Source organism: Culex pipiens, chromosome 2 (genome assembly GCF_016801865.2).
Source record: "Culex pipiens pallens isolate TS chromosome 2, TS_CPP_V2, whole genome shotgun sequence".
Classification (NCBI taxonomy): Eukaryota; Metazoa; Arthropoda; class Insecta; order Diptera; family Culicidae; genus Culex; species Culex pipiens.
The window spans coordinates 179,081,061-179,225,239 of NC_068938.1; the positions used below are offsets into that span (position 1 = coordinate 179,081,061).

A 144,179-nucleotide genomic window follows, 5' to 3' on the forward strand; every position below is an offset into this window, starting at 1 on the left:
GCACAGTGTTCGGAATGGCAAAATTAAGTGGAATAAATTGATAACTCCTTTATTTGACGTCCTAGCCAAATGGTGTCTTCGGAAGAGTTGTTGTACTTGATAAGGGCTATCTTTTGAAGTTATTGACATACAGGGTGACGACCTTACAGGGTTTCAACCAAAAACTAACTTTGTTGGATGACGTTGTAGGGCTTTGGTGTCTTGAGCAAAGTTGTAGAGGAGAAAATTTCATGAAAGTTTGTTCAAGGCACCAAATTTGTAGCTCTTAATCTACTCGAGATATACGCCATTTTTGCAAAAATGGTCCAAAAAAGCACTTTTTTGGTGATAACTCAAAATGTTAGCATTTTAGCGGCCTACTATGTTCTGAAGAGTTCTTTATGACATAAAATTACACATCTTTGCCGAAGACAGCAAAATGTTTTAAGGCTTTATTGAAGTGTTATAACCATTTTTATGTGATTTTGAGCATATATTCAAGTTGCTATGTTTTCAAAATGGCGCATTTTGGCGCAAAACCGAACAATGCTTCTGAAAGTACACACTTTCAACTACATTCCCTGAAAATATCTCCGTGTCTATCCGTGTCTATTTTTAGATATCTCGATTTGAATTTGACGGTTTTTAATCTATCTATTTATAAATGGTAATCGAAATCATATTGAATACGAGTTGAAAATCGGTGGATTGAAGGGAAAATTGATCAGTTTTTATGGAAAAAACTTTGTCTATAAAAAAATACGACAACCTTTCCAAACTGACCAACTATAAAAGGAAATATTTAATTTTAAATACGAACAATGATTTAAAATTTTAATTTACAATATTTTTGGGCTAAACATGTTTTTATTCATAATTTTAGAATGTGTGTCATAATTTTAAGCATAAACAATGTATTTTCCATAGGGACCATCCACAAACCACGTGGACACTTTTTTGGAAATCTCAACCCCCTCCCCCCCCCCCATCGTGGACAATTGTCCATACAAAAAAAAACTTTTTTGTATGGAGCGTGGACAATCGCCCCCCCCCCCCCCCCTTAAGTGTCCACGTGGTTTATGGATGGTCCCATAGAAATCGATCAATTTATCGATTATTACCACGTTCTCAATAAGAATCCGCAATAAAATATAAATAAATTGATTAAAAACCGTCAAATTCAAATCGAGATATCTAAAAATAGACACGGAGATATTTTCAGGGAATGTAGATGAAAGTGTGTACTTTCAGATGTATTGTTCGGTTTTGCGCCAAAATGCGCCATTTTGATAACATAGCGACTTGAAAATAGGCTCAAAATCACATAAAAATGGTTATAACTCTTCAATAAAGGCTCAAAACATATGCTGTCTTCGGCAAAGATGTGTAATTTTGTGTCATAAACAACTCTTCAGAACATAGTAGGCCGCTAAAATAATAACATTTTGAGTTATCACCAAAAAAGTGCTTTTTTGGACCATTTTTGCAAAAATGGCGTATATTTCTAGTAGATTAAGAGCTACAAATTTGGTGCCTTGAACAAACTTTCATGAAATTTTCTCCTCTACAACTTTGCCGAAGACACCAAAGCCCTACAACGTCATCCAACAAAGTTAGTTTTTGGTTGACACTCTGCAAGGTCGTCACCCTGTATGTCAATAACTTCAAAAGATAGTCCTTATCAAGTACAACAACTCTTCCGAAGACACCATTTGGCTAGGACGTCAAATAAAGGAGTTATCAATTTATTCCACTTAATTTTGCCATTCCGAACACTGTGCACCGGTGATAGAACGATTGTCATTAGGAGCGCACCTTTACCCCACTCTACTCTACAGTTTGACATTGCCGGCATTTCGTTCGCCATCACAAATCGAACGTGGCGAAAAAAATACTCTAACCGTTTAATACCGTTTATCACTTCCACACCAATTGCAACTGAATACTCCTTCTGTGCTCTCTCTCTTACTTGAATAGGCTTGTACAGCGAATACCTGAAAAGAATGATTGCACTTTTTCTCTTAAAACTGACTCATGACGCATTTGACAATTGACAGCAATTTTCACCATGCCAAATACAAATTTACGGCAAACTGTGTTTTTTTAGATTCTCTCCTCTTTGAATTTATTCGCTCGTGACTCGGGTCGACGGATGGAGAAGTCAAAAAAATCACGATGTAGATATTTGTTTCGCTGGGTGAAGAGATTTACAAAGACGCTGGCAGTTAGAGAGTCGTGTTCGCTCGCGAATGGTTCCGCGCTCCAGTCGGCAGACATTCGTTCGGCGATGAGTGGGTGATTCCTGATCTTTCAGGAAATGGTCGAATTTTCACTTTCTGAAAACTGTCCCATAAAATCTGCCTTACCTAATCTAATCTATATGCTTTGGTCGTACGTCGTCTGACATGTAGAAGAAAATTACGTTTTAATGTTTGACTTGAAGTGAAATAGGAAAGTGTACAATATTTAGGAGACCACAAAAAAAATAAGAATTTAGAAGATTTGACGACAAAATTTAAAAAAATATTTTATGTTATTGGCAATACATAAAAAGTTAAAATTAGTACTAAATGCTTTTGATTCATATGTCATTGTACATCAAATTATTTTTTTTCTTTTTTTATCTAAGATATCTTGTGGATTTTACAACTTCAGTCTTTAAAAGCAGTTTCAAAGGAAATACAGTGATTTTTTAAATGTATTGCAGACGAAAAATAAAATGGCTGCAAGCAATCTGTCGAAATTTATTTTACAGTAGCATTATTTTGGAAATGTTTTGTCCAAAATACAAATGTGTTAAGAAATTACAATCTCGGCTTAATATCAATATTTCAAACAGCATAATTTTAATAAAGTAATTATTTGGAGAAAAATTTAAAACATAATTTACAATTCTCTTAATCCAATCTTGCATCAGTTTCTTCAAAAACAGTGTCATGTGCCATCCCTTAGTCCAATCTACCTCAAAACCCTTTCTACTAACCGAATCCGGTCAAATCAAGAAACAAAAACTATCCCCAGTGATCATTGCTCCAAGCTCCACAATTTAAATATAGTTTCGTGATGTGAGCACACACCTCACGCCGAGCAGCGGAAAAAACCAACACAAACTATATTGCGGGCGGGCCACATTTGAAGGATTCTCCACGCCCTCGACTTCCACACACGCGCTGGCTGGCTGGCTGGCTGGCCGGTTGGATGTTATTACTCAGCTGTCGAAAATAAACCAAAATTTGTGAAACGTGCCAGTTGCGTTGCGGCATGTGCCGAAATGGTCTGGAAAGCGTGCTCAAATGTCAAGACTTTTTCTTCTTCTTCAATTTGGCTTTGGTTGTGAAATCGACCAAAGTGGAAAATTTCGTGCGGGTTTAGGGAAATTTCTCAATGTTTTCTTTTGTGGAAATGTTTGTTTATTTGTGTATTGTTTGTTTATTTATTTTTTTGTACGAATATATTTTCAAATTTGATACTTTGTGCAATACAAAAAAGTGATTTCCTCCTCCAAACTGCTAATACGTTAAGGTACAAAAATCGTACTGATAATTCATGCTTCAAAATGATATTATGAGACGATTTAACGTTTAATACAAGATTTTTCTTCCTCTGCGTCCGGCTACATACCATAATGCGGGGTAGTCTCTCTCTATAATAGTTACAGTTTAAATAAGTCAGGGGGTATTTGGATTTGATTACGCGAACCTTAAGCCACAATCAATCAAATAATACGAATAAATAAACAGAAAAGTTTAAAATTACACATATAAATAGAGAAAACCAGGCCAATAAAAATATGTAGACAAAAAACCGAAACTCAGAAAACTGTTGGTGTTCACTTTCCGAGGATGATCTTGCGACCGGCACCGATGTTCTGGCCGGCCTGGGACGCGCCCTTGTTCTGGCCGGCCTGCAGTCCGATGATGCTCTGGCCGGCGTTCAGCGTTTCCTCGGAGAAGTTGCGTTTGCACTCGTCGGCGGGCTTCGGCCCCAGGAACGGGCCCTGGAATTCCGGGTGTTTGTAGCACTGGAGAAGAAGAGAGAGAAAATAAGTCTTTTGAACTATGATTTAGAGGGAATTTTTTAAAATGGTCTAATATTTTTTTTCTTTAACAGCATGAAAATTATAATAGTAGATAAAGGTTTATCGCTGGTTATATTTTTTTAATACTTTCATAATACCACTGACCCACTTTTATTTTTGTTTGAATCCGCATCCGAAGGTAAAATTAATCATAAATTATTGAAAAGTTGATTTGAAAATAAAAAAAATGATGTACATTACACCAAATGTTTAAAAATGATTTTTATTTTTTGACAATTTTTGCCAATAGCATAACACTTATCAGGTCTTGTTCAATATTTAATAAAAAAATTTTTCAGAGGTTGGTTTGAGCACACACTTAAACTTTTTTTAAAATCTATTTTCAGTGCATTAAAATATTACTTTTCATCTATTAACAAAACAAATTTGAAGACTTTTGGTTGTAGCTATGCCGAGATATAGCTATTTGAAGTTAGCAGTTTCCAAAAACGGGTGCCACGATATCTCAACATGGCTTCGACCAAATTGGCTCAAAATTTTGGTGAAGACTCGTTAAACCGGCCTCGTGTGCATGACGAAAGCCGATTTTCAAAAAATTTATTTAAAAAAAAGATAAAAATATTTTTCTGTTTTTCATAAAAAAAATCGTCAGTTTTTGATTTTTGTATTTTTTGAAAATTCAAAATTTCAAAATTGGGCATCGTCATGCACACGGAATATGTCTTGGGAGTCTTCACCCAAAATTTCAGCCAATTTGGTCCGTCCCATCTCGATATATCGTGGCACCCCTAAATTAACTTGGTGTTCAGAGAAAAACGCTCAGAAAGTTAGACAGTTTGCTGTGCGTATGGCAAAACTCTGAGCTTAAATCGTCTCTAACTCAGTTAAATCATGAAATACCTTATGAAACTTTCAGGAGTGTTTGAAAATCATCTTTTAAGTTGATTTAATAATTTTTTTGTAATATGAAATTTTGTGATTTTCTACATGTATATAACCCCTTAATATACATCTTGTTTTGTTTTATTTTTATTTATACAAAGGGAAACAGAAGAGACCAAAATTCTCCATAATCAGTCGTTCTGGAAGCAATTTTAATTAGTACAAACGGATACTGAAAGGGTGGGTCTCGTGGCGCAGGGGTAGCGGCTTCGGCTGCCGATCCCGATGATGCTATGAGACGCGGGTTCGATTCCCGCCTTATCCACTGAGCTTCTATCGGATGGTGAAGTAAAACGTCGGTCCCGGTTTCTCCTGTCTCGTCAGAGGCGCTGGAGCAGAAATCCCACGTTAGAGGAAGGCCATGCCCCGGGGGGCGTAGTGCCAATAGTTTCGTTTCGGATACTGAAAATATCCCTTACAAATTTTGTAATCTAATTATGAGTTTAAAATAAAAAATGTTCCAAGTAATATTCTAAAAAGTTTGGTTTTTTATTTTAAATTGTTTATTACCAAAATTATTTATTTCAATATTTGATCATTTTGGTCCAAAAACTTCTTTGAGCGTTTTAAAAAACAAAGCATTTATGGCGATCAAGTTAAGCAAATTTAATGACATGACAAAAGATAAATCTGGGGTTCACAGAGACATTTTTTGAAGTTTTTAAATAGATTAATAATTTTAAAATTCTATCCACTGTAAAACTGGGGAGCTAATTTGAATATTACCTAATAACAACTGCACCAATGTAATTGTTAAAGCAACCTAATAAAATGAAATGAAATGAATATCACCTAATGGCTTCATTATTCCGATTTTTTAAATTAAAAATTTAAAATCAATACTGAAGAGTACTTTTTTAAAGGCATCGGGCAACGATTATTTTTAGTTTTTCTTTTTATTTTTTTTTGTTTTAATGAAACATTGTGTTTACTTTTTTATGACCAATGACCAGAGAAGTAATTTTGCATCATTAGCTCGTCCTTACAACTTTTGGATATGTTTTACATGACAAAATGTAGCATTTTTTAAGCTATGACACAAATTGAGCAATATTCTTTTGGTAGTGTTGCCATTTTTAAAAAAAACTCTATTTTTGAAAAACATGGAAAAAATAAGTGAACATTTTAACTTAAATCTTATTTAAGCTAATTCTAGCGCAGCCATCAATTAATAATATTTTGACTTTTTTAGATGTAAAATCAAACTTGCAATCAAATATTACTCTAATTAAATTTCGATACCGTACCCGAGATTTTCGAATAATATCCACAGATTTATTTTGCTAATAACGTGACTTTTTTACCTGGGAAAAAAAAATAAAAAAATTAACGAATTTTCACCGAAATTGCGTCCGATTTTCAATGAAAAAAAAAAGGAACTCTTGCAAAAATTTCTGAGCTTTCGATCAAAAACATTTTCAAAATTTTCAGATTAGACCTGACATTTGATATGGCCGAAAAAAAATGTTATTGGGTTTTTCAAATGCTCAAATGAAAAAACAACAATAAAATATGTTTATTTAAGAGATCAGAAAACTTCACGAAACTTTCATTTTTTACCATTGAAAATCGGACGCATATTTAACAAGTTTTTGTCCTTTAAGGACTTAACGCTATATTGTTGGAATTTTTCTATACCTTTTCGAAAAATAAATTTTAGGTGATAATCAAACTTGGAAGTCAAGGTAAAAATATACTTTTCAGTTGCAAATTTTAATGTACTCCTTAAATGAAATCAAAATATTAAATTGTAAAATAAAATTTGAATAATAAACTTAATATATTTTTTTAAATTCTCAAAGCTTTTGTCATTGAACATGAGATTTTTCAAAATAGTAATTTTGCACAATACATTTTTTTGTGGGAAAGTCGATAAAAATGGGTAATTTTGCTTAGATTGTAACTATTTCTTTCCAGGATGCAACACCTACTACGTTGTCGATACACCAAATCGATCAGAAAATCGCAAGATACAGAGTTCGCAAATTACAGATTTTTGAATATTTCAATAGCCTTTTGTATGGCGACCTTTTGAAATTATATGAAGTTTTGTATGAAGAAACTAAAGATGGAGAATTACTTCTTTGTTCATAGAAAAAATACACAAAATGTTTCATCCAAATAAAAAAATGCTTATTCTCGGATGAACTACTACAGATGATTCCACAGATTAAACGTTGTTCTATTCTCTTACTATCTTGAACACATTGTTGAAACAATTTGAATGCAAAGCATTCCAACTTTGCTGTTTATTATGTAGTAGACAACTTCAGAATTTGACACAAAATTTATATTGATAGTTCCAGTCGCTCAAAAGATATTTAAATACTTGTAAAACAAGTCTTGGAGCATCATCCCGGTTGATGTGCACCGTTGACTTCTTCTGCAAAACACCACGCTTCTCCATCAAACACCACTCTGAACTGTAGACTAACTCACCGCTCGTCCCAGCGCGAATATCGAGCTCGTGACCTGGGCAATGTCCTTCTTCTCGTACAGGTCCACCGTCTGGAACACGTCCAGGTCGGGCACGCCGTACTTCTTGATGGCCTGCTGGAACATGTTGATGTTCTCCATCATTTTGAACTGCGACCCGGAGGTGTTCACCTTCGGCACGGCGCCGGGGCTCAGCTTGTTGATCACTTTGCACAGGATGAGCCCGTCTCGGAGGGCGTCCTCGTACAGGACTCCGGCCGGGAATTTCTCACCGAGGACCTCCTCCATCCAGTACTGGGCTTCCTTGTCCTTTTCCAGATCGCGCTTACCGGCAATCTGAACGTGGTGGAGAAGTTGGTTATTTCTTCAAATTCAACACTTTTGTACATTTTTCCACTCTCAATAATTACACTGTTTGTTCACGCGAAACCTACCTTTGCACGAACTTGACGCTCCAAAGCCATTTTTCTCTAAACTTTGATTTTCTTTTACACTGTTGCACACTAAAACACTTCACAAATCTTCACAGATTTTTAACTATAATAAGAGAGGAGATCGCACTTGCTTCTTCGTTGAATCACTGCTCGGAACTGATGTCCATGGGGTCGGGGCGAATCGCTTTTAAACTTTGATTGACTTGGCCAGCCGAACTGCCGAGCGCGCCGAACGGATTGGCTTGGCGCACTTTCGTGGAGTCTGACGGTGGTGGGCATGCGCAGATGACGGCGACGGTTTGGAGAAAGAACATGCGCGCACGCGCACACACACACGTTGTGGCTGATTTCTTGGGGGAAATGGTTTGGCGCAAAAATACAGTGACGAGCTTTGTTTTTCCAACGAGGAATCGGAACGCCACGGTGGTCGATTTCCGTTTTCCGTGAATGTGATGCTGACGCTTGTGAGAGAAATGTGAAAGAGTTTTTAACAGCCATGATTTTTTGAAATGTGCTTTATAAGTGAAGAAGGAAAATTGTTGGAATATTGTGCCCGCAATAGTTTATGTTCTATCCGAACCTAAATTTTCAGAGAATTTAGATGTGCATCAATATGACAAAAAATATGACACTTTTTGACAAAAAATATGTGACAACTATTTTTTTCTTGAATAAGTGATCAAATCAGGAATATCAATATGATTGTTCGCCAATATTTTTCCAAAATACTAATAAGTTTGATAAATCCTATCATAATTTAATAAAGGGTGGTAATCGCTTCAATCTAAAAAAAATCAGATTCACAAAAGGAAATAACATATTGAGTTAAATATAAGAAATAATTTCAAAAGGTCAAATAGACCCCTTACTAACAAAATAACACATTTTTTTTGGGAAATTTAATGTCCTTTTCGAATCTACATTGACCCAGAAGGGCATTTTTTTCATTTTGAACAAAAAATTTCATTTTAAAATTTCATGTTTTTTGTCTAACTTTGCAGGGTTATTTTTAAGAGTGTAAAAATGTTCTAAAAAGTTGTAAAGCAGACAATTACAAAAAACGTAAGGGCTTATAAACATCACGAGTTATCACGATTCTGCTAAAAAAGTTTTGAATAAGTTGGTCGTCGTTGATCATGGCCGTTCATGGTCACGCGCGACAGACACGGACGACGAAACGCATAAAGTAACTTTTTCAAAACTTTTTTTTCGTAAAATCGTGATCACTTTCTTTTTCTTAATTTTTCTCTTCCAACTCCTTTCAATTTCTGTTCTTTTATAAAAACATGATTTAAAATTACACAAAACTTTTAGAATCGGCAATACACAGTAAAAAATCATGGTAATATTACATCTGGGAAGGGGTAGATCTTTTATGTTTAAAAAAAGTGTAATTTTACTTCTGAAAATGTGCAATTTTACCACTTTTCTGGTGTAATGTCACTTTTTCAGTCTAAATTTTACATCATAGACAAATGTTTCCTCTATTCAATGATACTTGAATATGAAAGAATGAAAAGTGTGATCTTTAAAGGGTTTTAGCGATACTTTTTGCTTATGGGCCTGATGGGCCTGATGTATGACCCAAAAATGAGAATTTTCAAAACTTGTCTATAATTTTCGAATGGTAGTAAGAATCATTTTCCCATCACCAACCAAAAAAATATTTTTGAATGGGTTAAAAGAACACAAGCTTCAAATAAATGTATTTTTGCCGCTATTGACACCGATCAGCCGAAGGACAAAAACTTAAGCAGGTATTAGACTGTGACAAACATACAAATATGTTTGTCTCAACAGTTTGCAGTACGGCAGTTTGCCTGCTTTGTTTGTTGGCTTCATCCATATAGTACTATCGTAGTACGTCACGATAAAATCAGCCAAGGGGAACAATTTGAAGGTTGATTCATTCAATTATTGATATTGGAATATTCTTATATTAGTTTATCAAGAAACCAACATTTTGATCAAAAGTGTTGTGCATAACGAAATATTTTATTCATTTTTTAATTGCTAGAACTTTCAAATATTTTGTTAATTTGTCCACTTGGATATTTTGCATGGTCTCTGTTAAATTTTACATTTTTCTATCTTTGGAGAAATATTTTTCAGAGGGTAACAATGTTCCACAAAGTTGAAGAGCAGACAATTACAAAATAAATGAAAAATAAACATTAGTGGATTGTTTGTAACCCGTTTTGCATCAAGAGTTATCGCGATTTTGAAAATAATTACATTTTTTCTTTTATCGAATTTTGTTGTAATATGTTTTATAACAGAATGAGTTATTCTTCGAACAAGTCTCGGTTATTATTTTGTGTTATACAGCAATAATTTGTTCGATCAAAGAGCTGAAATATTGCATTTTCAGTATTCGAATAAATGCTGAAATAGTGGTTTACGAAACAAAGTGCAAGAATGATTTTTTTTAGTACGAATCGAGTTGTACAACGAGTTTTTTTGCAATTCACGCTTTGAATGGGATTTTAGGTCAAACGTCTGTGTTCTTAGTCAATTCACGCAAAATTCACACAAAATCATATCGAAAAGGATTGCTTTTCAATACAAGTGCTGAAAAGTCCAACTTTATTGCACCCATTTGAGTGCAAATTCAATGCAGATTAGTACATATCTCGCTTACTTTTTCAAAAGTTGCTATGTACATAGGAAACCCATGGCGCATTGGTTGTTTTGAAAAAGTAATCTAGATATATTTTATTTTGCCTTGTATCCAAGACTGTCCAAAACTCTTTAACTCTGTTATTTTTTGTGAAGAAAAGTAGGCCGTAGGCGGAAAGTAATGATGTTATGCCGATGAAAAGTAGGTTGTTTTGTCAATCGAGTGTGACAGTTAGTAGTTTAACAACGAAATCGCCAACACAAATTTTCACCTTGGAAAGCTTTGTTATTCAAAACATTTCAATTCCTTTTGTCATAAATTTAGTCATTCATATTAAACTTATTATTGGTTTGTTTTGACATTAAACCTACCCCTTTTTCTTTTTTTCTGGTGCACGGAGAGACCGGCCGGGGCAAATCTAAGAAAATCTTGGTTAATTTAACTAAAAGTATGGGTTAATTTTTTACACAGCTTTTTTTCAACAATCGATTGCTGATTTTGTTAACCCGAAATTGCTGACCACCAGTAACTAAAATTAACTAAAAAAATAGTTGGAATTGCAATTTTTGTTGGTTAAATGGCCGAAAAAAATTCTAGCAGTCGACTGCTAGAATATTTTTTTCAGAAAATTAACTAAAAATTTCTTGTTTTCAGCTGAAATATTGTGGAATATTCTGTTAAAAACTGGCTGGGATATATTTTTCAACTATTTTTCAACAATTTTTTTCGTTGTATCATCCGAAATATTTTTGCATGCAGCAAATTATTAGTGGTTTGTAACAAAACATTTCTTAATTAGACATAATTTATGTAAGTGTTGATATATATTTTCTTTAATTATCTAACGATATAGGCTGGGCCGAATTTCTAGCTATATTTTAACTAATGTCTTACTTGAATACAAAAAAAATATTCATACATGTAGTCAATAATTAGCTGTTGTTAGCAATATTTTTATTGAATTTGCAGTAAATTTTATAATAATGCCTCACAAATTAATGCTGAGTTTTTTTTATTTTCGCATTTATTCTGCCTAAAAATTTAACGTTTTGTACTGTTTTGTTTTTTTTTTTTGCATTAAGTTGTTAAATTACTGTTAAAAAGCATCAAAACATTTTTTTTTAACTGTTGTTATAAAACATGTAAAGTTTGACTAATGTTTAAAAAAATTACATTGCATTAATCTAAAAAAAATAATAAAAAAGCATATTACAAATTTCTCGTGAATTCCTTAAAAATAGAAACCGAGCAAAATTTCACCAAGTTTTAAGCTTATATTTTTATTATCTTGTATAAAATTAAGTGTTGTATTCACTTACCGTCACTGTGAAATCATCCGATAAGTCATCATCATCTACAACGGTCTCAGGACACAGAATTTTCACCAAAGTGAACCTTTTGCTGCAAATAAACATTTGGAATTTATTGATAATTTAATACAAAATTCTTAATTTCGGCTATAAACTGTAAAAAGGAACGTAAATAAATGTAATTATAATGAGGAAAGAAGAAAAATCAATAATGCTACTTACCAAGCTTGCATTAATTTAACAATTACTTTTGGCAACACACTTTCACTGCATTTGGTTCTATTTATACAACGTACTCCGAATCCTGAAAAATATATTTTGAGTTTAACTTACCAGTTTATTGAGCAGTCGTATTGCAACAAAACATTCAAAATAATAATTATCTTCTTTTATAAATTTTATATATTTTTTTTTTGATATTTTACTTCATCTCTATTTTTTATGTTGTCATGCATTTCTATGTATTTTATAATTGATGATTCTGAAAAAAAATAATGTTTCATTAAGATTTTATCCGTCGTAAGCGTGAAGCTTTTTTAAATGATTCAGTTTTCTAATAAGAATCACATTAGATAAATTATTGTGCAAAAATAAACCTACACTTACTTGGATTAACCAACATTTTTGTTAAATTTGCCCGGGCTGCTCCATCCGTAAAGAGTTGGCCCGCATCTCCATTCTACTGCCCTCTCTTTCCATCAAACATTCTTATAACGTGTTCAGCTCACTCGCATTAGAGGTCCTCATGGCGAAGGTCGTCCTGTTGCTCTTCATAGTTTATCACCTGCAAAGAAATCATCAACAAACCTACTCACCAATTCCACCTCCCCAGTTGCGACACTTTGATTTGCCACTTCAACATTAGCCAAGTAGTGTAATTTTCACTTTTCCTCTCACTTCATAATTAACAACACAAACTCAACAAATCGACCGCTCTCGTTCGGATCCTGACTTCAAATGACAGACGTAAACAAACCCAAGTTCATCTTTTAAATATTCAACCAATTGTTAATTATATTCAACCAAAATAATTCTTGATTTTTCTAAAACCAAAGCTAACAGTCGAGCACGTTCATTCGAGTTCGGGAAATCTGTTAGCTTTTTGCCTCTAGCATTTTCAACAAACAGGTTAGTAAATTAATACTAAATTTTAGTTGTTTTAACGGAATATTGACAGTAACAAGTACGTTTTTGTTACAATTTACGAAAGTAAAATCAACAATTTTAATTGTTAAAATTTCTGGGCACAGTCTCTCCGTGTGATCTCCAAAATCACTGCAAAATGATCATCGAGTTTCCAAGGGAAATTCACCGTGCCGGGAAGCTTCCTTATTTTCCTGCCAATAACCAGCTTGAGCAAAAATTGTTTACATCATCCCAGAGGCAGCTTGTTCATCATCATTCGGCGTCTCGAGAAAGTTCGCACACTGTTTTTGTTTTTGGAGAAATTTCCCAAATTTATACGATCGACAGTGGTGGCATCCGCCTGAGGAACATTCTCTGCCAAATGAGCAAGTATTTTGTTTAGATTTTTAAGACATTTTAGCCAGCTAGCTGACTTACAAAGTTTTTATATAGTTCATAAAAAAAGTATAATAAAAGAACCGGAAGAAAGGTAAAGTTGAAAGTTTTTTTATTTCTATAGAATTTCCCAAGTAGATATATGTTCGATGCCATGTCCGTTTGGTGGAACCCGTGGTTTGGGCCACGGTGCAGTCGTCAACCGGTCAGTGTTTATTTCTCATGGTGTCAGACGATTCTTCGGATCTTCCCGCTGGCCGGTTGTGATGTTTTGATCTTCCAGCTATATATCGGTTGACGTCGAATGGAGACGACGACTCCTCCCGAGAGTGGCGTCATTGGGCCACATAATTGACGGAAATAGACTTTTTATTTTTTTAGAAAAGGTTACAAAGTTCAGCATAATATTCTCGACTGCTGCTTTTCACATTTAATTTTGAAAAATCCGCAGCATTCGTGCTCATTTTATATTCCCTCACCTTGAAATAATGTTATTTGGCAACTCATAACTCTTCTCGCACAACGACCCCATAATTCGGCTTTGTCCTCACGACGACGTGAAAAGTGAAAATCTGACCTGGTTTTCCAGGTTTCCCAACTCGGTTACTCAGAGAGGAAACGTGCGCTGCTTCCGTTCTAAAAATACCAGCAACTCTCAATCGTCGAATCTAAAGTGGCCTGCGTGAACAAAAACGAACCATCTGCGGCCCGCTTGGACACCTCAAAATTATCGGAAAATTAATACCGACTGCCGGATTGTTGTTGTTTTTTTTCTGGGGGAGAAGGAAAAACCACTCGAGTTTCCAAGGGCGATCGGCTGGTGACCATGAAAGTGATGTAAATAAACCCCCGACTTTTCCGCCGCAACCTGCCCTTGACTCGAGAAGGGGAGAAACTAAGTCTCTGAGCCGCGATCACACATTCCTAGGTGGCTGAGTCAAGCCAAAGATGAGGAGCGAAATTACACACATCATTTCCCGCGGCAGAAGCATGATGCGTGGTGGGTAGAAACTCTTTACTTTGCAGTGGTAGTAGGGAGGGGGATGTTATTAAAATTGTGAACGAATGTTTCACCAACGCCCGCACGATTTCCTTGAATACAATTGATTCATGTTATTTGGTCAAACAGAAATGCAAGAATTTGACCCTACTTTAGTAACAACTAGTACACATGTTACAGCAGCCAGATTTTTTTATTACCAATACCAGTACATATGTTTACTTCAAGAAATCAACCACTGTTTGATCTCGGTTTAGATTATATCATACGTTAAAGATTTTTTTTATTAAACTGTATTTTGTAAAAAAAAATCGAGAGTTAGATTTCCAAGAAACGTCCACGTGGTTTGTGAATGGTCCCTTAAGACAAATCGAAGAGGGGTTGGATCAACAATTCGTGTAAACTGGCGTATTTGGTTCTCACGTATAAGGCTTTCTAGTCGAAAATTTACCAACATATTCACACCATTAAGTGCCACAAAACTTGGTGGGTTGCATCAGATCTGCTTTACCTTTCAGGTAAAATTTTGTTGTCATGCTATCGAATTTTCAACTGCTGAATTGTTCGGTATACAGAAAATTACCGAATTCGGTAAAAACTTACCGAAATTTGGTAATGTAGTTCATTATTGTTCATCGTACAATGGAAATTTGGTAAAATTTTGATTATTTACCGATTTTGCAACTTTCGAATTCGGTCAAAAAAATCTAAGTGTATACTTTTAGCTGTTTTAAAAGGCCAACCCAGGAGGTAGCGAAGAAGTCGCCATATTGGATGTTCAAATAGCAAACAAACAAAATCAGTATTACAGTTAAACCTCGCATATTGCGCAGGCGTTACGTTTTGTATTTCTTCGATTACTCTAAAATTACAAAATATTTTTCCATTTTTTTGAAGCACCTTGTTTGTCTTGTTCCAATCTACAAATAGCTTAAAAAAGATTGCAAAAATATTGTGACGTTTTAGAGAAATCGAAGAAATACAAAGGGTAACTTTTAACAGGGTTGTCATATCTTCAAACGGTCCAAATCGGTTATAAAGTTTTCTAGACCTAGTGAAAAAAAAATTATCATAAAAATGATGAATTCCACGACACAGTGTCCTGATGCAAAAAAAGATCGAGCTCGTGCTGTCACCCCCCTAGCTGTCATCGTGCGGTTGGCCTGGGGGGATGGCAACCCTATACCGATCAAAGCAAACTGACAGCAGTTGACATTAGCATGGCTGTCAAATGCCCATAACAAATGATTTTTTGCTGATGGCAAATTCTATATTAGGGTAACGCCTGCGCACGATGCGAGGTTTAACTGTATACATATTACTATGGTAACACGAAGTGTGTTATCCTGGTTGAACTTAATAAATCCATGCAAATGTGTAAAAGCAAACTGAAAAAAATGTGTAATGCCGATTCTCAGCATACGCGTGCACTGTTTGATCGACCAAAAGAAAAAAAAAACAAAAAAAAGGTAAACAGAAAAATCACTTTTTTCGATATGAGTTTTCAGCCATTTTTGGGATGGAATCTCCATTAATAGGGGGAGAGGGGGTAATATGCACCCCCGGGGCAAAATGCAACCCTTGCTTTTTTCGGTATTTGGAAGAATTTTCCGGGGAAAAAATCATAGAAATTGGAAGCTAAACATTGCTAAACCATGCTGGAAAAATTTGAGCATCGCATTATAAAAACGGCTTAAGTTATTTGCAAAACTTTAAAATGTTGTGTTTTCATCTAACTTTCATTGAACTTTCATTATGATTTTTTGGCAATATAAAAAGCATTTATTGATATTGTAAGTGTTGAGGTATATAGTATTTGCCATATTCTTCATTATTCTGTATATAGATAAGTTCAAAAACATCAAAAATGCATTTTTAATTAAACTTTCTGCAAAAAGCGTGGTCGGGGCAAAATGCACCGCTATGAAGCTCCTTTGTAAAAACAGCGGTGTCATCTAGTGGTGACTAGTGAAAACTCTTTTTACCTGGTGCATTTTGCCCCGTTGTTGTAGTGCATTTTGCCCCAATGTTGCGGTGCATATTGCCCTGCATGTCACAGTGGTTCAAAAGGTTGATTTGACGAACCGTCATCAGGGGTGACATTGGGTCTGGGGGGTGAGATTGGGTCATACAAATTTCAGCATTTTTGTATGACCCAATTTCACCCCCCAGACCCAATGTCACCCCTGTTGACGGAACTTAATTGATTAGATCAAAAAGTAAACATTTTCGTGCTTTGACATGTTCTACAACTTTATTCAGCGTTGTCATGGCCTACTTTTGGTGAAATTTGTTTTTCAAAATACTCATCACAGCAGGCTATGGAATTTCTAACTTTTGACAGTTAAGAGATAGAGCTTTGGTGTCTTCGGCAAAGTTGTAGGGCTAAAAATTTTCACAAACTTTGTCGAAGACGCCAAAGCTCTATCTTTGCGCTGAATACCAGTTTTGGAACCTTTTATAAATCCCTGCCGAAAAACAGTTTTTTGACTAAAACTATGTTGAACTTTGATTTTAGACGATTACAATGTTCAGAAGAGTTGTCAGTAATATCAAAACAAACAACTTTGCCCAAGACACCAAATTGATAGAAAATATATGTGATGAGTTATAGCAAGATTTCGTGATAATTTAGCTAGTTTTCGAGCTCGGTATACAAAGCCTCGGGCAAATTTGGGCAAAAACCCATACAATAGGCTTCAAGTATGACTATTCCACTACAAAATGTCGGGTGAATTATTCATCCGAAGGTTTACGGTCATAGATTTCCGAGCATTTCAATTTATTTTATTTTTGATGACTATTTAAATGCATTTAGGACACTTTTAAGAAACATAAGCCGTTTTTGCGATTTATTCGGACACACGAGGCGTGTAGGCCAGACTCTTGTGGAAATTTTGATGTATTGGAAGTCTATTTTTGAGGCTTTTTTTTATGAAAACGTTGGCCAGATCAATCATGCGACCTAAGTGATATTTATACACTCTGTAGAGGTCGGATCTTAAATGTTTTGATAAAAGTGATGTCCATGATGACATGAGACCCATCATTGGTTGGATAATCGGAAAACATTTTCGATGAGCCTAAGAAATTGAAGATCTGGCAACCTTATCAAAAGTTGTGAGTAGTGAAGTGAAATAGACAGAACATTAAAGGGCGATGTTATTATAAATTTACTTTAAATGGTATAAATATGAGGAAAGCGTTAACCACTTACAGGTGGATTAAGTGATGTTTTTATATTATAATCTAAACTTTTCTGCCACCACAAAAAATTGTATCAGTGTTTTTTTATTTTTCTAAAAAAAATGTTCTATTAATCTGAAAATATTTTCTAATTCCGTTTAAATAACACTTCAGATTTGTAACATATAAACTAATTTTAAATGTTCTCACTGTAAAATTGTCCAAAGTTGTCAAATATTTCTCTAAGTGGGATTACTTCTCAAACCTTTCGTATTTGAGTCGTGTCTTTCAAAAACATTTTTCAACCTACCAATGTCATCCGAGCCATCAAAGTCACCCTGGTCAACGGCACATTTCCTGTCATTTTTTAACAACGAAAAGGCTATCTTTTCTCTTCCAAAAATAACATAATCTAACAAAATACTTTTCGAAACAAGGGCTGAAAAACTTCACTTTTCAGCACTGAAAAGGGTGCTGAAAAGTTGAACATCGTAGCACAGTAAAAAAATATGGTATTATTACATCCAGAAATCATGACAGATTTTTTGTCAAAAATTGTGTGTAATTTTACTTTAGGAACTTGTGAAATATTTTAAAAGTTTCTCTTGAATTTCACATTTTAACTTGTTTTTTTTCAGTTTAATTACTTGAGGTAATAGTATTACCTCTAGTCGTAAAAGGCATAGATAGAGGTAATCTTCAACTAACAAAATTTTCAACCTTTCGAAATTATTTTTTTATGTGTGAAACTATTAAATATTGTTTTGATTTTAACGGTGAATTGACCAAACACATGGACAATTGATTGAAAATTCAATTCAAAGGGTGTTTTTTAAATTGCACATAATTTTGTACGCAACTCGCTAAAATTTTTTCGTCACTACTCGTCGTATTTATCCAACTCGATAAAATATACGACACGTGCTGAAAAAATATTCTTCTTGCAGTTTGAAATATTTATTTTTTTAAGTAATATTTATTATGATATGACATCATTCAGAACTTTTTCCCCCGAAAATATTGCAGCTCCTTTATTAAAAATCTTTTATTAATTCAGAAATTGCTCTGATATGTTTTCACTGTGCTAAAATTAGCCACTCTTTCTCCACTGTGACACATTGATCACAAAAATAAGTCAGACCTTGATGTCTGCTGAATTAATGTGTATGAGTAAACGTATAATTTATGTGTGCGTATCCTGTCCACCTCTCCTCAAACTCACCTTATTATTAATAGCAAAAAAAAAACGGTCGTGATCGCACAGGTAGTCACCGAGTCAAAAATAAACCTGTGCCTCTTCCTTCTCTCAAGCTCAAGCTCAAAGTGTCTCTTCTTCTTAAAGAAGTATGATCCGCCCACGCCTCCGCTCAACCGACCATTTTGGACCTGATGGTTTCGAGCGGTCCAATCCAATCTGCCAATAAATCACTGACGACTGCGTGGCTAAAATTAACGAGATGACTCCTGGGAAGCGAGAATCTTCGAGAAGAAGTTTTTCCAACAATCGAACAAACAAAAAACACAATTGACTGACGGACACACCATCACGGGAGTGTTTTTCCTCGCCAGTCAGCAGACAAAATACTCCTCTCATTATTCACTCACTTTTTTTGCTGACCACGCGTAAATTCTTCGGGAAATCTCACTTTTCCTCTCGTCAGGAGGACTTTACTCGCACAGTGAAAAATGTAATTTACATTAATTAACATCAATCAAGAACCATTTTTAAAATTTAGAGTGTTTTTTGACTGTTATATATTTAATCAAAAATTTCAAATATCAACACTTTTTAACCTGTGCTCATTATAGGTAAGTGAGAAGGTGAGCAATGTGAGGCCAACGGCGTAACATCAATTGCAATTTGTCAGGCTAAGTGTTGCCGCCAAAACAAACATAAACCGACACAAAGGATCATTTGAGTCTGCCCAGCGGGAAGAAATGGCCGCATTTTTGAGTGAACGAGGCCCGTCCGGTCCATCCTTGGAATGTCAATGTTGGTTGGTGAGATTTGCAGCTGGGTTTATTGGTTTGAGTTTGAGTTTATTAGTTGAGTTCTTTCGGTAAAACTTTAAATTAACTACACACTTGGATTTCTTTTACCGAATTCGGTAGTTGCAAATCGGTAAAGTTTAGATCGGGAAACCATCTGTCAAAATGAACAAAATTTTACCGAAAATCGGTAGTTTACCGAACTGTGCAACATTTGAAAGTTCGGTAATCTTATCGAATTTGGTTAAAAAATCTAATTTGATAATAATCCTTTTTCTGTAATTTCAAACTCCACCTCTATTTACCTTCGCCTGACGGCCGTCCATTCCTGCATTCCTTAATGGCTCATTAACCACGGTGCCAAACAACATTCATTCACGTCGGCTCAGAATTGAGACGTGAACGCACCGTGGCAACAAACGCTGTTTAAGCGATCACGCGGAGGGAAATATGACGGTTTGTTTATTGTGCTGCTGGTGGACATCGACCACGGGTTCAAAAATAGACCCGAGAGTCATTTGCCGCGAAACGCGAAATTATGCGCGGCTAAATTTATACCCGTCTATCAGCTGGAGTATGGCGATATTTTTGGATGCGAAATTTCTCGGTTAATCAAAGACTTTTGCGAATGTGCCATTTTACGAAAATTTATTCAATTTCTCATATTTACAGATCCTAAATAGTTTATCTCTATTTACAGGTTACAATGCGGATTATTTCTTGTCACTTTTTTTATTCGTTCGTATTTCTTCTTATTAGCTTCGTAAGTTAAACTTCAAGTAATATAGGTATCGGAGATCCTTCGTTTGTTTCAACTACTTTGACTAGCGATTTGATTGGAAAATTGTTCGTTCTCGCACTGCTGGCGACGACGACTTTATTGTTAAATTGATTATATTCACTTATCTTCGTTAATAGCTTGCTCTATTTTGACTTGCATGATATTTGGACAATTCTGTCACGCTCTCTCTTTCTTCCTTCACGCGTATACTGTGATGTATCGAGTTGTTTGCAAAATAAATGGCTGGCAATGATCGTGTGAGCACTAATTAATCGCAAACGGAAAACGATGCTCAATTTAGGATTGCGGCTCCAGAAAAAATCGAAGCAAATTTGTGTTGAATCTCAACAGCGTTAGTCGCGTAACGTGGACGATTTTTTTTTTCAATTTCTATTTTAGCGGAGGTGACAGATTCTTGTGACGAACTAGCTGAATCTAATTACCACCCTGGAAAAAGTTTGTCCTAATTAGGCGGCCAGACATAGTACGCGTCCTCCTGTTGGCACGGCCTACTGGAGACAGGTAGCATGATTTTCACTGTGGGTGCCTGCCAGCGCGTGGGAGTTTACTACGAAACTGAAGGTGGGTGAGACTGGAGGGGGATGGCCACGAAGACGCGTCAATCAATTGGTGATTCATGAACGGTAGGTTTAAGAGGTGAATCTTTTTAAATTTCAAGTCTATTCTGACCACAACAGGGAAATGGTCAATTCAAAACATATCCAACTATGCAATAATTTAATTGTTTATTTTGAATCAACAATAATATGAGAAATTCCATTGTGAACCTAATGTTGGCATATCAGCAATTTGGAGTTCGATTACAGCTCCTAAAAGGATTTTTCAACTTAAATCCAGTGATAAATAACATGAAATGAAGAGAACAAATAAATCTAAATAACTAGTTTTGCAGAAAAAATTGTTAAAATAGTGAAAATCATCAAATTGGATAGAATTAAGACCTTAGGAAAAAAACGAAGTTGACTTTATAGCTGTCGGCCACGCTTGCTAGTACCAACCACTAGTGTCTTCCTTTAGATCTACAAGCCCCCCTGGGCTCCTAAGTGTATAAAAGTATGGCACGGAGCGACGGCGCCGAATACCCATAGTTACACAAAGAATTTTAGAGCGCCCGCCGCGGGATTTGAACCGTCGACCTCTGGATTATGAGTCCAGTGCGCGGTCCACTTGATCAACACGGGCGGGACCTTAGGACCGAACCTTAAACTACCAAACATATGACAACTTTCCTTAACTTAACAATTAAAATTCAATTAGTTTATTAGCACTTTGACCTTAGGAACAGCTGTCAAATGGTGTTTTCGACTGCATTGTTGTTGTTGTTATTTTATTTATTTCCGGCAGCTTTAACCTTTCGGTCATTCGCTGCCCATTTCGACTGCATTGATTCAATAATTAGTTCATCAAATGTTTTGGGTAATTTTTCTTTGTTTTGTTAGTTTTTTTTGATAATACAAAAGTAATAAGAGTTGATACATTGTAAGCAAAAATATGTTTTTTCTTTTCTTTTTATCTTTGCATTATTTATGGAATTACAAAAACTTAATGTCTTTAATTAATTCGCAGATTGAAAACTTTACCGGGACCGTAGTGTAGGGGTAAGCGTGGTTGCCTCTCACCCAGTCGTCCTGGGGTTGATCCAAGAAGGTCCCGGTGGCAAATTTTGAGACGAGATTTGTCTGATCACGCCTTCCGTCGGACAGGGAAGTAAATGTTGGTCCCGGTCTAACCTAGTGGTTAGGTCGTTAGCTCAGTCCAGGTGCAGGAGTCGTCTCCCTGGGTCCTGCCTCGGTGGAGTCGCTGGTAGGCAGTTGGACTAACAATCCAAAGGTCGTCAGTTCGAGTCCCGGGGTGGATGGAAACTAAGGTGTAAAAAGAGGTTTGCAATTGCCTCAACAATCAAGCCTTCGGACACCTAGTTTTGAGTAGGAATCTCGCAATCGAGAACGCCAAGGCAATGCTGTAGAGCGAATAATTTGTTTGATTTTGATTGAAAACTTTAAAATAAATAAGTTGTACAAAAATCACAAAAAAAAACTGATCTATGTTTATTATGAAATGCTTATTTAGTCTTTTTCAATTTTGCTTAAACTTTTCTGAAACGTCAACTACAGATTAGAAAAAGACAAAAAGAAAACATTTGAAGAATATTTTTTCGCTGAATTCCTAGCTTTTGTTGACTTTTTGACACAACCGTAAAGATGGCCTTATTTGGAAATATTAAATATTAAACTTAAAGTAAGTTAAACAAAACAATTGTTCTATCATCAGTACTTTGACGTTCGAATACAGCTTCAAAAATTTCAATTCAATTGAAATCAAGTAATAAATAGCTTCGTAAGAAATGTGCAATCTAGTTTATCTCAAAAGTTTAGCAAAACAAGTTGTGTAAAAAGTGAACCTGCTACCCTGCCAAAAATATGAAAATTTCCCCTTATATTTTTTGAATTAAATTTTGTTTTAAAACAGATATCAATTCTTGAATAATGAATAATGCAAATTTGATGTACAAATAAAACTAATCTGCACTGATTGCGTTACAAATACAAATGTTTCAGAAAAATGAACACGTTGAAAACAAAGTCTTTATGCCAAATTGAAAAATAGACAAAAACATAATGAAATTTTGACGACGGAACATTTGTTTATTACAAGGAGATGGAATCATAGTCAAATTATTATAAAGGATATAAAAATGTTGCCACAGATGGTTTTTAAACTATTTTTTTTTTTACAAATTACGAGAACTGATATTTATTAATTTCAAAAATTTTAGAAGAAAGTTTAATGCAATTTTAGGTGTTATGTCGACTAAGACTTCTTGTATGACTCTTAGTCGACCTATCCACCTAAAATTTCATTATTCTTTCTTCTAAAATTCGTGTCAGATTTCACCTGAATAGTTCGATTCAAATTAATTAGGAGCGGCCGTGGCTGACTGGTTACGGTGTTCGCTTTGTAAGCGAATGGTTCTGGGTTCGATTCCCATCTGCTCCCAACGAGAAAGTTAAGTACACAGAATTTGAAATGATGAATATGAACGAAAAATCAAAGTCGCTCGAGGCGGGGTTCGATCCCCCGTCCTTTGGGTTGGTAAGCAAAAATGCTAACTACTAGGCCATGACGACTTGGTGAGCGTAGACTGAAATTAGGAATACTGTTACAGAGAGCGAGTTGTTCCGCTATAACCACGGCAAATAGTGTCCAGGGCATTCGTGGAAATACAATGTCCCATCCCAGAGGGTCCCGGAGTACCAAACCTTCTTAGCATGGTGCTCCCAACGAATACAACCAAAATCTCGGAGCGTATGGTGGTGTGTCCCCACGCTTCTTCCTCCCCTGTCGATTCAGAATTGTGTTGTTGTTCGAACACTCAGTGCTCAAACTCAACCCAATTACGAGTCATCTCTGCGATACGGCTTTACGCAGTAGGCCTGGCCGCTTTAACGCTTGTGATGTTTCAATGCATTTCAATGCAATGGTGCACTACAAATGTTAATAAATGACAAGAAGAGTGCTAGGCGTCATCTAACCTAAGGCACTCTCCAGGATCCCTTCGAAAGATTGGCTGCGCTAGGTTCTGATTAGATTAGATTAGATTAGATTAGAATAGTTCGATTCAAATTAATTAATAAATTCACCTAATAAAAGTCTGAAACAGAGGACTATCATATAATTTGAATATTGAAAATAAGTTTAAGAAGTCACTTCCAAGGTTTTAATACTAAGGAAATATGTTCTCGAATGATTTTGATTTAGATGAAAATACGTCCATGAATTCCATTTGTTAAAATAACCTTTTTGAATAATATCAAAACGAAGTTCTTGGATTTGTCATTCAAAATGGGTAAAAAAGCAAAGCAATCCACTTTAACGACCCCCAGGTCTTTTGTAGGCTCTGTTGCAAGTTTCTGCTCATTTCTAGGCATCCGAAGGTTATGTGATGTGAGTCACCCAAAACCTCTTTAAGGGCAAATGGATCGACGTTTTACTTCCCCATCCGATAGAAGGCCGAGAGGATAAGGCGGGAATCGAACCCGCGCCCCATAGCAACTAAGGGATCGGCAACCGAAGCCGCTAACCACCGCGCCACGAGTCCCTGGGTATGAAATACATAAAAATCAGATTTAATATAGAGAAGGTTGTTAAGATAACAGTGTTTCGCATTTTTCCTCAAAAGTTTTTTAACAAAACCAAACAAAACTTCCTTGATACCTTATCTTTTTATGCAATGAAAATTAGGAGGACCCCGTGGAGCGGTTGTTAGCGGCTTCGGCTGCCGATCCCTCATGTGTGCTAAGGGGCCCGGGTTCGATTCCCGCCCATCTCCTCTGGGTGTTCTGTGTTTGTCCCGTTTAGTTAGTAAATTCAGACTGAAAAGACGGTGTGATGTGTCTATTAAAATTATTTTTGCAATTCCGTCGTGAAACTACTTACTTTCCTGTCATTCTTGAACGACGAAATAGCCTACTTTTCTGTACCAAAAATAACAGAATCGAATAGCAACACTTTTTAAAATAAATGCTGAAAAGTAACACTTTTCAACATTTTTTTGATTTAAACGATTTATTGACAAAATACATGAAAATTTGACATAAAATTTCACTCAGTGTGTGTTTTTTGGAATTGCAAAAAATGTTGTATGGGACTCGTTGCAAAACTTGATTTTTTCAGCACTATTTGTATTTATCCAACTCGGTGAACCTCGTTGGATAAATGTACGACTCGTGCTGAAAAAATCCTCTTTTTGCAACTTGTTGCATAAACTACTATTTTGTCATTGAATTTTTTATTATTTTAATATAATTCAAACGATTTTACTGAAAATTTTGGTCTGAAAAGTCTTTAAATAAAGTTTACTATGAATAACATTAGGCTTCATCCAAAAAGTACGTCAAGCCAAAACAAAACATGCAAAAAATTGAAAAAGTGACTGTAAAAATGTGAAAAAATTAGATAGGCAAATTGTAATTATATCAGGTGGTAGATTAGGCCAAGTACTACCAAAAACAAACATAAACTAAACAAGATAAATGCAAATTAAAAAACTAAAAATAAAACAAGAAAAACATAAAACAAGAGAAGTAAAGTTTTTCGTAGAACAAAAGTTGCTCAAAATGACCTCCTGAACACGGGAAAAATGAATATTTTTGAAAAAAAAATTGGGCAGTAGAGGGATAACTTGGATTACTCAAAACATAAATTCCCATTCAATTTTCGCGGCTATTTTTAATTTGGATAGCCCTGGTTAACAACATATCATAAATTGTGAATTTTGTGCTAGAACTATTATTATTTTTTTCTTAATTTTTGTTCCTGGTTGAAAAAGGAGTGCAAAAAATCAATGAAAAATATTAGAGTTTCAAGTTTGGTTCAAGATTCTAATTAAACTGCCTGGAGCATTTTTTATAAATTGAATCCATATGGAATGTTAGATTGAACATATTTTTCATATTAAAAAAAAACCCATCGCGCTTTTTTCAAACCTACCCACCAACCAGAATCACCAACTAATTGACAACCATCCAGACGATCGCGACGCGCACTGACGCAGACAACTTGACCCTGATTTTGCCCCCGACCCCCGACAGCAGCCGTCGGTGGAGAACGCTACACGTTTCTCAATTTCAAATTAATTAACGTCACACACTCATCTCCGTGACGGACAGGCTCTCCAGAAAAGAACAACAAAAAAACCTAAAAACGATACTGAAATGACTAGATTTTTGCTTTCTTATTTATCACAAAGTGTTTTGCACGTTGGAATGTTAATTTTCAAATTGCTCTGCCCTACCTAGTTTGGCTCGGTACTTTGTTTAGTGTATTTCTTTTGCTTTCATTTTTGAACCTAAATTAAATCCATCACCTCCTCACACTTAAATTATATCTACAGAAGCTTCAAGTTTCACCTTTCTCCCAGCAATCTTTTCCTAAAAGCCATCTCTTGTTCTAAATCTAGCAAAGAACTAAACAACCCAATTACACCCTTAGAACAGATGATTGGCGGCGGTAGTTTTGTTCAGGCCACCGAGCGGATCCAGCAGGTACCCGGCGGCTCCACCTCCGGCTGCGGCCGCCCCCAGCAGGGACGAGAACGGCGAGGACAGGGCGGCCACCGCGTGGTGATGGTGATTCTGCAGATTATGATTCATGCTGCTCAGATGGTGGTTGGCGGCGGCGGCTGCGGCGGCAGACTTTTGGTGGAGGTGGTGATGGTTCTGCAGCAACGGATTGCACGACGACGCCGTGCTCCACTTGTTGTTGCTGATGTTGTTGTTGTTGTTGTTGATGATGTTGTGGCTGCTGGTGTTGGTGCTGCCGTTGGTGCCATTGTGGTGGCTGGAGCCGAGGGACGTCAGCGGGGACGGTCCAAGGGGCGACCCGAGACCGGTCAGATCCGAGTCGGAAAGTTTGCCTGGTGGGAGGGGAAGAGGGAGAGAGTGGAAAAATATTAGTGATGTTGGGACTGGAAAGTGACAGTTATGATGACGCCGCAGGGCGAGTGATTGTGACAAATGCTATTGCTTTTCGATTTGGTGAGGGGACGTAACATACGACATCATCTTTTATATATTTAAGTTTGGGAAAGTTTAATGAGATAGGAATAGACTACATGTATGGGTAATTCTCTAACAACTCACACGAAATCGGGAAAAGTTGCCCCGACCCCTCTTCGATTTGCGTGAAAATTTGTCCTAAGGGGCAACTTTTGTCCCTGATCACGAAACCGAGGTCCGTTTTTTGATATCTCGTGACGGAGGGGCGGTACGACCCCTTCCATTTTTGAACATGCGAAAAAAGAGGTGTTTTTCAACAATTTGCAGCCTGAAACGGTGATGAGATAGAAATTTGGTGTCAAAGGGACTTTTATGTAAAATTAGACGCCCGATTTGATGGCGTACTCAGAATTCCGAATAAACGTATTTTTCATCGAAAAAAACACTAAAAAAGTTTTAAAAATTCTCCCATTTTTCGTTACTCGACTGTAAAATTTTTTGGAACGTGTCATTTTATGGGAAATTTAATGTACCGTAAACCGGGGTGACATTGATAGGATTTTAATTTGTTTTTGGAATATTTTCCAACAGTTATGGTTTTTCTCAAGATTATTATTTTTAAAACATGTACTGGGGTAGGCCACACAAAGTCCATGCACTTTTTTGGAAAAAAAGTTTTTTCAATAGTGTTTAGAAAAATAGTTACGTTAAAAATTCTTAAATTAAATTCCGGGGTGACTTTGATAGTCATAGTGTTTCTTGTTAAAATCATATTTTAGATGTTCAAACTTTATTTGTTCGTTAAATGTACCATTACTTAAGTAGCTGATAAAGTTTTTAAGAAAAAAAATCAATGTTTGTATTTAGTTAACTAAGTTTATAAGCTTTTTAACAAAATACAAACAAATTTTAGGTAAAATTGTTAAAATTAAAATAATTTTGCCTGAAATTTGTTAAAACTAGTTTTGTTTATGAAATTATCGATTTATATTGCATTTAAAACTGAATTCAAAGCACAAATCACAAATTTTCACATTTTACATGAAATTTGTTCAACTAAAATTGCCTATAAATTTGGAGATTTTTTTTAAATTGTGTTTCAAAAACACATATTATTTATTATTTACAAACTTATTTAACCTTCTCCTAGTAGAAAATTGTCCAAAGAATCCGAAAATGCATTCCGTTTTCCGATTCAAAATCGTGTTCATTGAAAAAATCATGACACTTTGAGAAGTTAAAAATAATGACTTTCATCGACATTTTCTTAACTATAGTAAACTAACTTTTTAACTTTTCGAACTACAACTTTTCGAATCTACATTGTCCCAGAAGGGTCATTTTTTCATTTAGAACAAAATTTTTCATTTTAAAATTTCGTGTTTTTTCTAACTTTGCAGGGTTATTTTTTAGAGTGTAACAATGTTCTACAAAGTTGTAGAGCAGACTGATCACGAATCCGTGATCAGGGACACAATTTACCCCTTAGGACAAAGTTTCACGCAAATCGAAGAGGGGTCGGGGCAACTGCTGTGTGAGTTGGCGGAGAATTACCCGTATGCAACAAATACAATCAAAAGTAATGTTATTAAATTTTCATGAGAATTTAGAACGAAAACCATAAAGATTTAATTGCTTTTTGATACATTCAAATCTAGTTTTTTTTTAATTTAAAAAAAAAACTTTTTTTTTTGTTTTGGAACGGCCTTGACTCAAAGCGGTTTCAAAAACACCCAAAAACCATTTTGCATTTTTTTTTCAATGTTAATATCGCCTTCCCTTCAAAATCGGTTCGATAAATCAGAGACCATATGTATATATTTTTTCAGAGTGATTTATATTTTTTCATAGTTTCGAAATTTAATGGAAATAGAAGTATAATTAACTGAAAACAATTTTAACGGCATTTTTCTGCGTTTATCTTAGCATGTTTGGAATCGCTCGAAAGCAAATTTCATGAAAACCCGAAGAAAAATTTGTTTTGGCAAAAAAATTGTCCATATTAGATATTTTAAAGACAAAACAAAAAACAAAAAACAAAAAACAAAAAAACAACCCACTTTACTGTTCGCCAAAAGTAGAAAGTATTGTTATCAATCATTAAAAAAAATATTTTTTTTCAAGAGTGGAAAATTTGTGGCTCTGGAGTTGAAGTTAACAATTCTCTAAAAAGATGAAGGCAAGATCGTAATTTTTAATAATTGTGAATTGAAGTTGTTTATGGAGTCGATGCGGTTGTATCCATCCAGAAGCTGTCTTAATTTTATTTTGATGCCGTTTTAAAACCTACTGGTTTAGTGAACATCTTCTTTGTTTGTTGGATCAGCTTCGCTAGAATTAGCGACGTTTTTTCACTGGACCAGGAAGAGCTGTAGGATTCCTAAATCAGCCAGGGAATATATCTGGGACATCGCAGAATGACACCCTCGCCGCAGTTCTTCGTTATCCGTAAAAAAGTAAAACATCTTCTAACCGATCCAAGCTTAAAAACACACAATTTTCCATCCAAAAATGTCAAAAACTAGACAAAATAAGACAAATACTATTATAAAACAGCTCATTTACCAGTAAGAAAAAAGTCATGCTTGTGCTTGAACAGCCTCCTGCTATGCAGATGTAAACAAAGTGGGATCATTCGAAAATCACGTTACGCCTTCGTTCTATTCATCACCCAGCAAAAAACAAAAAACAAAAAACAAAAAATACAATTCAATCAGTCTTAGTTAATGGAGATTTTCGTGTGGAAGTATGAAATGAATTATTTCCAATATTTTAAAAGAAATGCAGTCGGAAGGTAAAAAGTATAAACAAATATTTCTTTATTGTCTTTTATGCATTTTTCGGTGTGTTAATTCTTAAAAAAATATTTATTTACCTATTATCAATCAAATTGGTCACCTTAAGATTATTTTTAAGCAAAATAATCATAAGATTGTAAGAAAAAATATATAAAAAGAAAAAAACAAATGCCCTATGAGCATGAGCATGAGCATGAGAGAACACCCATGGTTGCCCCTCTGTTGCTGAACAGAACCGTAATATCCTTTCAGCACTACTGATTATATGCTTCGACGATCTAGTGGTGTTTCCCTTATCAACAGCATGTATGAATGCGCTGAAAAGATAAAACACCATGATTGCTAAAGCTAGATCAGTTGCGAATAGGTAACAGTCATTGGCCACCAACGGCGCCCGCCATGTCAGTTTGTAGATCTCGATTTTAAGGGACGGGAATGTTAGTTAGCGCAGGTTGCTACTAGGGCAGCTGATTTACTCTGTGCTTACACCCCACAAGCGCCAGGAACCTGAAAATTTGTTAGTAGGATAGGGTGTTTGGTCAGGATTCATCATAGAAGATGATGATGCGACCCAAAATCATAGTGTTTGTTGAAAGGTATTATGCTTTAATCTCAAGGCAAGCAATCGGATGCTGCGGATGAGTCATTTCCCGTATATCGGGTGTTAACTTTTAATTGAAATGGATTTATCTTAGACAGCCGGCTGTGGAAAGATAGAACCAAAATTATTTGTAATTAAATGATGAAGGATTTAACAGTCTGACTTTTTAATTGAGATGTTTTTACGAGTTTTACATGATTCATGTTTAGTGGGGTACTGATTAACGAAGCGAACGACGGGTTACGATGTTTATCGAGCTGAAATGGTATGATAAGGTTCTGTTGTTATTGCACACCGAATACGAACGCGAAAAAACCCTGCGACCCGACCGAAAGGCATCGCAAATCAGACTGGCTAAATTGTCATCGATGACAACCAGAGCCAGCCGTACCTTTACACACATACACGCACGCGAAAAAAAAAACGAAAAACACACCGACGACGAACGCGAAAAAAAACACGACCCGACGGAAAGGCATCGCAAATCAAACTGAGGAAATGGAGAGAAAGAAAATAACATAAAAAATAAAACCTAATCACATAAAACCTACTCACATAAAACCAATCACCCCATGCACACAAAGAGCGACACAAAAGAGACGAAAATTATCACGAAAAAACAGGACTGCGCGTCCACCAAAGCACCGCACTTCTCTAAAAAGAAAAAAACAAATGCCCTATATACAATAATTTGGACAGTTATTTCATTGAATTGTTACTTCAAAAAGTTAAATCATTTTGCAAAATTTTAAACCGATCACAATTTAAGTTTTCTAACAATCCTTCTTTTTTTTCACATTCACAGAAATAAATACTGTTCCTTTGTTTGGCCTTACATTTTGAAATTGCTCGTTTCTCGCATTTTGCTTCTATCTAGTACTTTAAATCTAGTTCAATTTGCAAACAAAGTTTCTAGTTTCGTTTGCACTTAGGGCATCTCCACCCACCCTCGCGTAACAAGCTGTCTCCAGCGCGAAAAAACCTTCCAACTTCTTCCCACCAAGCTCAGCAAAATGGTCCCATTTGGTATCGCCTACGAATGGTGGCAGGCGTCGTAAATTTTTCATTAAAAGAAAGAAGAAGGGACAAAAAGAAAATGTCTGAGGACGCGACGTCTTAAGATTCGCGCACACACACACTCACACGTACAAAAATATCTCGAAGGTTTCTTATTTTGGAGCGGTCTTAAGGGCGCTCACAAGCACCAGAAAAAAAGAGAAGACGAAGAAGAAACGCGCCAAACAAATCAAGAGATGAGCACTTTTCTCCCAGTTTTGTTTTTCTTTTTGGGCAGAGTTGCCATGTGATAAGGCTCTATCGTAGTTCTAGTCTGGCTGTGTGGGGGTGGCAGCTAATGCGTTAGGGGTGTGCTCGAGCGCACGTGTGCGTACAAGGCGCGACATTTCCCCAAGTAATGTGACGCTAATTCGAATAAATGAACGGTGTAACAGGGCAATTTCCTTGATTAAACAATTTAATCCAGTGTGCAATCCAAGTTAGCTATGGTTAGCGGATTTTTGTTGCCATTGAATAAACTAGTGCTGTCAATTCTGTCAAATCTGTCAACCCTGTCAATCCCTCAACAAAAAATCACTCACCATTAATGGGTTTAATGTCCCCGTTCGACTGGTGGGAGGATGCACTCGAGTTGGGCGTCGTCGACACCGTCGAAAGCGGCGAACCCGGCTTGATGTCCTTCGGGGTCGTGCTTCCGCCGCTGGACTTTTGCTCGCTCTTCACCGACGACGAATCCGGGTTGTTGTTGTTGTTGCTGGTGCTGCTGTTGTTGTTATTGCTCGACACCTTCTGCTGGGCGATCCGTTCCTGCTTCCGGAACTTGGCCCTCCGGTTCTGGAACCAAACCTGTGAATGCGAAGAAGCGTTGCATAAGTTGAGTTCATTACGCATTATTTGTTATGGAGATTTAATTTTCGCTCCTTAAAAATGCTTCCACCAAAAGTTTCTAACCTCACTTTAATCAGAGGAAGTTCTAATTAATATTTGACAGTGCTTAGCGCGGCAACCCTCTTTCTGGATTTGTCTAGCAGAACAATAGAGAACACGATGGCAAGCAGTGCCAGTTATGTCGTGACATTTATTACCGACAGCACTTTACTCTTTCCTGCAGAACCGGATCCGCCGGGTCGCGTGGTTGGGGTTTATATTTTTCGAGGTTATGGTTCACTCTGGAAGAATTTCGTCATGGCAAGAGGAGCTAACAACGGCGGCGATGTGGGAGAAGCAAATGAAATATTTAAATTAATTAGCTAATATTTACGTGCAGATTAATGAAATGACAATGAGTTTGGTCGGAGCAATTTGAGAGCGAACATGAATAAAATCACAGACAACAGACGTAGCGGCTAGAACAAAATAATATGAAAATCGTGTGTAAAAACATGGCTGCCGCATTCTGCTTATCTACTAGCGCCATCTGTTAGCCTATTGCCACTCTCTAAAGCAGCCATGATGGTTTTCTGAGAAGGTGTGTTTGAAAATGCATCACCCAGAAACATATAAAAAAATATTATTTCAATTTTTTGAAAAAAATGTAAATAGGTAAAGATAACGTTTTAATGCTATGATAAATTTACTATAATGATTAATTACTGCGATTTATGAGCACATGGAAGAATTACCACGGACCCCCCGACGAAATATTTCGGTATTCCCCACAAAATGACGGGAAAGAGCCCTTCTTTCACGGTGCCAAATATCAAACATATTGATTTTTTTTTTATCTTTGAGGTCTCGAAAAAATACACCGTGTACACTGAACCCCCGGTGGTTGGTCACTTTTTCGTTTAACACTTTTTTAGTTTGTACCCCGTTGGTTGGTCAAAGTCAAACTAAAAAGTGACGAACTGTCACTTTTTACACGTTGCTCTTGCACACTATGCCGGGACCCGTGGTGTAGGGGTAAGCGTGGTTGCCTCTCACCCAGTCGGCCTGGGTTTGATCCCAGAAGGTCTCGGTGGCAAATTTTGAGACGAGATTTGTCTGATCACGCCTTCCGTCGGACGGGAAGTAAATGTTGGCCCCGGACTAATCTAAAAAGGTTAGGTCGTTACCTCAGTCCAGGTGCAGGTGTCGTCTCCCTGGGTCCTGTCTCGGTGGAGTCGCTGGTAGGCAGTTGGACTAACAATCCAAAGGCCGTCAGTTCGAATCCCGGGGTGGATGGAAGCTAAGGTGTAAAAAGAGGTTTGCAATTGCCTCAACAATCAAGCCTTCGGACACCTAAGTTTCGAGTAGGAATCTCGCAATCGAGAACGCCAAGGCAATGCTGTAGAGCGAATAATTTGATTTTTGATTTTCACGCACACTATAAAACAAACGTTTGGTAGTGTGTGTGAACTCCGTGTAGAAGGGGTGTCAAACTAAAAAGTGACCCCGTTCGTTTGACAACAGTTGGTGTCAAACCATCGGGGTTTGAGTGTACTATTTTTTAGGACCTTTATTTGGACATTCTCTAGTTAATTAGTATTTTTAAAACAAAAAAACTGTATTTCAAGACTATTTTACCCAGAGCAGCAAATACAAATACAACGAATCAAGTATTGCAACGAGTTGCATACAACATTTTTTGCACTTGCAAAAAATACCCTTTGAATTGAATTTTAGTCAAATGTCAATAGTTTTAGTCGATTTGCCAGTCAAATCATAACATTATTTTAAGATATTGCATATCGATATAAGTGCTTAAAATTGAAACATTTCAACACCCATTTCAGTGCTGAAAAGTATAACTTTTTATGCCGTTATATCGAAAAATATTACTTTGCGATTCTTTTATTTTTTGGAGTAAAAAGTATGTCATTCCATCATCCGAGAGTAACATTTTGGTCTCATTCGAACTGTCTTGGGGACCTAAGTTTAGTTAATTACTTCAAAAGTTATGCTGAAAAGTGATTTTTGGTAATGTCCGGATGATTGTAAAAAGGAAGATGTAACAACCCTATCTAAAAATGATTCCATGAACACTTAAGTGTTAATTATACACTTTTTAAGGCCGTTTCTAAAATATTTTGATGAAAATTATCGTAAGATAAGCAATTACAAGTATGATAAGCAATCACAGTCCAGACTCGATTTTTTTTCATTATTTATTACCACTATTTTGGCCACCATCTTCGATTTAAAAACTCTAAATCTCAGAGTAGTTTAAGGGTCACACTTAAGTTTGGCAATCAATAATAAGATAGCAAAAAACTGTTTTTATTCGAAAAAAAGCAGATCAATCCACTTTAACGACCCCCCGGTCTTATGCGGGCTCTGTTGCAAGTTTCTGCTCATTTCTAGGCGTCCGTTGTGGTGAGTCACCCAAAAACTGTTTTACGCAAATGGACCGACGTTTTACTTCCCCATCCGATAGAAGACCAGGAGGATAAGGCGGGAATCGAACCCGCGCCCCATAGCAACTTAGGGATCGGCAGCCGAAGCCGCTAACCACCGCGCCACGAGGCCCATGCAAAAACAGCAAGCTGAGAAAACCGCATTTGAAGTTTGTCCCACACATAAGGCTACGTGTTAAGTTTTTGCGAAAAAAAAAATGGAATTGCACCTGATTTATAGATCAAAACTATGTACCGAATGTTGTAGGCATTTCTGAAAGAGCACACGATTTTTAACCAAACTGCATCAATAACTCAAATGCGATGAAAATGCATATCGAACATTTATGTGATCAAGCGCAGTACAGCTCAGTGTCTTGCGAACCTTCGTGGTGAACGGACACTAGAGCTGCGGTATTTTTTACTACCTAAGCTCAGAGTTATTTCAAAACAAAATTCACAGTCTTTTTAAAGACTACCTGAGTTATTTTCCAAAATTCTAAACAGTCTTTTCAAGACTAACCCCGCCTGAAATTTTGTTGTATTTTACAAACGAAGCCATCTTTTTAAGAGAACTTTGCTTGCAAAATGCGTCAAAACAAAGGTAAACGCAAATCTTCTGAAGATTTGGTCGTTACGTCGGTGAAGCGTTTGAACGCTAAACCGGCTAACGGAAACAGAAAAAGAAAACAGCCTCTTCTGAGGTCTGATTCTGATTCTGAATGTGAGGTCAATCCTCCAATTCCATTGACAAACAGTTTCGGTGTTTTATCCGAAACTGATGACAAGGAACCTTCTCCTCGTACTGAGCCTTCTGCCGTCGAGAAACGAGTAAAGGCTCCGCCAATTGTTGTGACTTCCGTCTCCGATTTGGCCAGCTTTCGAACGCAACTGAAGAATTGCAAGGAAACTTGCAATTTGAAGGTTTCGTTCCAGCTTGGTCGAAGAGGAGAATGTCGCTTGTTGACGGAATCTTTACAAGATCACCAAACTTTTGTTGGTTATTTGAAAAACCACAAACACAATTTCTACACGTATGAGACCAAGAATGCTCGGCCATTCAAGGCGGTCTTGAAAGGTCTCTCCAACGACTTGTCGGTGGATGAGATCAAAAACGAACTTAAGGTGTTGCTTGGCTTTGCCCCATCCCAAGTAATACCAATGAAGAAAAAATCAAACGGGAATATTTCTCGCTTTGGTTTGACTTCACAATTTTATCTGATTCATTTCAACAGAAATGAAATCAACAATTTGAAACTTTTGGACAAAGTTCAGTTTTTGTTCCATGTACGGGTAAAGTGGGAGCATTTTAAGAAACATGGCGGTAATGGCCAGAATCTGACCCAGTGCCGGCGTTGCCAGGCATTCGGTCACGGTACTGATCATTGCGCCATGGTTCCAAAATGCATGGTTTGCGGGGATTCTTCTCACGACAAGGACAATTGTCCCGTGAAAGAAGTCACCCAATTTAAATGTGCAAATTGTGGTGGAAATCACAAATCAAATTTTTGGGATTGCCCCATCAGAAAAAAGGTTTTGGATTCTCGTGCTAAGCATCAGCCGAAATCCAAACCGAAATTTTCTCAAAGTCAGGTTGTACCTGCATCTTTAAATCAAACGTTCGTGCTGTCTCACTCGAACAATTCTAGAAATACCCCTACCGTGGAAAAGTTAGGTAACAACAATGGCATTTCTTATGCTAACGTCGTTTCGGGTTCATCCACGAATTTTAAATCCTCTACCAATCTTTCTGAAATTGGGCAGGTACCTCAAATCTCATTTGAAAATTTTTCTGCTGGCAACGCTTTGGGATCTTCTGATCTCGGCGATGTTACGTTTGAAAAAATGACTTTTTTGCAAAACTCACTGTTTGGTTTGATTCAAACAATGAGTAATGCTACATCCATGATGGAAGCTATCCAGATTGGATTAAAATTTGCGAATGATGTTGTTCTTACCCTGAAGTTTAATCATGGATCTAAGTAATTCCATCAATATTATGAATTTTAATGCTCGCTCTTTAAAAGCGAAAGAAAATGAATTTTTCAACTTTTTACGAGTTCATAACGTGCATGTTGCTGTTATAACCGAAACATTTTTAAAAACTGGCACTTATTTGAAAAGTGATCCAGATTATAAAGTTATAACTAATAACCGAATGAATCGAAATGGCGGTGGAGTTGCAATAGTTATCCACCGTAGTATGACTTATAGCACGTTACGTGACTTTAAGTTAAAAGTTATTGAAAGTTTGGGCATTGAACTTGAAACTTCTTTTGGGAAAATTATGATTGCAGCTGCATATTTGCCATTCCAATGCACTGGGGAAAATAAAAATTATTTCAAAGGGGATTTGAATAAACTTACTCGGCATAGATCTCGATTTTTGATCATCGGTGATTTTAATGCCAAACACCAATCTTGGAATAATTCAAAAGTAAATTCCAATGGTAAAATTCTGTTCAGAGATTGCACTTCTGGTCTTTATTCGGTTTTATACCCGAATGGGCCAACTTGCTTTTCTTCTGTTAGAAATCCATCAACAATTGATTTGGTTTTGACAAATCAAAGTCAGTATTGTGGTCCTTTAGTGACTCATGCTGATTTTGATTCTGATCATCTTCCAGTAACTTTTTCACTTTCTCATGAAGCAGTTACCAGACCCAATAGTTCTGTGTTTAATTACCACAAAGCTAATTGGGACAGGTATCAGCATCATATAGAGAATAATTTGAATCATGATTTTGTTTTAGAAACCAAAGGTGATATTGATTCAGCCTTGGAATCTTTAACTAATGCAATTTTGGATGCTAGGAATATTGCTATTCCAAAAGTCCAAGTCAAATTTGATTCTCCCATTATTGATGACGATCTTCAGCTTCTGATTCGTCTGAAAAATGTTCGCCGAAGACAGTATCAACGTTCTCGTGATCCTGCACTGAAGCGAATTCAAAAAGATTTGCAAAAGGTTATTGACCACAGATTCACTCTCCTGCGAAATGAAAAGTTCGCAAGAGATGTCGAACAAATTAAACCTTATTCCAAACCTTTTTGGAAACTTTCAAAGGTTCTTAAGAAACCTCAAAACCCCATCCCTTCTTTAAAAGATGGAGATAATATTCTATTAACTAATGGGGAAAAAGCTCAAAAACTTGCTCAGCAGTTTGAGAGTGCTCATAATTTCAACTTGAATGTTTTGAGTCCTATTGAAAATCAAATTTCAATAGAATTTCAGAATATTGTTGAACAAGAATTTTCATCAGATGAAGTTTTTAATACGGATCTGAATGAAATAAAATCTATTATCAAAAAATTTAAAAATATGAAAGCCCCTGGTGAGGATGGCATTTTTTACATTTTAATTAAAAAATTACCAGAAGCAACTTTAAGTTGCTTGGTCAAAATTTTCAACAAATGTTTTGATTTGGCATATTTTCCCAGTAGTTGGAAAAATGCCAAAGTAATTCCGATTTTGAAACCGGATAAAAATCCTGCTGAAGCCTCAAGCTATCGGCCCATTAGTTTGCTTTCATCTATTAGTAAATTATTCGAAAGAATAATTCTTAATAGAATGATGACGCACATTAATGAAAATTTCAATTTTCGCTGATGAGCAGTTTGGATTTCGCCTTGGGCATTCAACTACTCATCAGTTGTTGAGAGTTTCAAATTTAATTCGAAGCAACAAATCTGAGGGCTATTCTACTGGCGCTGCTCTTCTAGACATAGAAAAAGCATTTGACAGTGTTTGGCATAAAGGTTTGATTGCGAAATTGAAAAGGTTTAATTTTCCGATTTATATCGTGAAAATTATTCAAAATTATTTGACGGATCGTACTCTGCAGGTATGTTATCAGAATAGCAAATCTGATCAACTACCTGTACGTGCTGGCGTCCCTCAAGGAAGCATTTTGGGTCCAATTTTATACAATATTTTTACTTCTGACTTGCCTGATTTGCCCCCAGGATGTCAGAAATCACTTTTTGCTGATGACACAAGCATCTCCGCCAAAGGCAGAAGCCTTCGTGTCATCACAAGAAGATTACAAAAAAGCTTGGATATTTTCAATTCTTATTTGAAAGAATGGAAAATTACTCCAAATGCTGCAAAAACTCAACTTATTATTTTCCCTCACAAACCAAGGGCTGATTTTCTTAAACCAAAAAGTCATCACATTATAAAGATGAATGAGGTAAATTTAAAGTGGGAGGATCAAGTGAAATATCTTGGACTTGGTTTTGACAAAAACCTTACTTACAAGGATCACATTGAAAGTATCCAGGTTAAATGTAACAAATATATAAAATGTTTGTATCCACTTATAAACAGGAATTCTAGACTTTGTCTCAAGAATAAACTGTTAATTTATAAACAAATTTTCAGACCTGCCATGCTTTATGCTGTGCCGATCTGGACAAGCTGTTGCTTAACCAGGAAGAAAAAACTTCAGAGGATTCAGAACAAAATTTTGAAAATGATTCTGAAACTTCCTCCCTGGTTCAGCACCAGTGAACTTCATCAATTAGCCGAAGTTGACACTTTGGATGTTATGTCCAATAAGATAATTGATGCATTTCGACAAAAATCATTGCAGTCTTCAGCTGCATTGATCCGCTCTTTATATAGTTTATAAGTTAGTTTTAAGGTATCCCTTTTCCCTTTTGTACATGTAGGACCTCCTACATTTGAAATCACTGAATAGCGAAAGCTACAATATTTCATGAATAAATGAAAGTTGCTAGTATTTAAAATTGAGGTGAAAAGTCATCGTTTGTGATTGGACACTCAATAATATTTTAACTGAATGAATGTACATGGAAAAGAAATTTGAATAAATATAAATTAAAAAAAAAAAAAAAAAAAAAAAAAAAAAAAAAAAAAAAAAAAAAAGCGCAGTACAGCTAACTTGAACAATCCAACGTTAAGCTATATTTACTCCTAAAATTATCACCAAACAGGTTGTTTAATTTTCTCCAGTTGACTGCATCTGTTTTTCATTTGCCACCTGGTAAAACTTCCAACCATCACCCATCCACTCCACCATTTGGCAGCATCCAGTAAATGAAAAATCATTGGCGTAACATTTGTCATACCCCTCCCTACTCCCCTCTCTACCAACAACACAGAAAGTTAGGGGTGACAAGCAGACTGGCAGCCAGCACAGCCGCCAGAGCAGCAGCAGGCACTTTGTTGCCATGACATCACACACACACGGACTTGCTCACTTGCTCATTGTTGTTTGCCCTGTGAAAATAAAACAAACTCAAACAATGCCCCACCACCACTGACTTCCCACAATGGCGATGATGATGACTGAGCTGCTCCACTGCCCTTTTGCAGTGTGTGTGAGTGTGATGGCACCCAAAATTGTATGTGTGATTTGTGTTGACACTTTAAAGCTACTGTCATTTTTGTGACTTTGTTTGCTTTCCTAAATGAAGCAACCGGCTTGCTGTGTGTGTATGTGTGCTCTCTCTAACAACTGTTGTCTCCCCCCAAACATCCGAAATTCGTTGATTTGAGCAATTATTGATTGTTTTACAATTTTTCGCCGAAAATCCAACTTGATGCCAGCTCGCCTTCCCCTCCAATTTTCCACAAAATTCCAGCTTGCGCCCGCCCAACCGAACGAAAATCGTCAAATGAGCCAACACAAAACGTGGTCCCCCGCTTGACCCGAATCCTTGGCAGCTGCTGAATTTTAATGCAATTAGCCAATCGTTTGTCCACTCACTTTTCGTTTGCTCAAGTGGGAGGGGCAGGAGGAGGATGGGAAATCTTTCCCGAAAACGATTTTTTCAGTGTGTGTACGAGAGGGAAAAGTTTTTTTTCTTTCCCAGCACCATCTTAAGAAAAGCGTCTTTGGTCGGTGGCTAAAGATGGCGATTTAAACAACTGTCACATGGTGGGGCGCACTCACACGTGTACAAAACAAAATGGAGGGTACGATGAGGGCCATTTTTGTTCTTCTTTTCTCTTCCCAATAAGAAAAGAAACAAAACTTCCAAGAACACGGAGGACGAAGGAGTTGTTTCTTGTTTGACTTTCTTAATTTATTATTTGATTATAAATGATTAAAATAAACAATTCATTTGAGGGGGAGTTCGAGACCGGAATTCGGAACGAAGACGTCGCCGCCGTTGTCTTTCTTTCGATTGACCCCCGGGAAGAAAGTGGACATCGAAGAATGACCAACTTCGACGGCCGCTAGCCCCAACCCCACTCCTTTCCAGTTAAATTGGGTCCGGTTTTGGCGTTCGAGAATGTTGCTGTTTTTCTTTCCAATTGTAGTAAAATTGATATTCATTGTCAACCAAGGGAGGAATCCAATCGAAAAGATTGCGAATCGGAACAGTTGTGCCATCCAGCCCGTTTATTTCTGATTTCTCATCTGGGTAATTCTCCGCCAACTCACACAGCAGTTGCCCCGACCCCTCTTCGATTTGCGTGAAACTTTGTCCTAAGGGGTAACTTTTGTCCCTGATCACGAATCCGAGGTCCGTTTTTTGATATCTCGTGACGGAGGGGCGGTACGACCCCTTCCATTTTTGAACATGCGAAAAAAGAGGTGTTTTTCAATAATTTGCAGCCTAAAACGGTGATGAGATAGAAATTTGGTGTCAAAGGGACTTTTATGTAAAATTAGACGCCCGATTTGATGGCGTACTCAGAATTCCGAAAAAACGTATTTTTCATCGAAAAAAACACTAAAAAAGTTTTAAAAATCCTCCCATTTTCCGTTACTCGACTGTAAAAAATTTTGGAACATGTCATTTTATGGGAAATTTAATGTACTTTTCGAATCTACATTGTCCCAGAAGGGTCATTTTTTCATTTAGAACAAAATTTTTCATTTTAAAATTTCGTGTTTTTTCTAACTTTGCAGGGTTATTTTTTAGAGTGTAACAATGTTCTACAAAGTTGTAGAGCAGACAATTACAAAAATTTTGATATATAGACCTAAGGGGTTTGCTTATAAAAATCACGAGTTATCGCGATTTTACGAAAAAAAGTTTTGAAAAAGTTGGTCGTCATCGATCATGGCCGTTCATGGTCACCCGCGACAGACACGGACGACGAAACAAAGAGAAACGCAAAAAGTAACTTTTTCAAAACTTTTTTTCGTAAAATCGCGATAACTTGTGATGTTTATAAGCAAACCCCTTATGTCTATATATCAAAATTTTTGTAATTGTCTGCTCTACAACTTTGTAGAACATTAAAACACTCTAAAAAATAACCCTGCAAAGTTAGAAAAAACACGAAATTTTAAAATGAAAAATTTTGTTCTAAATGAAAAAATGACCCTTCTGGGACAATGTAGATTCGAAAAGTACATTAAATTTCCCATAAAATGACATGTTCCAAAATTTTTTACAGTCGAGTAACGGAAAATGGGAGGATTTTTAAAACTTTTTTAGTGTTTTTTTCGATGAAAAATACGTTTTTTCGGAATTCTGAGTACGCCATCAAATCGGGCGTCTAATTTTACATAAAAGTCCCTTTGACACCAAATTTCTATCTCATCACCGTTTCAGGCTGCAAATTATTGAAAAACACCTCTTTTTTCGCAAACTTTTTTTCGTAAAATCGCGATAACTTGTGATGTTTATAAGCAAACCCCTTATGTCTATATATCAAAATTTTTGTAATTGTCTGCTCTACAACTTTGTAGAACATTGTTACACTCTAAAAAATAACCCTGCAAAGTTAGAAAAAACACGAAATTTTAAAATGAAAAATTTTGTTCTAAATGAAAAAATGACCCTTCTGGGACAATGTAGATTCGAAAAGTACATTAAATTTCCCATAAAATGACATGTTCCAAAATTTTTTACAGTCGAGTAACGGAAAATGGGAGGATTTTTAAAACTTTTTTAGTGTTTTTTTCGATGAAAAATACGTTTTTTCGGAATTCTGAGTACGCCATCAAATCGGGCGTCTAATTTTACATAAAAGTCCCTTTGACACCAAATTTCTATCTCATCACCGTTTCAGGCTGCAAATTATTGAAAAACACCTCTTTTTTCGCATGTTCAAAAATGGAAGGGGTCGTACCGCCCCTCCGTCACGAGATATCAAAAAACGGACCTCGGATTCGTGATCAGGGACAAAAGTTACCCCTTAGGACAAAGTTTCACGCAAATCGAAGAGGGGTCGGGGCAACTTTTCCCGATTTCGTGTGAGTTGGTAGAGAATTACCCATCTTTATTTTTCGTTCATTTGGTATGTTTTTTCCATCTTGCTTTTATTGGTTGGAATTTTTATTTCAGCTGGATCTAAAATGTCAATTTATTAGCCCATTCCGAATGCGAAAGAAAATCAAACTATTCAAAGCTCAGCATTGCAAAGTTCATTGAAAACAGCTTTGAGAACCATTTTACTGCACACTTTCATATATTTTATGTAAGTGACTTAGTAAACAATCTCGGAATTTGCTCTACTGAATTTCGGTAAGAAAAAACTCTATAAAATAATAACAATATTTTGACAGCTTCGAATATATATATACATCAACATTAACACGACTATTTTTTGTTAATATTGATTGAAAACAAATCTGAGAATTTGGTGTATATTATCAAACGTCAACTTTGGAGACCTGGCAAGTGTTACCGTGAAACAAGGCGTTTTTGAATGCCGGTGAGACTTCTCATGGCCTATTTATTGTGAAATCAATAATGCGAATAAATATGAACTGCAATGTTTGAATCATAGTGACCTTGGAAAAGAAGTGTTATTTTTTTTTTTGATGTTTTTGAAGTAATTTAACTGTAATAATAAAAAATTATAAATTTTTGAAACTGGATTCAAAAAAAACTTCTAAGAATTTTTAGAAAAAAAATAGGTTTAAATTGAACAAAGTGAATATTTCTTAAATTGAGTAATAATTGCATTTTCCCGATATTTTTTAATTGAAAGTCCTGCTTAAATGAATTTAAAGCAAAATTGTGACTTAAAAAATTTATAAACTTAGTTAAGGAAATAATTTAATATGAATAAAAAACCTAAATAGCATACCGTTTCTCTTACCCAAATAATTTAATCTTCACACTTTTTAAGCGAAATTTGCAGAAAATGCTGTTATTATCATAATAACCCTGAAATGCAAAATTAAAATTCCCTGCGCATTGTTTTTTTACAGCACTTTTGAGCAATTCTTTACATAATCAGAAGATTTCAAAAGACATTTTTTAATTTTACTTGGATTTTAGTAGAAGTTTTCAAGAAGCTTTTCCATCCCTTCAAAAATGGTTTGTAAATATTCAAGTATCTGTATCGTGTGAAAAAGTTTTCTGATCGTTTTGGTGTCTTTGGTGTCAAAGCTGTATGTATGTATTGGTAAGAAATATTGAGAAACAAATATTTTACTATCTTTTTTATAACTGAAAGTAGAATTCTCAAGTTTTGTAATTTTAGTTTTTTGAACTTTTATTATATGATTATAAGTAACTTTTTGCGTTTCTCTTTGTTTCGTCATCCGTGTCTGTTGCGGGTGACCATGAACGGCCATGATCAACGACGACCAGCATTTTCAAAACTTTTTTTCGTAAAATCGCAATAACTCGTGATGTTTATAAGCAAACCCCTTATGTCTATATATTTAAAAAAAATAATACATATCAAAAAAAAATTAATTGTCTGCTCTACAACTTTGTAGAACATTGTTACACTCTAATAAATAACCCTGCAAAGTTAGAAAAAACACGAAATTTTAAAATGAAAAATTTTGTTCTAAATGAAAAAATGACCCTACTGGGTCAATGTTGATTCGAAAAGTACATTAAATTTCCCATAAAATGACATGTTCCAAAATTTTTTACAGTCAAGTAACGGAAAATGGGAGAATTTTTTAAAACTTTTTTAGTGTTTTTTTTTCGATGAAAAATACGTTTTTTTCGGAATTCTGAGTACGCCATCAAATCAAGCGTCTAATTTCACATAAAAGTCCCTTTGACACCAAATTTCTATCTCATCACCGTTTCAGGCTGCAAATTATTGAAAAACACCTCTTTTTTCGCATGTTCAAAAATGGAAGGGGTCGTACCGCCCCTCCGTCACGAGATATCAAAAAACGGACCTCAGATTCGTGATCAGGGACAAAAGTTACCCCTTAGGACAAAGTTTCACGCAAATCGAAGAGGGGTCGGGGCAACTGCCGTGTGAGTTGGCGGGGAATTACCCCAAGAGATTTTCTTTTGATGATTATTCTTCCATCGCTGGTCTTGAGAGTTTCACACTATTTCGAGATATCGTGGCATCTGTAAATTAACTCGGTGTTTCGAGAAAAACGCTCAAAAAGTTTGACAGTTTGCTTGGCGCATGGCCAAATTTCAAGCTCAAATCGTCTGTTACTCACTTTAATAATTAAATATCTTATTGAGACTTTCAGGCATTGATAACGAAAATCGACTTTGTTTGTGATAGGTGATAGAACTCTCCAATCGTCTTCGCCATGGCAACCTGATTTTGATATTCTACTTTCGACCGTATCACATTCTAACGAATGAGTGCTTCGCAAAGTCACTCACACAGTCATTGATTTCCCTCTAAAAAAACAATCGCTCAGTGAAGGATCGTTTGACATTCTACCGAGATTCCGATCATCTCTCTCGTGATTATATGACTTCTGTCACCACGCAGCAAACACATGCACGGAGAAAAAAAAAGTTCCCAAAATCGTGAACAAGCGTTCATGAAAATGGGAACCACGAACAAAGTGTTCGAATTTCATGGTACGTTTTTCAAAATCGTATTATCTGATTTAAAGTGTTCGTGGTTCCCATTTTCATGAACGCTTGTTCACGATTTTTTTCAGTGACAAATCCCTTTTCAAGTATTGCTTTCAAGAGTGATTGGAAATCATATTTTTAGATGATTTAATAAATTTTCTGTAGTATGATTTTTGAGATTCTCTGTGGCTTAAAAGAGCCTAGAAAAATATTGAAATTCCGAAAATACAAATTTTGAGAATTCCACTTTTTTTAAATGCGTAAATTGTATAGAAACTTGTATGGGCAAACTAATGATGACATTTTTCTAATAATATATCCATGTAGGTATGTAATTTTTGCAAGATCCGATTAACAAAGAGTATCACGGATCGATCTGAACCAAAAACAGTCAGATTTTTGAAAATTTGAGTAAACTAGCATGTATTTGGCACAAATTTTACGTCTTATGACAATTAACAAACCGCTTTGAAATTTCATGAATGTTTAAATAGAGATTGCTTGAAGCCCACAGTACGACCGTTTCTAATTTTTATTTTATGATTAAACCGCAAATTATTCACTCCCGAAAGCAGCAGCACTCCTCAGTCCAAAGTTTTCCTGCAGTTCAGTGGTGGCCACGGGGTTTGATTATTAAAATTTATTTCTACACAAGCGCGAAAACCACCGACCGGTGGAAAATTATAATGTTTGGAATGGCCACTCCACGTGGTGATTCCCGGGCACCAGGAGGAAAACCTTTGCGAGAGTGGATTTTTTTGTACCTCCTCATATGGCTAGAGTTGCCCGTCTGCTGCTGCTACTACACATTTGGTCAAATAATCGTAACTTTTGGGAGCATATGTGCAAAAATGGCCACAATCAACGCGCGGATGAGCAGCATGCCATCGTTGTTGCCGGCCAGCAGTCTGCTCTGCTCGTTGATGCCGTTGCAATTTCTAGCTAAGTAATGAGTGTAATTTTACGGCAATAACACTCTTCATATCGCGCCGGTCGTCATAAACTTTAATGTGGCCACTGCAAATTGACCATGGAGTGTGCATATAATTGGCAGGATGGCCAGGTGACCGCCACCACCACTTCTTCATGCGCCTCCACGAGCTATGTCTAAACTGCTCAATTATTTATCGGAAAATCCTGGATCAGCCGGATCCAGACCGAGAGGAGAACTGTCGGAGGAAAAATGGCGACTAGCTGCCAACAAACCGCATAGCCATGCCCTCAAAACCAATAAATTATGAAGCCACAAAAGTCGGACCAACCCCATCTAAACACACAGCCCGGTTGCCGAACCCCACATTGACATCAAATAATCTCTGAAACAATTTAAATAATTAGTTGATCCACTGGGAGCTGAAAATTTGTATAGAAAATGACACACGTCCTGGGGGCCAACAGGAAAAAAAAACAAAAACCCGTCCGATATTAGGAAAGGGTTTGAGAGGTGTTAGGACGCTGGGAGTGCCCAGAATTGGCAATAAATTTGCGTCCGGACAGATAGACTGCGGATGCACTGTGGATTGAGTTTGGTTTGTGTAGCTCCGCAGTACAACCCCAACTAAATCGGACATGTGAAAACTAAGTGAATCCAATTTGGTGCACCGGTTTCGATGGAATAGAAAGAGCTGCCCGGGTTGTTGAATAAACTATGAGTGGAATTAATTTGTAGAGTTTTGGGATGCGACAGGCCAAAGGAATAGTTTCGGTATAAATTGTTTGAATTTAAATATGAATACTTGTGGAATCTATTAAAGGAGGCAATATGATACTTAAACTTTGATAAATTATTCCATAAAAACAAGTTATGTATCACAGCAAGCAATAAAAGCTAAACTTTCTTGAGCATTATCCTTATTTTTAGGTCACCCCTGGGAGACCGATTGAACCGACTAATCGCTCCAAGAATCGCTCTCAAAAATCCCTTCAACTATCACTTTGGGAGCAAACCCAAAATCTTTTTCTCCTCTGCTCAGCCAACCGTTTATCCGTACCGAAACCCAAATAAATAATTAATACCAAATCCTCCGCCCGCAAGTGGCACTAATTCGATCCTAATTCGATTTGCATTCCAGCAGCAGCAAAAAGATCGCAGCAGTCGCATGCTTGGTTGGGTTTCTGGTCCAAGAAATCCCAAAACCCCAGTAGACGCGCGGAGAAAGGTCGTAAAGAAACCACCGATTTTTATAGTTTATAGCCATGGCCTGCTGCCTCGCCAACGTTGATTAAATTATTGGCCAGAGGGAAAAAGTTTTATCTGCTAAATTTGGCTTAAATGTTTAAAATGTTTCCGAAAATGCGCGTATGTGAAGCATCGAAATGTGCCAATAAATATTTTTACGACCATTAAAACTCGCACGTACGCACGGCCATAAAAAGTTCTTTGAAGAACATCCACAAAAAAAAGATTCTGAAAATCCCCGGAAAACCTTTAAGCGCCACCACCCAAGCAGAGAAAAGTCGAACGGGAAAAGTTGACAGATGGTGCCGGCGCCCGGAGTTGCCCTCGAGGTGGTGCCGATTTTTGGTGGCAGCAAATAAATGTCAACTTTGTCGGGGTTTTAGCCGCGACACCCCTCGCTCATTAGAAACGGGGTACCCCCGGCCAGACAACATAATCAATTGTCGGGGCGCCGGGCTGGGTGAGGGTTCAAGCGGGGCAAACTGACTGGAAGCTATAAACTAAATACAGAAGTTGGGCCGAGCAATGTTTATCCTCTTAGCGGGTATAACGAAGCACTTGTGCCAATATTTTCACTTCATCATCTCGCCTTTTGATAAGGAAAAGTGGAGAAAGGAATAGGGTCGGTTACCACTTGTTTAACGTTTTATTGATTTTTTTTTTCAAAATCTAGCAAAACAATGTAATTGGGCCGATCTCAAAGTGTAAACAAAAAGTCTATCCTGCTCGATCCTGATGTAAATATCAACTGACGTGAGCAGGATAGACTCATTGTTTACACTTCGACATCGGCCCATTTACATTGTTTTGCTTGAAATGTTAAAGCCCAAACTTATGAGGATTTTCCGTGTTTTGTCGGTAACTTTTGTTTAACAGAAAACTAAATTTCTTATGTTTAAAGCAACAATAATAACTTTTTAAAGCTTACTTTTAGGGTCCAATTCATTGTCCTCTTCTTGTTTTTGTTCGATTGGCTTTTATTATTGTTTGCTTTATTTCGCCTTAAATTAATTGCACAAATTGCATTAAAACAAAATGTAGGGTATAGCAATGAAATTGCCTTTTAAAAGGCCGTAACTCAAAATGCAGATTCTCAAAAGGCTGAAATTCAAGAGGCCCTAGCCTACCTAGTTACCTAGTGCTAGAAAATTATGGCTCCTTTTAAACAATTTTCAATACATAACTATGGTTTGTAAAAATAAGAAAAGCCTATTTAAGTTTTCCGGTTTATTTTGCTTTTATCCGCTGTATCTCAGCAACAAGAAGTCCAATTTTCATGGTTTTTAGCTGGGTGCTGAAAAGACAAAATGCGTAACGTAATTTTCGAAAGCCCCCCACTGCTTCTCACTAATACAACTGCACTACAGCTGTAAACATAAACAAAGTATAGTGTTTAAGCTCAAGCGTGACTTATTTTGTGTTGCTGAAGTGAATTGTTTTAAAACATTTAGGATCTGTTGATGTTGAAGTTTTCGCTGAAAAATTAAGTGCTTCGCTTTTTTTTCTTCGTAGACTAAACAATGGGCGGCCAAAAGAGCCCTATTCTGTTTTCCACGTGATGAAAAGTTGTGTCAAAAGTGGGTGGATATTTGTGAGCCGAATGAAGGTTCTGAGATTATGTATCTTCTAAGTGTATTGATAATATCGGAGTAAGATTAATCAATATTATTTGGCAGGTGCCAATCATAGTTATCGTTGCTAACTTTTGAAAAACGTCATAATCTAGGTTTTGCGTGAGACATATTGAAATGTCTACGACGAATTATGCCAATCTCGACATCAACCCTCTTCTTAAGATGTGTTGACTTCGAATGCTTTAAAAGCTCGACGCCATCGTTTTTTTTTTCTTGATAAAATAAATTATAGATCGATCACAATACTTGTCACTTCTTGGTATAATTTTGCGAACAGTAAATTGGTTCCGTTTTGACAGTTCTAAATTGAGGCCGCTTTGCGAACCACTATTCTGCACCCAGGTTTTTATCTTACATTTTCTGAATTAGACAAAATAGAAATGGACACTGATGAACACTACCTTTAAAATTTGAGATTCGTCGAACTTTCTGTTAAGTACTTTTCTAAACATTTTTTAGATTGCATTTTGCTTTCCACAGTAAAAACAGATTCTGAAAAAAAAACACCAAATCGATCAAAAAATTCCTCAAAAATCATTTTCCGAGGTGCGGGAGGAATGCACTAGAATTACAATTAATTTAATTAACATCAATTCAACGCCTATTTCGGGTAGCGAATGACCAGGAGTTATAATAGCTGCCAAAAATAAATGAATTTAGGACAACAACAACAACAACGCCGATTTTGACAGATTTCTTCATTTCTAAAATGTCATATGAATGAGACTTAATTAACTTCACACAAAAATTTTAGGAAATTGTAAAAAGAAATATCATCTTGCCTCACTATTTATAATAGAAATTACGTCATATTTTACTACGGTTCCATGTGTTTATCTCCTAAACACTACCATATGTGAACCTCGTTTGGGTGTCAGATGTCAAACAATAACATCGGTGCCAACCCAAACCCCTGTCAGCACCTCCCGCCAACACCGTTCCTCATTAATCGTCCAAAAATCTGCTTGTAAACACGACCGGCAATGAATAAAAAAACATGCATTTAAGCGATATTTCACACTTGTTCTTTACCAGAGTTTTTTAACACCATTGTGTCCTCTATTTAGCCGATTAGCTGGCTCATCCCTCACCCTTCGAGTAAATTTTACGTTTGCCGAGTTAATTGAATAAACATCGAAAACCATCAACAACCACCCCACCGCCGCTGGCAAAGTGATTTTCCACCCTCCTGCGAGCGCGATTCACGTAACGACTTAATAGGAAAACCCTATTATGCCTGACCAGCAAAAAGGAGACACCTCATCTGCGCTTGTTGTTGTTGCTGATCATTCTCCACCCCTCTGATTGAGCTGCACAATTGCTGCAGGTCTTGAACGGAGGGTGAGCAGCGGAACTGTATTATTTGGCGATTAACTAACAACCACCGGAGAGCCTCGGAAGCCATTTGACGACCCTATTGTAGGGTAGGGTGGAACGATTCACTTTTAAGTTGCTGGTTTTAAGGGTGACCGGTGGAAATCACCTTCACATGTGTTCTTAATGTGATAATATCCATAAGAGTAACACTTGAATTGTTTCGGTAAAATAAGGTTGAAAACAATCCATCGTAAAAAAATTAGCAAATTTAAGCTGTTTAAATTTGAAGTTTACTTAACACCATATTAGGTCTAACAACAAAACAATAGATCATATCTTGTACTTTCTACAGATAAATCCTGCAAATAAAAAGTAGCAAACCATAAAATCGTCAAGTCAAGCGGCTCACCAAGAGCTTTCTTCTTCTCCCTCTTCGCAGCACCGCGTGTGCGAATGTCAGAACATTGAAACAATTTAATTCATCACGAAAAATATCCTGACGGTGGCGGCGACCACCCCCCATCGCAATGGCTTAACCCGCTTTGCTTCCTTCTCAAACCCTTTCTCCCCAGGATAAGCAAAAAAGGCAAAAGAAATGGCAACATTAAAGCTGTCTGTCTTAAAGTGATCCATTTTATTTCTGTAGAAATTTATTTCTGATGGCAAAAAAATCTTGCTTGTTCTGTTTGTTATTTCTGTATACCCTTGATCAGAATGTTCGAGCTTCTAACAATTGAAGGACAAAGTCGAAATCCCCAAATTCGAAGGCCATAATGGACCTGGAGGATTCGACACCCGGTACCCCGAACAGTCTAAATTCATTTCCTAATGAAATGAATAATTGATTGAACTGTAAGGGAATCGGCTGCTGAAGCTGGTGGTGTCTTTTGCTTCGACGCTGCACGGTTGGTCATTGTCGTCGTCCTTGCCGTCGATACACAACACCACACAGCAGCACAGGGGAAAAGGATCGAAACAGCAATCACGAGGGATAAGGACAATATCGGGGACCATCGAGAATTGAAGCCCGACTAACCTTTAAGAAGCAGGTCTGGACGACCATTTGTGATTTTTCTACTGAAATACTTACTAAAATATATATAAAAAAAACCTATTTTTCTTGGATATGCAACAAACGAAAGACGATTCCCTTATTTTGATTTTAAAATAAAAAAGGAGCCCTAAAAATTATGTAAGCAAAACGAGGAATTTATGTCGATGTGATTTTTAGCACTTAATCATTTAATTATAGTCCCTCATAAGTGATTCAAAAAGATTTTTCTGCTTATAGATTTAAATTAAGTATTTATAACATTTTTGAAAAAATGATTCAGATAACTCAATTTGGTATTTATGTTGCTTGGATGAGCAAATATTAAAAAAAATTAATACTTATATTTTTAACGAGATCATAAATTTTGTAATGAGGAGTTATTTTTCACCCCTTTTTAAAGATTATAGAAAAATATATGAATTACGAAATCAATGATTTAATAAAACTTTTGATGTCTTAACTTGATGTTATTTTGCCTTATTGAAATTGATGATATTTATTACAAAAACTGTAGAATTTTGGCTGGTGGAACCGTCGATGGTTGAATATTACCTCTTTTATGTAATTTTACCTAAATTATTGCGTAAAAATTTAAAATTCAATAAATATGGTGAAAATTCCACCAGTTCCTTATGTTAAATCACACATTTTTTACATAAAGTCTTTTAAGAAATATGTTGTGAAAAAACATGATTTTTTTCAGGATCCGGTGAAGTTATCATTTTCTATTAGTTTTCACATTTTATACATAACTATAAGAAAATTACATGAGCAATGCTTTACAAAAACCGCAATTTTTGACCGCAAAATTGAAATTTTTTGAAAAAATCAGTTGTACGGGCTAAATCCCATTTAAAATTCAAATGCTAAGCGCTAGCTCCTGTTACGTCCAATCAAGCTCATATTTTGGATTTGGGCTCAATACGCCCACCGGAACAAACCCTTGAATGCCCGTTAAAAGGTCATTTTTGTTACGTCCTGATGAATATGCATTTTTCCGCCGAGCCATATTTTTTAAATATTGTTTTTTTTTGTAAAAAACTTTGATTCAAGGTTTAATAGTTTGATTGGTGAATGTTACTTAAAGTTTGATTTAATTTTACCTTAATTAATGAAGAATGTGTGAAATTGTTCAAAAAAAGATGTGAATACATACATTTTTAGAGATAAAAGTCACACATAGAGTATGTTATCATTTCCAAATGAATTATTACCATTCTTGAGCTTGTTGATGATGAGTTGCAATATGTTCAATTTTATTTTTTATCAAAACATTGCGGAAGTATTTTACAGTAATATTGAATGAGTTAGTGGCTTGATTAAAAAAAGATTTATTTTTCAAAAGTGCCTTTAAAATATTGAGCAGCAGACCAGCGTTATTTTGATTGGCAGAGTGTTCTGGAAATCGCATTAAAAATGAGTAAATTGGTTACGGTTGAAAATATGTTATTTGCATGATTTCTAACCAGTTTCTTTTTTGTTTTTTTTTACTTTGATAAAATAGATGGAAAAGTTTAATATACTTTGGAAAAACATTCAATAGATGTCTTTAAATCCAACTTAAATTTTAATTAAATTTTTTTTCAAGAATTGTAAGATTTAAAGAAGTCCAAAGATTTTGCAAAAAAAACATCAGTGTTGCTATACATCGAAAAAGTTCTGAATTCAAATATACTCAAACCCCGATGGTTTGACACCAACTGTTGTCAAACGAACGGGGTCACCTTTTAGTTTGACACCCCATTTACACGGAGTTCACACACACTATCAAACGTTTGTTTTGATAGTGTGCGTGAGCGCCGTGTAAAAAGAGACAGTTCGTCACTTTTTAGTTTGACTTTGACCAACCAACGGGGTACAAACTAAAAAAGTGTCAAACGAAAAAGTGACCAACCAAAGGGGGTTGAGTGTAGTAGTTAATGCAACAAGTTTCAAAAAAAGGAATTTTTCAGCACAAGTCGTTCATTTATCTAACGAGGTTCACCGAGTTGGATAAATACAACGCGTGCTGAAAAAATTAAGATTTGCAACTTGTTGCATAAACTACTATTTGAATTCTGATTTTTTTCAATGTAAAGCACCACAGATTTTTTTATTTTTGCAAAAAAAATGCCGGCTTTTAATCATACAATTGTTGAAAACTATTAATGATAAAACAACCAAACTAGTGTAAAATGCAATTTAAAAAAATCGTTGTTCCACCCATTGATTGAAATTTTAAGTCAAATTTTCATGTATTTTGTCAATAAATCATTTAAATAATGTTTTTTTGAGAAGTGTTACTTATATCAGTGCTGAAAAGTAGAACTTTTCTGCATTTATTTTGAAAAATGTTGCTATTCGATTCTGTTATTTTTGGTACCGAAAAGTAGGCTATTTCGTCGTTCAAGAATGACAGGAATAGTAAGTAGTTCCACGACGGAATTGAAAAAAGATTTTTAATGAATCCAAACACGCTGAAAATGATTTAAACGCAGGGGAATGCATTTTAAATTGATTTCAGTTGATTGCACTTAAAATTCCTTTGAAATTATGAAGTTTTTTTTAAATATGTTTTCCCCTAATTTTTTCGTACGTTTTTTGTATTAGCCTTATCATAAAATTTATGTTCATAACTGCTTGAATATTCAAATATATGTTTTAAGCCTGTTTCAAGAATTCTTTAAATTTTCAAACTGTTCAAAAGTACCGTCTCATGGGTGACATTGTTTTTGGGAGGTGAGATTGAGTCAGACAAATTTCAGCATTTGTGTATTACCCAAATTAAACCCCCAGACCTAATGTCACCCCTGATGACAGAATTTCATAATATGTATGTCTTAAATTTACAAAAAAAGAAAAGATGACTGAAACTAACTATTTGTTCAAAAATTTCCACCCATCGTCCAAACAGTTCCATAATCACTTCAATTGCAACCGATCGGCACTCATCCTCAAGTTCCAAACACACACAACCTCGGCTTCCAGTGCGAAAATCGGTCCGAAAATTGCAAATTGAATTGAATTTCCAATTCAATTACGCCACATTATATCCAACAGAACGCGCTGCCGCGAATCCGACTCCAACTCCCGGTGCAGCGAGCACACGGAATCCGGCGCAAAAGTTGACGCCAGCAAACAGTCAGTACTTTGCGCTCTGCTCTCTCCATTAATCAATACGCATTATTGTTTGTCAACAAAAAGCGCACTCCCTTCCCCCTCCTACTCGCTACGTTTGACAGGTGGGTGGGAGGATCCACCCACTCAATCTCTCTCACGTGCACACGCAGCCACACAAACAGCGAGTTATGAGTTATGATGCGCTGATGCGAATCGATTATTGATATTAAAATTTTCGGTGCACTGTTTTAAGTTGCCACCCCCCACGATTCTGCCCCCGGGTGACACACCTGATCCAATATATTTCCATTTGTGAAATGAAATTGGAATTTTGGGAAAACAATTCAACAGTTTTTTTATGTTGTTGTTCGAATTGGGACCGGAATGTATTTTCGGCAGGTGACAACATGGGAGCGTGGTGATTTGGGTGAAGTTGGGGATGGTCACTAGTTGCATTTTTTTGCTGTGTGTTTTTTTTTATTTGGTGGAAAACACCAGAGGTAGTTTATTGAACTGGGCGTGCGATAAATTGATGGCGAGTCAATCACTTTCGGGAGGTTGGAAGTGGGCGCAAATAATTATTTACGAGTGTGTTTCAGACGCGATTGGACGGAAAGGTTGTTGATGGGAATAACTTGGGGGGTCGAGGTGTGTTGGGGTACAGACTCGGTGCATTGGTGCAGTGAATATTTTAAAACAAATCTGTGTTTATTTGCGGTCCGGGTCTGGTGGTCAGAGCTGGTGGTTTCCCGCAGAGAGCAGATTGCATCAGGGCACAAAACATGATAATTGAAATAAATCAAAATCGAGTGGGAAACGAAGAGTTACTGGTCGGGGAAAAGTGACAGTTTGGATTTATGGGAATGTTTGGATGACGGTGCAGCTCTAAGTTATAGGATTTTTATTATTTTGGAATTTTGTTATCATATTTGTATTTTGTTTCAAGTAGTTTTGATTGAGTATCTGTAGTTTATAAAAAGTATACTTGATTTCATGATGCTCAAAATATGAAACTTTGTTACACAACTTTGCTCCACAAGCTTTATGTTGTTCCCTGGCCTATTTTTAGCCTCTGAGCCAAATGTGAGCAGAATTGGTCAACAATAACCCACTGATACTCGTGGGTGAAGTTTGAAGGAGAAACATCAGAAAAATGTATAATGAAACTAGTTTTCCTATGATTTGTCCAGCAGGTTGTGCTGTTTTCATTTAAATTTTCTTCAAAACGAAATTCCCAAAGAAAAATTTTATGTTTTACAACTTTGTTGAATAGACCAAAGCTGTACAACTTCAACCTGAAAAGTTATAAGTGATTTTAAAAAGTCATTTTTGTATTATTTTTTGTTTAACCGCCTAATCCAAAAAAAGCAATTTTATACTTGTGGGAGTTATTTTCTCATAGATTGAACCTAATTGAATTTTAAAAGAGATATGCAGTTGAATTTATAAATATCAGATTCGAAAAATTTTATAATCTCTGATGTAGGGCAGCGAATCACCAAAAAGGTTAAAGCTGCCAGAAATAATTGAATTAACAACAACAACAACATTATACTCTATGAGTTAAAATTTCTTATGAGACTTTAATTAGACTTCATTAATGTGAAAATTTCCGTGTCAAAATAACATGCAATGAAACCTATTGCAAATACTAATGTTTAAGAAATACTTTAAAAATAATATAAAATAATATATGTAATATGAGACATATACATTGTGACTACAGGTAGTGTATTTTCACGATTTCACGTACTTTCCGTGAAAAGCCTTGAAATGCAACATTTTTGTGTATCCAATCTAATTTCTCCTTCGTCGCAAATTCTACAAAAAAATATTTAAAAAAAAACAAAATTTATGGTTATTAGCCTGATTTGTAGAATAAATATACTATTGCTCCAAAAAGACTAATTCACTCACGATCACAAATCTAACGCGACGAAAAAACTGCTTTATATCCTACAGTTAGTCACTTCCACACCATTCGCTACTGAATACGCTCTTTTTGCTCTCTCTCTCTCTCTCTCTCTCTCTCTCTCTCTCTCTCTCTCTCTCTCTCTCTCTCTCTCTCTCTCTCTCTCTCTCTCTCTCTCACTCCAATCGTGTAGTACAGCGAATGGCTCAGAGAGACTGATTGCGCTATTTCACTCAAAGTTGACTCGAAATATTGTTTTGATCGTTTATTAAAATCAATGTTATCAAAAAGGTTTCACAATTTTGTAACATCAAAGTCACATTTGACAGCAATTACCACCATGCCAAATATAAATTGACGGCAAACTGTTGTAGTGCATGCCAAGTAAGCACCTCGCTGGTATTTTGTTATAACAAAATCTATAGATCTCGCCTCTCTGAACACATTTGTTAGTGACTCGGGTCGACGGACCAAGAAGCTGGTCGTGTTCACTCGCGAATGGTTGCGCGCTACAGTCGGCAAAGTTTCATTCGGCGATGAGTGAGTGATTTCTGATCTTTGGTTCACCCATATAAGTCACAAATCTCCATGAACATTTGTATGGGTGAACCACTGACACATAATAGCTTCTTTGGTCATAGAAAAGGCCCCCACAAAGTTTGAGCCAAATAAAAAAAAAAACAAAAAAAATGGTCGAAATCGGCCGATTTCGTAAAGAATTGCTCAAGAAGTCAAAAATTATAGCAAATTGAATGTAAAAGAAAATAAACATTGCAAAACATATTGAAAACGGCTTACAAGCGTTATTTGAGTTTTGTAAACGACTCAATGAGTAAGATGTTCTGATTATTTTTCAAACTCCTTGAACCTTTTTTAACAAAATTTTGGAAAGGTAGGTTGAAACACTCAAGTTTCTTTACACATTTGTTTCGAAAAGAGTGTCAAATATTTTTTTGAATTCAATAAACATTAAACAGCAAAAAAATTAAAATTATGCTCATTTTCATATAAAACTTCTCAGCATTATTAAGCGAATATTTCATCTGAATTTTTTTCAAGGTGAGAAGGTTTGCTAAGTTTTGGAACAGTTTGCTTAAAAATTTAACTCTCTCTCTCTTTCTTGCATGATACGATTTTTTTTTAAGTGAAGCAAATAAAAATGTTCAGCGCTGATATTTTTATCATTGTTCACGTTCCATGGAATTTCCGTGAATTTGAGTTTTTTTTAAATTAAAGTCTCCGTAAAATTTGCTAATTTTGAGCGTAAAAATTCACTTACCCCAAATGATTTTCGAGCTTGTTTTCGAAAAGTGTATACAAAGTTCGTTGTCCAACTGGTCTTATGTTACATTTATTACAACCTTTAACCCTTTTTATCCAGATAAGAAGCTAAAAATATATTTTTGCAATTCCGTCTTGAAACAACTTACTTTTCCTGTCATTCTTGAACGACGAAATAGCCTACTTTTCTGTACCAAAAATAACAGAATCGAATAGCAACACTTTTCAAAATAAATGCTGAAAAGTTCTACTTTTCAGCACTCAAATGGGTGCTGAAAAGTTGAACTTTTCAGCACTTGTTTCGAAAAGTAACACTTTTCAACATTTTTTTTTATTTAAACGATTTATTGACAAAATACATGAAAATTTGACATTAAATTTTAGCTCAGTGTGTGTTTTTTGGAATTGCAAAAAATGTTGTATGGAACTCGTTGCAAAACTTGATTTTTTCAGCACTCTTCGTATTTATCCAACTCGGTGAACCTCGTTGGATAAATGTACGACTCGTGCTGAAAAATCCTCTTTTTGCAACTTGTTGCATAAACTACTATTTTTAACTCAAACTTCTAAGAAATCACAAGTTGAAAAACAGTTTTTTATTTGGTTTCGATAAAACTATAAACACACATTTTGCTTTTTAACATAATTGTGTGATAAAAATTGTACCTTTCTTATTTTCATACATTGTTTACGCTCTGAAATTGAACATATTTATTTCTTCGTCGTTGTGCTATCTTTAAAGTAGTCCATATAAATTTGTTCAGCCGTGAAATAGGAGAATCTCCAAGATGACACCCTCCAGTATTTACATTAGTCTCAAAGCCACGGTGGCTATAATGTTTCTTCCCAACATTGTCTCCGAGACCACCATTATTTGGTTGCTTCTTCGTAGCCAGTTGGCTGTACGGTTCCAGACCAAAATTGGGAATAATATTGTCGTAATGTAATTAAAACATAACAATGTACAGTAATGCTGGCAAAACACAATGGTTCAAGGGTACAACTTACAATGATCGCCCTAATGGATAGGCTTTTCCGTCAAGTGCGTTTGTGCTTCTTTTGTGCGACCGAAGCCTAAATTTAGAACAACATAACCTTAAAATTGTTTGCACAGTGCGCCCCACCAGTTCTCAAGTTATTCCTAGCCGAAATCGGCCAGTCACGTTTAAGCACCATCAATCCCGCGGGGATTTCCTGTTAATCGAATCATGCCCCCGAAACAGGTGTCGCAACGAGCCTAAACTAACTAAACGTCGAATGTCAAAGTCATCGTAACGGATGCACCAAAATTGCATCTTTGTTTCGAACACAACGAGGGTGATGGTGACGCGTGTTGCACATCAATCAGGACGGCGACAGTGACGATGCACGTGACTTGTAACGGGACTGAACCACCTGTCACGGGGTATCTTTCTAAACTACGATGTGAGATTTTACTGGATTTTTTTGGGAGATTGCAGTTGTTTGGTGCTATTCAACAATTTTCAGCAAAAATAAACTCTATTCGATGATAAATTACCATTGACACCTGGTTGGAAGACGTCACAACCCCGGGATTATCTCAACCACTCTTGTAACATTCCCGCTAAAGCCGCCAAAACATCAGACAATACAGCGTGATCTCCTTCCGGAGCAAGCGGGGAGAAGGGGACGGATTCATCATGTAATCCATTTGCCATCCCTTGCCATCTTGCCTCGAAGCCAAAACAACCCACTTCCAGACCCAAAGAGGAGGCTGTGCACGGTCTTGATTGATTAAATTCGTTCCACCAGTTGCTACCACCCTACGAGGCGGCCCCTCAGCGAACAAAGTCAAGCCAAGAAGTGGGTGAGAATTTTACCTTTTTGGACAGGGCGATCCAAGGGATAGACAAAACGCTTCCGTCATCGAAGGCACTCACAGCGTGCGACTTCCTGATCCCAAAACAAGAAAAAAGGAATGATAACGAGGGAAAAATCCCATCTGTCTGACCACCACTCACTACGCACCACGCACAACGGTCTGGCGATCTGGAACCGTTCCGTCGACGACGACGGTCCTAGGGATTGGGTGCGAGACCCCCAGCCCAGAGGCGGTGCGAGGCGAATAAAAATCCATTATTTATGACACGTGCCCTATTCAATATTTCATAGCTGGTATGGCACCTCGTTTTCAGGTCTTCTCAGTGTTGCATACTCTCAGGCGCTCGACCCATATGGGTTAAGTGCGAAAGGACGACGACAGTGCCGCCATCTATGGCTCATCCACTTGATTGCCTATTTCACGGGGCAATATGTGTCGGTCCGTAAAAAAAGAGCAACTTCGAGGGTTGTAAATTTGTCACCCCTACTCGACACGGCAGGGTCGTGAGCAAACGGTGGGAACCTAGACCGTCTCTTTTTTTTCAGCGACAATCTCGGGTCGAAAAACGGCGTGTTTTTGATGATCCGAGCAATAAAAATCATGTCATATATGGTGGGACAGAAGAGGGATCAGGTGCGTTTTTATACCCTTAAAGGTGTTTTGGATGAACTCGACCAGATTGAATCCCTTACATTTACGGCAAATTTAAGATGAAAATAACATTGCCCAACTACATCAATCTAGTGACCTAAGAATCACCCACTTTTACACACACCCACTTCATCAAATCGCACTAAATCTCCTTCGGAAGTAGCAGGCTAGCAACTTCCTAGTTCACATCCCACACAGAGTAGGCTGGAACAAGAGGAAAGAATATGATTGATTACCGGCAACTTGGTAGCCTCTTTGGGAAGTAATATTTCACCGCAGCAAATTGGAATCGCCGTTGGTGGAACGTAGTTTCCCACGTCGAAACTTTTCCCCAAGGAACAAACCACCCACCCCTTAAGCTTTAGATTGTTTTATGATCTCGATCGAATTCGGCCCTTCCTCCTGCTAAGTTGTCAACAGGGTGACAATGATTATCATGATGTCTCAATGTGTCGCGCAGCACGACCAAGTTTCAAGTGTATCGAATTTCAATTTGGTGCGGGATTTAGGGACGGCACTTGGCGAGGGTTCAGTTCTGTTGAGAGGGCGTGAAACAAGTGCGGCAAATCGATTCACTTGACTTGGACTTGGGTGGTGGGAGATTTTGTTAGTTGAAAAGTGAGAAGCGTGTGAACGGGCAGTGGGTGCTGGATTCATCATTTTTGGTGATTTATGAACTTTTGATGGATTGGGTCAACTGAAGAGCTTCAAGATACATGTAAACATTTAGATTATTATCATTTATAATGATACAACTCTTGATTTGACAAGATAGGAATCCCAGCAATGTCTAGGTTTATATATTTTTTAATGATTTCGAACTAGAAAAACCAAAATGCACAGAGAAATATGAGAAAACTATTAGATTAAGACAAATGTATTCCTAGATAAATTCAATCAATAGTTTAGTGAAAAAGAACTGCATTCTAAATTTATTTTTAATCAAGTGCCAGAAATTTACAAAAATATTCTTCGTTATCAAGGCACGGCAACAATAAGGTGAATTTTAATTTAAAAAATGACTATACTTCTTCAAAAAGTAAACGATTTTTAACAGTCACTTATATTCCATCAGTTTTCAAAAAAAATATAGATAGAAAAAGTCTCATTTTTTCAGTGTTAAATAATATTTTGAAAAAGAATATTTGCATGATTTTATTTTCAAGCTTGCAATATAACTAATTAGGGCTAGTGATTTTTCAGGAAAGCAACGTAATCCATGAAGTTTGCCCTTAGCCGTGAAATTTGGTAAATATCGTGAAATTCGTTTTAATTTGTGGAAGAGTTGCTCCTCAGTTTATTCAAACATTGTATTTTTTAAATTTAAACAATTCACAAGATTTTTAATTGTTGAAAAAGAGGCATGCAATGTTAGAACTCATATTTTGTGGAATGAGTGAAAAAACATCAGGTTTATTTTTGGAAATAGTTTGAACATTTGTTAAGAGCAGGTTATGTTAGTTTGTAACTCGAACGATGGCTAAATAAACTTTTTTTAAAACCAAAAAAAAGGTATAGATAAATATTGTTTAAAAAATTGTAGATAATTGATCAAAATTTTCAATGAAATAAGCTTTGGTTGTAACATGCATGTTATAACGGGGTTTTCAGGATGTTTATGCATGAAAATGTATGTTTAAAACGCAACATTTCAGCAAAAACATTATTAATGTTTTATGAAACTCTATTAAATCCATTAAATAATTGTTCAACGTTATTTAATAAATTTTACAGAAATATATAAATAAAATACAAGAAAAACTATTTTTTTTTAAATCTTCATCATCCCGGTACGAGAATCGAACTCACGACCTTTGGATTGGAAATCCAGCACGCCGTTAGTCGAAACCCATCCCCTACCGGTCAGTATTCCCAGTGAGCAGATTTACTCTTTGAAGGGATCTGACTTTGCCGAGCCAGACAGGAATCGAACCCATCACCTTCCGCTTACAAGGCGAAACCCGTAACCTCACGGCCACGGAAGCTCGGCCTTGGCTTGTGTTATCTATCAAAAAAAATTTAGCATGTTTCGTGAGGAGAGTTGAAAAAATATTTGATTAGATATGAAATTTGTTTTAAAATACAAAACCTGTTGGGCGAAAATTTGATGAGCATTTTAAGTGTTTCTATTTTATTTGAAATTATCAATAAATAGATGTTTAAATAATATTTTTGAATAAAATTTTGCCAAAACTTTTTGTAGATATTGAAATTTCTTTTTTGATGAACCATGTCAACAAACAAAATGTTAATTCTATTATTTTACTGATTTTAATTTTGGTAAATATGTCAATTAGGATGTCATTCGTTTTGAGAAATTTGAGCAAATAAAATTCCAGATTTTTTAGAAGATTCCAAATAAAATTTCAGTAAAATTATAAAAGCTAAATCGTGGATTAAAGTGATGCAAAATTTAACAAAATAATGTCATGATTTTTTTTAATGTATTTTTAAGAGGGTTACATTTTGTATCTTGAATTCTAGAGTTTTTTTTAAAGGTTCTATAAACATATGAAACTAGCTTATATAAAAGAAATACTGCTATCCTCTACATACTTTTGAATTAATTTATCTGGACACAATTATTCTTAAGTAACACAGTTTTTTGATAAAATTAAATAGATTGCTCTAAACACAGTGAAATTTCCGTATAATTCCAAAATTTTAAAAATGACATGCCACGAAAATTCATTTTTTTGTCGTGAAAATTCACTAAATGGAAAAATATTAATTGAAGTCCGTCTAAGTAAGAAAAGCAAAACAAAAAGTTTTTATTAAGTTTTCAGAAATTTGGTTATGTGCTCCAGTTGACGATACAAAAGAAGTATTCTCGGTTTGAGTGAGTATTAGGGTGCCCAGAAAAAGTAACCCCTTACTCCACCAGCAGAAAACGGCTTTTCGGGTTATTTTAAGCATCTGTACCAATTTTGAGCGGGATTGGGTCCTAAAATGAAGCTTCGATTGCTGATATTATTTTTTACAGCGATAAAGCTTATTTTTCTGAGTACAATGACCCTTTGTACGACCACAAAGAGTTTAGAATGGATTTTTAAATCAATTTTTAAAAATTAACCTCGTCAAGAAGGACCTTGACAGAAAAGGTCCTACTTGACAGCTCTTTCCAAGGAAACCATACTTGATCCATCGAAAAAATGTTGTCTTGCCAATTTTTTTTTGTGTTAAAATGAAAAAAGTTATCAGAAATGGTTTTTAATTGTGTTTTTTTACCGTGGTACATAAAAATTTACATAGGGCTTTAGTACCCAATTGGTTGAGATTAACCTAAAGACTAAAGCTGATGAAAAAAATGTTTTTCAAACAAAAAATACACTTTTCAATCGCTAATAACTTTTCAGAATCCAGTGTTACAGCTTTGGTATGTCGAGGAGCATTAAATTTCCAATGAGAATCTCACTTTTGGGAATATTTGGATGGAATTAGCGCATGGCGCAGAACAAACAGTAGGAATATTGGGTTTTTCATACATTTTTCCGATTTTCCCCATACAAACTTCACCTTCGAGTATCAATCGAGTAAATGTTGACCGATTTTGCTCATATTTGACCAAGAGTCCTTAAAAAGCTGTGATGCGAGGTTTTTAAAAAAGTCCCATATTCTGGACACCCTGGTGAGTAAAGTACTGCAAGGTAGTCGAAATTCTCTTTCAAAATTAAATACAAAGATTTATTCTACTATATGAAGCGATTCAACACATTTGAGAAACAGAGTAGAGCAAAAACCTGTAAAATTTAAAAGTTCAACTTGTTGTGAATATATATTTTATACAAATAAGATGCTCTAAACTTGTACTTGATAATTATGTACAGAATTTTGAGTTCTGATACTATTTGGTTTTACTTATGAATCATTTAAATTGTAAAATAGGCTAAATTTATTACAAGGATACCGTTACATTAAACCAAATATCCCGTTCAAAATATTAAAATTTGTTCAAGTCTTCTGAAATAGACTTTCTTCATATTTATTAAGGTTTAACTTTTTTGAAACTCACCTGCACTCTAGCCTCGGTCAAATCAATCTTCATGGCGATTTCCTCTCTCGTGTAAATGTCTGGATAGTGCGTCTCCTGGAAGGCTCGTTCCAGTTCCTTCAGCTGGGCCGACGTAAATGTGGTTCGTATCCGTCGCTGCTTTCGCTTTTCCGCTAGGACTGAATCGTGCCCGGAGTAGACTTTGTACGGAAGTCCAGCTGAAAATTGAAAAAAAAAGAAAATTTTCAGTCCACTTTGTTAAGCAAAATCCTTAAAGGTGAGAGCAAATCTACCCAAGAAACAAAAAAAAACCGTGCCAATAAAGCTCCACCACCTTAAGCACGTGCAGACGTTTTTATCTGCCCGCTGAAAATCGCACTTCTTTCAGCGAGATATATCGCACAGAACGGCTCACCTTTTGGATGAAACCAACAAAACAAGCAACACAACATCCCCGAAAGCCTCAGCCATTTTCCGACTTTTCCACCCCCGTCAGAACTCGTTTTTTTTGTGCTGCTGCTGATTCTTCTTCTTTTTGTTTCTCCTCCGTTGGCCCGCTCGGCCATTATTCATTTGAGCATAAGATAAATGACGACATCGTTTTCCCCGTCCCCCTTCCCCCCGTCAAAGTTCCTCTTCAATCAGCCTTTCCTACGGCACCCCAAGCAAGTCGGAAAAGTATGAACGAAATAAAATGGGGGATTTTCCCCCGACTGCTGTCTGTGTCTGTGTGCTGTACGTTGAGTTTTTCCCGCGCGATAGGGATTTTCCCTCTCTCGAGGAGCACAGCTGAGTTTTTGGGGTTGCGTTTTCCTTTCTTTTTTTTGTGTGTATGAGTGTGCAAAGCGGGGTGACGTTGTATGAGTGCTTTATGGCTTTTGCGCGCATGGTCTTTAATTGCTGGAAAACGGAGAACATCATCGTCCTGACGAAAGCAGTTCAGAATGGCTGGTTCAGCGATAATAATTAGTATATCATCAGATTTATAATTAAAATTGTCTAATGAATGCAATAAAACGAAGTCAAATTACGTTGAAGTTAAAACACATTTTAGGGCACTTCTAAGTATCAATACTTGGCAAATTTCTAGAGAAGAAAAAATCAAAGAAAAAAAACTCGAATAACCAAATGGAGAGTCAAATTTATTTTTATTTCATGTTTACAGTTTTAAGCTAAGGTTGCTGCAAAACAATCTATTCAAATCGTGTTTTGATTGCAAATGCCAACCTTAATTATAATTCTAATGCATATACAGGTTAAAAGTTTCAAGAATGTTTTTTTTTTAGTTGGTTCAATAGAAATGAATATCAGCGCAGGGAAATTAATTTTAAATTGTTTTCATATGATTGCACGTCTATTTCAATATTTTTTTTAGGTATTTGGAAAACATATATAATTAGCCCTTGATTTTTCAAGCCAATACTCAAGAGAATTGCAGAAACATTGATGTAATTTTGCAAAAGCCTTACGAGTAAAAAGCTGACTATTTGCAACGACCTTTTTGGCATATGTATAGAAGATTTTTTTTCCTTATATAAAATTTATAAACATAAAATAAATATATTCAAGAAAAAACTTGAAATAAAAAAAAATGTGTTGCAAAATGTTTGGTGCATATAAGAGTGAAAAATGCTGAATTTTGTAAGGTTGAAAATTAGGATGGTTAAATATTTCCTCTTTTTTTGTTTTGAGTAATTTTCCAACAATGTGTAAAAATGTTTCTGATGTGAATATTACTATTATTTTTTTCCTGTGTATATTATCACTGTTGAGCAGTTCTCTCAGATTTCGGTCATTCGATTTTTTTTGTATTTTTTCATCCGACTGAAACTTTTTTGGTGCCTTCGGTATGCCCAAAGATGCAATCATTAGTTTGTCCATATAATTTTCCATACAAATTTGGCAGCTGGCCATACAAAAATGATGTATGAAAATTCTAAATTCTGTATCTTTTGAAGGAATTTTTTGATCGATTTGGTGTCTTCGGCAAAGTTGTAGGTATGGCTAAGGACTACACTGAAAAAAAAAAAATGATACAAGGTAAAAAAATTTTGGTGATTTTTTTTTAACTTTTTGTCACTAAAACTTGATTTGCAAAAAAAAACTATTTTTAATTTTTTTTATTTTTTGATATGTTTTAGAGGACATAAAAGGCCAACTTTTCAGAAATTTCCAGGTTGTGCAAAAAATCTTTAAGCGAGTTATGAATTTTTGAATCAATACTGATTTTTTCAAAAAATCGAAAAATTGGTCGCAAAAATTTTTCAACTTCATTTTTCGATGTAAAATCAAATTTGCAATCAAAAAGTACTTTAGTGCAATTTTGATAAAGTGCACCGTTTTCAAGTTAAATCCATTTTTAGGTGACTTTTTTGAAAATAGTCGAAGTTTTTCATTTTTTTAAATTAGTGCACATGTTTGCCCACCTTTGAAAAAAAATATTTGTTTAAGGCTGAGAAAATTCTCTATGTTTTGCTTATTCGAACTTTGTTGATACGACCCTTAGTTGCTGAGATATTGCCATGCAAAGGTTTAAAAACAGGAAAATTGATGTTTTCTAAGTCCCACCCAAACAACACACCATTTTCTAATGTCGACATCTCAGCAACTAATGGTCCGATTTTCAATGTTAAAATATGAAACATTCGTGAAATTTTCCGATGCTTTCGAAAAAAATATTTTCAAAATTGTTAAACCAAGACTAACATTTTAAAAGGGCGTAATATTGAATGTTATTGACAAAAAAAAATTATATGGGCAAACTAATGATGCAAAATGGCTTCATTGGGCATACAGCTTTCAGCCGGATTAAAAAATACAAAAATTAAAATTTAAGAAAAAGACCGATTTCGTAGAGAATTGCTCAGTTATGTTTCTATAATAAATTTGCAAAATATCAATCAACTATCAAAACAAATCTTAAGTTTTACGACTTTTCAGATTTGTGAACCTAAAACTATTGTGATGGAAGATGGAAAAAATACTTTGTTAGTATAAAAATGCAGAAATTCAAGTTTTACAGTATTTTCTGATATTTGACAATCAATTACTGATCATTCAATCTAAAATCATTATATTTTAAATTAAAGTGAATAGAGCATTGATAATAAATCATAAACTTGCATCAACAAAAATCATAACTTGGAACGACTGAATGATAACCAAACATATAAAAGATTAATGAAAGTAAGCTGTATTTAAATCAATCTAAAAAAGCTAGGTTTCTTGAATGCAAATAGGAAGAACTATTTATCAATGTTTCCAACAAAGCAACAATTTCATTCAAAGCAACATTCTGCTGACATGAATAAAAAAAATATTTAAAATTATGTCAAAAAACTGCTGCCAATAATATAATAAAACAGCCATATCCAGAACACTGCTTTATTGCTGTTAACATTTTAATTTATTCTGCTCAACTTTTAGGGGAAAACTTCCCGTTAGTAAATCTTTACTCTCCAAAAAAAAACAGAAATTACTTGCTCCCCCTGCAAAGACTGGACATCGTTTTTTTTTCGCTCCATCCCTTTACGACGCTTGCGCCGAAAAGTGTTTTTGTTTCCTTTCCAAACATTACTTGTATGTATGTATGTATGTATGATCCCCATACCCGCAGGCAACTTGGTCCTGGAACACATGTGAGCGCTAGGTGAACAATTCGATCATCTTTTACTCCGTAATCTGTACACCCACGTGCATAAGTTTTTTTGCACGAATTTTAGTGCTACAAATACCGGCGCGAAGAATAAAAAGAAACCCCTTTTCCCTCCCCAAGCGCCGGAAATTTGTAGCGGGTGTAGGGACACTTTGTATAGACGCCCTTGCTCCCATCACGTCACTGAGGGTATGGAGCGACGAGAAATTAATAAGCATGCCCCCCTAGTCGAACCTTCATTAGAGAAGCAGGCAATCCACAACTCACAGCGAACGACCAAGGGAACACCCTACCGCGTATATAGTAAGATTGGCGTGGTTGGTCTTTAATGAGTTGTAAATATGTTAGAATATATGAAGAGTTGCCTGTATTAAAATGGAAAGCTCTCACCAAATGAATTAATCTTCATGTTTTGTTGAATATCGAATCTTGTTAAAACTTAGTTCCCCCAAAAAACTTCGCAAACTTGTTTTCTTGAGTTGCTAATATGGATAGGAAACAGCATCAAAAACAACAAAAAAATAATTACAAATGAAGCAGGAAGAAATAGTTTAGCACATACTAGAGAATGAACATTTTGAGGAAATCAACATTTGGTACAAAAAAAAAATTAAAAATATGACAGCATACTTAATTCCTTGATTGAATATACTGAAATACTCAAGTATCAACATCAAAAATTAATAAAATAATAAGATACAAATAGGATATAACAATTTATGCAAAATGATGATTTTTTAGTCGTTTATTAGTACAAAGATGGATAGGAAAAGTAAGTATTTACAAAAGGAATCGCAAATTTTTTTAAAGTTCAGAAACTTTGAACAGAAATTTTTGAAAAGCCATAAAAATCATCAAACATAAAACACGTTTACAATACCTCAATTTATTCTTAAATATATGATTAATTCATAAAGCAGCATACAGTTTCTGAATTAATTACTCGGTGCAGTTTTCTTTAATATTTATTTTTAATATTTAAAAACAAATATAAATATAAACCAAATCGAAGTAATCATGGTTTTCTCTACTTTCACTTATATTCTCAAATCTATATTAATTGTGTAAACGTCATTTTTCAATTTAGAAAAAAAAATTTAATTAAAAAAAAGGCATATTTTTCTGTAATAAGGTGTAACTTGAACTTGATCATTATTCATTTTAATCAACAATAATCAAAAAAACAGAACAAATTTTAAATTTAAGAATTATTTTCGTTTGAATTTAGTTTAATTTTCATTCATTAACATCAATTCAATTCACTTAAGGATCATTGATTTTTTTTCCAATTAAAATTAAAGCACTATGTTTTTAAGCAAAATAAAATGACATCAGAAAAGGTACAAACTCACCGGGAAGGTTCAACACATGCAATTAAATAAATACTTTAAATACTTTTTATACTTTAAATACATTTAATACTTTGCTTTGCTTTGAAATAGTTTAAATACTTTCAATAATTTTAAATTGCATTGCAGTGATGAAGTGTCTTTAATAAAACTAATAGTAATTTAAAGACTTTTAATAATTACTGCATCTGCTGTGAATACTCAAAATACTCTTTTTACTTTTAATATTTTCAATACTAATAAATATATTATGGTGGTGATTGGTTTTATTTTAAATTTGAATTAGGCCTTTTTGATTTGATTTATGAATATTTTTACTCTGAATAAAAATTGTTTTGTTGTATTAGGTGTCGTAACAGAATATAAATATATTTCATTATACGATTTTGTTAACGATAGTTTGTCGTCTTTTTTTAATTTTTTTTTAAACATTAAATTAGAAAAAACAAATTCAAATCAAAACAAATTCATAATTTTATATTTAAAATATACATCATTTGAAAATTTTTGTACAGTACAGAATTTTTAAGTACTTTAATTGAACTTAAATCAATTGAATTGAACTTAAATCAATCAATGAATTTAAAAAAAAGTAAAGTATGTCATGGAAATCAGAACTTTGACAAAATAATTTAAAATGTCGTTGACTCGACAAATATGACAAATATAAAAACGTTTGAATAAGAGAAAAGGAACTTCCTCACCGGCATTCTGCTATGCATCCGCAAACTAATTCCGTTCCAGTCGATCCATCTAACAGCTTCCGACTGCGCCGGGGTTTCCAACAACATCGCCATCGGACTCTTTACAGAACCAACAGCCATCTTCTAAGTCTCGTTGTTCCAACGGGCGCTCCGTAAAACATCCGGAATTTTCTTTTCCTCTACACTCTTAAAAATCAGTTGAATTTTTCTCCGCAAGAGTTTGTGTCTTTTGCAAACACTCATTTTTCCTCCTCTTCTTCGGAGAATCAACGGTACCCGGATGACCACGGAACGGAACTTAACCGACGACTTTGAATAATAAATCTTTTTTTCAATTTTCACTGAAAAATCTTTTTTTTTTAGCGAAAATGACGCGAGCGAAAATTTAACGACCTTCTTGTTGCGCGACCTACTTCGATCCAAGTTTGTTTCCTTTCCAAACATTACTTCCCCCCAATTATACCCCACCAAAACACGCCAAGCGATGCGTACTAATAAAGCTCATGACCATCTTCCCTTCCAGGGGGCAGCAGCAAGCATTGATTAAATTTAAAGCTGCTAATTAAAATTACCATTACCAGTTTTACTGCCGAAGAGCTACACTTCCAAGTGCCAGGCGTTGCTTAAATAAAAGTTTGCCCCTCCGCGAAGGGCCACCCGCCCAAAATATGGGTCATATACTTTTATGGGCACTTTATTCGGCGAGGTTTTTCATCTGGCAAAGGTCCTTGAATTTTTCACGGGTCCCCCCGTTTTCATAATCACAATTATGATTTTAATTGTTAATGGTTTTCGGTTGGCAAAGTAACACCGTGACTATTATTGCGCCGCAATTGCCGGCAACACTGGCCAATTTTGGTGCTCTTTTATTGGATGACGAAACCTCCAACTTCAAATAACCGCGTTTGTCGGTTTCTCCGCGGTACAACATCGATTCGGAATCGATTTGAACAATTCAAATATTTCACCTCTCGAGCAGCGTTTCGTTTAGCTGTCGAACGGAATTAAAGTGCAAATACTGCTGCTGCTGCAGCACCACCGGAAGAAACCTGTTGAAAAATCAATAGAGAAGGAAAATCGAGCGTCTCCGGGAGGGAAATTCTGCTTGCTCGACTGTGCGAGTTAGGCTGCAGATGGAATGATGCACTCAAAATTTAAGAATTTTCTTCAAAAACTTAATTTTGTAGTTTATTTTTCATTTATAAGCTAAACTTATATTAACTTACTTTAGCAAAAATGTGTGGCAGACATATTCAAAAATTAAATTAAATCTTAGTTTTGGTCTGAAACTCGATTTCTTTAAGTTTCAAAATCCAAGTTACAATACAAAAATTAATGAACACTTTAATCTTTGATCGTGCTCCGGGACCGTGGTGTAGGGGTAAGCCTGGTTACATCTCACCCAGTCTGCTTGGGTTCGATCCCAGACGGTCCCGGTGGCATTTTTCGAGACGAGATTTGTCTGACCACGCCTTCCGTCGGATGGGGAAGTAAATGTTGGCCCCGGTCTAACCTAAAAAATTGTTAGGTCGATAGCTCAGTCCAGGTGTAGGAGTCGTCTCCCTGGGTCCTGCCTCGGTGGAGTCGCTGTAAGGCATTTGGACTAACAATTCAAAGGTCGTCAGTTCGAATCCCGGGATGGATGGAAGCTAAGGTGTAAAAAGAGGTTTGCAATTGCCTCAACAATTAAGCCTTCGGACACTTAGTTTCGAGTAGGAATCTCACAATCGAGAACGCCAAGGCAATGCTGTAGAGCGAATAATTTTGATTTTTTTTTTTAAATATTTGACCACCTTGTAATGAAATATTACCAATTGATTGGGATATATCAGGCTTGTCAAATATGGATGGGGGCCACGTGGACAATTTAGGGGGGGGGGGGGGTACGGTGATTGTTCACTAGGGGGGTTGAGATGTCCAAAATAGTATCGTGGTTTGTGGATGGTCCCATGATTTCACTGATTTTCAGGTCCAATTTATTGTACATTATATAATAAATAATAAAATAAATAATTGTGAGATTTTTCGACCCAGTATAAAATCCCAAGGCTTCTTTTTTCGACTTTGATGTCTTTTTGCATCGTCACTGAGAAGGAAATCACTCGAAAAATGAACTTTTTTATTTGACCTCCGACTCAGAATAAAATTCAGAGCAAATTTCTGTGCGTGTGTGGGGATGTTGATAAAAAAAAATGCATTTGATTTTCTCGGCCTTCACTGAATGGACTTTGTCCGGATGTGGTCTACTCCGTCCAGCTAGAGGATTTACAGCTTGGTATTGAAAATTGTAAAATTTCATGTAGTTGTTTAATAGTTATTATTAAAAAAAAACATTTAGACGATCACAAAAAAGGCGATTTTCAACATAACCTCAAATGACCGCATTGCCATGGCAATGTCTGTATGTTCTTCACAAAAAATCTGCATTTTTTTAAATCGGAAAATTTATATTTTTAATTAATATATAAATGAGTAGAAGGCACCAACTTAACTTTGGCTAGAAAACCGTCATGATTTTTTGAGTACTTTTTTCTGGGAAAGTTGAGCGATGTCCATATGTTTTTTAGTTCAGTAGAACTCAATTTGCAACATAATCAATTCTAAAATAAGTGTCATAAACTGTTGATGACTAACATTTTGCTTGTCTTTTACGTGTTTTACATTGTATTTTTACCCTATTTTGAGCTTCTTTATAATCATATACCTAACACAAAATTTGATGTCCTGGCTGGTCAAAGTTTTAACGCCGGCGCCTTTACTCTGCGCGAGAAGGTGAATCTTCAGGCTTGTAACATATAACGGCAAGGTGGAATATTAATAAATTGCTCTATTTTCAGTGAAACACAGACTATCATTTTTAAATTGGCTAAAAAATGTTGAAAATAATTCTATAAGTTAAGAAAGTTTTTTTTGCAATTCCGTCGTGAAACTACTCACTTTTCCTGTCATTCTTGAACGACGAAATAGCCTACTTTTCTGTACCAAAAATAACAGAATCGAATAGCAACACTTTTCAAAATGAATGCTGAAAAGTTCTACTTTCCAGCACTCAAATGGGTGCTGAAAAGTTGAACTTTTCAGCACTTGTTTCGAAAAGTAACACTTTTCAACATTTTTTGATTTAAACGATTTATTGACAAAATACATGTAGATTTGACTTAAAATTTCACTCAGTGTGTGTTTTTTGGAATTGCAAAAAATGTTGTATGGAACTCGTTGCAAAACTTGATTTTTTCAGCACTCTTCGTATTTATCCAACTCGGTGAACCTCGTTGGATAAATGTACGACTCTTGCTGAAAAAATCCTCTTTTTGCTACTTGTTGCATAAACTTGTATTTTAAAATTTTAGTAGTAGTATTTTTTTCTCAATTTTAGTAAGCTTTTTTTTTTGTTTAGAAAGTTTTTTTGCCTTTCTTACTATTTTAATTTTTTTTTACTCTTGGTGACACTTTTATTTGCAAGCAATAACTGTTCCAAAATGGATTATGATGTAACACACAGCTGTAAGGAACTCCAAAACTCTGTTATGTACCTCAAAAGAACTTATTGCATCTTGATTATTCACCAATAAAACCGAATTGAATTGAATTGAATAATTTATAAGAATACATTTCAATTTGTTTTCAGCAGATTGCACTAAAAAATACATTGAAATTTAGAAGATTTTTTATAAAACATGTTTTGCCCCCTGATTTTTCGGACCGTTTTTATTATATTTGCAACAATTGCGAAATTGTCGGATGTTTCGAAAAAAAAATAAATGGAAAATTATGGAATTGGCGTAATACAAAATTTTTGGCCCTACTGAAATGTTAGTCTTAATTTCAAAATTTTCAAAACATTTAAATGAAGAGTCTTGAAGACTTGTATGGGTGAACCAAAGACACTGAAAGGCTTATTTAGACATCCCAAAAAGATCCTAAAAAGTTTGAGCCAAATTAAATAAAATACAAATAAAAACCATTTCCATAATTCGGGGGGAGGGTTACTCTAATTAAAAATTGAGTGCTTTCTTGAAAATATGGATCCTGTGAAAATTCAAAAAAAAAAGTTACTTATTCCACCCTTAGGTGGTTGGTGCCTTCCTCGCATTTAGAGGGTAATGCTATCCAAAATAGATACGTGCTTATAACTTTTGATATGGTTGTCAAATCTGCAATCTGTTGAATTCGTTGGAAAGATCCTTTGATTACCTATCCAACGATAGGTTGCATGATAGATCCGGACAACGTTTTCATCAAATTATCTGAGATCCGGCTTCTAAAAATTTCATAAATAACGCTTAAGTGCTTATAACTTTTGATAGGGTTATCAGATCTGCAATATATTGGACTCGTTGGAAAGGTCTTTTGATTACCTTTCAAAAAATGTATAATATGACGGGGTTTGTTACAAAAACCACCCTTTTTACAATCTTCCGGACTTTTGTTAAAATCGTTTTTTAGCATAACATTTGAAGTACTTAACTAAACTTTATAATTTTAAATAGCAACTTATGGGACCCCAAGACGGATTTTTTTTTGATCAGCATCCCACCACACACACAACCATTTGCTCAGAATTTGATTCTGAGTCGATAGGTATACGTGAAGGTGGGTCTAGGAGGTCAAATTAAGGATTTCATTTTCGAGTGGTTTTATAGCCTTTCCTCAGTAAGGTGAGGAAGGCAAAAACAGCTTTTGAAAAAAATAGTTTGAAAAGGTTTGCTTGACTACATTGATTTTAATATTAGCTTCATGATAAAGATAACTTAAAATCACTCAATATTTGGGTGTGTTTCAATCCTCGCTCTGATGAATGTTCTGCAAATCGAAGCGCTTGAAGCGTGCAAAAACCGCCGCAGACTTTAGCTTTGGAGAGGTTGAGAAGAAAGTTTCACTCCGCAGCCAAAACCGATATTTAATTTCTCTCCGTGTTCGTTGGTTTTTCCACTCGAAGGAGTACACGAAATACGGAACATTTTGTGCAAGTTTGCATGTTTCCTTACGTTGAGGGTGGACTCAAATTTCAAATTTTATTTAGATTTAAATTTTCAATATTTTTTCGATCTGTTCTCAACAGTCTTTCTCAACTTTGGCTTCTTTCCAATATTTTTCAATTTCCAATTCCACCATCAAACAAAAAATCCTCCAATTTAACGCACCCTTACAACGTTCCAATACACTCGCGGGAGGGAAAACCGAACTTCCATCCTCCCACCCTGGGGGAAACAGCGAAATTACCAATGCAAACAAGCTAATTTTGGCGTGTTAGCACAGACTTGGTGCGGACGAAGGGCACTGAATTCATCCATATTTGATGAGATCAACTCCCCCGGCCCCCTTCGCCGAACCGCGCTCTGGCTGGACTTCTTTGGATTTTTTGTGGGTGTTTTTTTTTTCCTCCGTTGGCGCAAAAAGTATTCCATTGCCAGGGGGGACACTGAAGGTGGACCAATATTTGCGCTGAATTGGAAGAACATTTGCCGATGGATTTTTGGTCGATTTCGGGTTTGAAGGTCAGGGAGTTATTGGTTAAAGAAAAAGATGTTTAGATCTTTAGTTGTTTCATGATTGTAAAACTCAATTTTTTCTATTCTACTAGATTCACTAATTACCAGCTTTATAATGTAAAAACAGTAATAAAAAGTTGCATAATTTTCTCACTCTCCTAAAACTAGCAACTAAAAAAGATTATTCTCTTGACATCCGGCTCATAAAAACTACCGGACTCAAATCATGTTGGCATCGTTTGTCAGAACCACTTCACGCTACATAAATTCCGTCCCGTAATAAGCAGGTCCATCCTTCCGAGCGTCCTTCCCAGAAAGTCCTGGCAGGACAAGCTCCATTTTATTTCATGAATTATTTACAAAGTATTATTGTCTTTATTATTAAGTGCACCGAATTTATCTTCGGGTTCCGGGATTTTCCACGTCCCAAACTATCCAATGCTCTTCTAGACTTCTTCTGCTCTCTTTTTTTTGCCCTCCCCAAGAAAGGGTCGAAACTGTCGCGTTAGACTTTGGGTCCGGTGTCATTTTGTTCCGGGAAACTTTTTCTCATCTATTCTCGTCCTTTGGTGTGGTGAAGGAAGAAAATCCTTTCCTAGCTCGGAACCCACTCATATCTTTTTTGTCATCTCGACATATTCTTTTTGAAGGTTATTGCCGGCATCATTCCAAGTCCTGAGAGGGGGGGGGGGGAAAGAACATTCAAAATGTCCCGAAAGTGAGGTTCCGGACTATGTGCAGTGGATTATGGACGACAGGCTGGAAATGTTTGGTCATTGATTGATATTGGATGGAAGATGGCAGCCGGTCCCATTTTGGTCGGGATGATTTGGCGAAAAATGTAAGGACTCGAGAAATAAAGGAGGCTCGTCGAGGTCGGATAGAAGAAAAGCCTAGTCGTCTCACCCTGATGCAAAAAGAAATTGATCGAGAAGAAAAGAAAAACAAAACGCCAAGCAAGTGTTCTAAGCAAAGCGACGTCTGTCGAGTCCAATTTGGGTGGCAATCGTTCATAGACTATGAATGGGGCGGCGAGGATGAAATATGATACATCTGAGAGCAAGTGAATGAGAGGGGAAACTGGCAGCACTTGACTCATTTTTTCCACATTTTTTGGGAACAGTCAAAATCGCTGGTAATTTGTTTCTCTTCTTCTTAAGACGAAATATTTTACCTCTAAAACGTGCAATCCTCATCCTTGAAACGTGCTGAGATTTGTATTCATTTTGCTGGGGCTCCTTTTTTGTACTTCAGCAGGAGAAGCTGTTCAAGCAAACGTCAGCAGCTTTCGTGTGTTTGGTTCAAAACAGAGACTGGAACTCCATTTTTTCAGAAGGTACAATCTTAGAATCACACAAAAAATATGAGTGATGTGAACATTTGAAGAGAGATACCATCCCCAAAATTTGAACGTATGAACACGTGCATAATAAATGTTAATCATGGTGTTGAAAGGGAACGAAAAATTAATGCAATTTTTAAAAATAAGAGGGTCTCGTAGAATGTACAAAACAAGAATAGCTTCTAGAATAAATAAAAAGATTGGTTCAGTTGTTTGAAAATGCTTCGAAATGTGTTAAAAACTACTTATTCTTTGCTGTAAGACCATATTTCTGAAATATGAAGTACAAATTTGAAAATCTCTGCATTTTCAGATTTCATTGATTGGTTCATTCAAAATAAAGAAAATAATAAAACCATCGGTCTAATTACAACGTGTTGTCTTGTTTTTGAATAGTCATAACGTTTATAAACTTTTGTTTTGATTAAAAAAGGATTTTTCTGTAATTTAGAAAAACGTGCTCCTGAATATTTAGTTGCTCATATGCCTAAATGGTGCTCTGGTGCACTAAATGAAAAAGGTCGAAAAACATTTTAAAATTTTATTTCATTTCACTCTGTAACTTTTCATGTGCTTCAAGAAATTTGATGAAATTTGGGGAGATATTAGTATACATTCTACATGAATACCTGCAACTTGAAGCACCATGACAAGTTGTGTCAGTTCCGAAATATTTGAGTTCAAAGTTTTGATTCTCTGGAGTAACCATGGGCGGGAGAGGGTTAAACAATTATCAGTCAAATTGAAACATGAATCAAACGTTTTTTTTCGATTGCTGTGTATTTCAAACAGTACAAATGCGACAAGATATAAATCTTGATTTATGCCCAAGTAACATTTTTTTTCCAGGAGTTCTACAAGAGCTCTTCAAGATAGCTACAACATAGCACTTTGAACCGCGGTAGGATAAAACTCTCTTCAAGTACTCTTCCAAACTCCTGAAGAAGTTTTGAAGAGAATTTTATCCTACCGCGGTCCAAACTGCTATGCTGTAGCTATCTTGAAGAGCTGTTGTAGAACTCCTAGAAAAAAATGTTACTTGGGTGGTTCAATTTCGCTTTTTTTTAAGTTATAACCAATCTCCACTTTAAAATTTTTAATTTCACTACAAGTGTTAAAATAAGTTGAATGCATCTTCTGAAATGTTATTTTCACTAAAATAGTGATTAGTTTTGAATTTTCACTACACAAGTTTAAATTTAAATTATTTTAAAAATATATACATTATACAACGTTGCAAAACAAAAACAAGTTTTCGTTTCTTCCAAGAAAATAAATACAATCGAGAACCTAGTTGACTCTACGATATTGACATTTGAGTGTATACATAAATGATTAGCAAATGTCAGTATACTTTATGTTCAAACCAACAGTAAAACTGTCATGGTAATATTACCCTTTGAATGGGTACATGTTCCACTTTTCCAGTGTTCTGGCCTTTTTTCAGTCTAAATAGACGGATGTGCGAGAAAAGGTCGAAGGATATAAGGTCGAATGGACACTACGTCGAATGGACAAAAGGTCAAATCCCAAAAGGTCGAAAGACATCAAGTCGATTGTAAAAAGGGCTTCTACTTAAATAACAAACTATTTTTGATCGTCCTTAAAACATTTGTTAGATTTTCCATTGTTTCAAGCTGAACTGATCATTCTTTCTTAAAAAAAATATTTTGCAGGATTTATTTAATTTATTTTTGAAAAAAAACCTTTTCTTGAATAAATATCGTAATATTTTGTTTTGTTCTGAGCAATTCTGTGAGATTTAAGTCATTAAATTTTTTGGTATTTTTTAATCCGGCTGAAACTTTTTTGGTGCCTTCGATATGCCCGAAGAAGCCATTTTGCATCATTAGTTTGTTCATATAATTTTCCATACAAATTTGGCAGCTGTCCATACAAAAATGATATACGAAAATTCAAAAATCTGTATCTTTAGAAGGAATTTTTTGATCGATTTGGTGACTTCGGCAAAGTTGTAGGTATGGATAAAGACTACACTGAAAAAAATGATACACGGTAAAACTTTTTTTTTGTTTTTTTTAATTTCACATTTTGTCACTAAAACTTGATTTGCAAAAAAACACTATTTTTATTTTTTTTCTTTTTCTGATAAGTTGTAGGGGACATAAAATGCAAACTTTTCAGAAATTTCCAGAATGGGCAAAAAGTATTCGACCGAATTATAAATTTTTGAATCAATACTGATTTTTTTTCAAAAAATCGAATTACTGGTCGCGACATTTTTCCAACCTCATTTTCGATATAAAATCGAATTTGCAATCAAATAGTACTTCAGTGAAATTTTGATAAAGTGCTCCGTTTTCAAGTTATAGCCAATTTTAGGTAACTTTTTGAAAAATAGTCACAGTTTAAATTTTTTTAAATTAGTGCCCATGTTTGCCCGCTTTTGAAAAAAAACTGAGAAAATTCTCTATAATTTGCTTTTTTGAACTTTGTTGATACGACCCTTAGTTGCAGAGATATTGCCATGCATGTGTTTAAAAACAGGAAAATTGATGTTTTCTAAGTCTCACTCAAACAACCCACCGTTTTCCATCGTCGATATCTCAGCAACTAATGGTCCGATTTACAATGTTAAAAAATATGAAACATTCGTGAAATTCGTAAATCTTTTCGAAAACAATATTTTCAAAAAAAAATTAAGACTAGCATTTCAAAAGGGCATCATATTGAATGTTTGGCCCAGCTTTTCAGCTTTCCAAAAAAATATCTTTCAAAAGTGGGCAAACATGGGCACTAATTTAAAAAAAAATAAAAAGCTGAGACTATCTTTAAAAAAGTTACCTTAAAATGGCTATTACTCTAAAACGGTGTACTTTATCAAAATTTCACTAAAGTACTTTTGATTGCAAATTCGATTTTGCATCGAAAAATGAAGTAGAAAAAAAATTGCGACCAGTATTTAGATATATTGAAAAAATCAGTATTGATTCAAAAATTCATAACTCGGTCGAAGATTTTTTGCCTATTGCCCCTTAAACATATCTGAAAATGAAAAAAATAAAAATAAAAATAGTGTTTTTTTGCAAATCAAGTTATTGTGACAAAAAGTGAAACTAAAAATCATCAAAAAAAATTACTTTGTATCATTTTTTTGTTTTCAGTGTAGTTCTTATCCATACCTACAACTTTGCCGAAGACACCAAATCAATAAAAAAAATCATTCAAAAGATAGATTTTTGAATTTTCGTATATCATGTTTGTATGGACAGCTGCCAAATTTGTATGGAAAATTATATGGACAAACTAATGATGCAAAATGGCTTCTTTGGGCATACCGAAGGCACCAAAAAAGTTTCAGCCGGATTAAACAATACAAAAATTAAAATTAATAAAAACAAACTCTTCTAAGAAGTTCTTCAAAAATATCTAACTTCAAAAATGTTTGTGAGTTTCCCAGTTTGTAAAAGAAACTATTCTTGTTTATTGTAATAATTTTCTGAGTTTTTCCATTCTTTGAAACATGAGCAGTTCTTTAAATAAAATGTTTGGCATTCGACCTATTGTCCATTTGCCCTAAACCTGACTGGAAATGTAAATAAACAACAACTGGTTGCCTAGTATTTCAAATTCTTTTGGTCAAAAGTGCGATGGAAAAGTGTGGGTATAATCCAAGTTACAGTGCAATGATAATAATGTTATTACCAAGATTTTTCTCTGTGTACAGTTCATTCTAGAGTTTTTCTGCCAACTTTAACTTATTCAGAAGTACGCCAAAATTGGTATGAAAATATCTCGTTCAAAAAGATTTGAGCAAATCTGTTTTTGATCGAATTGCGATATATCAAATTAAAAAAATGCTTTTTTGCAATTCCGTCGTGAAACTACTTACTTTTCCTGTCATTCTTGAACGACGAAATAACCTACTTTTCTGTACCAAATATAACAGAATCGAATAGCAACACTTTTAATAAAAATAAATGCTGAAAAGTTCTACTTTTCAGCACTCAAATGGGTGCTGAAAAGTTGAACTTTTCAGCACTTGTTTCGAAAAGTAACACTTTTCAATTTTTTTTTTATTTAAACGATTTATTGACAAAATACATGAAAATTTTACATAAAATTTCACTCAGTGTGTGTTTTTTGGAATTGCAAAAAATGTTGTATGGAACTCGTTGCAAAACTTGACTTTTTCAGCACTCTTCGTATTTTATGTACGACTCGTGCTGAAAAAATCCTCTTTTTGCAACTTGTTGCATAAACTACTATTAATTGTTCACTTGCATGTCCTTTACTGAAAAACAATGATAATTTGATGTTTCAAAGAAAAAAAAATCGGTGTCGGAGGTCGCCATGGTTTTTTAAGGCGTGTTGCAAACTTATCAGACATATGATTTATGTTTAATGTTCAATGCAATTAAAAAAAAACTTTTCTATTTAGTTTTGGTGAAATCGAAATTAAAATGGGAAATAAAAAGATTTTTTTCCCACTGCGATTTGAAACAAGATTTCCTCTTTTAAAATAAATGCAATGTTTTCTGTATGCATGTTTGTAGTATGTTGATAAATTTTTATTCAAGAATTTCAATTCAATGCAAAGTGACGCTACAGCCCAACCAACTCACACGTGAATGCAAATCAATCTCGGCCAAACCGGATTTGGGCGAGCCACCAGACACAGTTCAGCCTCCCCAGCCAGACAGACAACCCAGACAGCCGACAGCCGGAACACGCGGGCCCGATGACGCGTCCTGCCCCAAGTCGAACAACCACCGTGCAGCGTAGAGTTCAACATCAGCCTCAAAGTCCCGACAAATCTCCAAGGGGCCTCCCTGCCCCCGTTCGCCGCCCAACGGGATAATGAAATATGATATCCAATTAAGTGGCTACTAATTGCCCGGTAATCCAATTTCGGAAATCATTCTCAATTATCAACAATTACCGCCAGAGGCAATCGAATTAAAACCAGATTTGAATCTTGAAATTTCCAAAGCTTTCGGGTCCTTTCCGGTCCTTGTGTGCCGGATTTGTGTGGTGGTGGTGCGGTGTGGTTGTTGAATTTATTATGACTTGAAACGGAGGCAAGATAGTGCGGAATAGTTGGGCGAGCTTTTGTCGAGGTCGGCCTCGGGTTAGAATCTGCAACTCCAAGAACATTAGCCTACGGGACCAACTGGCAAGGATCCGGTATGATAGTGTGGTTTACCGGGATTGTCGGGATATACAGCAACGGGCAACTGTACACACCACACCACATAAACCAAGGATTCGAGGTGGCTTATGTGTAGGTTGAAATTATGGTCGAGGTTGTTAATTTATTATTACTCTGGCAATTACGGCGTCAGGGATGATCATCGTCAGTCCCCGAGCAGGATGCAGAATTGTGGAATGGGACATGTAGTGTTACTACAGTTCAAGAACATGGTCAGACTGGGGACAAGTCACTTCTGTTTTCACTGGCTTTTGTGGAGAATTCTCCAGAGTAGAGAGTCAGAACGAAAGACCCGCACGAAACTTTGTTGAAGACTGTTCGGTGTTCAACTCTAATGGGGTTTTTCAAGGAATCTAACAAAATTTTATTTCCATTTATCGATAACAAATTTTTGAACATCCCTATTCCACACTATCAGCCAGCTTAGCACGACACAACAAAGCGTAGTTCCCTCTAGCGATTTGGTCCTTACACATATGTGAAACCGTTCCTTCCTACAGAATCCCAACCCGTCTTCCACCCCAACACAGACCTCCAAGATCTGCACCTCGAGGAATTATTTATGAGTGACTATTTCATTCTCACTTGTTTGTCCCCACCCTCCCTAGAGACCCCCGTCCCGTTCCCCCAATTTCCCACCCAAATTACCTCTCACACACCCAAACGAGGACAAAAACAGCCTCAAACCATGAACCTGACCAGCATCGATAAACACTTGGGGCTTCCCCGCTCGACTTTTGTACCGACAATGCGCCTGGCAGCCCACAGAACAACAACGACAACGTCTCTTAGGAAACGCGCCTGCAGCTATGCTTCCCGTACGACACCAAGATGGTCGTCGCTTCAGGCAACGAAATTTAGTGTCTGCCATAATTAACGCAATTACGGCGGCCGTTTTAGAGCGAGTCGCCTAATGCGGCCTAATTGCGGAAGTTTCTGTCGAGGCCGCAACACACGTGGTTTGCCGCCGGTAACAGTTTACGAGGCTTGGATCTTCCAGGATTTAAATCACGGCTCGCTGACCAACCGGAAGGTGGAATCGAAGGTGTTCGAAGAGCGGTGTGTTTTGAATGTTTAACTAGTATCGGGTAGTGGTGTCCAGATTGCGTGTGTTGGAATTACTTCCGGTCGAACACCTAAATTGCTTCTTGACCCCGCGCCCCGGGAGAAGTGGGGTCAACATGCAAAAGTGGTAAACCGTGCGAGTAGAGTGGTGGGAAGTAAGAGTTGACTTCACTCCATGGGCGATTAATTAGGATAATGGACTTCTAATCGATATTCTGGTGAACAGAGATTGCAGTCTGGCAAAGGTGACAGAATTAAAAAAGTAAACAAAATATCAATATTTTTATTATCTGTCCAGTGTAAATTTTCCAAAGTCATATTAAATTTTAATTGAAACAACTTGTAAAATCGATTGTAAACTATTTTGAACAAATTTTTTAACGTTTGCTCATCCATTTTTAATTAAATAAAGGCTTTTTGGACTTTTGAAAAACATTTAATTTTACAACCGCAGATCGAATAAAAACGTCAAACTTTAGGATATTGTTTTCAAAAATGAAGCATTACTGTAATAATGTATAAAGCATTGCGAGATACTTTTTGCTTCAATGTTTTTTGAAGTAAGGTTTGATATAATGATTTTATATATTGTTATTGAAACAATGATATGCAATAATAATAATAATATTAATACTATTATAACATGAATCAAAACATGGTTATTCAATGCTTAGTGTGAATTGACTACACTAGGTAAATTCGATATAAAAAATAACCAAAAATCGAATTTCAATAAGTTTTTGATTTTCTAGAATGCACTTCAAGATCACTTAGAATTTTATAAAATTTAGGGTTCGCAAGTTAAGCTAGTTTTATGTGACTATTCAAGTGTGTTCAGGGGTCAACTGTTTTTTTCAAATATTTTCTTAATTTAAAGCAAAAATAGGTACCCAATAATTTTAGTTATGTCCAAGAATATGCCACTACGGCCTATGCATTTTTAAACAATTTAAATAATAATGGTATCATTCTATAACAAAAAAAAACAGAAAAAGCAAACACACATTAAAAACATGAATAAACTAAAAAGGCAATACAAATATTATAGCTCGGTTACTTTTTCAAAAGGTCCTATCTACATAGAAACCCATTGAGCATAAGTTTTTTTTAATCAGGATAGAAGGTGGTAGAATAAAATTAATAATATCAGAAACAAATATAAACTTCTTTAGTGCAAATTAAAATATCAAAATGAAACAAGAATATCATGAAACAGGATAAATCAAGTTTTTCGCAGAACAAAATCGGCCTTAATTTCATCTAATTTTCAAATATCACTATTTTAAATTTTCCATTATTTCTCATTGTGCTATTTTTTGCCTCAAATGATTGAAAACGTATTTTTAACCCCTTCCCGCTCAGAGCAAAATCGAGATTTTTTACGTTTTTCTACATTTCTTGTAAGTGGATTGATCAAATGAGATGGAATTTTAATGATCATAAGTTAACATTCCATATAAACAAATGCATGGTTGCAGAGAAATTTCATTTTGAAGACAAAAATTATTGGTGCTCTGGACTAACCATGGGCGTTAAAGAGTTAAGGTCAGCTAAAAGACACCAAAGGGATATTAAAGTACCTGAGCAAAGTGAAGAAAAGGGGACACAAAAGGGAGATTTAAGTAAGAAATTTGAAAAAAATCGACGATAAATTTTGGACCAGCCAGAGAAAAAAAAGTGGAAAAGCATTTTGACAGTTAGAACTATGCTTTTTGCATATTAAAATACTTTAGGTAACTTCTCACTAAATTTGAGGTAAATAACCTTATCTGGCTTCCCCAGCTACCTTTCAACGCTGCATGAAATACAAACCTGTTGTCTCGGAAGAATTGAACAAAAATAAAGAAAAAAGTTAAAAACAATTTCTCTCACTTCAAAATTTGTATTCACGGTATTTGGACGTAAACATGTAAACATGTATTCTATAAATTTCCATTGCATATAGTAATAAACTTTTATAAAGGAACAATTATGATCTCAAAACCCTACGAATATTTCAAATCACATTAGAAAATGTCGAAAACTGTCGAATAATTCACGGAATAAAATTTTAATATATCGAATGTTATGCTTAGATATAATCCAAACTTGTTGAACGAAAACCGTATTTACCTCATCCCGAGCAGACTGAAATAACGTGGGAATAACATTTTTTGATATTTGAAAATACTGGATCAATAACATTTTATGTTATTTATAACAAGATTTGTTATTCGTTGTTATGATTTTTTTGTTATTGGATTGTTATTGTAATAACAGACTTATAACAGTTTTAGTTATTCTTCGAACAAATCTTTGTTATTATTTTTTGTTATTTTAACAACTAATCCGATCATCCCAATAACAGTTGGAGTTATTCTTCCATAACAAAAAATGTTATTCTCGAGTTGTTTTGGCGTTCAACCAATATCAGACTAATAACAAATTTTGTTACGATAACATAAACTGTTATTAAATCCTTATACAAAAATGGATTTTTCAAGAAGATTCCATAACACTTTCTGTTATTTTAACAGTATTTGTTATTGAAATGGCATGAATTTTGTTATTACCGTCTGCCCGGGATCCAATTTGGTGACAACACATTTTTTATGTGACCTGATAATCTGAAGCTTCGATTATCCAATGTTTCGATTATCTGAAGTTCGATTATTCGACTTTTTACAAGGAACTTCGTGTAATCAAAACATCGAAAATATGTTTTTTCATTTTTTTATTCTTAACATAAAAATTAAACAAACCCATGTCAGTCAAAAATGAGTAATTAATTGTCTGTGCAAATAATAATATGCTTTATATATATTTCATCACTGCCATCTTGAAGAAAAAGATAACTTTAGATTAATATTTGAGTCATATACGAACTCAACGACCGAAAAGCCAATGAAAAAAGTATATTTTATTTTTAAAGTTAATGTCAGTTTTGTAAAGCTATGATAGTTTTGGGCTTCTTGCACGAAAAATAAAATTGTAAATTTCGGGTATGAATGCTATGGAATTATCTTAAGCAACCTTGATCACCCGTGAACACAACGTGAATTTGTTTTCAATTCAATTCGGTGTTTATTTGTGAATAATCAAGTTACAATGATCAGTTCATTTAGGTACATAACAGGGTTTTGGAGTTCGTTTCAGCGTGAATTTGTGGTTTCAGCAAATATAGTGGAATGTGCATGGTTGCAAAAGATAATTCCATAACCTTTATACCCGATTTTATGTTTGCAGAAAATTCACTAAATTTTAATTTTGTCGATCGCAGCGTTTTCAGGGAGCCCAACTCGGTTATACCATGACGAAACTGAAGATTTGACAAACATCAAGTTCAAAAAAATATGCATTTCTTTGTGGTTTTAAATTTTTGACCACTTATGAGCAGTCTTACTGCCAAATTTTTTTGGTTACATGGATATTTGGAACATGAAGAACCAGGCATCCCCATGAAAGTTCGTTTTGTTGTGGACGCATTATATTTTAACTTACAACAAATTAATAGAGGTTTTAGAAGCAGATTTTTGAAAAGAATGTGCTTAAACATTGTACTTTGTGTCACCCCACTACGAATGTCCGGAATATTAACTCGAAAACAAACTGAAAATAATGGCTCAAAACACAGGAAATAACTAGTGTTGAATGAATATCATAGCAGGTTTATAAATGAAAAAAAAACTAACATTCATAGGAAAATATTGATCAAAGGGAAACAGTTTGAATAATGACAAATTTAAGATAATAAAAATGATCCATTCGTGAATGATACAAATTTCATTAATTTGTTAATTACCGACGGCAAAAATAAAAAATCGTTAAAAATAGTCAAACAGTCAAAAATATTTCAACCAAAAAAGAATTAGAAAACTCAAACTCAAATCACCTGCAAACATCCTACTATACTCACACTGCAGATTCATCGACGTCTGAAACATGGACGCCCGGTGCACGTCCTGGTGGCTCCGACCCCCCATGACGGCACACTGCCCGCCCGGTCCACCCCCGCCGGCAACGGCCGCCGCCGCGTGGTGCAGCGCACTCATGCCCACGTTCGCCACCGGTCCGACGCCCGTCCCGACCGGATTGTACGAGCGGGCCATCGAAGCGGCCGCCGCCGTGTACCGGTAGGCGGCCTGCGACATCTGGCTGCACGAGGTCAGATCGCCGTACGAGCAGGGCATGTTCCCGAGGCCCGTCGGATCCATACCGCCCTGGAGGCAGCTGGAGTCGAACCCGGCCGCCGCCTGGTTCAGGTAGGAGTAGTCCATCTCGTGGGGATAAATTTTGGCGGATTTTTTCTTCTTCCCGGGGTTCGATTACGATAATGCTGATTGGCGATGGTTTTTTTTTTTTTGTTGGGGGCTTTTTTCCCGTGGAACGGAAGGTGCCAAAAATGAAATTAAATATTAATTTTCACTTGTGCGCGCGCTTAACGGGATTTTTTTGCACTTTTTTTTATCTCTCTCGATGTTTTTATTCGGAAAAGTCGAGCGGTTGGAAGGGGGGTTATTTATTTTTATTATCCACGAGTTTACCACTCAACACCTTGGCACTTGGAGCGGGGTTCATGCCTTTTTCATGAGATCGGTTCAACACTTGGCACTAATTTTCACGCAATTCAAGTTTAATTTGTTCGATTAAATTTTCAACCCAATGGCATTGTAACTGTTATTGAATTCGATTCGAGTTAACCACTTAAGGTGCAAGTCACCCTCTTCTCTGACAGGCGTTTGTCAACTTCCGGCCAGAAGTATCTCCAGAAACTCGTCAAAGTTCAGCACCTGTTACGATTTCGATGCAGCAAAACACAACAACCGCACTCGCCTCACAAAAACCACTAAAACGCTCAAGGACTCCGACTAAAAACACGGTCTATTTCCGGCAGAACCTGACTTCAACTTGGAAAAACAACGACGATGACGACTTGACACCCTCGACGCAGCACCCCAACACAGAAACGCGACCGGTTGCTTCCCGTAGCCAAAATCAAATGATAAGCCTAATTCAATAACGGTGAACTCAAAGCCTGCTGTGTTCTGATAGTGACCGGGAAGGATTGTGTTTTGCACCCTCGCCACGGGGAAATCCCGTGCCACCAGCAGCATCCCTAGCAAACTATTGTCCTGCTTTTTTTCCGGAGGCCAGGGGGCGTGGCCACGCACGCTCCGCTCCGACCAATCGGAGCCCGCGAGAGTCCTGAAAAGGATAAAAAAAGAGTCGATGACGTCATCGAAGTTGCGAGAGAGCGAGCGTCCTTTCGCTCGCCTAACTAGGAAAAGGTCGTAGCGTGCTCTGCCTTCCCCTAAACGCGAAGGAGAGCTGAACAAAAAAGGACGCAACGGTGACGTCACGCAAGGACGAAGAGAGCGAGGGAGAGCGCGGTCGTTTGCGACGTCGTCGCAAGTTGTCGTGGCGTCGTCGTGAGGAAAAGTGCAACATTTTATTTGCAGTTTTATTTTTCGACACGTTTTTCCAGATTTTTATGGTCTATCAGAGGCACTCGGAGGGTTTTTTTAAGGTATGGTGCGGAGTTTGGGATGCTTTGCATACGTAAGGTTAGTGTGTGTGAGAGAGAGAAGTTGTCGTTTTTCTTTATGTTGTGATGATCTTTTTTATTCTATTGACATGTTGGGTGAACCTACTTTTTTGCCTGGTTTGCAAGATTTCTACAGATTTATTTATTCAAGCATCTTTAAGTCGTGAGAAAATACTTTAGCTTGCTTGAAACATTTCGACAAGTAAGTAACATTTGACGGAGTAAGTAACATTGACGTTGCTCCTAATCATACGTTCGTAAACAAATAAATCTAGCAAAACAATATAATTGGGCCAATGTGTAAGTGTAAACAAAGATACTATCCTGTTCGTTCATCATGTGACGTAAGCAGGATAGACTCTTTGTTTAGATTTCGACATTGGCCCATTTACATTATTTTGTTGCATTTTTTTAATAGTTTGAAAATATTGTTTATGTTTGTTATTTAAATATTAGCTCTATGCTTTCGAGACTCACAAAATAGCATAATAGCAAAATAGCATGGTTTTCATTCGACAAAACAAGCCCAACTAATATCTGCCCAATGAAACCGGAAGCGATTGAATCGCAGGTTAAAGACATTAAAAAAAAATATGAAAATTTTCATATCACGTACCATTTCAACACGACTTTGGCTACCCAAATTGTGAGTTTTGATCGATTTCGACCGATTTTACATTTTCTGCCAATTTCGAAAAGATAATTGGCCAGATTTTTTCAATCATGATACCCTGCCCCCAGGCTACTTTTTTTAAACCGGCTTTTATCGTAGAGCATTGCTGTTCAATAAAATGGCACAATTTGACGAACACAAATTTAAAAAAAATTTAAAAATCATAAATTTATCGATGTAATCCATTTTGTGCATAAACCTCACTGTTAGTATAAAGTAAATCCTTCCCAGTTCCTGAGGGGAACACCCTTGAAGAGTATCGGGGCCGGCATTTACAAAGCGGATTCAGTGGCAGTTTCATTTTCAACATAATGTTAACATGTTAAGATTAATGTTAACATTCCATAGGTCGCCTCCCTAAGGTGTCGTCGTGATAAGGTCCAGTTTGTGACGATACACTACCTTCCCTTTACTAAGCAATCGATTCCAGAAGGGAAAAGATCACCAGTTGTGTTGGTCCGAGCTGGGATTTGAACCTCGATCTACCACTTACGAGGCGGAAGCGTTACTACTGGGCTACGTGGCTCGTATGCCTTAAGCAATTAGTTATACTTAAGGCTACCAACTGTACGGATTTTTTTCTTGTTGTACGGATTCTCGACCCTTTTCGTGGATTTATTACAGGTGAGATTATTGTAAGGATTGTTTACGTATGATAAGGATTTTTAAGGAATCTAATGATTATACAAAAAAAGCATTGAATTTAAAAGGTTGAATTCAATTGAAATTCATTGCAAAACAAATTTATCCAACAAGCGATGCAAGAGCTTTCAAAAGTTTGTGAAACCTGTTAAAATCTGATGTAACACATTAAAGATTAAGTTTACTAATTCAGCAATTCCCCACGAAAACAGCATGGAAAAAAAAGTGCGGTGCTTCGGTGGACGCGCAGTCCTGATTGGGCATAATAATTGAATAATGCCATCAAAAGTGCGGTGCTTCGGTGGACGCGCAGTCCTGTTTTTTCGTGATAATTTTCGTCTCTTTTGTGTCGCTCTTTGTGTGCATGGGGTGATTGGTTTTATGTGAGTAGGTTTTTTTATGTTATTTTTTTTCTCTCCATTTCTTCAGTTTGATTTGCGATGCCTTTCCGTCGGGTCGTGTTTTTTTTTCGCGATCGTCGTCGGTGTGTTTTTCGTTTTTTTTTTCGCGTGTGTGTATGTGTGTAAAGGTGCGGCTGGCTCTGGTTGTCATCGATGACAATTGAGTCAGTCTGATTTGCGATGCCTTTCAGTCGGGTCGTAGGGTTTTTTCGCATTCGTCGTCGGTGTGCAATAACAACAAAACCTTATCATACCATTTCAGCTCGATAAACATCGTAACTCGTCGTTCGCTTCGTTAATCAGTACCCCACTAAACATGAATCATGTAAAACTCGTAAAAACATCTCAATTAAAAAGTCAGACTGTTAAATTCTTCATCATTTAATTACAAATAATTTTGGTTCTATCTTTCCACAGCCGGCTGTCTAAGATAAATCCATTTCAATTAAAAGTTAACAGCCGATAAACGGGAAATGACTCATCCGCAGCATCCGATTGCTTGCCTTGAGATTAAAACATAATACCTTTCAACAAACACTATGATTTTGGTCGCATCATCATCTTCTATGATGAATCCTGACCAAACACCCTATCCTACTAACAAATTTTCAGGTTCCTGGCGCTTGTGGGGTGTAAGCACAGAGTAAATCAGCTGCCCTAGTAGCAACCTGCGCTAACTAACATTCCCGTCCCTTAAAATCGAGATCTACAAACTGACATGGCGGGCGCCGTTGGTGGCCAATGACTGTTACCTATTCGCAACTGATCTAGCTTTAGCAATCATGGTGTTTTATCTTTTCAGCGCATTCATACATGCTGTTGATAAGAGAATCACCACTAGATCGTCGAAGCATATAATCAGTAGTGCTTAATGGATATTACGGTTCTGTTCAGCAACGGAGGGGCAACCATGGGTGATCTCTCATGCTCATGCTCATGCTCATGCTCAATTCCCCACGAAAACAGCATGGTTCGAACAAAAAGTTCTCCGATCAGGCTCAAAATTTTTCAGGGGGTTGCTAGCTTAACATTCGAAAAGGTCGTATGAAAACTTAAAATGCTGTTTTGAAGGTCTCGGGACCAAAGAGCCTATGTCTAAAAATATTTTTATTAGATTTGTCGGAAAAATTTTACATAACATATCCAAAAATGGTGAAGTTATGTTTTCAATACACTGAGATACAATTTTTTGAAGATAAAAACTGGGTTTTTCGACGCACCACGCGCAGGAATGGAAAAATTACGAACCGGGAAAAAATTGACTTTTTTCACTAAAACTGCGAAAACTTCAAAATTTCAGCGATAAATGTTAGGGTACCAAAAGTTGCGTATTTCAATTACGAAAATTGGTAACCTAACATGTATAGGTCATCGCTGAAATTTTGAAGTTATCGCAGTTTTAGTGAAAAAGTCGTTTTTTCTCGTTTTCGTCACTTTCCCATTTCTGCGCGAAGTGCGTCGAAAAACCCAGTTTTTATTTTCAAAAAATCGAATCTCAGAGCATTGAAAACATAACTTCACCTTTTTTTGATATGTCATGTAAAACTTTCCGAGGAATCTGATTAAAAAAATTTCAGACATAAGCTCTTTGGTCCCGAGACCTTCAAAACAGCATTTTATGTTTTCATACGACCTTTTCAAATGTAAAGCTAGATTTTTGGAACTTCTTACTATTTTTCACAAATAGCTAAACTAATCACCTTTCTTTTGCGCCTAAGACAGCTAAAATCGGATAAAATGGCGCGGAGATATGATTTTTTGAGAAAAAGTGGTTTTTGCGAAAATCGACGAAAATTGCCATTTTTCGGACCACCCTAACACGGCGTAGGTCACCCTAATGGTCAAACAAAAAAATACGGATCTAATTATTTTAGCCAAGGAACCCCCAGAAAAAAATTGAGGCCGATCGGAGAACTTTTTTGAATCATGCTGTTTTCGTGGAGAATGAATTAAGAGCGAGTTTTTCACCAGTGTGTAACAGGTCGTATTGAGGTGCTCCGATTTGGATGAAACTTTCAGCGTTTGTTTGTCTATACATGAGATGAACTCATGCCAAATATGAGCCCTCTGCGACAATGGGAAATGGGGTCAAACGGGCAACGAAGTTTGAGGTCCAAAAAACATGAAAAATCATAAAACTGCTCCCATTTGCGTAAAACATGACCAATTCCAACTCTCTTAGGTGCATTCTATAGGACTTTTTATGCACTTTAAAATGTGCTATATACATCTAAGATTTGTTTGACTTTTTTCATAGCTTATGCAAAGTACTGTTAAAAATAGATTTTTTTTAAATCCTAATATCTTTTTGCAACAGCTTCCAACACCCATACTCCCATAGGTCAAAAGATAGGTAATTTCATGGACTATCAGCCTACGGTATTAACTTTTTGGCCAATCGCAGTTTTTCTCATAGATTAACGATTTTTCTATAACAAACTTTTTACATCGTTGACTTTTGTCCTGTAGCCCAAGAAGATGGCACTTTTTGGGTATTTGAGTCGTTAATTTTATTTTGGAAAATAATTAAATAAAACATTTTTGGAAAAAAGTTGGACATGATTTACCTTGCGATCTATACGTCAAATGCTGTATCAAGTAGGCGAAAATCTGTTTTATCCCTAATATGACAAAGTGTAAAAAAATATTTTAATTCATTCTAAATGGCATTTTTTTCAATCAAATCAGCAACTTTCTAGCTTCAAACTTACGTGAAATTTCCCAAAGAATCCGAATATGTAAAAAAAAATCCCAAAAATTGCCGTATTCTTGAGCTACAGGGCAAAAGATAGCTTTGTAAAAAGTTTGTTATAGAAAAATCGTAAATCTATGAGAAAAAGTGCCATTGGCCATAAAGTTAATTTCGTACGTTAGAGTCCATGAAATTACCTATCTTTTGACCTATGGGAGTATGGGTATTGGAGGCTGTTGCAAAAAGATATTAAGGTTTTAAAAAAATCCATTTTTAGCAGTAATTTGCAAAAGCTATGCGAAAAAGTAAAACCTATCCAGGATGTCTATTGCACTTTTTAAAGTGCTTCAAAAGAGCTTTCGAATGCATCTAAGAGAGTTGGAATTGATCAAGTTTTACGCAAATGGGAGCTATTTTATGTTTTTTCTTTTTTTTTTTTTTGGACCTCCAACTTCAATGCCCGTTTTGCCCCACTTCCCTTTGTCATAGAGGGCTCATATTTGGCACGAGTTCATCTCATGCATAGACAAACAAACGCTGAAAGTTTCATCGAAATCAGAGCACCTCGATACGACCTCTGGAACAAACCGAGCAAAATCTACAAATACTGCCTCTTAACGTTTTTTTTTAAATGATTCTAAAACGCGCAACACAAAAGATTCAAAGTGAATTTTTTAAGCTATGAATATCACTCAGTTTATTCTTTTTATGTTCCAAATTCCCAAACACAATTTGAAATGCATTTTTCTGCTTTGATAATAATCATTATGAACATGATTAAACAAATTTAAAAATAATATGATTTTTTACTATTTTATTGTTCGTTTTTGTCATCATAATAGTTAGATCACGTAAAAACAAGTTTCCAACAAATCATAAACAAACATTTATTTTGGTATGAAATGCATTTAAAGCATTTTTTCCATTGAAATGTTGAACTCATGGCTTGACACCTTATTTTTATTTTATCGTTGCGGACCATTTTAATTGTTCAATAAAAATAACTTGCCCAAACGATTGTTAACTATTGTTTGGAAATTTCGCGGTGAAACTACTATCAAACTATTCAAACTACTTCTATACCAAAAATAACACAATCAAAAAGTAATACTTTTCGATACAAGGCTTTAGCGTTAGCGTTAAAATAATGCATAGTTAACAGATTCAATTGTTTCATTCACATTTGTTCTAAAAGTACTTCTCATACCAAAAAAAACTTTAAAATAACTCCTCATTTTTTCCAGCTCCAAAACCAACAATCCTGCCACCCAGCAATGAGTACCACTCGCTTGTTTCAATATTTGTCCACTTAACTGACTGCCACTGTCTATCTCACGCACCGTTGAAGGTAAACAGCCCCGATTTATTGCTCAAATCTGTGTTGCCGTTTGGACATTATCGCGCGTCCGATGGTTTCAGGTGAAATTAACAACATTACTCACACAGGCTCAGTCACGCGCGCACTCGCGCGCTCGTTCAACAAATTGGAAAATGCGACGGCCGTGTTGCCAGCCAACGTTGTCAGGGGGTGGTGGGAACGGCCAGTGTCAGTGTTGCGTGGCTAAAGTAATTAGGTGTATTGTGTACCGGGGACAAATCAGCTAGTCGGTTCCTTCCGGTTGGACTCATGCGAGATATTTTGGTGGAAAAGATGACAACTAGAAGGTTTGTTTTATGAAATTTGGAATTTACGTTTGGTTTAAAATTAAAGCTTATAAAACTTTGAAATCTTTTTTGACGTAAACCAAACGATTTAATTTCAAAATAAAGTTATTACTGCTGGTACCACCCTACCAAAACCACGTGGATGGTAACTGGTTCCGTTGCAACTGAATCGGAAGTGCATCCAACCGTTGTTGTTGCCCCCCGAAAACTCATCTCCCTGATGCTGCGCTGTTGTCGCCAAAATTGTCGTCGGCTCGCGGGGAGGGGTTTGGCGAAAAATTCGATTAATGTCAATTACAATTTGCATAATATTTTGTCGAGGAAAATTGGAAGTTCTCTCGTGCACGAGAGTGCAGTTTTCAGGACAAATATAATTTTCCGCGTTGCCGAGATGTGCCAATGCAACTGTGGGTGGATGGTTGCAGGGTTGTTTGTATGCACTTTCCGTCCGATTGGGTAGGTTGGGAACTGGTGCGAGCTAGAAAATGATTTGGACATATATTTACAAATTTATCGCTATCCCCTGCTGGTGTCTGGTGGCGTCGAGTTGGATTGTGGCGGTTTGTTTACATTGACACGCGTTTTGGTGCCAACCTGTTAGTAGAGGACGACACGGGTATTTGCTAGGACTTTTAATTTATGATAGGCTTGGCTGCACACTCGGAACCAGTGCATTTGCGCGTTCAACCGTGAAATATTGTCGATAAACATTATTTATGTGATTATTAGCAAGGAGCACTGATTCGTAATTCAATTACTCTGCTAATCAACTCTGCACTCTGCTCTTTGATTCACTATCGTATAAATTATGCACTGTTTGTGCATTAAAGTAACGTAAAAAATCAAAATAGCCGTTTTTGCAATTCTGTCGTGAAAGTGTAAACTTTTCCTGTTATTCTTCAACGACAAAACGGCCTACTTTTCTCTACCAAAAATGACAGAATCGAAAAGTAACACTTCTCGATACATCGGCTTCTAGCACTGCAATGAGTTAAACTTTTCAGCACTTTTAACGAAAAATAATCCATTTCAATAACTTACACTGTTCATTATGCACTCATTTGAGTGCTAAAAAGTTCAAGGTTCAAAAAGTTCAAAGGCGGCAAATATCGAAAAGTTATACTTTTTGCCATTTTTTTGTGTTTTGAGTAAAAGCGAATATCTTAGTATTAGTTTCAGTTTTCAGTTTTCTGTTTTCAGTTTTAAGTTTTCAGTTTTCAATTTTCGATATGCAGTTTGCAGGTATTTTCGCGAATGTTCTAATGTTAGTACCACGCCCAAAAGTTTCACACCCCTCCCACATAAACTTCAAAAAATATTTGCAACGGCCTTAGAATAAATAATAAATAACAAAATTCGAAGAGTTTCTAAGTAGTTTTTACATCTCTTCACAATTCTATCCAACCAGACCCAATGTCACCCCTGATGACGGTACTTCTAATTCGATTGATATACTAAAATTCGATAATTTTCTTTGTTCACCCAAAGGAAAAATATATCTCAAAATCTGCAACATTGGATTTGCTGCAGAAAATGTCATATTTTATAACATTTTTTGCAGCAAGCCCGTAGATCATTTTTGCCCGCGTGTAAAAATTTCAGCGATCTGCAGTTCTCACCAACACAAATAATGCTGGCCCGTCCCCGAGCAACACTCCAAAGAGAAGCATATGTTGGTGCTCTTTCACTCACTTTTCATCAAGCGTCCATGGCGCGGTGATAGCGTGTCGGATCAATAACCAAGAAGTTGGTGGTTCAATCCTCGTTCTGATAAGTGTTTTTTTTTGTGAAATACACCCAAAAAGCCGTCGATAATGTCGATAATTGTCGGTAACGGGCAAAAATGTCATACTCCTATATCGCAAAAAATGCATGAGGACAGATTTCATGCAGATTCTGATATACTTTCATGCCGCCATGCATCACAATCATGCGACTGCCAGTTGGGTGTTCTAAAAATGACATCTCAGAATCCTGTGAACCACCATGGAACTCCCAGGCCGAATATGAGCCAAATCAGAGCAGTTTTCATTTGGATCCTGCTGGTTTGATGGGAAATTGCTGTATTCAGGGGCAGGAGGGGAGGGGCAGAGGGCCCATGGGGGCAGAATGGGACACCCTTGGTTTTGGGCTTAAGAATGGATTTAGATCAACTGTAAGGTTTTGGGCTTAAGAATGGATTTAGATCAACTGTAAGGCAAGGGTCTTATAAAGGAGGTCAAATAACATCACCACACCGAAAACGACGTTTGAATTCATTGTACACCCAAAGGAAAAATATATCTCAAAATCTGCAATAGTGGATTTGCTGCAGAAAATGTTATATTTTGTTACATTTTTTGCAGCAAGCCCATAGATCATTTTTGCCCGCGTGTAAACACGTCAGCGATCTGCAGTTCTCACCAACACATATAATGCTGGCGCGTCCCCGAGCAACACTCCAGAGAGAACATTATGTTTGCGCTCTGTCCCTCATCATTCATCAAGCGTCCATGGCGCGGTGGTAGCGTGTCGGATCAGCAACCTAGAAGTTGATGGTTCAATCCTCGTTCTGTTAACATTTTTTTTTTTTCTGCAATACAATCAATCAGCCGTCGGTAATGTCGATAATTGTCGGTAATGGGCAAAAATGTCATACCCCTATATCGCAAAAAATGCATGAGGACAGATTTCATGCAGATTCTGATATACTTTCATGCCGCCATGTATCACAATCATGCGACCGCCAGTTGGGTGTATGTTTCGAATTATGAGCAAAAATGTAAATTTATTGAAAAAACCACGCAAATGTTGTTTATTTCAAGGCTCTTAAAATAGCTTTCTCGAAAGTTAGATTGTTTGAAAAAGTTTGTTCAATGTTTATAATGTTACCAGGAGCTATTACGAAGGTAATCAAACAACAACGGAAACTCAAATCAATTTAGAGGCTTGGTGGTGGAAGTGTTAAATTAAAATCCACTTGGGGGCAGAATGAGCCACCTTTTTCCTGCCATATAAAAACAATTAAAGGTTATGCAATTTTGGGTAAATGGATTATGTCGCTCTTGGTAGGTTCACAAATCACGTTTAATGCAACATTAGTTGAGTTTTGAGTTGATTTGATGCTTATTTGTAAAAATAGTGTCTTATTTCCTGCTCCTACTAAGGCCGCTGCAAATATTTTTCAAAGTTTATGTTCTTAAGCATTTTGCAATAATTTTTTTATCCAACTAGTTATAACTAACACACAGGTCCATCCTTCCCAAATCCCTTAGTCCCACCTACCCCAGTTCACCTCCCAAAGTGTCAACGGTTTGATTTATTGGCGGTGTATTACGTGTCACATTTGCTGTGGACATTTGCACCACGATGCATCGTCACCGCCATGCCAGAGTGCATTTCGGTACCTACTCTACAAACCGTCGACCGTTTGGCGCGAGAAATTGCATTTTCCCTGAACCACGACGGCGCAGTGATTGGCGGATCCTTTTGCAGGAAGCACATTTCGAGGGTTCGGTCGGTTCGGCACACGGTTTTCGAAAATAATCAAGAAAATTAAATGAATTTATTTGTTTTTCACGCACGACTCCGACTGGCGGATGGGTTCATTTCGGTGGGAGTTGGGTCTGGTTTGGAGTGTGTTGGAGTCACGATTTATACGATATTTACAGTGAAATATGGTGTGCATTTGGGTGGATTGGATGGCCGAATGGTTTAGGACATGGCATCGGCAGATTGGCACCGGTAATCGAAGAGCTATCGTCGTTGAGAGTTGCGCCGGACGTAAAATGGCGCCATTATTCCAGCAGTTCGTACCACTGTCAACCGCTTGAGTTCATCCTCATCCGTTTATGCAAACTGCAACCACAACACGTAAACAGCCACCAGCGAAGAAGCACAAGTACAAGTGAAATCACCATTATCATTATCGTCATTTCCATTTCATTACGTCCTCTCACGAGAGTGCATCCTCCCTCACATGATGTCCTGGTCGCATGTCCTTACGAGTGTTGTTTGGACCCCCGGCAACGACCATCACACAACACATAAAACATCCCATCCCAGCTGAGATTCACGTGGCACGACAACAGCATCTTGTAGGGAAGCTTGGAGTCATTCAAGGTGATTAATTTTCAATATCTTGAGAATGTTATAGCTTCTTTTATTTTAAAGGTATCAAACAACTCCTAGAAATTTAGATGAATTTCCCCAAACTTCCCCTACAATCCTCTGCTGCAACATAGTGGCTGAAAAGCGAAACTGTGCAAGGAAGGAAAAACTTTCTGCCAACCTCTCCGGGCACTGCTTCCGGGCATCTAGTCCTGTGGATCCTCCTTCCTCCCAGTGATGGAAGGCAAAAGCTAATGCGACACAAACTGTTTCCCCTTGGGGAGGTAGTGGGATTTTTCTCTTTTTCTCTAGAATTCTCTTCTTTTGTTCTTGCAGAATACGTTGTATTGGTGAAAATGGAATGTATTACAAAAAAAATGGTGAAATAAATCGCCAAAAAGAGTTTTTTTTTTCAAATTGGCAAAAAGGATCACTTACTATTATTATATGGGTAATTCCACGTAAAAAAAATATATGGGTAATTCTCTACCAACTCACACGAAATCGGGAAAAGTTGCCCCGACCCCTCTTCGATTTGCGTGAAACTTTGTCCTAAGGGGTAACTTTGGTCCCTGATCACGAAACCGAGGTCCGTTTTTTTATATCTCGTGACGGAGAGGCGGTACGACCCCTTCCATTTTTGAACATGCGAAAAAAGAGGTGTTTTTCAACAATTTGCAGCCTGAAACGGTGATGAGATAGAAATTTGGTGTCAAAGGGACTTTTATGTAAAATTAGACGCCCGATTTGATGGCGTACTCAGAATTCCGAAAAAACGTATTTTTCATCGAAAAAAACACTAAAAAAGTTTTCAAAATTCTCCCATTTTCCGTTACTCGACTGTAAAAAATTTTGGAACATGTTATTTTATGGAAAATTTAATGTACTTTTCGAATCTACATTGTCCCAGAAGGGTCATTTTTTGATTTAGAACAATTTTTTTCATTTGAAAATTTCGTGTTTTTTCTAACTTTGCAGGGTTATTTTTTAGAGTGTAACAATGTTCTACAAAGTTGTAGAGCAGACAATTACAAAAATTTTGATATACATACATAAGGGGTTTGCTTATAAACATCACGAGTTATCGCGATTTTACGAAAAAAAAGTTTTGAAAAAGTTACTTTTTGCGTTTCTCTTTGTTTCGTCGTCCGTGTCTGTCGCGGGTGACCATGAATGGCCATGATCGACGACGACCAACTTTTTCAAAACTTTTTTTCGTAAAATCGCGATAACTCGTGATGTTTATAAGCAAACCCCTTATGTCTGTATATCAAAATTTTTGTAATTGTCTGCTCTACAACTTTGTAGAACATTGTTACACTCTAAAAAATAACCCTGCAAAGTTAGAAAAAAACACGAAATTTTAAAATGAAAAATTTTGTTCTAAACCAAAAAATGACCCTTCTGGGACAATGTAGATTCGAAAAGCACATTAAATTTCCCATAAAATGACATGTTCCAAAAATTTTTACAGTCGAGTAACGGAAAATGGGAGAATTTTTAAAGCTTTTTTAGTGTTTTTTTCGATGAAAAATACGTTTATTCGGAATTCTGAGTACGCCATCAAATCGGGCGTCTAATTTTACACAAAAGTCTCTTTGACACCAAATTTCTATCTCATCACCGTTTCAGGCTGCAAATTATTGAAAAACACCTCTTTTTTCGCATGTTCAAAAATGGAAGGGGTCGTACCGCCCCTCCGTCACGAGATATCAAAAAACGGACCTCGGATTCGTGATCAGGGACAAAAGTTACCCCTTAGGACAAAGTTTCACGCAAATCGAAGAAGGTTCGTGGCAACTGCTGTGTGAGTTGGCGGAGAATTACCCATATGAGATATCAAGTAGGTGGTGAGATTGGCCGAATATTTTTTTTTTGATTTTAGTAATATCTAAGAATCTAATAAAAAAAATCAGTTAAACTTTTATGGAAAATCATGCTCCCTAAACAAATCCTAACCCATTAAATGTTATTTAAAGTTGAGGTCAATGCTGTTCGAATATGTCGTCCCATTATCAACATATTTTTAATTTGCAATCTAAACTGACGGTACTTTTTTTAATTATCTCCTTGCGGAGTTAATAATTGTTTTTGTAAATACACTTTTTTTTATATCTGAAGATACATCTCAAGTAAGCATTTTTTTATATTTTTTAAATATACTAGAGGTTATGAATATAGTGGAAATCATGAACAAGCTTGATCATCTCCAAAATTATTTTTATCGAGCCTACTCACACCCTCATTTTACTCAAGTATGAGTAAATTTACTCAGCCCTCACACTCACGGTGAGTATCGAGAGTGTTTACTGTGAGGAAGGTTTTCCGAACTCTGAAAAAAATCCTATAAATTGTAAAATATGAGGAAAAGGAAGGAAACAAACATGAAAAACTAGATTTTGTGTTCATAATATTGCATCCATTATTCAGATGACGATATCAATGGAACTGCAGGACCCATTTTAAATATCATTTAATTATGAATTCTAGTACGTTTTATTTGAAACATCCCTGACACTAGAAAAACTCTAAAAACTCTAATTTATCTATATTCTGTTAATAAATTTGGTAACGTTTTAGCTGATTTGAAGGATTTTTTAAAAGAACATAATTTCAAAACACTAAATTTTCTCGATTAACTATAAATATTTTCGCCAATTTTTAACGTGCCACTAGAAAATCTTTTCTAAAATTTTAAAAATTTCTACAACTAGTCTTGCGGAAACTGCCAAAATCACAAAATTTCGTAAAATTTCACGGGACTTAGATCTTAAATATTCTTAAATAAAAAAAATATTCGCTCTACAGCATTGCATTGGCGTTCTCGATTGCGAGATTCCTACTCGAAACTAGGTGTCCGAAGGCTTGATTGTTGAGCAATTGCAAACCTCTTTTTACACCTCAGCTTCCATCCACCCCGGGATTCGAACTGACGACCTTTGGATTGTGAGACCAACTGCCTGCCAGTGACTCCACCTAGGCAGGACCCAGGGAGACGACACCTACACCTGGATGGGACCAACATTTACTTCCCCGTCCGTCGGAAATATTCTTAAAAGGCCTAATTTTGAGATCAAAAGTAATATTTTGAGGCCAAATCAATTAACACTTTTTAAAAAAGGTTTTCAATTTTCAATTTCCGCGAAGACTGTTTAATAGAGTGTAACAAAAATGACTTTTTGGCGGACATTCAAGGGTTTGTTTGGCGCTTTGCATATTAATTTTAAATGGGATTTGACCCGCAAAAAAATGATTTTTTTCAAAAATGTCACTTTTTGAGGCATTTTGGCCACTGAAGCGTTTATTTACAACACCATTGGCGTGTAGGCCAGATCCTTGCGCATCTTTTGGTATATATAACATTGAAATTTGGAGCACCCTGCAGCTCGGTACAGACAAAGTTTGTATTTTTTTTTTTTTTTCGAAAAATTGACCGCAGCGAATTCAAATGCAAAGCCCAGCTCCTGTTACGTCCAATCAAGCTCATATTTTGGATTTGGGCTCAATACGCTCACCGCTACAATCACTTGAATGCCCTCCTAAAAATCATTTTTGTCACATCGTACTGTTTATTCAAACTCTTAAATTTCCGTAAAAAATTCACGGGTGTTTTTTTTTTGGGTTAAGACCACTGCAACCATGACTTTGATCTATTGTGGTATACCCATTTTATTATCGCAGACTTCAGGATGATACGTTACCATTTAGGGTAACGGTCATTGGCTGACGTTGTGGTATGCCCCATTCAGGTATGATTTCTAAAATGAAATCATCACGGGTGTTAGAAAACATCTTAAATCTTCTGAAAAGGCTTAATTTTTGCTAGCTCAAAAAATATAATTCAAAGCTAAATGTATTGAATCTTGTATAAATTGAGTCATTAAAAGAAAATGGCCTTTAAAAGAAAATGGTAGTCAAATTGTTATCACTACACCCAACTGGCAGTCGCATGATTGTGATGCATGGTGGCATGAAAGTATATCAGAATCTGCATGAAATCTGTCCTCATGCATTTTTTGCGATATAGGAGTATGACATTTTTGCCCGTTACCGACAATTATCGACATTACCGACGACTTTTTGGTTGTATTTCACAAAAAAAAAACACTTAGCAGAACGAGGATTGAACCACCAACTTCTTGGTTATTGATCCGACACGCTACCACCGCGCCATGGACGCTTGATGAAAGGTGAGTGAAAGAGCACCAACATATGCTTCTCTTTGGAGTGTTGCTCGGGGACGGGCCAGCTTTATATGTGTTGGTGAGAACTGCAGATCGCTGAAATTTTTACACGCGGGCAAAAATGATCTACGGGCTTGCTGCAAAAAATGTTATAAAATATGACATTTTCTGCAGCAAATCCAATGTTGCAGATTTTGAGATATATTTTTCCTTTGGGTGTAATAATCAATAAAAGTACTTGAAGAAAATCTTAACAATCTTAAAAAAAAAACAATTTTGTTTAAAAGCATGTTTGCTTTTCCGTCATATTCGTGTAGTTATTATCAAACATTTCAATTAAAAACTAATATAATTTATGATAAGGTATTTTTAGAATGTTGTTATATTTTGCATTAATTTAAGAGAATTGATTAATTTCACGTATTTTCACGCAATTTCACGTAATTTTACGGAAATTTCCAAATTTAACGAATTTCACGAATTTCACGCTCTCCGTGAAAATTCATTATCCCTAGTCATCTGTTACGAAAGGAAGATACAAAAAAGAAATCAGTAGTCTCTAATTAACTCTATTCAGCTTTTTTGCATTTAGCATTAAAAATAGGGAAAAAAATGATTCAAATCATATTGAAAAAATTGAAGCTATATACCAACTTAACTCAGTTATTAGTTTTAAAAATAATTTAAAAACACTTTTTTTGGTGCACTTCTAAAACTTATCTTAAACTCTTTAGTTTCTTTGAAATTCAAGCAATATCGAAATCAGTCACGATATTTTCTTCACTATAAAGACATCTTGATTCCGCTCGTTGCTCCGCAAGCTTTACGATTATGGCGCATGCATCGTGACATCTCATAGAGAGCAACTGCACCTCGTAACGTACAGAAGGGATAACATCCCCAAACATGCTAGCAAGCGTGGTCTTAGGTCAGTCCAAATCTTGAGACGTTTGAAAATTTCATCCCTTTCTACAAACCTAGAGTCCAGTCATGTCCAAAGCTTCCAGAGGGAGGAAACGTCTAAAGTCGTTAGAATCAAATTTTACGGCGCTGGGAAATGGGGCAGAAGGGTTTTCCGGCTCAATTTCGGGAATGGGACTTTAATATTCGATATGATGGTGAACGCTGATGAGGGCGATAATTTGATTATGTTTACTGAATGAATACTTTTGGGGATAAATTGAGCGCCAGGGTGATCAATCATTCGTGGCTTTACAGAAGGAGATATCAGGTGTTGTAGAAATTGTTCAAACAATTTCTATCAATCAAATTTGTATTTTTTAGTGATTAAAATGTTATTTTTAAACTGTGCTAAGAAAAAGTTTAGACAAGTTGATCGAAAAATCAAAGCTAAGAAGATCACAAAATTAGTTTAATCTAGCGAATCCATAAAATCTGTTGCTTAACAAACTCCATCATAATAAATTACTTCGAATCCAAGTCGCACACATGTCCCCTGCAACAACAAAGGACAAGTGCACCCATTTAGAAGGTTCAACTCTGTGCACGTGCAATTTAATTACCTAAGTGTTTTTGCATGCTCTCATTTCGGTTGGTCCTTTCAGAGAGCTAGCGAGAGAAGAAGAAGAAGAAAAATCGTGAAAAATGTATATGCTACCACCTCAACATGCTCCGGCAGCGATACATATATTCACTTCGAATGACGTTTCTTGTTGGTCGTTGTTGCAGTTGGTGTAGCCTCCGGATGAAAACAATAGCAACAAATGGGGATGTAGCGTCAGTAGAGAGTGCCGTGGTGGTGTAATATAATGGATTACAATCGGGCCACTTTGGTGATAATAGCGAAAGGTAGGGATTTTCAAATTTGAATTCTATCTTCTATCTTCTTTTTTTTATCTTTTATCTGCTATCGTCAGTCCTCTATTGTAATGATTTTAATTAAGTTTAACACCCCTACAACACACTCCAGAAAACCACGTGCGCACATGCAACACCCCCAAGTTTCAGTGTGTGACACCACAGGGTTGGTCCTACTGCAAGCTTGAATCAGAATCCACCACAGTTTCCTCCCTCCTCAACATATTCCCTCACAACACCAACAAACGATCACGAGCAAAGTAATTTGATTAAGTTGCATGCTTTAAATCTCACTTTTTGCCATCGCGATACATGTGTACACATCGGGAGCAAATCCCAACATCGCCAACCCCATGGACGTGCATAAATTCTGGAAGATTTCTGCTCGAAAGAAAGTCCAAGCCGCAAAAAAAAAACAACAAGATTGCCCAGAAAACCAGAAATATAAACTAACGACTGCAAATCACGTCCGCCAAATTAGCTCGATAAATTTCCATTAACATGAGCTTGTTGCGGTTTCGATGGTGGTTTCGGTCCGCGAAACATACTCCGGATACATTGCTGCTGCAAACACAACCAAGCCACCCCCACTTCACACGTGGCACACAAATCCCGACAGTTCTTTTTCTGGTACAGGCCAAAAGTGCATCCTTGTTCCGGCACAACTATCACCAGAGAGAGAGAGAGCGAGGGGCACCGGGCATGACACCGTGGAAAAGTTACGACCATCGTAAAAATCTTGCCACCGCTCATTATGTGCATAATTACTTCCAATTTGGGTGCGCGTGGTTGGCGGAAAGAAAAGAAAAGCATCTTCAGGAAAGATTCAGAAACTTTCTTTAAAATTCTTCCTTTTACGAATTGTGGTTCCTGAGCTATTGCCGTTTGAAAATAGAGATTTTTTTTTCAAAAACCACGAAAAAACGATTTTTTGGGAGATACAAAAATGGAGGGGGTGGTCCGATTTGGATGAAATTCAAGGTTCTTGCATCTTTTGATAGTATCTACAACTCTGCCAAATTTGAGCAGGACAGAATTTAAAATTTGCACTTTTCTTTGCATGCTTTACATGGAATGATTCTTATTCAAAATTATAATCATAAATATTATGCAACAATTCGGACGCAATAAATTATTGCGCAAAAAATAGCATTGTAAAATTTTCTAGACAAGTAATCATAAATTTCAAATCTGTACCATTAAAAAATTTGTAATCCACAATTACAAAAATGCAATAAAATAAAAAATGTGAAAGGGGATATAATGCAGAATTACGTAATCCCAAATTTCAATAAATTGAAAATTTCAGAAAATGTGAATACTTGATTACAAATCAAATTATTCGCTCTACAGCATTGCCTTGGCGTTCTCGATAGCGAGATTCCTACTCGAAACTAAGTGTTCGAACTGACGACCTTTGGATTGTTAGTCCAACTGCCTACCAGCAACTCCACCGAGACAGGACCCGGGGAGACGACTCCTGCACCTGGACTGAGCTAACAACCTAACCTTTTTAGGTTAGTCCGGGGCCAACATTTACTTCCCGTCCGACGGAAGGCGTGATCAGACAAATCTCGTCTCGAAAAATGCCACCGGGACCTTCTGGGATCAAACCCAGGCCGACTGGGTGAGAGGCAACCACGCTTACCCCTACACCACGATTCCCGGCACTTGATTACAAAAACGATCAAAAATAGACTGTTAATTATTTATATTTTTAGAAAAAAATACATAAAATAATGTAGAACCACTTTTGCAGCTTTGCATACAAACCTGAATTTGAACGATTGAGTTCCGATGACTTGTATTTATACTTTGAGTGTGATAAAACTTTTAAATTTAAAAATAACGCAGAACCGTAACTTGCAATCACGCAATCCAACGTTCCGGAACAAAAATCCAATCCAGTCTGGCATATTTCAGTGTCGTTCACTAATTTCTCACCGGAATTGTGAGACCTGGCCAGCGTCCCGAAATGAAGGCAAACAAAAAAATTGCACCTTCACTTTGAAATACGACCGCATCATGATTGCACATTAGGGTGTAATATGGTTGTATGGAAAAAAATAAAGTTGTCCAAATTTAGCGAGCACAGCAATTTTTTAGTTCCTTTTGGGGTCCTAAACAACTCCCCTAAGTTTGGGAACGATTGGTTTAGTCCTCACTTTGCGCAAAGCGATTCAATTTTCCATATAAATTTGTATGGGAAAAACCATTTTTTTGGATTTCGATATTTATAAAATCCACGTTTCACGCTGTACTAAAACCGGATTCATATTCGGATGCTCTGGAAGGTGCTCTACAACTTTCCCGAAGAGAGTATGGTGCTAACTTGCTCCTAAAAAAAGATACAGCGTGTTCAAAACTCGTCTAAAACGTGTTTTTTGCTCGAAAATCACGTTTTAGACGAGTTTTGAGGACGCTGTATCTTCTTTCAGGGACATGCTAGCACCATACTCTTTTCGGGAAAGTTGTAGAGCACCTTTCAGAGCATCCGAATATGAATCCGGATTTAGTACAGCTTGAAACGTGGATTTTATAAATATCAAAATTCAAAAAAATGGTTTTTCCCATACAAATTTATATGGAAAATTGAATCGCTTTGCGCAAAGTGAGGACTAAACCAATCATGCCCAAACTTTGGGGAGTTGTTTAGGACCCCAAAAGGAACTGGAAAAGTGCTGTGCTGGAAAATCGATTTTGATATTACACCCTATTGCACATACGAGACAGAACCCATGTGAGCTCATCTCCAACATGACTCGCCGGCGTAGGCCTCCTCCGGAAACGCACCTGGCAAAGCTGGTCCCGAACGGTGAATCTCGACCCGCAAGAAGCGAGACAGTTTGACTAATTGCTCTGGGCCTGCTACCTCGGTAAAAATTGCGCCAATTTGAGAGATCCGTTCCGGAAAATTCCAATGTGGTCCCCAAAGCCGAGGGCTTCCTCACCGGGGTTTGCTCCAAAACCCGGAGTAGGCTTAGACAATTTGGAGGAATCTTTTTTTTTTAGTCTACTGATGATGATTCTACATTGTATCCTGTGATTTTTTGAAAAGCTCATGGACCCAGTAGGCTTAGCCCATCCAACTGGCTCCATGGCCTACTGTGTTGGCGGAACTCGTACGATAACAACAACGAACGCAGAAACCGGTCCACAACCGGTCGCCGCCCGGTGATTGGGATGATTTCGAATCGGTTCTAATTGACGTTAATTGTTGGCCGGATTTGATTAGACGCACCGGCGACCGGTCGGCCGCCAGAGGAGCAGCCCAATTTGGATCTGGATGGAGGGGGTTTGATGGTTATCAAGTCCAGAGCGATACTTTTTTCCAGCTCGACACTTTTGTTATCTGAACCGGGGATCTTGTGCCGTGGTGGGTGGCTGATTGACAGAGCAATGTGACAGTGAGTGAGCTATGGGCGATGAAGAAAGAGAGCGATCTGGCTGTATGTTTGTGCACGCTAATTGATTGATTAGCCTAGTTTTTGGCAGCATATCACAGTCCGGTGACATAAAAAATTTAAAAAAAAGTTCAAAAGGAGATTTTTTTTAGATTTTAAACAAAAATTTAGAACTCTACCGTTTTTCTAAATAGGTCCTATAATCATATGAAAGACAATAGTTTATAGGACCTATTCAAAAAACACTCTAGAACTGTTAATAGTTTATCGAATGTTTGAAAAATCAATAAATCAATAAATATAATAGTTTTTCAACAATTTGCAAAAAAGCATTAACCCATAAAATCCACAAATTTGAGACCCATTTCTCTCAGTGATGTGAATTAACAAAGAATTTCCACATAACAATGACTACAAATTTTCAAACCAGTTAAGTTCACGTTAAAATAAGATTTCTTAACTAATGCAATAGTTTTTATTGCAGCCATAGGGAAAATTCTCGAATTTTTCAGTTGTATATTTTTTAACAAGAGAAAAGCAACGCCTTTTATTGACAAAAAAACGACATTGATTTATCTAGTAATTTGAAAATTAAACTAAACAAACACACCCCTCTACCACTAGTACGATAACCCAAACAAAAATCAACCTTGCACAGCGTGAGAATTTTCCACCAGTCCAGAACCCACGCTGCGTTGGCAAGTGAATAAATTGCATACATATGATGTCTCCCAAAGGAGCAACAATCACAACAAGAGCTAGAACTATAGCAAAAAAAACGCACAATTCTTCTGCTGAATCTCAAAAAACAGGTCCTCGCACTTTAATCGTACCCGTTCGATGCTAACGCTCAACAAAACTTAGGGGAAGCTTCTCTGTTGCCTTCTGCCAGCCATAGACAATCCACCCAGCAGTCATCATCAATATTCCGTGCTCGTTACAGCGATCTAATGGGCACAATTGAGTTGCTCAGTTACCCGAAAATACATACCTCGGTCTCGGGGTTGATGTTCCCCCTGCTGCTAGGCTGCGCTGAGTGGGCATATGAATATAAAACATATTTATGACACCGACGAGAGCGTGCGATTTGAACGTTAAACAATGTTCCGCGATGTGATAGAGAGGAATATGGGCACAAGTAACACTCACTCTTTTATCATTGCTACGATGAGATGTGAGAGGGGTGCAGTGGTGTCAGATTATAAGGAGAACTGGAAAATGAAACAATGTTCTGAATCATCACCTGACGCTGACTCTGACTCTGACTCTGACTCTGACTCTGACTCTGACTCTGACTCTGACTCTGACTCTGACTCTGACTCTGACTCTGATTCTGACTCTGACTCTGACTCTGACTCTGACTCTGACTCTGACTCTGACTCTGACTCTGACTCTGACTCTGACTCTGACTCTGACTCTGACTCTGACTCTGACTCTGACTCTGACTCTGACTCTGACTCTGACTCTGACTCTGACTCTGACTCTGACTCTGACTCTGACTCTGACTCTGACTCTGACTCTGACTCTGACTCTGACTCTGACTCTGAGACTCTGACTCTAAGACTCTGACTCTAAGACTCTGACTCTGAGACTCTGAATCTGAGGCTCTGACTCTGAATCTGAGGCTCTGACTCTGACTCTGACTCTGACTCTGACTCTGACTCTGACTCTGACTCTGACTCTGACTCTGACTCTGACTCTGACTCTGACTCTGACTCTGACTCTGACTCTGACTCTGACTCTGACTCTGACTCTGACTCTGACTCTGACTCTGACTCTGACTCTGACTCTGACTCTGACTCTGACTCTGACTCTGACTCTGACTCTGACTCTGACTCTGACTCTGACTCTGACTCTGACTCTGAGACTCTGACTCTGACTCTGACTCTGACTCTGACTCTGACTCTGACGCTGACTCTGACTCTGACTCTGACTCTGACTCTGACTCTGACTCTGACGCTGACTCTGACTCTGACTCTGACTCTGACGCTGACTCTGACTCTGACTCTGACTCTGACTCTGACTCTGACTCTGACTCTGACTCTGACTCTGACTCTGACTCTGACTCTGACTCTGACTCTGACTCTGACTCTGACTCTGACTCTGACTCTGACTCTGACTCTGACTCTTACTCTGACTCTGACTCTGAGGCTCTGACTCTGAGGCTCTGACTCTGAGAATCTAACTCTGAGAATCTAACTCTGAGACTCTGAATCTGTGGCTCTGAATTTGAGGATCTGACTCTGAGACTCTGGCTCTGAGACTCTGACCCTGAGACTCTGACTCTGAGACTCTGACTCTGACTCTTTGGCTTTGGCGATGAGACTTTAAGTTTGAGACCATGAAATTGAGACATTGAAATTGAGAATTTGACTATGAGACTTTGACTGTGAGACTTTGACTGTGAGACTTTGACTTTGAGACTTTGACTTTGAGACTTTGACTGTGAGACTTTTTGACTTTGAAACTTTGAGACTTCGAGACTTGAGACTTTGAGACTTTAGCAATGAGACTCGGTCTTTGAGACTTTGACGATGAGACATTATGTTTGAGACCTTGACATTGAGACATTGAAATTGAGACTTTGACTTTGAGACTTTGACTTTGAGACTTTGACTGTGAGACTTTGACTTTGAAACTTTGAGACTTTGAGACTTCGAGACTTTGAGACTCCAGCAATTAGACTCGGTCTTTGAGACTTTGACGATGAGACTTTAAGTTTGAGACCTTGACATTGAGACATTGAAATTGAGACTTTGACTTTGATACTTTAACTTTGAAACTTTGAGACTTCGAGACTTCGAGACTTTGAGACTTTGAGATTTTAGCAATGAGACTCGGTCTTTGAGACTTTAAGTTTGAGACCTTGACATAAAGGGGTCTAGCTCATTTCCCCGAATGACATTTCCCCGAATGCCATTTCCCCGAATGCCATTTCCCCGAAAATCATTTCCCTTAATTGGCCACATCCCCGAATACCACTTCCCCTATTCAGCCACATTCCCGAATGCCATTTCCCCAAATATCATTTCCCCTAATCGGCTATATCCCCGAAAGCCATTTCCCCTAATCGGCCATTTCCCCGAATGCCATTTCCCCTAATCGGCCAGTACCATTTCCCCGAAGTGACACTTACGCCAATTGCCGTTTATTTAAATTTTCCCGAATTTTTATATGCCCTTATCATCATTTTCGTTAAAGCCTTTTTCCATGAATAACAGATATTTTCTTTCTCAATTTTACCGAACAAACAGCTTTTTCGGGTATGCTGTTGATTAAGTGTTGTAAATTGGGTAGTAAAGCCCTTTGTCAATTTTTATGAACAACGGTAAGAAACATGATTAAAAACCATTTCAGATAACGTTTTATTCATTGTATGCAAAAAAAAAGTTATTGACAAGACAACATTTTTTCTATGGATATGGTCCCCTTGGAACGAGCTGTCAAGTAGAAGCTTTTGTACCAAGAAGGGCCGTGAAGTGATTTTTTAAAAATTGAATTAAAAATCCATTTTAAATCCTTTGCGGTCGTTCAAAACGTCATTGTACTTAGAAAAATAAGCCATATCGTTGTGAACAATAATATCACAAATTTGAGCTTAATTTTAGGACCAAATTACAGTCCAGACTCGATTATCTGAAGCCTCGATTATCCGAAGTTTCGATTATCCGAAGTTTGATTATCCGAAGGATTGTATGGGACTTCGAATAATCGAATCACGAACAAAATTTTTTTTTTCGTTTTTTTGAGTACTGCAACCCCATTTTAGTCAAATTTGAATAGTTGATTGCCTATTAAATAATAAAATGCATTTTTTCAATATTTCAACACCGCCATATTGGCCTTGGATTTAAAAGTTCTAAATCACTTTAACGTAGTTTAGGGGACATACGCTCGACAATATAAAAATAGGCATCATAAAAAAAATTCGTGATTCGATTATCCGAAGTTTTGATTATCCGAAGTGAAATTTTTCCGAAGCCTTCGGATAATCAAGTCTGGACTGTACTAGATTTTTTTTGTTCAATTAACATTTGTATTCAACCGCATAATTAGATGTTGTTTTTGAAAAAATTGCAAGGAAATTTGTCTTTTTTCGAATTTTGTTCAAGAACCCAAAAATCGAACAAAAAGGTACATAAGGCTGGTACAAATTTTATTTAAAGTTTTTGTTGGTTATCTTTTCGCCAAATCCCAAACCAGCAATGTGAATAAAATGATGAGTGTGTACGGGGTTCTATACTACACCCAAAATTTAGAATCGAGATAATCGTTCTCTCAAAATTTATTGAGGGCTCAGTGCCAAAATCGATAGAATAATGGTACCAACTCACACCATCATAACAAATGAGTTCATTCGTTAGTTGAATCAATAAATCTCCAACAAGTGTCATACATCGACTTCTGACTTCTCCATGGTCACCAAGCTGTGGTGGCCGAGGCAGCTAAGTCATTGGATTGGTTTGTCAAAGGTCTCTGGTTCGATTCCCGTTGTCGACACTTTTGGTTTTTTGTTTGACGGATGAACTTTTTTTGCAAATGAACCTCGAGAGAACAGTTCTATCGCCCATCTCGAGCTGTGTTCTCTGCGTCCGTGAATGGTACCACTATTCTCTCGACTCGAGACCATCATTCTCTCGGACTAGCGCTGCCAATTTTGGGTGTACGAAAATCGCACGGTATGTTTTTTGAATCATAAAAAATAACAAAACTTCTATTGCATTATTATTATCATGTCTATAAGAAAAAAGTATTTGTTTTGAGAATAAATGTATAAAAAAAAGTCTGTAACAATATTCATTGTATTGGAATTTGTATTGAATCCCCCCTAAAATGCTACGTCTGTTCTGAATGAAGCCAAAAAGAAAGTTGATCATTCAAGGCCATTACGAACCTTTAAATATGTATGGAAATGACTATTCAGGGATATGACTAAACGGGTAAGTGGCAATCGGGATTGTGGCCCATTCGGGAAAATGGCATTCGGGGATGTGGACGATTAGGGGAAATGGGAAATTCTGGTAAATGGAATTCGGGGAAATGACTATTAGGGGAAGTGTCTTTTCGGGGAAGTGGCATTCGGGGAAATGTCCCTTCGGTAATATGGGTTTCGGGGAAATGTCATAGATTCGACATAAAAATCAAAAAATCAAAATTAAAAATCAAATTATTCGCTCTACAGCATTGCCTTGGCGTTCTCGATTGCGAGATTCCTACTCGAAACTAGGTGTCCGAAGGCTTGATTGTTGAGGCAATTGCAAACCTCTTCTTACACCTAAGCTTCCATCCACCCCGGGATTCGAACTGACGACCTTTGGATTGTTAGTCCAACTGCCTACCAGCGACTCCACCGAGGCAGGACCCAGGGAGACGACTCCTACACCTGGACTGAGCTAACGACCTAACCTTTTTTAAGTTAGTCCAGGGCCAACATTTACTTCCCTTCCGACGGAAGTCGTGATCAGACAAATCTCGTCTCGAAAAATGCCACCGGGACCGTCTGGGATCGAACCCAGGCCGACTGGGTGAGAGGCAATCACGCTTACCCCTACACCACGGTCCCGGCTTCGACATAAAGACATTGAAATTGAGACTTTGACTATGAGACTTTGACTTTGAAGTTTGATATTTTTAATTAAGTCAATATTATTATTTTTTTGTAAATAACAAAAGAAAATAATAAAATACATAACACTTTATTTCAAATTACATTTAGTGTGCAAAACTGGCATCACTTTTCCAATATCAGACCAACACTTGTCTCTAGACATCATTACTCACAACATCACTATAAAGTGCTGCAAAAAACATTTCCCGCTCGTTCCATATCATTTACAATACCAAACTAAACGGGAAAGGAACAAGTGCCAACCACTGCGCCAGCTCAACACTTGAGAGTCGACCCTACCACGCTAGTGCGAGCCCGTCGAAAATCAAGTGCTAAATAATAAATGAAAGCAATAGTTTCCCCCCGTTTGCCATCTCGCAAGTAAATTTGGCCGAACGACGTGGACGCACCACTTTTGGTATCTGGTGGGAAAATCTTGTTTCCCAACCAGCGGAAAAGGACTCAAACGAGGGGGAGGACAGGCACCGAAATCCACTTGTTCTGTCGCGTTTTGGGTTTTTCATGTGATAACGAAATGGAAAATAGTCCCACGATTGAATTAAATGTAGCAAATCCGCGCAGATCTTTCCCTTCGCTGGTTCCCGCTTCTCAGGACCTAGGACATTCAAGGAACATTGCGAAATTTACGATTTAATTAGGGTATGGACTACTTTCATTTTCTTTTTTCTATGAGCAAAAAAAAGAGGAAAAATGTGCGTGGGAGTGCTGCTTCTTGCAAATTTGGAATCTGGCTCTGGGCTTGGCTCGAGAGGGGTGCAATTTAATTTCATAAATATACATTTAATAACAAAAGCATTATCCAATTTGGTAAATTGAATGCTTTGTGCTAACTGTGTGCCGCGGTGACTGCCAGAAATCGTTACTCCCAATGTGGTTGAGAGTAGGTTTAGATTAAATTAAGTCTGGAATTGCTAGTGATAATGTACTAAACGTTAATGACGGTTGAGTTTTGCGAAAAGTTGTGCAATCGATGTGATGGAATGTGGAGGATTTCAGTTTTATTATTATTATTATGATGTTTTAAATGGACGCATAACAGTTAAAATAATAATTTTTAATCAACAAGATTCGAACCACTGACCTGATTGTTAGTTGTTGTTAGTGTTAGTTGTTAGCCGATCCGATTCTATTACATTGGTATTCCATGAACTAACAAATCCATCTCATGGATGGAATCAACAGTGGTACACTAAGGTGCAGATATCTCTTTTGGAAATTATGTTCTTTACCTTTCGAGAAGTCCTAGCATCAATGCATCTACCCTACGAGTAACCTGCAACGATACTCGAATTGGTTCGCAAAACAACATTCTCGTTTTTACGATATTTCGGAAGCGGTAGCGGAGATGGGCCATAAATGGCAAATGAAGATTGAATAATAAAATGGTGTTTGCCATGATGAATAATTTGTAGGTCAATGAATTTCTCCATCAATCCGAACGTTCGAGCGGAGGAGATTCCGAAGCAGTGGTGGTCTGTATACACCACACTTTTATCGATAACAAACACGCCATTTCTAATCCGATCTCGTAAAAACGGTAGATACCTGTTAGTGTTCCTCTCGTCCCCCCGTCAAGTCAAGCTGGTAACCATGGAGGTGTCGGCGAGAGTGATTTAGTAGAGGACCAGGGATGTGCCATTTCGGATGGAATTACTTTCAGAAAAGCGGTTAATTGCCGATTGGGAAAGCATACAAATGAAACTGATTGCTGGTCAGATGAGAAAACAAGAATGTTTGAGACTTTTTCTTCTCATTTTAACGAAATCTCTACACTTAACATTAGTAGACTTTGCACTATAGTTATTGTTATTACAAACCTTAAAAACACATAAACAACAAGACCCACTAACTGCCTCAATGTCATCGCAACAAAACAAATACTTTTGTCATTCTGCTTCGTCAGTGAGGCGCGAAACACGCCAGACGGATCGCCACGTGGCAAGCCGAGAGAGTCGCGTGCGGTGGCACTTGCAGTCATCAACGGGCACTTCAGGAAAACCAACGGAAATCCAACGGGGAAAAGTTGATACACTCGCTGCACAGTACCGAGTGACCTCATCCACTTGTTATCCCGCATTACTGCTTGGCGCACCCTGGAAAGAAGGCTGGCAAGGACAACAAATTATCGGATCTCCGGAGCGGATCATCGACGATTCCGGCGGCCGACCAAATCCCGTTCGATCATCGGATGGATTACATGAATAATTTATCACCACCATGGCCAGGCCATGTGATTGTTGCTCTTTTTTCGTTGTCGCCTGCTGTGTCTTGTTCCAGGGTACGACTGTGGCTAACCCTTGGCTTAGAGGTACCTTATTTTACATCGATGAAAACTAAAGAATAGATTAAATAACAACCACATTGCATTTTTTTAAATAATATAGAAAAATTTATTCTTTTTAATTATAGTGAATTTTATAAATTAATTGATAAAAATTGTATTGAACTAGCTGGTCTAGCTAAAACTTTTAATATCTTCAACACTCCAAAACCAGAGCCATCCAAATCAGTTGGAACGCTAACTTCAATTCGCTGGTTCTCAACCGTAACTTAACCTACTCGATACCTTTTTCCATTGATTTGTAAAAATGCCTAGATAAATCTAGAATTATTCAGAACTGGATCAAATATGTTATTCCTGCGACCAAGAACATCGTTCGTTTTGCGGGTTTAATCCTCTACAACCCATCCTCTCCTCTAGACGGGCTTCGATTAAAACAATCGCCAAAAATCTGTTTTTCAACCAATTTTGTATCTTTAAAATGCACTGGAAAAAAGAACTCTTAAAATTAAAGAAAATTTAAGGGTTGGAAGTTTTACTTGTTTTATGTGGTCAATTCTCTACCAAATCACACGAAATCTGGAAAAGTTGCCCCGACCCCTCTTCGATTTGCGTGAAACTTTGTCCTAAGGGGTAACTTTTGTCCTTGATCACGAATCCGAGGTCCGTTTTTTGATATCTCGTGACGGAGGGGCGGTACGACCCCTTCCATTTTTGAACATGCGAAAAAAGAGGTGTTTTTCAACAATTTGTAGCCTGAAACGGTGATGAGATAGAAATTTGGTGTCAAAGGGACTTTTATGTAAAATTAGACGCCCGATTTGATGGCGTACTCAGAATTCCGAAAAAACGTATTTTTCATCGAAAAAAACACTAAAAAAGTTTTAAAAATTCTCCCATTTTCCGTTACTTGACTGTAAACAATTTTGGAACATGTCATTTTATGGGAAATTTAATGTACTTTTCGAATCTACATTGACCCAGAAGGGTCATTTTTTCATTTAGAACAAAATTTTTCATTTTGAAATTTCTTGTTTTTTCTAACTTTGCAGAGTTATTTTTAGAGTGTAACAATGTTCTACAAAGTTGTAGAACAGACAATTAAAACAATTTTGATATATATACATGAGGGGTTTGCTTATAAACATGACGAGTTATCGCGATTTTACGAAAAAAAGTTTGGAAAAGTTTTACTAACATTTCCTAAACTTTAAGTAAAAAGTAGCATTTCTTGTTGTGTCCCATACGATGCATCTACGTATTTTTTTACAATTTCAATGATAATGGTTCCATGCTATAATAGAAAATGTGAAAAACAAGCAAAAAAATATAAAAAAGTACTGTAAAGACATGAAAAAATAAGATAGGCTAAGTGTTATGATAGGAAGTGGTACACAGCAAAAATACTGTAAATTTACTCGACACGGAAGTTACACGTAAAATCGTGTTTTTACTTATGTATTTTTTTTTGTAAATTTACATTAAATCGCATTTAGATTTAAATGAATAATGATGTGCAAAAGTGCTATATCATTAATAATGTGACATTCAGAATTATTCTTTTTTAGCAAAACTAAAATATAAATAAAGATAAGTTCTTCTTAGAACAAAAGTTGCTCGAAATGATCTCCTGAATAAAAAAAATGTGTGCTGTAGAGTGTTAAAAAAAAGTCCGCCACAAATTCAATTATTTCTCATTATAATGTTCAAAATTATAAAAGTGTTTAGAATAAACTTAACAGAAACAGCAATTATGGTAATATTCATCAGGAAATGGTAACAGATTTTGTGGCCCTTAGGAATTGGTGAATTTTCATCAGTTTCGTTTGAATTTTCATCAGGTTCCCATTTTAAACTTTTTTTTTTTGGTAATATTACTTTTAAAAAGTTAATATTAAACCAACTAAATGTTCAAACATCCAAAATAAAACATTTCTCTGTGTAGTATTAAATTGATTTCTCAACATTTTATCAATTAAAGTCGAAATTTAAGGTCATTGCCAACACAGCAACAAAAACTTGAATTTTAAAATTTGGTTGGTTTAATATTCTCTCTTTTTTGAGTAATTTTGCCAAAAAAAAAGTCTGTAAAAATGTGAACCTGATGAAATTTCACAAGATACTGATGAATTTCCACCAGTTCTACAAAGAAAAAAATATGTGAATTTACTAGACACGGAAAAAATGAATAACAAGTAAAATCAGTTGATGTAAACGTGAGATTCGATGTAAACGGTTGAATCACACGTAAAATCATGTTTTTACGTATAATTTGTTGCAAATTTACATCAAATTGCATTTCAATTTAAATGATTATTAACGTGCAAAAGTGTTACATCATAAATGATGTAACATTCGGAAATATTTTTTTGTGTATAATGTATTTTTTCATAACATTATTTTTATTAGGTCCTTTTCGATACTGGAACCTGGTTAGGACCGCAGTTTCTGATGTAATATTACACATTTTTTTCGACAAAAAATGTGTCAAAATCTGTGAAGCTAAGGGTTATTTCACATCCACAGCGAAGGGATCCTTTTTTCCTGTTTCAAGCTAATAGCTTCCTCTATCACACCACTTGAAGCATGTGGCTTGTTGTTGTTTTTCCCCTCAAAAACAGCCTCATCTAGGGGATGAGTCGTGAATTGGGAAAGAATTAAAAGGCAGAAGCCAACTGAGCACCAGCAGCAACAGTAGTAGTCACCGAGGGATGACAATCGTGAAATAATAATAATCAATCAAAGAAGACACCCAGCCAGCCACCGTTGGCAGAGGGACCGGAAAAAACTGCGCACTTGTCTTAGTATTTGGAAGAGGGAGGGATGGCTGGTGTGGCCACGTGTGCTTCCGACTCACCAAACCCCAGGCACATGTCACACTTTCCCGAAAAACACACGACGGGGCGGGGATTTTTATGGCCGATCGTAAAACGACGTTTAAGAACTTTTCGAAAAACCCAATCCGATGGGGAAAATGGTGATTAAAAAGTTTTCTTCGGTCCCGCGTCAAGGATCGAACCGGGTTTGATGACCGCTTTTCGGTTTTCACGTCGGTTGCGTTTAATTAAATCTCAACGACTTTTGGGATGGCTCATTTGGGTACCTGCCTGCCTGGTTGGATACCTTTTCGTCGCAAAATGTCCCTTTCTCCATCAACGGTAGGATGGACGTCTAAGAAACGGATCTGTTGTACGGAAAAGGTGCAAAATAGGGTCATTTTATCACTTGCTTTGGCAAAGTTGTGTTGGATGAACTTTGTGGAAGAGTCAATGCCAAAAGGTGAGAACAAAGAAAGTTTCTTTGGAATAATGTCGTCAACGTATCATTAATGAAAAATCTGAGCTTAGAATATTAAAATGCCATAACGATAAAATAAAAGTTTATGAGGAATTAATTACTTGAATATTGTTATTCAAATCAATCTTTAAAGTTATTTTTTATTAGAAAATAAAAAAGGTTGCAAAATTCGTAATTATTGAGCAGGAAAATAATAGTTCTTCTTAATATTCATGTTCATAAGCAAATGATTTTGATAAAAGCCTTCCATTGAAACTGAAATTTACTCCAAAAGCTAAAATCTTCAATGTTATTCATACCAAATATATCGCTAGAAGTTGGCTAACACTCGTATATAGACACAAAAATGACTAACTAAGCTCACAATTATAACTGAAAAAGTGACTTTGCTCATACAAAAGTGTAATGAAAAATTACTTGGCTTTGAATGCTCAAGTTTCTTTGTTTCTTCGAATTCTTCAGGTTGCACTAGCAATTTTTAAGATATTCAGAAAATATTTTTTTAAATAAAAACTTTAACTTGGTTCCACAAACTCTCTACAAACACATACAAACTCACCTGATCCTTTTCAAATCACCTCAAAAAGTGAACCACCGTTACCGTCTATCACCTGCTGTCATTCCCTAAGGAGAAAGACCAAATAGACACCATCTCGATTGGACGGTCTATTCGTTAGCTATTGATTCATCAAAACACCCAAACTACACACAGATTCCTCCACTACTGATGGTCCATCCTTTGGTCCAAAATTGACAGCATTCCGACTCATTATCAACGGTCGTCGTCGTCATCTTCAACCAGCGAGCAACGAACGAACTCCAAACTCCAGGATAAAAGGCCAAATTCTCCCCCCTGCAAAAATCCCCAGAAACGATACCGTGACTCAGTTGGCCGGCTATTCACGTGGGTGAGAGAGGACAGCCAACAGCGATTCTACGACGTGTGTTTCGGCAAATAAAACATACAATCCGGAATCTGTCCCCGGGAGTGATTTGACGGCCGGGTTAGAACAAACCGTTGGACATCGAATCTCGAAAGGTGTCGTCCGGGGCGGCTGTGCGCTCTGTGTCTGTCTACCTTGGCCAAATATGTGGACTGTGCAAACGACGAGGAGGACACAGTTCCGGGAGGAGATTTTTTGGACGTTTGGAAAAAGCACCAGGAGAAAGACTCATTAGCTTTCCAAATATGTGTTTAGGGACATTTTGGCTTGAAATGTTTGGGGCAAATCAGGTGTACGAATTTGGTCATTTGTTTTTAAAAGAATTGCTACAAAATACAGTCATCTTGAAAATCTTCAATGCAACAGTTTTGAAAAATCCCGACATCCAAATTGGTTGAAATATTTAAGCTTGCCTGCAGATGCTTTCACTATCGACCAAAGAGAGAAAAAACTTTTCCTCCAACGGTTCTCCCTTCCAAGGGGAATTGCTTGAACTTGACGCATATTTACATATGCTCGCAAAAAGAAGCAGGAAAGTTTTCTAAGTAGCTGTCGCGCTCAGAGTACTTGCTACTTATAACTTTTGAAACTATGTCTGCTTAGAAGCATTATCTCTGCGTTTTCCCCCCGTTCAACATCGTTCACAAGTCTGATGGCTTGATTTTAACTTACATACTGTCAGCATAATAATTGAAAAAAAAAACTAAAATTAGTAATTAAAAAATGCGTGATAAATGTTCAAAATATCTAACATTCTCCAAACCCAAAGATTTAAAAAAGTAAAAAAGGATAACAAATTTATTCTCTACCAACTCACACGAAATCGGGAAAAGTTGCCACGACCTCTCTTCGATTTTCGTGAAACTTTGTCCTTTTGTAACTTTTGTCCCTGATCACGAATCTGAGGTCCGTTTTTTGATATCTAGTGACGAAGGGGCGGTACGACCTTTTTCATGTTTGAACAGAGGCGTTTTTCAATAATGTGCAGCCTGAAACGCTTCTTGAGATAGAAATTTGGTGTCAAAGGGATTTTTATGTAAAAATAGACGCCCGATTTGATGGCGTACACAGAATTCCGAAAAAAAAAAAACGTATTTTTCATCGAAAAAACACTCAAAAAGTTTTAAAAACTCCGCCATTTTCCGTTACTTGACTGTAAAATTTTTGGAACATGTCATTTTAAGAGAAATTTAAAATACTAATCTACATTGATCCAGAAGGGTTATTTTTCATTTAGAACATTTTTTTTATATTAAAATATCGTGTTTTTTCTAACTTTGAAGGGTTATTTTTAAGATTATAACAATGTTCTACAAATTTGTAGAGCAGATAATTACAAAAAATATATATATATATAAACATAAAGAGTTTGTAATCTAAAAAATAACCTAAAATAATCTAAAAAATAACCTAAATCTAAAAAATAAACTTTGAAGTTAGAAAAAAAACACGAAATTTTTAAATAAAAATTTTTGTTCTAAATGAAAAATAACCCTTCTGGGTCTATGAAGATTAAAATATTAAATTTCTCTTAAAATGACATGTTCCAAAAAAAATTACAGTCCAGTAACGGAAAATGGCAGAGTTTTTAAATCTTTTTTTGTGTTTTTTTTTTCGATGAAAAACACGTTTTTTTGCAATCAAATCGAGCGACCAATTTTACATAAAAGTGTCTTTGACGCCAAATTTCTAGCTCATAACCGATTCAGGCTGCAAATTATTGAAAAACATGTCTTTTTCACATGTTCGTACCGCCCCTCCGTCAAAAGTTATCAAAAAACGAAACTCAGATTCGTGATCAGAGACAAAGTTTCACGCAATTCGAAGAGGGATCAACTGCTGTGTAAGTTGACGTAGAATTATCCGTATGTATCAAATAAAAAAAAAAATCCTGGTTCAAACCTTTTTTTATTTTTCTTTAGTTAACTTCTACCCATCAAGCATCAGTGTACTCTTTTGCCTATATCAAAGCAATAGTCAATAATTACCAAACAATACCGAATTTTTAAGAAAAGAAGGTACATCAAAATTTCACCAAAATTGAAAATATATTAATACTAGAAAATGTATTTATTTTGAAATGTTAACATTTGATTACATTCCAAGTTTGGTTTTGAAATAAATGTTTTGCTCTCAATGTTTAAACTTGCATGATTTTTATTAAATAAAAAAATAAAAATTCAATTATAAAAAATCTTTATTTAAAAATCATATAGGGAAAGTCTAGGGGGCGGACAAAGTCGTCAATACACTATCAGTACATCAACATAAACGGTTAAAGTATTGATATATCGTCAATATATTGACGAAATCCCACCGTTATTACTTTACCTTGATTGCCCGAACTGTCATAATATTTACAAAGAAAACTTAACCACATTTTTTGAATTTTAAAAAAATGCGTGAAGGCACAACAACGTTTGAAATAATGGACCAGCGATTGGACCAACTCGGAGAACCCACGAATGCCGACCAACGTCGGTGCTGGACCGCGATAGGAGGAATGGTCGCCACACCGCATAGCCGATCTTTTTCTAGCAGACGATCTGTGTCTCGTGGCACGGGCACTCGACGGTCGTACTCCCGGGAAGAACCCGGTCGGCGTTGGCATTTTCGGCTTTGTAGTCTAAAGGGCGGAGGCAAACACCAAGCACTTTTTCCTTTTTCGTCACCGGAATGTTGAAGGATTACATTCAGCTGCTGTAGGATGGAAATTGGTCTCTCCCGTTCACCAAAATACAACCCTAGATACAACCTAATTATTTGTTTACATTTGAGTGCGAAATACGGTTGATTCCGTGGTGGAACAAAAGCTGCTGTCTTCTGCAACAAGCAAATGCAAAATGCCGATTTGCAGTGAACGGATCTAGCCACGTTCCATCCAACAAAGCAGAAATGAAAAAAAACATCAGATTTCGTCATTGTCTTTATTTCTACACTGCAATAGACATGATATTCTATTCGTAATGAAAGAACTTTGTCCGGGAACTGAACACGGTAATCCCTCCCTCCCCCATTCCCCAGACAATAGTCTCTTTGGTCATAAAATGGCAAAATGTAGTTAAAATCTTTTTAAGATCTGCTGGAAGAATCTGTTCATCTCGGGCAATGGGAATTTCTCGACCATCAATTGATTATACTTTTCTTGTTGAATGAGATTCGCCTGAGAATTTTAGATGGCCATTAGTAATGCAATTTCTTCGGTTCTCCGTGACAGAACGATTCGCGGTCACTCAGTCATCAACCACGATGGAGGAACAAACCTGTACTCGGCCAACTCTTCCTTCTGCTTGCAATACCGGACACACCGGTGAATTATTTTCCAGAGCTGCAAGAGGAAGAGTTCGCTGTTCTTGTCCAGGAATGTTCGAAAATAAGCCGGAACATGCCGGAATCGTAATCAAATGCGTGTACCGTTCGCCAACTCCTTTTGTTTTCAAATTTAGTTTTGATCCGCCAAAAATTAGCTTTGTTGTTTACCATCTGTCACCTCAAGGTTGAAAATACACGGTGGGAATGCTTACTTCAATTTTCGTTAAAGTATTGACCAGTATATTGATTTCAGCGTCAATAGATTAACGAAAAGTAAAAACTTTGACTCTGTACACCCCCTAGTCCTTAAGTCCTTAAGTCCTTAAGAATAAAAAATAAAATCTCTGAAAACAATTTAAAACAATAATTCAATTGTTTGTTTGAATGTAGAATAATTTTTTTTTATTTTTTTTATCATTCATTTAACCTTAGATTTAAACCCTTCCCGCCCAAAGCTGACTTGACAACTTGAATGAAATTTGAATTTAAGGGCTGTTAATATTCTAGGTTATAACATGCAAAACGAATCAGTTCAATTCATTCAATAGTTTTAGAGAAGATGGGGATAGACTGCTTGTTTACAAATGCAGATTTGCCCTATTGAAATGTTACTACGGAAAAGATGACGGCATCATAGAAAATATTAAACAAAAACAGCAAAGCATTTTAAATAGCTTGCATGAAACGAACAAAAAAAAATAAAAGAGATGAATAATTAAAGAAAAAGGAAATGCAATAATAAAAGCGTTTCCATAAAATATGGTATAGCATACTTTCAAAGTAAAAAAGCTCGATTGTGTTCGCTTGAGCCAAAAAGCTCGATTATGCTTTTAAAGCACGGTGTTGCTACCTTGAAGCAACGAGATGGCAGTTTGCTCGTAAAAGAGAAAAGTTCTAAAGGGGAAGCAAAACCGTGAAAGCTACAATTCTTATTGGAATAAATTTAGTGATTTTCTTCTCCTTATCATTCGTTCAATGTACAAAGCTTAGTTGAAATGGAATCTTGCTTTCAAATTTAAAATATCAGCACATTTCAATTTTTTTTTTTGTTTAAACCGATTTTAAATATTTTTTTTGTAATTTTAATAAGTATTTTTTATGTAATTTGTGTAAACACAATTATGTAAAGTATGGCTTTGTACAGTATTAAATCTTTATTTGCAATACTTTATTGGCTTGTGATTGAAACAGATTTTCAAGAGCAAAGCGTTGTATTTAAAAATAATTTTAAAAAATTGAATCAGAGTTTTTATTTTTTGATTCATATTTTCGATATTCATGTTTAAAAAAAATACAATCTAGACTCGATTATCCGGAGTTTTGTGGACTTCAGATAAGCGGAATCACGAACAAAAAATCATGTATTTTTTTTCTTTAAACAATAAATTCTAGTTTTGCGATCCCATTTTAGTGAAATTTGAGTGATAAATAATTAATTTCAAAATTCCCAATTAACTCCCAAATATTTCAGAAGAATCAACAAAAAGAGGTACAAAAAACACTGACACTGTAGTTTTTTATTCTGTGAAAACCGTTTGAATGTTTTAAAACGTGCAGAAATTCAGGCAAATTGAAAAAAATGCATGATTTTTTTAATCAATATTTTTCCTCAACCTACTCCAAAAACTTTAAGTTTGTTTTGATTTTCTGAATATTTGAGTTCGAAAATGAATTAAAGAATGAATTAATTATTCCTTTAAAATGAAAATATTTAGAATAAAGTCTAATATAAAGGTTAATTTATATAAATCAAATAAGAAACAAAAATAATGAAGTTAAATTCAATTTTTCATTGTTAATTGAAATTATATTAACGGAATTCCTCAATGTAAAATACCTCATGCAATTATAAAACTTTGATTAAAAATTTATATCAGCTCAAATAATCATGACAGAACTGAATAGAAAATTGATTTTACTTTTTTTACATAAAAAATCTTGCAAGTTAGAGCTTATCGTTTGAAGATAATTTGTCATGTTACAGTTTTACTTTCCAAGAAACGCCACTTGGCCACCAAACCCGAAACGAACTCATTTCACGGCCATAAATAACCAATTTGCTACCTGAGAGGAAGCCGTCACCTTGTTTTATTTGAAATGGCAATGGCCAAATAAATCCTTTCCTAGGGGCGACGAAAAGAAGGACCACCATGAAAAATGCACTCACACACAAAACTGTAGCAATCCTTCGATTTATTTTATTTTTTTCTCAGGTCAGGAAATTCTACCCGTCAAAAAGAGATAATAAGCTCACTTTCTTTCCTCTGGCGAGGATTGCAACGAAAATAGTTCGTAAGGGTAGAGAGATTTGGACGACATCAAGGAAGCTCTTTTTTGTCGTTAATAAAACGAATTAAATGCAAGTACATAAAATCAAGGGTCCTCAACTGGTCAGCGCAAATCGGGCCATTTAAAACAACTTACCAGCGGCTTAACGTGGTCAGTTGCCACCAGAAACCGGAAGAAAGTTGCCCTAATTTAAATATTTTTAAGGAGACAACGGAACCGATGACGGAGTCCATAAAAATTTGTACCAATTGTCAACGGATCTTCTTCACAGGGCATGGGAAATTTAATGTCGCTCGATTTCGTGTGCCGGCATTCGGTGGTGGAATTAGATCGAATGGTTTGCTGCTGCCCCCGAGGGGAAAAAGGGGTAGTTTTCCAAACCGCAAAAGCCCCGGGGAACCCCTCACTTTCTCACTGATGACCATTTAATTGCCGGCTTTGAGGTGGGGTGGACTTTGAGAGGGTGTGCGACGGGGTTTGGATAGTCATGTAATGAACGGGATGATTCGGGAGATAGATCGAACTGAAGTGTTTGCTGAAATGTTGAAATTTTGTTCAATGTTAGTAAACAAAAACTTTGGTATAAGTTTTTACTTTTTTTAATATCAACTGAATTGAATGAAAAATTTCATACTACATTCTGTGCTAAAAATTAAAAAAAAAATTAATATGAAAAAATCTCTAGATCGATAATCTAGATAAAAAAATATATGAAAAAACTGTTTTTAATTCAATTCTTTAAATTTAAAAGAATATTCCGCATCGTTTAGCTCAAAACAATTGCTTTTCTTAAGTCTTCCTTGCATCATCAAACTTGGCTTCAAAATTTTCCCACACACATCCTGTTCTTCCACACTTCCCACAAGTCTTATTGTCTAACTGGACCAAAACAGACGATCCTATTCATAAACACATATCCTCGGAAACATAGAATCCCACACACGCTGAACTCTCGGTTGTTCCTTTTTCCCATCATAACAACATTAGGAAATGTAGAGCATAAAAGGTGTTGACGAGGAAATGCACAATCCCATACGCAAAGGTGAGCCCTGAGAGAACTGAAATTCACATGCATAATTTGGAACATTTCTCAAACGACAAATTTGAATATTTTATCCTTTCTCTCATTTTCACCACGTGGTCGCTCCCGTAAGGACCCCGTAACCACGTGGGTCCAACAGGAGCAGCTGCAACACTGTGCCCATCCTTTTGTATACCTTCCTTCGATGATCATCCAAACTTTCTTATTTTGCTGCCAGTTCTGCTGCACCGCTAGCTTTACTTCCGTAAGAATTATGATTTCTTATGCTCGGCAGCAGCATCCTCCTCAGTCCTCACAGGAAAGGTCAACCCACAGAAGATTTATTCCGCATCATCCCGTTTACTGTCTTGTCGGTCGACGTCGATGTTGTTGTCCCTAAGACTTATAAATCAACTATTGGCAACAGTCGAAGGCAAAAAAAAATGCATTAATCTACCTTCTCCATAGGCTTTTGCCTCGGAGTTTGGAGAAAGATTCAGGTAAAATGAAACAATGTCGTTTAGATGAGAAAGCAGGAAAACGAAAATGACACGCTCATCTTTGCTATTGGATTGCGTTGCTTACCCGAGAGGAACGGCAAAAGAAAATTGTCCTCTGCTTTCCTTTTTATTTCTGTGTTTTGGTTGGAAACGGTGTTTGAAAATGAAGATTTTCTTTCCAAAATTAATAAAACTAAATACATATTTTTGTTTGGAAATGGTGAATGGGTTGTGTAACTTCAAAACTAAAATTAGTTCCTACATTTTTGAGACCTTTTTTCTCATTTCATACTGCAAATATTATTTATTTTTGATTTTTCTCTGGTCGTTTTGTGTAACTCAACAAAAATCTTATCGTATCTTGTTTTATATTTTTCTCCATTCATTTGTAAGAGTTTATATGCATTTATCTTGTTAATCTTAGATTTTCTTTGATATTATTCGACATGTTCTACAACCTCTTATCACAATCTTTTCACAATTTATTATTTTGTTAATATGAGCAACTCTCTGACACTTTGGAAAACGATATTTTTTTGCATTTGTTTATCTACAAATATGCTTTTAAAAGAATCAAATATGAGTGTCTTTGTTTCTTTTGAAAATTTGTAGAAACTGCTAAGAATTTATCACAAAAAAGTTACACTCTGAAAAAAGGACCCATTTTTTTAATTCAACGAGAAATATTAAATTGCGAAAAAAAAATTTGGAACAATCTCTATTTTATATATTTGAAAAGATATGACAGATTTTGAGCTATGGCACAAGTTGGTAATTTTTTGTTGATAATGCTGCCAATTTTCTTGGAAAATCATATTTTTTAAAATGTGAAAAAAATGAATTCTCTTTTATTTTTTTTTAATTTAAAATGATTTTTGAAGGTTTGCTCAGATGGGACAAAATTGCGGGGATTTTTCAAAACCGGGAAATCCCGAATCCCGGGATTTTTAAACTTATTTTGTCTAGTGTGGCACCCTTGTTGGGTCAGGCCACACCGGATCTCCGGGATGTCCGTCCTGGTTCCCTCACTCTGCTTCTTCCTCCCCTCACTCTACTCTAATCTGCCCTGATGACAGTTCTCCACTCTCTCGTCATCCGACCTACCCGTCACTGACATCGCGCGTGACTACCCGACCAGAATGCTACAGAGATTACCCGATCAGAATACTGTACTTCTAATGGATCACCACATCTCGTTTTTTCTACAGACAGATAATTTCTATATCAAAGTGAGCATCTTTGCACCATAAAGCCTCATCTACAATCTAATTCCAATCACCATATCTTAGATTGCAAGGCAGATATCAATAATGGTTGTGTCACGTGTATATGACATTGTATTGAAGGTGCATTCTGAGATTGTAGATGAGACGTAACATCGATAGCACAAAACTCAACCCAGGGGTATGACAATCGTTTAACATCGACATTTTTTCATTCCCTAGATAAAACTATGTCGCAAGAGACAGGTTTCGATAGGTTGCGGTATTTCGTTTTATGACTACATTATCTTTGGCTCAAACCTGCCGTTCATCATTGTGGGAGTGGGTTGTGTAATTAAAGAATTATATCTTTTATCTTACTTGACAAGATTTGATGCTTTTTGGACAACATTTATTTTATTTAAGAATACCGCATATCCTACCTTTTCATTATTTCATTTATTTTTTTTATTTTTTTCTTACTTTTTTTTATGAAAATTGAAACTAAGGTTAGGTCTTTCATTTACAATTCCTTTTCGGGCTCAAGGCTCCGATTCTCATAGGCTTCCTTATTTTGACCTTGTTTTGAATACCGGATTGAGGCTCTTTTTTAACGTTTGAATTCGAGCTCTAATACTATACAAAATTCTGTCGAGCGCGAAGCCTGTCTTTCTCAATGAGCTCAAAGCTGAGAGCGTATATAGTTTTATCGAGCTTGGAGTTTATGGTTCCGAACTCTTGACCCTTATTTAAGAGCTTTAGGCTTATTTCCGAGCTCGTTGCTCATTTATTGTTCCAGCCAGTAACTCTACTTGTTCTGTTTTTTTTTAGATCTTGTGGCTTAAATTTGTTTTTCAAAAACGAGGCTCGAGCCAAGATTTTTCTTATTTTGTTTTTTTTACGAGCTCATGGCTCAGTTGACGTGTCTGTAGCTCGGCGCTCTCGACGCTCAGATTTTTTTTAAAGAGCTCGTAGCGCAGACTCCTGAGGAGCTGAATGCTTTGAGTTTTGTTGTTTTTTTTAAGGGGTTCGAAACTCACACTCCTGAAAGCTCGAGCTCGAAGCTCGGTGATTATTATTATTTTTTTAAGAGCTCTAAGCTCGGAGTTTTTTTTTAACGAGCTCGAAGCTCCGGGTTTTTTTAACGACCTCGAAGCCCACATTCCTTAAGAGCTCGAAGCTCGGAGTTTGTTTTTTTACGAGCTCGAAGCTCAGAGGTTTTTGTTTTGTTTAAGGAGCTCAAAGCTCAACCTCGGGCTCGAAGCCCAATCCCGAGCTCGAAGCTCAATGTCCCGAGCTCGAAGCTCAATATCCCGAGCTCGAAGCTCAATGTCCCGAGCTCGAAGCTCAATCCCGGGCTCGAAGCCCAATCCCGAGCTCGAAGCTCAATATCCCGAGCTCGAAGCTCAATATCCCGAGCTTGAAGCTCAATCCCGAGCTCGAAGCTCAATCCCGGGCTCGAAGCCCAATACCCGAGCTCGAAGCTCCATCCCGGGCTCGAAGCCCAATCCCGGGCTCAAAGCCCAATATCCGAGCTCGAAGCTCCATCCCGGGCTCGAAGCCCAATACTCGAGCTCGAAGCTCCTTCCCGGGCTCGAAGCCCAATATCGAGCAAAAAACTCTCAGACTCCCAACAACCAATTGTTTGGTTTTTGTTTACACTTGCCATACCGTTCGATGTCGTCGTCGATTTTGTTCAGGAATCATCATAATACGGTAGTCACTGAAGTATTTTTTTTTTAATAAAAAGCGACTTTGACGTAGTGAGGTAATTTTTGCACTACTTTCGTTCTTCTTTTTACTACACCTGCTCGTTGTTTTTGTTTACATCACTTTTCGTCACTGATTGAGGATAACCAAACCGGACCTGATGGATTCGGGACCATTTGGAGGATCCCATCCTCGTCGCCACTTGTGGCACCCTTGTTGGGTCAGGCCACACCGGATCTCCGGGATGTCCGTCCTGGTTCCCTCACTCTGCTTCTTCCTCCCCTCACTCTACTCTAATCTGCCCTGATGACAGTTCTCCACTCTCTCGTCATCCGACCTACCCGTCACTGACATCGCGCGTGACTACCCGACCAGAATGCTACAGAGATTACCCGATCAGAATACTGTACTTCTAATGGATCACCACATCTAGAAATTCTGATTAGGATGTAGAAATAGATGCACACTTGAATACTTAATAATCAATAATTATTATAATGCATTCAAAATTTGTACCTAACATTTCAAATGGGCACAAAACTTTTGTAAACAATAGTGTATCCCTTTCACTCGAATGACAGTTTGCATAAGGTGTGAGGGGTACACTCTTGATTACAAAAGTTGTGGGCCCTAATAAAATGGAAAGCACGATATATCAGCATTAATTTGGTATATTATGGAAAATTGTTAAAATTTTAGTGTAGAAATTTAAAAATTGCCTAGCGCTTTAAATATTTTCTATTTAATTTTATGTTCTTTTCAAAGACTGGGTATTAATTATTCTAAATTTGAAAGAAAAATCATATTTAACTTTTTTTCATCAAACACCGTCGCCTTAGGAAAATTTGGACAAAGGTAACCAAGAACTACAGCTGCTTAAGCCATTTTTTCAGACTTTTGTCTTGATTTTCCCCAGTTGGCAATAGGGATTTGAAAATAAATATGAAATATGTTTAGAATGAAACATGAATTCTTAATTTATCTCAAATTTAACGTTAACTGGTTTATTAGAGCTTTTTCAAGTTGGTCAAATATATAAAAATAAATTAATAAAATCTATTTTTAATATCTTTAAAGCTATCTAAGAGCTGCTGTCCTTGTTAAGATTAAAAGTAGATTATCACCAAGTCATAATATTGAGCTAATTCTTTGATTTAAAACATAAAAACAACAATATATAAAACAAAAACATTGAGTTTGGGGAATTTTCAGCAATTTCCCAGAATCCAAGGAATTCCCATGATTCAATAAATATTTTCCCGTTTCCCGGGAAATTCAAAACCCGGGAAAATTGGACACCCTACTCAAAAGCTTTTTATAAATATTATCGTAAATTACGAGAAAAAATGTTGGTGTCTTCGACAAAGTTGCTTGGATTGGCATCCCAACAATTTTCTAGAATACAAAAAAATCCCAAAAATATACCTGAAAAATTAAATTTTGGAAATCACCCTAATCGTGAACCACCCTAATTTTGAACCAAACCAAAAGTTGTCCCTTCTTATTTTCAACAACTTTTCAGAAGACACCAATGCTCCAAATCATCACCATTTTTCTGATCTGGGCCACTGTGCAATGGTTTCAATTTGATCAAAATAATTGTTTGAGGGCCTTTTCAAATGTAAAAAATGATTTGAAACTTTTTAAAATATTGTTTTCTAAGATTATTTTTTCGAAAATTTGGCAACACTGGAAGTAATAATTTCGACCGACTGGTGCCATAGCTAAAAATATACCATTTTCCCTCTAATCTAATCTAATCTAATCTAATCTAACCCTAGCGCAGCCAGTCTTTCGAGGGCATCCTGGAGAATGCCTTAGGTTGATTGACGCCTAGCATCTTCTTGTCATTATCATTAACATGCATTGAAACATCACAAACGTCGAAGCGGCCAGGCCAACTGCGTAAAGTTAACCGCAAAGATGATTCGTTGAATTGGATTGAGTTTGAGCACGAGTGTTCAAACAGCAATGCATTCCTAAATCTACAGGGGAGGAAGAAACGTGGGGATCCCCCGCTCACGTTCCTGTTAGTTATAGCAATTAATCGTTGGGAGCACCATGCTAAGAAGTTTTGGTGCTCCGGGACCCTCTGGGATGGGACATTGTATTTCCACAAATGCCCTGGACACTATTTGCCGTGGTTATAGCGCCACAACTCGCTCTGCTAAAAATATACCATTTTCCCACATAAAAAAGTACATACATTTTTTTTATTTTTTAGAAATGGTTATTTTACGCAATTCAATATTTTGAGTGAAACAATATTGTTAAGGTATTTTTTCAGAGTGTAACTATTTTTTTAGAAGTCCTAAACAATATCTGCAACTGTGCCGAAGATACAATTTTTTTGCAGAAAATCCGTGCTCAAAACAAAATCATTAATTTGTTCACACATGAAAAACAAACAAAGCCATTGCTAAATCGATTTAAAGTTTTTGTCCTTCGACCTTGATCATGTTTTGGAGAGGGTGGAAGGGGGGGGGATATGTTTTTAAATGAGAAAATCTAAAACTTTTTTCCGGTTCACTGCTCTGCCCATAATTGAAAATTCGGCTATTATGCCAAATCAAGTATTCCGAGAAAAACGCGTTTTAGTGTTTATCACAAAATCTCCGTCAAGGCAATTTCTCATAAGAGTGGCATATAGTCCGTTCGGTTTTTCGCATCGGCAGCCAATTCTAAACACTATTTCAGTGAAATTCAAGTTCCAGAAGATGCGTTGGAACATCCTCTATCACCTAGTGCTAACATCTCGTTTTTGGCAAAAGTGGATATTAGCCGTTTTTTCAATGGTGGACAGTGCTGTTCAAGCTATGTTTACTAAAATTTAACAAAATTTTCAGCATTGTTTGGTGTTGCAATGTGTGGCATTTTGGCAATTTCACTAACGTTGAACTTTATTAAAAAATGATCGAATGAAATGTAACTTTTTTTTAAATATCGCTTTTCTTCCTGTCTAGACCAAACTATTTTCAAATAAACTTTGTGGCAATTTCTTGAAATAGTTATGAAAAATATTCTCTGCCTTAAGGATTCATACTTTATTTGACTCATTTATGAAAAAATCAACAGAAACATTCAAAACTTGAACAAAATGTGAAAAAGCATCAAAATTACAATTGTTGAGGTTTTTGTAATAATTTACTTTAGTGCCCTGAGAGCAGTGTTGAAAATCCGACGACTAAGATTAAATAAGTGATTAATCACTGCCAGTAACACCTAACGAATAATACTACTGAGAATAGTCTTGATTATTAAATTGCCACGACTAGCTGTCAATCGTCAAGTCTAGAGTTTTTTTTAAAAGGTCCAATAAACCAAATTTTCAGTTTTTGCTTTGTGGGTGTTTTTTCATACCCCTTGGCTAAAGGCGGTTTCAAAGCATACTAAGAGGACCTTTTTCAGGCAATCATATTCACTAGAAATGATTTTCTTTCAACCTTGCCTGAGAGTAACCAATATTTTTTTAAATATTTTTTATTTATGTTCATCTGGTGACAGTATTTCCCGAACAGTTTAATACAGTTTATTAACTTTATTTACTGAATATTTACGAATATTTGATTTTTAAGATTGAAAAGACTTTTAATAACATTACCATCAAATTAGCAAGAAGTGGAAGAATATGTGAAATTCGTATTTGTTTGATATTGTTTTTATTTTTGGTATATTTCATTCATTACATTTTTTGCATTACCACAAGAAAAAACCCATGATTGGCGCACCGCTTTCTCCGCATTTCTCAAGTTAGAATGAAGCAGTTTTGCCGTTGACCCAATCGTGTGCCTTACCCATTTTGCCATTCCACGTTGTGCTCGGTGCTGTACCAACGCATACAACTCAGGCATTGGACAGGATTTGTCACTGGAAAACATTGCGCAGAACATTCGAAGGTGTCTTCCATCTTCTCCTTGCGCGTCGTCGTCGGTCTTCAAGGTGCGCACTCCTGCTGACGTTAGATTAGTTAAGGTCCTATTGTTGGTTGTTACGGCGATGCGAGGGAGAGGGGGCAAAAAGACGATCGATTTTGATCGTAATTGTTTGGCAGCGCAACCAAATGCGACCAGCTGCCGTCGGGGGAATTTCCAAGGAACCGAACCGTGCAAGAAGATCCTTTTGGGCAAGATTACCGAGGACAACAACAACCGAGACCAAGTGGTCAGCTGGGACGGGGCACGGGTCACACTTTTTGAGGACAATGAGAGAAGCTGGCTGTCGCGTGGGGAGGAGGAAGAAGATGATGCTGTAGAGGTCTTAAGGTGACAGTCAGCCTTCTTTTGAAGTTACATATTAGGAATGTTCTTTGAAACTGACCGGTAATGCAAACTTTCGCAATTTGTCAGATGTTGCATTGAAAGAAATGTTTGCGCAACTGTGGAAAATTGATGATGAATCGAAAGTTGGAAGCAATTTTTCGGTTGTAAAAGTTGTGCTATGTTTGACATTGATTAAAACGTGTCGGTTTGAATTTTCAATGGATTTCCTCGCTATTTAATATTTTTTCTTGAAGTCCAATGCAAATTTTATGCAACAAAGTTATCTAGCAAAAAATATTGGTTTTAAAAGACAAAAATTAGAGTATGCAATGCAATGCCTAAATCCAAAAAAAATAAACAATGCCAAAATAATAATACAATGAATGGTTCAACTCCCACGGTTACTATAATCAACACAGAGAACATCACTCAAGCACATCATTTTAACACCCAAATGATGAATAACCGAAAACTAATAAAATTAATAACCACAATTGAACGGTCATCCAAACCACGCGCGCTCGTTCACCTATAAAAGTCATCATTACGGTTCACGCACATTTCGCATCGCGGTTGACCCCTTTCAAACGTAACACAATCATCATAATTGTCCAAAAGTGCACTTTCATTCGTGTGTCCAACAGTTGTGTCCCATCCCCCGGTTGACATTCGGTCCTGTGACATATGACGAATGACGATCACCTTTCGCACCGCAAAACTCGCGTCATTCCATCACTCATCCCCGCGGAACCAACGGAATGTCCCCTGCCCCGAAAGGTTCCGCGAGGAGGTCCCCGTAATTAATAACAAACAATAAAATTTTGTCCACTGCATTTGAGGTTGGTTGATGGTGATGCACCGTGGATCATTTATTCAAATTTCCAACCCGAGGTCACCGCCGTGGAAAATTAATGTTTTATTCGGCGGGTCATCGCGGGACTTCTAACGGTTAGACAAACACGGAGGTCGCCGCGAAGGATCCCCTCGGGGTTTGCTTTTCGCGGGATCGCGAAAGGTTATCGCCTGCATCGGCTACTCGTTTTAACCGGAGTGGAGAGGGTTGGGTTGGGTTGTGAAAACCGTTAAAATTAGACAGGAGAAAGTTAGGGAAAACGGGGCTACGCTAAATGGTGGTGGTGGCCGGCGAAGTAGTTGACCTCTGTCCAGTTGAATTACGCGAGATTTGTGGTTATGAGCCGCGAAAGGGGTTACTGAACGTATTGCCCATTATGGCAGTTAAGGACGCGGTTTTTTGGGTTTTATGGTTGTTACAATTAGCTGCAGAGGAAGTGTGTAATGAAGATTGTCGCGTGGTACTAGGTTCTAGTCTATGGTGATGGTTTTGGTGAATTCAACAGGCACATTAAATTTTTAGTTTCTTTTGGGGTCCTAAGGAACTTCAAATTAAATACGATTCGTTTAGTCCATACTTTGCGCAAATCGTTGAAAGTTGTAAGGAAATCACCATGCTAAAAGTTTTTTTTTGTAATTGGATTTTTTAAAACACGTTTTCCACTGGAAGGTGCTTCACAACATTGCTTTGGTGTTTAACAGTTAAATAAGGTTAATTGGTGTAGATGTTGTTAAATTTCGGAAATTCTCGAGCATTTCGAAAAAAAAAACCTGGATCCAAGAAATTTGTAAAAGACGAAATCCTAGGATTTCTTGGGTTGGCACTGAAAGTTTTAATGAAAGTAATTTTAAAATACAATGTTGCATGAAATAACTCTCCCAATCATCATGTGTCCGGTCAACGTGCCCCAAATAACCACATCTCACTCGGTTCAGTAAAATTGCACATGTTACACCACCACCCAGCATTTGTTCTTCCACCACAATCCTCAAAGACCGTCTCAGCCAAACAAAATGTACAGTTCTTGTGTGCCATTTTTAAATGTTTTTCTTTTGTGTGTCCAAGAGGAACAACGGAAACAACAAAACACACACAGATACTCCTTGCGCGACTACCCTCATGTTCTTCTTCAAGGAAACACCAAAACAACCCAGAAGTTCCTTCAACTCAACGCCAAAACAGTCTTCAGGACGCCAAAATGCATGCACATGCGGTCAAGCAAAAGGAAACGAACCTCAAAGGGTCTGTCCACAATTCCACATGTTGCCACTGATGGTGAGTTCAGTTTCAGTTCATCGGACGAGCCACGCACGCAACCATTTCTTCGCATCAACCGAGAGAAGACACCAGAAGTGAGTCCGTTTGCGCCCCCTTAAAAAATATATGCCCAAGAAACACTGTTACAACACATCACGTCAAACGGGTGAGAGCCATTTGATGGAGTTTTGATGGAAAGGAAAAAGGGGTGACCCCCTCCAAGACCCACGAAGAAACAGTCGTCGTCAGTTGCTACAGCACAATATATGCAAATCAGCAGCTGTTTGTCCACCACCCCGAAGGCAGAGTCTCGAGAATTGGCCCCTACAGTTGTTCGAGCACCTTTCTTCAACAGAAGAAACACAACCTTCCGGAAGATGTAGACGATTGACGAGATTTTCTCCCATCAGTAGGTAGGATGCAATTGCATCCTTTGGGAACCCTTTTCTCAATCGCCGCCGAAAAGCAAACGAGGAAGTGATTTCTTCTTAGCTAATAACGATTCGTGTCGGCTTGAACGGGATTTGCCCGTACAAATAAGAGCAACAACTTGTGAACATTAGCATGTTGTCGTCTAGCCATCAGCTGGCTGAGGCACCATTTTTTGGTGCAACTTGTTCGAAAGTTCCTTTGCAACGGAATCTGGTTCATAAGGGTGCACGCATCATTGGCTGTGATCGGTAGTTTTGGAAGAATTTCCCATCAATCATGTCTTGGTACAGATTTCTTGAATATTTTTCATTTGGTTATTAAGAGAATGTATTCATGGTGGATAGAGAACCAACTCACAGTGGTGAAAAAGGCTGTTTTGGCGAACTTATTATTATTATTTTGCTCCAAAACACTTATGCAATGATGTTAATTCACATTTTTAAGTAGATTTATTACACTTAAATGACAATGTATCTCATGTGAATTATATCTTTTGTTTAGTTTTTCGATCTTTCGATCTGTTTGTAATGAGTAGGGTTAGTGAATTTTCACGATTTCGTGGACAGCGTGAAATTCGTGAAATTTGAAGATTTCCGTGAAATTTCGTGAAATTGATCAATTTTCTCAAATTAAATCTTTGAAATAACACCATCAAAATATTTCATTCATAAAGACTTTTCATGTAAATTTTATTAGTTTTCAATTGAAAAGCGTGATATGAACCATTTGGATAATTGTTAGAAAAACATACAGTAACTTAAAGTTGTGGATGCAGCGAATATTTTAAATCATGTTAACAAAAATCGCTAGGGATCATCAATTATCATATTGAAGATAACATCAATCATTTGATTCCAGTTATTCTCAAACCAAAATGTTTTTTATCAAAGTGATATTTTTTTAAAGATTGCAAATATTTGTTTGCATTGAATAGGTTTATTTTCAGAAATTTCTCCTGTTTAAATTTTACGATTTTTGATTATTTGGGAGGATGGTCCCCGTGGAAGTTTAATTTGCCATTTTTTTTGTTTTCTGTTCTGATTTGAAATAAAGGTTTGAAGCTTTCGTTACAGATTAAATTATTTTAATTTGGTTATTGAAATGTGAGATGTCGCAGAACATTCAAATTATTTAAATCATTTTGGCTGGATAAGATTGTTATATGAAATTCAATAAAATGTAAAAAGATAAAATAGAAGCAAAACAACAAAATTTTTCACCTCGCTTTTTAATCGAATACCGAAAAAAGGAGCTCAATAATTAAAAATACGCATGCCCTACATTTCGTCTCAAAATTTTTATAGAACCCAGCCATAAACCATGTGGAAACTTTTTTCGAAATTAGGAAAAGTTTTTTTTTGTGTCACGTTCAAAGAATAATATGTAATAAAGTAAAAACAAAAATCTGTGATTTAAAAACATAAGATTTTCTGAGTAATTTAAACATTTTTCACGTTGCACAAAATTTCTGTGAAATTTGGTGTTTTGAGCGTGAAAATTCACTGGCCTATGATGAGTACTTTGGATTATTTTTCAAATTTGTTATTTTTGGAAATCTTGGTTAAAAAACGCTTGTTACGAAAATTCAAATGTCTTTATCGATTTAAAAAATATTAATTTTTATTTTTAATATTTTTTATTTATTTGAAAAGTCATTGCCGAATGACTTTTCAAAATGTGATGTGTTAAATCTTAAATACTTTTGCTAAAAAACAAAATATAATAAATTACTGACTAAGTTTAAATGCAAATTTAAATAAAACAAATAAACCCTTCATATTTTAATTTAATTTATTTTTGTAAAACTTTTTTATTGATTTATCACAACTAACCAAAAGAGTTGAGCGAATCTCAATTGTAATTAAGTTTTTAAAAAATGCAAAGATAAAAATCCTGGTTCCTTTTGTGAAAAATGTTGCCGATTTTGAAAACATTTACATCAAAATCGACAATAATGTAGTCGATTCAGAAAACATTTCAATGTTTACAAATTCGACAACACATTTTTCACGACATTTTTACTAAATTTCATCAAAAACTAGTTCTAATTAGCCCTCTCACCTCAGGATGTTCACCAAACGTCAACAAAAAAAATAATGTCAATTTCGAATAAAATTCCGTAGTTTTTTTGAATAAAAGTAATGCCATTGCAAATATTTTTTGAAGTTTATGACCCTCGACTCTGACCAAAGTCGAGGAGAAGCAAAAATAAGTTTGGAAATTGAAATTACAAGTCACGGTTTCAACATTTGGATGAAAAAATGCATTTCACATTAGGGGACCATCCATAAACCACGTGGACACTTTTTTGGAAATCTCAAAACAAAAATAAATAGATTCTGCACACCCCAAACATAACATCAATCTGGTGAGATTCGTATCCAGATTACCAAGTCCGCGCCCCAACCGTCTCGGCTATCTCACCGTATTGTAAATGATGTGTTCAACGCCGATGTAGCAGTAGGTTTCCCATACGTCGTAAACTGAATTATCTGTATACGATGTATGAGGAACGTACAGGTACGGTGTTGATCAAGCTAATCTCACAGCGGCGAGATAGCCGAGATGGTTGGGGCGTGGACTTAGTAATCTGGATATGACTCTCAACAGATTGATGTTATTTTTGGGGTACGCAATATATATTTATTTTTCTTTTGTACACGCTTTTTGTGTACACGTTTTCTAATACAATATTACATGCTTTTGCTCACAAAGGTAATGTGCATGCTTTTGCATGCGATTTTACACATAATTTTTTTACTGTGAGAACAACAAAAAGTAAGAAATTTATGCCAAAAACAGGTAATTGTTATAAATAATTCCAAATAGTGGCATATTGAGTCTGGACTGTATTCTGTATAGGGATCAAACTATGAATTGAAATCGTGTACCGTAAACTGGGGTGACTTTGATAGCCCGGGGTGACTTTGATAGGTTTTTCAAATGCCCGTCAAATTAATATCTAATTTTTTTTGAGAATTTTGAGTATGTAAGCATTAAGGAATAGCTTATTATCGAACAAATATGCAAAAATGTAAATGTTACATTGGATGTATCAAAATTAGTGGCCAAATCAAATTTCTATCAATGTCACCCCGGGCTGTCAAAGTCACCCCAGTTTACGGTACCACAAATCAAAACAAAACGGCCTACAGACATTCGGAATAGGGGAACAGCATCTAATTCCAGCGTGCCTCTAATGTTGGCCGGTCAGAACTTTGACATTCAATTAAAGCTAATTAAAAGCGTTTTTAACTGAAATCGAGAGATAAATAGTTCAATAAGAAGTGAGCAAGCAAGTTTCTATCAAAAGTTTTGAAAAATTAGTTGTTGAAATAGTGAAAATCCGCAAATTGGATGGAGTTAGGAGCGAGTGCTTAACCTGCCAAACATACGAGAATTTCCCCCTATAAGACATCTAACTTTAAATTAACAAAACTAAAGTTATAGCAGATGAAAGACACATTAAATCTTTCTGACCAATATCTTAAAAAATATTTATTTATTTCAATACAACAAAACAGCTCATGAATGTTCGAAACATCAAAACGATGACCATGCCAGACTAGACTGATCAACGCAATAAAAATGCTATTTCCAGATAATTCCCAAAACCACGTGGTTTGAGGTTGCAATTTTCCCACCGTCGTCGCCGTCCATTGCATCCTTTCTGCATCGTCAGCTTCCTTAAGATTGCATTTTCGTCGTCGTCGTCGTCGTGTCTATTTTCGGCAGACGCAAGGATATGCTGCTGCTTGCCAAAAACTGCTCTCACCCAGTCGTTATGAATACAATTCGGGTGTGTTGTTGTTGTTGCTGTATATGTACAATGTACATCCTTCCTTCGTTAAAGGGCACACCGTCTCTTGAGCAATTGAACGCAATTTATTAGCAGAGGCTTGAGACGGGAAGCGCGACCTCTTCCCATTTGCAATTTACAATGTTTCCGTTTTTTTGTCCTTGTTTCTTCCACAGCATAAATCAATCCATTCTCAAGTAAATTTTCTGTTACAGTATAAAAGCATCCAAACCGCCATTAGAATCGATCCTTTTTTCGTCCTGATTTACCGTTAAATTTCGTTCCCATCAATATCGGATTCGAGCGATTAGCTTTTGTTTGTCCTTTCTTCGATGCTTGGGATGCATCTTATACATTTGGTGCAAAATTACCGCACACACCCTTCTTCCAGGCTTGATCCCGGCGCGGAAGATCCTTGAGGGATGCATTTGGGTCTCATTTACCTTGACAGGGACGGAAAGTGCCGCTGATTGCTCCCATTTTTGGCACCTTTTCTGGCTCTTTTGTGTCTGGGAGGTAGCTTTTCTTACATTGATTAGAGGTAGAAGGAAGGATGTTCCTCGACGGCACAGTGAAAATACCAACACCCTGCAATGTCTAAAGACGTTACAGAATAAGCTGAAAATTTTCAACGGTGTCGTGACACATCGAAATTTTGCGGTGTCTCAAGGGACCTGCACGTATCGATTTCAAGCTGAGTTTTGTAATTTTTCAATGTTTTTCTTTTCGCTGACGGCGCTAGCTACCTGGAAAAAGCTAGAAGAAATGAGATCAGATATTGAAAGTAAGTTATGCATGCATCATAAAACGGTACATTTCCCTTGGAAGGGCCAAAGATTGTGGGTACTCGGGACGATGGGTGGCCGTTGCAGAAACATTTTCTCCGAAAATTGCAGGAAGAGGTATGACTTGCGAAACTGATTTACATTACTGGGCAGGGTTTGGTTTGACATGGAATGGTTTTTTACAGAAATAATGATAAATGCTTGAATTTGAAGGTTTTAATTGTTCTACGATTCACAAAACGGTGCAATTCATTGCTTCAAAAATGGCTTATTTTATAAAATTCCTAATCTTTAAAACCCTTGATGAGTATCCCTCTACCACGGACTTCAAATAAAATTTGCCAAAAAATCATTTGATTTTCAAACAGCATAAATCTTAAATTTGTAGAAAATTACGGGTATGGTGATTCGATTTTTTAATTGTTTTGATTAATTATGATATAATGATTGCTGATGATTAATTTTATTTAAAAAATGCGAAAAAAAGTCAAAACTACGGAAAATTAAAAAATCAACAAATATGTAAAAGATAATGATTGTAAGTGGTACAATAACCATAATACGAACCAAAACTAAAAAATAATGCAAATAAAAGTATTAAAAATTCTACGAGAGGAATATAGAATAAGAAAAGTATTTTTATCGAAAAACAATAAATGTTAAAAATTTCTACCCGAACATGAGAAACAAGCAATAAAAAATCAATTTACAATTGAAATTAGAATACTTAGAATAGTTAGTTAAAACATTTAAAAAAAAGTTAATTAGTTGTCTTTAAATAATTCCTTACTCTAAATAAAGGATTTCAGTACAGTCTAAACTCGATTATACGAAGTTTCGATTATCAGAAGTTCGTTTTTCCGAAGGTTTGTTTTGGAGTTTAGATATCAATTCAAAAACAAAAAACTTGTTTTCGCTTTTTTTAATTTTCCTTACTTTTTACATAAAATTCGAGTTGCGACCCCATTGAAGTAAAATTTGGAAGATCGATTGCCGTTTAAAATACCAAATGTATTTTCCTGATTATTTAACACCACTCTCAATCACTTTAAGGTAGTGACGGTAGTTACTTAAACTCGATGATTAAAAATAAGATAACAAAAAAACATTTTTGTTGTTCGATTATCCAAAGTGAGTCCCGCCCGTGTAGATCAATCGGACCGCGCACTGGACTCACTATCCAGAGGTCGACGGTTCGAATCCCGCGGCGGGCGCTCTAAAATTCTTTGTGTAAATATGGGTATTCGGCGCCGTCGCTCCGTGCCATACTTTCATACACTTAGGAGCCCAGGGCTGCGAAGTCCTTGTAGATAAAAGGAAGACACTAGTGGTTGGTACTAGCAATGGTGGCCGACAGCTATAAAGTCAACTTCGTTTTTTTTATCCAAAGTGATTTTTTCCGAAGCTTTTGGATAATCGAGTCTTGACTGCACTGTTCAAAAATTTGATTATTTTTTTATGCAATTTTAAATTTTTTGTTTGGCATTGAGCAATGCCAGCTCAAATCGGGAATTTTTTTGGTACATTTGTACCCGACCCTCTCCGATTTCAATAATATATATATAAGCTATTTTTATGTATATGGAGCCAATTGTACTCAAAAATGACATTTGAGAAGGGCGTAAGTTATTTAAATATTTTTGTATTTTGTAATTTAAAAATAACTGTATTTCGAAGCCGTTGCATCGTATCAAAAAGTGGTCAAAGACAAACTTGTAGGAAATTTGATGGCCCTTCTGAAAAAAATACACTGAAAGAAAAATACACGCCAATTTTATGAGAATTTACAATTTTTAAGTTTATTTTTTTTCATTCGATTTTTTTGTGAAAATAGCCTAAAATGTGTCAAAAAGATTCACGAAAAATGCAGCATGGTATGTCTCTCCTAAAAAAATACAAAAATCATTTACTGAAACTATTTTTTTCAAAAGTGCTCTAAACATCAAAATTTTCAAAAACCAAACACGAGAGTCAATTCTCCAGACAATTTTACATAAAAGTCTCCATATTGACCATTGTCCTATGTCCAATCCTTGTGAAGCTACAGCGGTTTTTAAAATAAAAATGTTGAAAAAATAGGTTTTTTGGTGGTTTTTGGCGATTTTTTTTTTTTTGAGAATTGATTTTTCAGTCTCGTACATATTTTTACCGGAAAGCTCGTTCAATTTCCCATAAGTTTGCCTTTGACAGCTTTTCAATTTGACTCGTTTTAATATTTACGTAAGCTTATTTACTATCCAGGTTTTTACCACAGTGAACAAAATATTCTATTTTCAGTTATAAGTAATGTAATTAAGCTTATATCTGTAAGCCCATACATCCAATTGAAAAGTTGTCAAAGACAAACTTACGGGAAATCGGACGAGCTTTCCGGTAAAAATATTGACGAGACTGAAAAATCAAGTCTGTCATATAGAAATCACCAAAAACCACCAAAAAATTCTATTTTTTAACATTTTTATTTTTAAAACCGTTTTATCTTCACAAGGATTGGACATAAGTCAATGGTCAATATGGTGACTTTTATGTAAAATTGTCTAGGAAATCGATTCTCACT

The 144,179-nt window shown here is 36.4% G+C and overlaps 2 protein-coding genes across 3 annotated transcripts; both read right to left on the reverse strand.

Annotated features, from left to right (window-relative positions):
• Positions 1-3,507: 3,507 nt before the first annotated feature.
• Positions 3,508-7,989, reverse strand: LOC120414966 (muscle-specific protein 20). The gene is made up of 3 exons (XM_039576298.2): positions 7,831-7,989; positions 7,400-7,732; positions 3,508-4,000 (listed from the first exon to the last, which is right to left on the reverse strand). The coding sequence occupies exons 1-3, from the start codon at positions 7,858-7,860 to the stop codon at positions 3,809-3,811; spliced, it is 555 nt and encodes a 184-aa protein (XP_039432232.1). The 5' UTR covers positions 7,861-7,989; the 3' UTR covers positions 3,508-3,808.
• Positions 7,990-25,822: 17,833 nt separating this feature from the next.
• On the reverse strand, positions 25,823-87,952 carry LOC120414977 (paired mesoderm homeobox protein 2B-like). Of its 2 annotated transcripts, none has more exons than XM_052708180.1 (4): positions 86,832-87,952; positions 64,202-64,398; positions 31,753-32,017; positions 25,823-26,673 (listed from the first exon to the last, which is right to left on the reverse strand). In XM_052708180.1, exons 1-4 carry the CDS (start codon positions 87,214-87,216, stop codon positions 26,246-26,248), a joined length of 1,275 nt encoding a protein of 424 aa, XP_052564140.1. In that variant the 5' UTR covers positions 87,217-87,952; the 3' UTR covers positions 25,823-26,245. The 2 variants fall into 2 exon arrangements, with proteins under 2 accessions (XP_052564140.1, XP_052564141.1); XM_052708181.1 differs by having other exon boundaries at positions 25,831-26,673; positions 86,856-87,951.
• Between the last annotated feature and the right edge of the window lie 56,227 nt (positions 87,953-144,179).

What these genes read in the sequence shown, in the direction of transcription:
- LOC120414966 (XM_039576298.2), bottom strand. Translation starts at nt 7,860, where the DNA reads ATGGCTTTGGAGCGTCAAGTTCGTGCAAAG. An exon ending in AGCGTCAAGTTCGTGCAAAG is followed by an intron (nt 7,733 to 7,830) that starts GTAGGTTTCGCG and finishes CACCACGTTCAG; the next exon opens with ATTGCCGGTAAGCGCGATCT. An exon ending in TATTCGCGCTGGGACGAGCG is followed by an intron (nt 4,001 to 7,399) that starts GTGAGTTAGTCT and finishes CTTCTTCTCCAG; the next exon opens with TGCTACAAACACCCGGAATT.
- LOC120414977 (XM_052708180.1), bottom strand. Translation starts at nt 87,216, where the DNA reads ATGGACTACTCCTACCTGAACCAGGCGGCGGCCGGGTTCGACTCCAGC. An exon ending in GTATAGTAGGATGTTTGCAG is followed by an intron (nt 64,399 to 86,831) that starts GTGATTTGAGTT and finishes TTCAATTTTCAG; the next exon opens with CTGGACTTCCGTACAAAGTC. An exon ending in GGACATTAAACCCATTAATG is followed by an intron (nt 26,674 to 31,752) that starts GTGAGTGATTTT and finishes CCCTCCCACCAG; the next exon opens with GCAAACTTTCCGACTCGGAT.